Here is a 144,179-nt window from a genome sequence, read left to right as displayed (position 1 = left end):
GTTTCAGCTCCTGAAATGCCTCCACGGCCGCAGGAGACCAATTCGTCACATCAGAACCCTTCTTGGTCAAATACGTCAAAGGCTTAACCACGCCAGAAAAATTATTGATGAAGCGATGGTAAAAATTAGCAAAACCCAAGAACTTCTGAAGACTCTTCACAGATGTAGGTTGAGTCCAGTCATGAATAGCCTGGACCTTAACTGGATCCATCACAATAGTAGAAGGAGAAAATATAAAGCCCAAAAAGGAAATTTTCTGGACTCCGAAGAGACATTTAGAGCCCTTCACAAACAAGGCATTGGCACGCAGGACCTGAAATACCATCCTGACCTGCTTCACATGAGACTCCCAATCATCAGAAAAGACCAAAATATCATCCAGGTACACAATCATAAATCTATCCAGATACTCTCGGAAGATGTCGTGCATGAAGGACTGAAACACAGAGGGGGCATTAGAAAGCCCAAAAGGCATCACCAAGTACTCAAAATGGCGTTCGGGCGTATTAAATGCTGTTTTCCATTCATCGCCCTGCTTTATGCGCACAAGATTATACGCTCCTCGAAGATCTATCTTGGTGAACCAACTGGCCCCCCTAATCCGGGCAAACAGATCGGACAACAGTGGCAAGGGGTACTGAAATTTGACCGTGATGTTATTTAGAAGGCGATAATCTATACAGGGTCTCAGAGAACCATCCTTCTTGGCCACAAAAAAGAACCCCGCACCTAAAGGGGACGAGGACGGGCGAATATGCCCCTTCTCCAAGGACTCCTTTATATAACTTCGCATAGGGGCATGTTCTGGTACAGATAAATTAAAAAGTCGTCCCTTAGGGAACTTACTACCAGGAATCAGATTTATAGCACAATCACAATCCCTATGAGGAGGTAGAGCACTAGATTTGGGCTCATCAAATACATCCTGGTAGTCCGACAAAAATTCAGGGACTTCAGAAGGAGTAGAAGAAGCAATTGACACCAAAGGAGCATCGCCATGAATTGCCTGGCAACCCCAACTTGACACAGACATAGCTTTCCAATCCAGGACTGGATTATGAGCCTGCAGCCATGGCAGACCCAACTGTTGTGAATTTGGATTCTGGGCTCCCCCGGTGGCTACTGGTGGAATTGAACTTGTGACATCATCTTCCCTGTTCACCTGTTCTGATTAGATCTGGGTGTCGCTATATAACCTGGCTTCTCTGTTAGATGCTTGCCGGTCAACAATGTTATCAGAAGCCTCTCTGTGCTTGTTCCTGCTCCCAGACATCTACTAGATAAGTTGGACATTCGTCCATGTTTTGTTTTTGTATTTTGGTTCCAGTTCACAGCTGCAGTTTCGTTACTGTGTCTGGAAAGCTCTTGTTGATCAGGAATTGCCACTCTGGTATTATGAGTTAATGCCAGAGTCCTAAAGTAATTTCTGGATGTGTTTTGTTAGGGTTTTCTACTGACCATGAAAGTATGCTTTCTGTCTTCTGCTATCTAGAAAGCGGACCTCAAATTTGCTAAAACTATTTTCCTGCTGCGTTTGTTGTTTCATCTCATATCACCGCCAATATATGTGGGGGGCTTCTGTCTCCTTTTTGGGCATTTCTCTAGAGGTGAGTCAGGTCTTATATTTCCCTCTGCTAGCATTATTTAGTTCTCCGGCCGGCGCTGGGCATATAGGGATAAAAAGTAGGACATGCTACCTGGCTACTTCTAGATGATGCGGTAGGTTTAGTTCATGGTCAGTACAGTTACATCTTCCAAGAGCTTGTTCCTATTGAGGCTTATGCTAGTTCTCTGGCCATGGAGATCATGACAGTTTGACCGGCCCACTAAAGGGTTAAAATCCTTGGCTGAGAAAGGAGAGAAATAAGAAGTCTGCTGAAAATTTTTTTTTTTTTTTTTTTTTTTTTTTCTCTAGTAGTTAGTGTGCTCTTAATTGGATCACTTGCCAGTCTGTCTATGCTGCAGTCTTTCTTTTTTTTCTCTCTCCTTCTAATCTTTGAATGGCTCTATGTTCACCTGTCTATAATGGATCTACAGAGTGTAACTGCAGGTTTGAATAATCTCGCCACGAAAGTACAAAGTTTGCAAGATTTTGTTGTTCATGCTCCGGTATCAGAGCCGAGAATTCCTTTGCCGGAATTCTTCTCAGGGAATAGATCTAGCTTTCAGAATTTTAGAAATAATTGTAAGTTATTTTTGTCCCTGAAATCTCGTTCTGCTGGAGACCCTGCACAGCAGGTTGGGATTGTGATTTCCTTGCTCCGCGGCGACCCTCAAGATTGGGCTTTTGCATTGGCACCAGGGGATCCTGCGTTGCGCAATGTGGATGCGTTTTTTCTGGCCTTGGGCTTGCTTTATGAGGAACCTCATTTGGAACTTCAGGCAGAAAAAACTTTGATGTCCCTATCGCAGGGGCAAGATGAAGCTGAAATTTACTGCCAAAGATTCCGTAAATGGTCTGTGCTTACTCAGTGGAATGAGTGTGCCTTGGCGGCTACTTTCAGAGAGGGTCTTTCTGATGCCATTAAGGATGTTATGGTGGGGTTCCCTGTGCCTGCAAGTCTGAATGAGTCCATGACAATGGCCATTCAGATCGATAGGCGTCTGCGGGAGCGCAAACCAGTGCACCATCTGGCGGTGTCCACTGAGAAGACGCCAGAAAACATGCAGTGTGATAGAATTCTGTCCAGAAGCGAGCGGCAGAATTTTAGACGGAAAAATGGGTTGTGTTTCTATTGTGGGGATTCTACTCATGTTATATCAGCATGCTCTAAGCGTACTAAAAAGCTTGATAAATCCGTTCCCATTGGCACTTTACAGTCTAAATTTATTTTGTCTGTGACCCTGATTTGCTCTTTGTCATCTATTACTACGGACGCCTATATCGACTCTGGCGCCGCTTTGAGTCTTATGGATTGGTCCTTTGCCAATCGTTGTGGGTATGATTTAGAGCCTTTGGAGACTCTTATTCCTCTGAAGGGGATTGACTCCACCCCATTGGCTAATAATAAACCACAATACTGGACACAAGTGACTATGTGTATTAATCCGGATCACCAGGAGACTATTCGTTTTCTGGTGCTGTATAATCTACATGATGATTTGGTGCTAGGATTGCCTTGGCTGCAGTCTCACAACCCAGTCCTTGACTGGAGAGCTATGTCTGTGTTGAGCTGGGGATGTAAGGGGACTCATGGGGACGTACCTTTGGTGTCCATTTCATCATCTATTCCCTCTGAAATCCCTGAGTTCCTGTCTGATTATCGTGACGTCTTTGAAGAACCCAAGCTGGGTTCGCTACCTCCGCACCGTGAGTGCGATTGTGCTATAGATTTAATTCCGGGTAGTAAATACCCAAAGGGTCGTTTATTTAATCTGTCTGTGCCTGAACATACTGCTATGCGAGAATATATAAAGGAGTCCTTGGAAAAGGGACATATTCGTCCATCGTCATCTCCCTTAGGAGCCGGTTTTTTCTTTGTGTCAAAAAAAGACGGCTCTTTGAGACCATGTATTGATTATCGGCTTTTGAATAAAATCACGGTTAAATATCAATACCCATTGCCGTTGCTGACTGATTTGTTTGCTCGCATAAAGGGGGCCAAGTGGTTCTCTAAGATTGATCTCCGTGGGGCGTATAATTTGGTGCGGATCAGGCAGGGGGATGAGTGGAAAACCGCATTTAATACGCCCGAGGGCCACTTTGAGTATTTGGTGATGCCTTTTGGTCTTTCTAATGCCCCTTCAGTCTTCCAGTCCTTTATGCATGATATTTTCCGCGATTTTTTGGATAAATTTATGATAGTGTATCTGGATGATATTCTGATTTTTTCGGATGATTGGGACTCTCATGTCCGGCAAGTTAAGAGGGTTTTTCAGGTTTTGCGGTCTAATTCTCTGTGTGTCAAGGGTTCTAAGTGCGTTTTTGGGGTTCAGAGAATTTCCTTTTTGGGATATATTTTTTCTCCCTCTTCCATTGAGATGGATCCTGTCAAGGTTCAAGCTATTTGTGATTGGACGCAGCCCTCTTCTCTTAAAAGTCTTCAGAAATTTTTGGGCTTTGCCAACTTTTATCGTCGATTTATTTCTGGTTTTTCGGATGTCGTTAAGCCATTGACCGATTTGACTAGACAGGGTGCTGATGTTGCTAATTGGTCCCCTGATGCTGTGGAGGCCTTTCAGGAGCTTAAGTGCCGTTTTTCTTCTGCCCCTGTGTTGCGTCAGCCTGATGTGACTCTTCCTTTTCAGGTTGAGGTCGACGCTTCTGAGATCGGGGCTGGGGCAGTGTTGTCGCAGAAAAGTTCTGACTGCGCCGTGATGAGGCCTTGTGCCTTCTTTTCCCGTAAATTTTCGCCCGCTGAGCGGAATTATGATGTTGGGAATCGGGAGCTTTTGGCCATGAAGTGGGCGTTTGAGGAGTGGCGCCATTGGCTCGAGGGGGCCAGACATCAGGTGGTGGTATTGACTGACCACAAAAATTTGATTTATCTTGAGACCGCCAGGCGCCTGAATCCTAGACAGGCGCGCTGGTCATTATTTTTCTCTCGGTTTAATTTTGTGGTATCGTACCTACCGGGTTCTAAGAATGTTAAGGCGGATGCCCTTTCTAGGAGTTTTGAGCCTGATTCACCCGGCAACTCTGACCCCACAGGTATTCTTAAGGAGGGAGTTATCTTGTCAGCCGTTTCTCCAGACCTGCGGCGGGCCTTGCAGGAGTTTCAGGCGGATAGACCGGATCGTTGTCCGCCTGATAGGTTGTTTGTTCCTGATGATTGGACCAGTAGAGTCATCTCTGAGGTACATTCTTCTGCATTGGCAGGTCATCCTGGAATTTTTGGTACCAGGGATTTGGTGGCAAGATCCTTCTGGTGGCCTTCCCTGTCACGAGATGTGCGAGGCTTTGTGCAGTCTTGTGACGTTTGTGCTCGGGCCAAGCCTTGTTGTTCTCGGGCTAGTGGATTATTGTTGCCCTTGCCTATTCCTAAGAGGCCTTGGACACACATCTCGATGGATTTTATTTCAGATCTGCCTGTTTCTCAGAAGATGTCTGTCATCTGGGTGGTGTGTGACCGTTTTTCTAAGATGGTCCATTTGGTTCCCCTGCCCAAATTGCCTTCTTCTTCCGAGTTGGTGCCCCTGTTTTTTCAAAATGTTGTTCGTTTGCATGGTATTCCTGAGAATATCGTTTCTGACAGAGGAACCCAATTTGTGTCTAGATTTTGGCGGGCATTCTGTGCTAGGATGGGCATAGATTTGTCTTTTTCGTCTGCTTTTCACCCTCAGACTAATGGCCAGACCGAGCGGACTAATCAGACCCTGGAGACATATCTGAGGTGTTTTGTGTCTGCTGACCAGGATGATTGGGTTGCTTTTTTGCCATTGGCGGAGTTCGCCCTCAATAATCGGGCCAGCTCTGCCACTTTGGTGTCCCCGTTTTTCTGTAATTCGGGGTTCCACCCTCGATTTTCCTCCGGTCAGATGGAATCCTCGGATTGTCCTGGAGTGGATGCGGTGGTGGAGAGATTGCATCATATCTGGGGGCAGGTGATGGACAATTTAAAGTTGTCCCAGGAGAAGACTCAGCTTTTTGCCAACCGTCACCGTCGTGTTGGTCCTCGGCTTTGTGTTGGAGATTTGGTGTGGTTGTCTTCTCGTTTTGTCCCTATGAGGGTCTCATCTCCTAAGTTTAAGCCTCGGTTCATCGGTCCGTATAAAATATTGGAGATTCTTAACCCTGTTTCCTTCCGTTTGGACCTCCCTGCATCCTTTTCTATTCATAACGTTTTTCATCGGTCGTTATTGCGCAGGTATGAGGCACCGGTTGTGCCTTCCGTTGAGCCTCCTGCTCCGGTGTTGGTTGAGGGTGAGTTGGAGTACGTTGTGGAAAAAATCCTAGACTCCCGTGTTTCCAGACGGAGACTCCAGTATCTGGTCAAGTGGAAGGGATACGGCCAGGAGGATAATTCTTGGGTCACTGCATCTGATGTTCATGCCTCTGATCTGGTTCGTGCCTTTCATAGGGCCCATCCTGATCGCCCTGGTGGTTCTGGTGAGGGTTCGGTGCCCCCTCCTTGAGGGGGGGGTACTGTTGTGAATTTGGATTCTGGGCTCCCCCGGTGGCTACTGGTGGAATTGAACTTGTGACATCATCTTCCCTGTTCACCTGTTCTGATTAGATCTGGGTGTCGCTATATAACCTGGCTTCTCTGTTAGATGCTTGCCGGTCAACAATGTTATCAGAAGCCTCTCTGTGCTTGTTCCTGCTCCCAGACATCTACTAGATAAGTTGGACATTCGTCCATGTTTTGTTTTTGTATTTTGGTTCCAGTTCACAGCTGCAGTTTCGTTACTGTGTCTGGAAAGCTCTTGTTGATCAGGAATTGCCACTCTGGTATTATGAGTTAATGCCAGAGTCCTAAAGTAATTTCTGGATGTGTTTTGTTAGGGTTTTCTACTGACCATGAAAGTATGCTTTCTGTCTTCTGCTATCTAGAAAGCGGACCTCAAATTTGCTAAAACTATTTTCCTGCTGCGTTTGTTGTTTCATCTCATATCACCGCCAATATATGTGGGGGGCTTCTGTCTCCTTTTTGGGCATTTCTCTAGAGGTGAGTCAGGTCTTATATTTCCCTCTGCTAGCATTATTTAGTTCTCCGGCCGGCGCTGGGCATATAGGGATAAAAAGTAGGACATGCTACCTGGCTACTTCTAGATGATGCGGTAGGTTTAGTTCATGGTCAGTACAGTTACATCTTCCAAGAGCTTGTTCCTATTGAGGCTTATGCTAGTTCTCTGGCCATGGAGATCATGACACCCAACACGACAACATCATGCAAATTATGTAGCACAAGAAAGCGAATCACCTCCTGATGTGCAGGAGCCATGCACATGGTCACTTGGGTCCAGTACTGAGGCTTATTCTTGGCCAATGGCGTAGCATCAATTCCCTTTAGTGGGATAGGGAACTGTAAAGGCTCCAAGATAAAACCACAGCGCCTGGCAAATGACAAATCCATCAAATTCAGGGCGGCACCTGAATCCACAAAAGCCATAACTGAGTAGGATGACAGAGAGCAAATCAAAGTAACAGACAAAATTAATTTAGGTTGTACAGTACCAATGGTGACAGACTTGGCGAACCTTTTTGTGCGCTTAGAACACTCTGAGATAACATGAGTAGAATCACCACAGTAAAAGCACAACCCATTCTGACGTCTGTGGTTTTGCCATTCAACTCTGGTCAGAATCCTGTCGCATTGCATAGGCTCAGGTTTCTGCTCAGAAAATACCGCCAGATGGTGCACAGGTTTGCGCTCCCGCAGACGCCGATCTATCTGAATGGCCAAAGACATAGACTCATTCAGACCCGCAGGCGTGGGGAACCCCACCATAACATCTTTAAGGGCTTCCGAAAGACCCTTTCTGAAAATCGCCGCCAGGGCGCACTCATTCCTTTGAGTGAGCACAGACCACTTCCTAAACTTCTGACAGTAAACCTCTGCTTCATCTTGACCCTGAGAGAGAGCCAGCAAAACCTTCTCTGCTTGGTCTACCAGATTAGGTTCCTCATAAAGCACTCCAAGCGCCAGAAAAAACGCATCCACATTTAGCAATGCAGGATCTCTTGGCGCCAGAGAGAATGCCCAATCTTGAGGGTCACCGCGTAACAAAGAAATAACAATTTTAACTTGCTGAACAGAAGCACCAGAGGAGCGAGGTCTCAGAGAAAGGAATAACTTACAATTATTCTTAAAGTTCAAACACCTAGATCTATCTCCGGAGAACAGCTCAGGAATTGGTATTTTAGGCTCTGACATAGGACTGCGGACTACATAATCCTGAATGCCCTGTACCCTTGCAGTGAGATGATCCACACTAGAAGACAGACTCTGAATGTCCATATCTGTAGCTGAGTTCAGAACCACCCAGAGATTAAGGGGGAGGAGAGAAACTAAACACAGTGCAGAGGAGAAAATAAAATGACTTCAGGATTTCTCTTCTCCCTCTTCTGCTGCATTAACACTTTTTGGCCTGCTGTACTGTTATGATCCAGTGGTAGGATCTCAAAACTGACCTGACACATATGACCAGAATATAGGACAAGTTCTGGGGATGTGGAAGCTATACTGACCGCAATCCTGATCCTATCCACAAACACTAAAGGCAGCTGTGGAGCGTTCCTAAAATCCTAGACGCCTCGTTCACAGCCTGAGAAACTGACTACCCCTAGAGAGAAAGCAAAGACCTCACTTGCCTCAGAGAAATAACCCCAAAGTTATAGTCAGCCCCCCACAAATAATAACGGTGAGTTAAGGGGAAAAGACAAACGTAGAAATGAAACAGGTTCAGCAAATGAGGCCCGCTAACACTAGATAGACTGAAAATAGATAGGAGTCTGTGCGGTCAGTACAAAACTATCAAAAATAAACCACGCAGAGAATACAAGAACCCCCACACCGACTCACGATGTGAGGGGCGCACTCTGCACCCCAGAACTAACCAGCAAGCGAAAAACCACATATAAGCAAGCTGGACTGAACTCATCATATACAGAGAAACGTTTTCAAGGAAATAATGAGCAAAATGAACAAACAAACTTAACTTCTCCAGCAGGAGACTGGTCACAAGGAATATTCAGGAGCTCTCAGAAACAGGACTGAATACACCGACAGCAGGCAACAAATGAAGGTCCAGGTGAGTTAAATAGGCCCAGCATAGAAGGAAATGAAGCAGCTGAGCCCAGCCATATCGCTAAAGGCCACCAGAGGGAGCCCAAGAACAAACTCACACAGTACCACTCATGACCTCAGGAGGGAGCCCGAGAACGGAATTCACAACAGGAGGGGTAATGGTCCTGCTGCGATTAAAATACCTGTGGCTAAAAGGTGGAGTGCTCAGTCAGAAGGCTAATGAATACAAATTTCAAAAAACTGACCGTCACATCCAAACATAGACTAAGTGTGAACAGGTGCTGAACCTAGAGTCACCAACTCGTATACAGTCAAATAAATAAGACTATAATCTCTCTCTTCTTCTGACTGAGCACACCACCTTTTAGCCACAGGTGTTTTAATTGCAGCAGGACCATTACCCCTCCACAGAGAGAGAGAGATTATAGTCTAAGAAGAAGATTCACAGTAGGTTCCCATTCAGATGAAGACGTTTATTCTCAGTGAGGAAAGGAATGTCTAGGTCCTGGTATACGAGAGATGCCTTAATGTGGCTACCAGGTACACATGAATTGGCCAATTTATGCTCTAAATGCTCTAATTTTTTCATATTTCTAATGCAGTAATGCAGTTCAATTTTCATGTTTCATCTTTGCATGTTTCGGCGACACAGGGTGCTGCCTTATTTTTTTGACTACATAGATCATAGAACATGGGCACGTAGCATAATAAATTACCGCCTTTGATGTACAGGTTATCACATTTTATATACATAATCACAGGTTATTAATTTTATATGTGATGGTCCCCTTAGAGTTAGGGTACCGTCACACAGTGGCACTTTGGTCGCTACGACGGTACGATCCGTGACGTTCCAGCGATATCCATACGATATCGCTGTGTCTGACACGCAGCAGCGATCAGGGACCCTGCTGAGAATCGTACGTCGTAGCAGATCGTTTGGAACTTTCTTTCGCCGTTGGATCTCCCGCTGTCATCGCTGGATCGTTGTGTGTGACAGCGATCCAGCGATGCGTTCGCTTGTAACCAGGGTAAACATCGGGTTACTAAGCGCAGGGCCGCGCTTAGTAACCCGATGTTTACCCTGGTTACCAGCGTAAAAGTAAAAAAAAACAAACCGTACATACTCACATTCCGGTGTCTGTCCCCCGGCGCTGTGCTTCTCTGCACTGTGAGCGCCGGCAGGCCGGAAAGCGAGCACAGCGGTGACGTCACCGCTGTGCTTTCCGGCTGGCACAGACACAGTGGAGAGAAGCAGAATGCCGGGGGACAGACACCGGAATGTGAGTATGTACGTTTTGTTTTTTTTTTACTTTTACGCTGGTAACCAGGGTAAACATCGGGTTACTAAGCGCGGCCCTGCGCTTAGTAACCCGATGTTTACCCTGGTTACCCGGGGCCTTTGGCATCGTTGGTCGCTGGAGAGCGGTCTGTGTGACAGCTCCCCAGCGACCACACAACCACTTACCAACGATCACGGCCAGGTCGTATCGCTGGTGGTGATCGTTGGTAAATCGTTATGTGAGACGGTACCCTTAGTGAAAGTTTGAGCCCTCACAACATTGGGACAAGCAACTAATTTACCACATGATCTACAACCCAATGGTAATCTCGTATTTGATAAAAAAGTAGTAGGGCCAGAATTGTATGCATAATGACTCTTCACAAGATAGTCTTTCAAATTTTTGGATCTTCTGTAGGTGATGTTAGGTGTTTCACCAATATATCGGGATAGAATAGGGTCTGCTCTAGGAATGGCCCATGATTTGTTTAAATAAAACTGCATTAGTTCAGTTTGCCCATGATGCTGTGTTATATATCTAACCAGTTGATTACTTTTAGGTGGTTCAGTGCCGTATAAAGTTTGATGTTGAGTCGTATATTTTGCGCGATTATTGGCTTTTCTAATAGACTGGCGACAATATCCTCGCTCCAAAAATCTCTTTTTCAAATCTAAGGTTTGTTTCTCAAAGTCGGCCTTCCTTAGGAGGCATAAAAATTGCCCCACCGGAATAGATCGTATCATAGCCGGGGGTGCGAAGAAGTTGCGTGGAGAAATGAATTAACCCTTAATAAAGGCATATTATTAATTACACCCTGTCTGGTCACCCTTGTAATTCATGGTTTTCGGCTGTGTGGTTGGTAACATATAAATGGTTAACAGAGTGTGGGGGCTTCCTCTTTATCCCCATCGGCGCCCTGAGATCATGACAATTCATGGGCTGGCCAAATAACAACATTCATTCCTGAAAATCACCTGAAGGGTTAATAAACTACCTGACAGCATTTTTAAATATGTCAAGGGGTGCTGATTTTAAAATGGTATCACTTTTGGAGATTTTCCAATATATAGGACTCCCAAAATCACTTCAAACCTGAATAGGTCCTTCAAAAACATAAGTTTTGTAAATTTCCTTGATAAAATTGCTGCTACATTTTTAAACCTCCTAAAATGCTAACAAAATAAAATATTTAAAAAATGGTGCTGATGTAAAGCAGGCATGAGGGAAATGTTATTTATTAATTTTTTTGTGTGGTAAGACTATCTGGATTATAGGGATAATCAAAGTTTAACCCCTTAGTGACAGAGCCAATTTGGTACTTAATGACCGAGCCAATTTTTACAATTCTGACCAGTGTCACTTTATGAGGTTATAACTCTGGAACGCTTTATCAGATCCCGCTGATTCTGAGATTGTTTTTTCGTGACATGTTGTACTTCAAGATAGTGGTAACATTTCTTCGATATTACTTGCGATTATTTATGAAAAAAATGGAAATATGGCAAAAAATTTTAAAATTTTGCAATTTTCAAACTTTGTATTTTTATGCCCTTAAATCAGAGAGATATGTCACAAAAAATAGTTAATAAATAACATTTCTCACATGTCTACTTTACATCAGCACAATTTTGGAAACAATTTTTTTTTTTTGTTAGGGAGTTATAAGGGTTAAAAGTTGACCAGCAATTTCTCATTTTTACAACACCATGTTTTTTTTAGGGACCACATCACCTTTGAAGTGATTTTGAGGGGTCTATATGATAGAAAATAACCAAGTGTGACACCATTCTAAAAACTGCACCCCTAAAGCTGCTCAAAACCACATACAAGAAGTTTATTAACCCTTTACGTACTTCACAGGAACTAAAACAATGTGGAAGAAAAAAATGAACATTTTACTTTTTTTTGCAAACATTTTACTTCAGAACCATTTTTTTTAATTTTCACAAGTGTAAAAACAGAAATTTAACCACAAATTTTGTTGTGCAATTTTTCCTGAGTACGCCGATACCCCATATGTGGAGGTAAACCACTGTTTGGGCGCACCGCAGAGCTTGGAAGTGAAGGAGCACCGTTTGACTGTTTCAATGCAGAATTGGCTGGAATTGAGATCGGACGCCATGTCGCGTTTGGAGAGCCCCTAATGTGCCTAAACAGTGGAAACCCCCCACAAGTGACACCATTTTGGAAACTAGACCCCCCAAGGAACTTATCTAGATGTGTGGTGAGCACTTTGAACCCCCAAGTGCTTCACAGAAGTTTATAACGTAGAGCCGTGAAAATAAAAAATCGCATTTGTTTTCACAAAAATGATTTTTTCGCCCACAGATTCTTATTTTCACAAGGGTAACAGAAGAAATTATACCACAAAAGTTGTTGTGCAATTTCTCCTGAGTACGTCGATACCCCATATGTGGAGGTAAACCACTGTTTGGGCGCACCGCAGAGCTTGGAAGTGAAGGAGCACCGTTTGACTTTTTCAATGCAGAATTGGCTGGAATTGAGATCGGATGCCATGTCGCGTTTGGAGAGTCCCTGATGTGCCTAAACAGTGGAAACCCCCCACAAGTGATACCATTTTGGAAACTAGACCCCTTAAGGAACTTATCTAGATGTGTGGTGAGCACTTTGAACCCCCAAGTGCTTCACAGAAGTTTATAACGTAGAGCCGTGAAAATAAAAAATCTCATTTTTTCTACAAAAATGATCTTTTTGCCCCCAAATTTTTATTTTCACAAGGGTAACAGGAGAAAATGGACCCCAGAAGCTGTTGTACAATTTGTCTTGAGTATGCCGACACCCCATATGTGGGGGTAAACCACTGTTTGGGCGCATGGCTGAGCTCGGAAGCAAAGGAGCGCCATTTGACTTTTCAATGCAAAATTGACTGGAATTGAGATCGGACGCCATGTCGCGTTTGGAGAGCCCCTGATGTGCCTAAACAGCAGAAACCCCCAAAAAGTGACCCCATTTTGGAAACTAGACCCCCCATGGAACTTATCTAGATGTGTAGTGAGAACTTTGAATGCCCAAGTGCATCACAGAAGTTTATAATGCAGAGTCGTGAAAATAAAAAAATATATATTTTTTAACAATAAAGATTTTTTAGCCCCCAAGTTTTTATTTTCACAAGGGTAACAAGAGAAATTGGACCCCAAAAGTTGTTGTCCAATTTGTCCTGAGTATGCTGGTACCCCATATGTGGGGGTAAACCACTGTTTGGGCGCACGGCAGAGCTCGGAAGGGAAGGAGTGCCATTTTGGAATGCAGACTTTGATAGAATTGTCTGCGGGCGTTATGTTGCCTTTGCAGACCCCTAATGTACCTAAACAGTAGAAACCCCCAACAAGTGACCCCATTTTGGAAAATAGACCCCCCAAGGAACTTATCTAGATATGTGGTGAGAACTTTGAATGCCCAAGTGCTTCACAGAAGTTTATAATGCAGAGTAGTGAAAATAAAAAATATTTTTTTTCCCACAAAAAAGATTTTTTTAGCCCCCAAATTTTTATTTTCACAAGGGTAACAAGAGAAATTGGACCCCAAAAGTTGTTGTCCAATTTGTCCTGAGTATGCTGGTACCCCATATGTGGGGGTAAACCACTGTTTAGGCGCACGGCAGAGCTCGGAAGGGAAGGAGCGCCATTTTGGAATGCAGACTTTGATAGAATTGTCTGCGGGCGTTATGTTGCGTTTGCAGACTCCTAATGTACCTAAACAGTAGAAACCCCCCACAAGTGACCAAATTTTGGAAACTAGACCCCCTAAGGAACTTATCTAGATATGTGGTGAGAACTTTGAAAGCTCAAGTGCTTCACAGAAATTTATAATGCAGAGTAGTGAAAATAAAAAAATATATTTTTTTCCAACAAAAAAGATTTTTAGCCCCCAAGTTTTTATTTTCACAAGGGTAACAGGAGAAATTGGACCCTAAAAGTTGTTGTCCAATTTATCCCGAGTACGCTGATGCCCCATATGTGGGGGTAAACCACTGTTTGGGGCGCACGGCAGAGCTCAGAAGGGAGGGAGTACCATTTGACTTTTTTAGCGCAAAATTGGCTGTCGTGTTTGGAGACCCCCTGATGTACCTAAACAGTGGAAACCCCCCAATTCTAACTCCAACCCTAACCCCAACACAGCCCTAACCCTAATCTCAACCCAATCCATAATCCTAATCACAACCCTAACGATAATCACAACCCTAACCCCAAAACAGCCCTAATCTCAACCCTAACCATAACCCTAATCAAAACCCTAAATCCAACACACCCCTAACCCTAATCCCAACCCTAACCCTAATCCCAACCCTAATCCCAAACGTAACACTAATCCCAACCCTAATCCAAACCCTAACCCTAATCCCAACTCTAACCCTAACTTTAGCCCCAACCCTAACTTTAGCCCCAACCCTAACCATAACTTTAGCCCCCGTCGTCACAAAAAAAGTTCAATGTAACCTTTTTTTTGTACGTCGCGTCCGCCATTTCCGCGGATGCGTGGCCGTAACTCTGCCCCCTCCTCCCCAGGACATAGACTGGGCAGCGGATGCGTTGAAAAACTGCATCCGCTGCCCACGTTGTGCACAATTTTCACAACGTGCGTCGGTACATCGGGCCGACGCATTGCGACCGCCCCATACCGACGCAAGTGTGAAAGAAGCCTAAGGCTACTTTCACACTAGCGTCGTACTCGGCCCATCGCAGTGTGTCGGGCCGACGTACCGACGCTAGCGTTGTAAGCGCCGCACAACGGGTGCAGCGGATGCTGTTTTTTCAACGCATCCGCTGCCCCATTGTGAGGTGCGGGGAGGCGGGGGCAGAGTTCCGGCCACGCATGCGCGGTCGGAAATGGCGGACACGTCGCACAAAAAAGTTACATGTAGTTTTTTTTGTGTCGACGGTCCGCCGAAGCACGACGCATCCGTCGCACGACGGATGCGACATGTGGCAATCCGTCGCAATGCGTCGCTAATGCAAGCCAATGGAGAAAAAACGCATCCTGCAAGCACTTTTGCAGGATGCGTTTTTTCTCCAATGACGCATTGCGACGGAAGCCAAAAAACGCTAGTGTGAAAGTAGCCTAACCCTAACCCTAGCCCTAACCCTAACCCTAAATTTAGCCCCAACCCTAACCCTAACCCTAACCCTAACTCTAACCCTAACCCTAACCCTAACTCTAACCCTAACCCTAACCCTAACCCTAAATCTAACCCTAACCCTAACTCTAACCCTAACCCTAACCCTAACCCTAACCCTAATTTTAGCCCCAACTTGTCTTCTCCTGCCGGCCGGCAGATGGCAGCAGATGGCGGGCGCACTGCGCATGCGCCCGCCATGATGAAAAAGCCGGCTGGCAGGAGAAGACAGAAGAGGACCCAGGGACCCCGGGTGAGTATGATAGGGTCCCCGAATCCCCCTATTTCTCTGTCCTCTGATGTGCGATCACATCAGAGGACAGAGAAATAACTGATCGCTTTTTTTTTTTTTTTGCGGTCGCCGGTAAACTGTTAATTACCGGCGATCGCAAAGCAGGGGTCAGTGCAAACCGACCCCGATCATGTTCTTTGGGGTCTCGGCTACCCCCGGCAGCCAAGACCCCAAAGAACATCCGGGTGCCGGGCGGTGGGCGCACTGCGCGTGCGCCCGCCATTTTTTCCCAGAAAAAAGATGGCGGCGCCCATGGGGAGACACGAGGAGCACCGGGGGAGGTAGGTAAGTATTGGGGGGCTATTGGGGGCCATCGGCCATCGGGGACCACATTTCTCTGTCCTCCGATGTGCGATCATATCGGAGGACAGAGAAATTAAACGGCAAATCGCGTTTTTTTGTTTTTTTTTTGCGACCGCCGGTAAACGGTTAATTACCGGCGATCGCAACTCGGGGGTCGGTAAAAACCCCCCGAATCATGTTCTCTGGGGTCTCGGCTACCCTCGGCAACCGAGACCCCAGAGAAAATCCGACTCTGGGGGGCGCTATTCACTTTTTCCACAGCGCCGTTAATTAACGGCGCTGTGGATTAAGTACCCTTAGCGGCCGCCGTTAAAAGGCGTATCGGCGGTCGTTAAGGGGTTAAAAATTGCTAATTTTCAAATTTCTGATATTTTTTATAAATAAACACAAAACATATTGACCTAAATTTACCATTTATCATAAATTGCAATGTGCCACAAATAAACAATCACAAAATCACTGGTATTTGTTAAAGCTTTCCAGAGTTATTACCACATAAAGGGACACTGTTCAGATTTAAAAAATTTGGCCTGGTCACTAAGCGATTAAATGTATGTCATTTGGAGGAAAACTCATTTTTGCAACTAGATTTTATTTAGATTTGGGCTTTTCTGGGCTTAATGTTGCACCATCTATTGAGTTATCTAGCAAACCGTCAGTGGGCTGATTCTGACAAAAAAGTTGATCACTTTTAAGCTCCACTCAGCAGATTATAGAAGTTAAAGAAGAAGGGGAGCTCATAAACAGACATATAAGGGTACGGCCAGATAGTAACGCTGCAGTGTCAACCCATTGCAGAACTATTGTAGCATGATTGTAATCAAAGATTGTGAGAAATGGGCCACAGCAGCGGACAGGGTTTCTGCACCCCTGTACCTTCTTGACCTACTCTGTTGTCAGGTTCAGAAGGCCTTAATAAAAAATAGACCAATTGCATCCACAACTGCAGACGTGACTAGCTCTTGTGCTTGTCCGCTTTCTACATTGCATTTATTCTGGTCCATACTGTGTTTTTGTTCCCCCACACAGTCCATGTGGAAAAAAAAAGGATTCTCAGTCAACTCATTCTGCAGCTAGGAACGTGCGTGGAAACTAAGAGGCCATAAGTAGAGATGAGGGAAATTCAGTCACAGTTCGGTAAATGATCGCATTTCCCCTTATGCTCCTGTTAGGACTTTGGCTAGGTTAGTGGTGCTGTATGATGAGCAGTGGAGTAGGGGGACATGTTTGATGAGGGGAGGGGGTGTGAGAGGTGGAAGGGGGAGGTACCAGAGGACCGTATATTATTTATTTTTTTAATAAATGGGTGAAAATTCCACGGGGCAATCAGGGTGCAGAAACCATCCACAACGTCCAGATGTAAGAGGAAGAACAAGATCGGGTGTACCTTTCTCACACCGGTTCCGGAACTACCAGGACTGTCACCAATGTTGCAAGGGGAAAGATTTTCAGACAAGGACCGACCCTTGCATGTGACTGTGGTAGGCGGGGCCGTGTTACAAAGCGGTGCACGATGGAAAAGAGACAGAGTCCAGGTGGGAAAGCTAAGCATACAGTCGGGTGCAGTGTCAGCTGTGAAAGCAGAGCATCCCGTGAGCGCAGGCCTACTTGACAGATACCCTGCGTACCGGTCCACTGTAGGTGAACGACAGACTGCCAGTTCCCCGCTAACCTCCATGCCAGGAGGTGACTCACTGTTGAAACCACAGACTGTAACGTGCGCGCAGCGCAGTGGGAAGCAGGTGACTGGGCCGAAGCCTCTTAGCGAAGTACCTGTATACACCGCGGAGCAAAGCCTTGTTCCGGCGATACTTCGTACTGGACTGAGCACAGTATTTGGCGTTTGTGAGTGCAGGAACTCCCCGCACCCTTCAAAGACTCTTTGTTCTGCCCATCTTAATGTGCAGAAAGTTAATTATCATGTTATTCAAGTTGTGGCTACTGGAGGTCATCAGTTGCCTACTTTTCATGTTGTTTACCAACTTTTCCCTCAGAAGAGCAATGTCTTCTGGGTGAGTTCCGCCCTCATTCTTCTTGTGGAAGACAAGCTTCAGTAGCCATTTTTCCTCAGGTCTGAAGAGAGACACACGTGCTCCTGTCTCACTTACTTTCCTACCCCTGTCCTAACGGATCTCGGTACGTTTATAAAGGGTTAAATGCATCTTATGTTTGTGTTAGTATTTGAGCCTTATGCAGCTCCTATAGTCTGATATAGTTAGGCAGATTGTGCTCGGCAGCTGGCAATTAGGTTAATGTTTGCTCTGCATGTAGATAGAGGCATCTTTGTATAGAATAGGGCAGTGCTGTTAGAATTACTGTGCAATGCACTCTGTATAATTCTTGCTGTAATGTCCCAGTTATTTATGTGATTGCACCCTGTATGTGCATATAATGATATGCTGTTATTCTTTACAGTTTTTCACCAGTCATCCACTATGATTATTCACTGAACATCCACTTTGTACATCAACATCATTCACTATTCGATCATCTACTATGAATACTATCCACCATTGTTGTTCAACATTATAGTTTATGTTATCATCACCCTAATAAATAAGACTTAAGCATCAACACAGTCTGTTTACTGGGATGTGGATGAAGGTTTAGCCGTATGTTGGAATCCACACAGCATCCTACGTGGAGGAAGGCAGAACAGTGAAAAACGAGACCGCCAGTCGCAGGCGGTGATTGTAAAGTAAGAACAGATTAGCTGCCTTCAGTGAAACTGATAGCCGGTCGCAGGCTGTAGTTGATCAGACTGTACGGAACTGCTAACACCCACACTGCTTCGCATTCGGGTATCACAGCAGCCGCCATACAGCTGCAGAACTATACTGCAGCCCGCCAAGAAGAGCTACATCATTCCAGCCACGCGGAAGCTCACCGCACATAGACTCAGTTTCCCGCCAAAACACTCAGCAGTACGCAGCTAAGCGCACAATGTCTCGAAACAGCACATCCTCACTCAAGACGAGGTCACGAGCAAGCTCTAGCAGGTCATCATTAGCAGAGCTGGCTGCTGTCGCTCGTGCTGAAGCTGAAGCAGCCAAAGCGAGGTCCTCCTTCGCCGAGAAAGAAATGCATCTAAAGCTGAGACAAGCAGAGCATGAAGCAGAAAATGCACGTTTGCAGGCAGAACAAACTGCACGCCTGCAAGCCGAAACTGCACGTTTGCAGGCAGAACAAACTGCACGCCTGCAAGCCGAAACCGCACGTTTGCGTGCAGAGCAAGAGGCAGAAAGTGCACGCCTGCAAGTGTCTCTAGAAAGACTTATGGCAGACAAAGAGGCAGCAGCTGCAATAGCTAAGGCAGAGTACTTGGAAGCCATGAAGGATCCTGATTATGAGGGACGCAGCAACGTTCTTGGAACAGATCTAGAGCAGCAAGATCCAGCTCAGCGCGTTGCAGAGTACGTCCATCGACACTCCAGCATGGACAACACCCTCGACAGACTACATCGATCAGCCTATGCCGATTATCATCAATTCAACCCTGAACTTCGCTACTACAAACCAGAAGACGTCCAGCACAGAGGAGTCGACTACAGCTACCGTTCCACTGAGAAGAAGGTACAGCTCCCACCTCACCTTAAAGAGACATCTTCACCAGAAAGGTACTATGCAGACTGTCCGAAGCCAAGAGCATCTCACAGGTATGGTGATACACCACACACTAGACATGACTATAACATACCGGCTCGTACCAACACTGATCAAGCCACCGTAGACTTGGCAAAGTTCTTTGCCCGCCGAGAACTGGTAACAAAAGGACTTGTAAAGTTCACTGACAAAGCCGAAAACTATAGGTCATGGCGAGCTTCGTTCCAGAACGCCATTCAGGGACTAGACCTTTCTAGTAGTGAGGAGTTAGATCTCCTGGTAAAGTGGCTTGGAACTGAATCGGTCGAGCATGCTAAAAGACTAAGAGACATTAACATAGAATACCCACACATAGGTCTACGTAAAGTGTGGGAAAGACTTGACGAATTCTATGGGTCCATAGAAGTAATAGAGAATGCTTTATTCAAAAGAATTGATGATTTCCCTAAGATAGGGCCCAAAGGTTATCAAAAGCTTAGAGAATTGAGTGATTTATTGATAGAGTTACAGGTCGCCCAGAAAGAAGGTCACTTGCCTGGATTGGCATTCTTAGACACTGCTAGGGGTGTCAATCCAATAGTACAAAAACTTCCTTATAATCTTCAAGAAAGGTGGATTATACATGGTTCACGGTATAAACAAATCCATAATGTACCATTCCCTCCTTTAACTGTATTTGTTGAGATTGTCACCCAGCAAGCCAAGATCAGAAATTACCCTAGTTTTGATTTCACTCTGTCATGTTCCACTACCCCTGGTGTCAAACCCAGTAAGACACCCGTGGCAGTCCATAAAACTAATATTGATTCCACAGGTCCTCCTCACAAGACAACTAAGCCCCCTACGGAAGAGAGCAAACCTCAGGATGTCAGTAAGCAGTGTCCTCTACACAGGAAACCACATCCTCTACTAAAGTGCAGAGCCTTCAGGGAGAAGACTTTAGAGGATCGTAAAGATTTCCTCAAGGAAAACAACATCTGCTTCAATTGCTGTGCTACAAACTCTCACTTCGCCAGGAACTGTGGAGCTAGCGTGAAATGTGCAGAATGCAGCAGCACGGATCACAATACAGCCTTGCACCCTGGACCACCTCCAGGAGTGTTGTCACAGGCAGAGGAGCACAATGAAAAGCAGAAGAACACCGACGAAGACACCCCTGCGGTCATCTCTCAATGTACGGAGATCTGTAAAGGATCCACAGGAGGAAGATCCTGTTCAAAAATCTGCCTTGTCCGAGTCTATCCAGCAGGCCACAGAGACAAAGCGCTCAAGATATATGCAATCCTGGATGACCAAAGTAATAGGTCTTTAGCCAGGTCCATCTTCTTTGACAACTTCAACATTGTAGGCCCCGGTTCTCCCTACTCCCTTAGGACATGTTCAGGTACCGTCGAGACGGCGGGGAGGAAAGCAACCGGATACAGAGTGGAGTCCATAGATGGCCAGACCTGCCTGTCACTACCGACCATCCTGGAGTGCAACCAGATTCCGGACAACAGGTCTGAGATACCTTCACCCGAGGTGGAGAGGGGAGACCTCCCCACCGTGGACGCACATCAGGTAACTCCTCCGGGAAATTTGAAATTTTAATTTACTATAGGCTCTATCCTGGTTGCCACTAGCGGCTCAAATTGATGTACGTATATGCATTAGGCATGATACTATTATTGTCTTTCAGGATGGCTATTCCATAATGATGTGCTCCTTGAGTATCCACTTATTTATTCTTGTATTCTTTGTATATATCCACCTTTTGTGGTATGATATTGATATTGAAGCATTAACTACTGCGGTGGTTTGACCTCATGGCCCAATGCGTTTGTGCATTTTTGACATTGGTGTTTCCTACTAGCCCCATTGGTTCCTTGTACTGTTCTTATATACTGGTGTTTTAATATATTTAATAAAGATATAATTTTATGGGATAAATCAACTGTGTTCTTTGTGGAGTATTTGAAGATCAAGGATGCAGAGTTCTACACCGATAGCAAGGTGGTACTGGGGTACATCTGTAACGAGACACGACGCTTCTACGTCTACGTCAGCAACCGGGTACTTCGGATAAGAAGATCCACCAGCCCTAATCAGTGGCACTACGTACCTACTCACCACAATCCTGCGGACCACGCGACTAGATCCGTTGCACCCAGTTATCTGAAGGATACTACATGGTTCACAGGTCCTACCTCTTTGTAAAAAAAAAAAAACACCAAAAACAGGCAGAGATGCTTACCTGTCTGAATAGGCCTCAATACTAATGCACAAGCAGGATGCAGCGGACCCAAATGAAATAGCAAATGCACAGGTGCAATACCTGATGAGACAGCCAGCCTTCAATAAGGGTTTGGCCGTGTGGTGCACCCGTGCACTAAGATAAAAACTGTATGTGGCGTGTTCACACAGGGAATGCAGGCATCTGGCTCCAGCCTATTAATAACGCCCTATGGCGGGCTGCCCAGTGCCAAAATGCATCCCGTGTGAACAGAGGCCACAGTGTACAGAACCAATTGGGCCCAGCTGCACCCTGCAAAAAGATATACGTGCAAAAACAAAACATATAAATATATGTAAGGTATTGGTTGATATTCTGGCCATAATATGGAAGCTGGCAACCCACGTCAAGGGTCCTTACTTATTGCCAGTCCTACACTAACATGAAAAACACCAAAAAAGGAACAATCCAAGAAAAAACACCAAAAACAGGCAGAGATGCTTACCTGTCTGAATAGGCCTCAATACTAATGCACAAGCAGGATGCAGCGGACCCAAATGAAATAGCAAATGCACAGGTGCAATACCTGATGAGACAGCCAGCCTTCAATAAGGGTTTGGCCGTGTGGTGCACCCGTGCACTAAGATAAAAACTGTATGTGGCGTGTTCACACAGGGAATGCAGGCATCTGGCTCCAGCCTATTAATAACGCCCTATGGCGGGCTGCCCAGTGCCAAAATGCATCCCGTGTGAACAGAGGCCACAGTGTACAGAACCAATTGGGCCCAGCTGCACCCTGCAAAAAGATATACGTGCAAAAACAAAACATATAAATATATGTAAGGTATTGGTTGATATTCTGGCCATAATATGGAAGCTGGCAACCCACGTCAAGGGTCCTTACTTATTGCCAGTCCTACACTAACATGAAAAACACCAAAAAAGGAACAATCCAAGAAAAAACACCAAAAACAGGCAGAGATGCTTACCTGTCTGAATAGGCCTCAATACTAATGCACAAGCAGGATGCAGCGGACCCAAATGAAATAGCAAATGCACAGGTGCAATACCTGATGAGACAGCCAGCCTTCAATAAGGGTTTGGCCGTGTGGTGCACCCGTGCACTAAGATAAAAACTGTATGTGGCGTGTTCACACAGGGAATGCAGGCATCTGGCTCCAGCCTATTAATAACGCCCTATGGCGGGCTGCCCAGTGCCAAAATGCATCCCGTGTGAACAGAGGCCACAGTGTACAGAACCAATTGGGCCCAGCTGCACCCTGCAAAAAGATATACGTGCAAAAACAAAACATATAAATATATGTAAGGTATTGGTTGATATTCTGGCCATAATATGGAAGCTGGCAACCCACGTCAAGGGTCCTTACTTATTGCCAGTCCTACACTAACATGAAAAACACCAAAAAAGGAACAATCCAAGAAAAAACACCAAAAACAGGCAGAGATGCTTACCTGTCTGAATAGGCCTCAATACTAATGCACAAGCAGGATGCAGCGGACCCAAATGAAATAGCAAATGCACAGGTGCAATACCTGATGAGACAGCCAGCCTTCAATAAGGGTTTGGCCGTGTGGTGCACCCGTGCACTAAGATAAAAACTGTATGTGGCGTGTTCACACAGGGAATGCAGGCATCTGGCTCCAGCCTATTAATAACGCCCTATGGCGGGCTGCCCAGTGCCAAAATGCATCCCGTGTGAACAGAGGCCACAGTGTACAGAACCAATTGGGCCCAGCTGCACCCTGCAAAAAGATATACGTGCAAAAACAAAACATATAAATATATGTAAGGTATTGGTTGATATTCTGGCCATAATATGGAAGCTGGCAACCCACGTCAAGGGTCCTTACTTATTGCCAGTCCTACACTAACATGAAAAACACCAAAAAAGGAACAATCCAAGAAAAAACACCAAAAACAGGCAGAGATGCTTACCTGTCTGAATAGGCCTCAATACTAATGCACAAGCAGGATGCAGCGGACCCAAATGAAATAGCAAATGCACAGGTGCAATACCTGATGAGACAGCCAGCCTTCAATAAGGGTTTGGCCGTGTGGTGCACCCGTGCACTAAGATAAAAACTGTATGTGGCGTGTTCACACAGGGAATGCAGGCATCTGGCTCCAGCCTATTAATAACGCCCTATGGCGGGCTGCCCAGTGCCAAAATGCATCCCGTGTGAACAGAGGCCACAGTGTACAGAACCAATTGGGCCCAGCTGCACCCTGCAAAAAGATATACGTGCAAAAACAAAACATATAAATATATGTAAGGTATTGGTTGATATTCTGGCCATAATATGGAAGCTGGCAACCCACGTCAAGGGTCCTTACTTATTGCCAGTCCTACACTAACATGAAAAACACCAAAAAAGGAACAATCCAAGAAAAAACACCAAAAACAGGCAGAGATGCTTACCTGTCTGAATAGGCCTCAATACTAATGCACAAGCAGGATGCAGCGGACCCAAATGAAATAGCAAATGCACAGGTGCAATACCTGATGAGACAGCCAGCCTTCAATAAGGGTTTGGCCGTGTGGTACACCCGTGCACTAAGATAAAAACTGTATGTGGCGTGTTCACACAGGGAATGCAGGCATCTGGCTCCAGCCTATTAATAACGCCCTATGGCGGGCTGCCCAGTGCCAAAATGCATCCCGTGTGAACAGAGGCCACAGTGTACAGAACCAATTGGGCCCAGCTGCACCCTGCAAAAAGATATACGTGCAAAAACAAAACATATAAATATATGTAAGGTATTGGTTGATATTCTGGCCATAATATGGAAGCTGGCAACCCACGTCAAGGGTCCTTACTTATTGCCAGTCCTACACTAACATGAAAAACACCAAAAAAGGAACAATCCAAGAAAAAACACCAAAAACAGGCAGAGATGCTTACCTGTCTGAATAGGCCTCAATACTAATGCACAAGCAGGATGCAGCGGACCCAAATGAAATAGCAAATGCACAGGTGCAATACCTGATGAGACAGCCAGCCTTCAATAAGGGTTTGGCCGTGTGGTGCACCCGTGCACTAAGATAAAAACTGTATGTGGCGTGTTCACACAGGGAATGCAGGCATCTGGCTCCAGCCTATTAATAACGCCCTATGGCGGGCTGCCCAGTGCCAAAATGCATCCCGTGTGAACAGAGGCCACAGTGTACAGAACCAATTGGGCCCAGCTGCACCCTGCAAAAAGATATACGTGCAAAAACAAAACATATAAATATATGTAAGGTATTGGTTGATATTCTGGCCATAATATGGAAGCTGGCAACCCACGTCAAGGGTCCTTACTTATTGCCAGTCCTACACTAACATGAAAAACACCAAAAAAGGAACAATCCAAGAAAAAACACCAAAAACAGGCAGAGATGCTTACCTGTCTGAATAGGCCTCAATACTAATGCACAAGCAGGATGCAGCGGACCCAAATGAAATAGCAAATGCACAGGTGCAATACCTGATGAGACAGCCAGCCTTCAATAAGGGTTTGGCCGTGTGGTGCACCCGTGCACTAAGATAAAAACTGTATGTGGCGTGTTCACACAGGGAATGCAGGCATCTGGCTCCAGCCTATTAATAACGCCCTATGGCGGGCTGCCCAGTGCCAAAATGCATCCCGTGTGAACAGAGGCCACAGTGTACAGAACCAATTGGGCCCAGCTGCACCCTGCAAAAAGATATACGTGCAAAAACAAAACATATAAATATATGTAAGGTATTGGTTGATATTCTGGCCATAATATGGAAGCTGGCAACCCACGTCAAGGGTCCTTACTTATTGCCAGTCCTACACTAACATGAAAAACACCAAAAAAGGAACAATCCAAGAAAAAACACCAAAAACAGGCAGAGATGCTTACCTGTCTGAATAGGCCTCAATACTAATGCACAAGCAGGATGCAGCGGACCCAAATGAAATAGCAAATGCACAGGTGCAATACCTGATGAGACAGCCAGCCTTCAATAAGGGTTTGGCCGTGTGGTGCACCCGTGCACTAAGATAAAAACTGTATGTGGCGTGTTCACACAGGGAATGCAGGCATCTGGCTCCAGCCTATTAATAACGCCCTATGGCGGGCTGCCCAGTGCCAAAATGCATCCCGTGTGAACAGAGGCCACAGTGTACAGAACCAATTGGGCCCAGCTGCACCCTGCAAAAAGATATACGTGCAAAAACAAAACATATAAATATATGTAAGGTATTGGTTGATATTCTGGCCATAATATGGAAGCTGGCAACCCACGTCAAGGGTCCTTACTTATTGCCAGTCCTACACTAACATGAAAAACACCAAAAAAGGAACAATCCAAGAAAAAACACCAAAAACAGGCAGAGATGCTTACCTGTCTGAATAGGCCTCAATACTAATGCACAAGCAGGATGCAGCGGACCCAAATGAAATAGCAAATGCACAGGTGCAATACCTGATGAGACAGCCAGCCTTCAATAAGGGTTTGGCCGTGTGGTGCACCCGTGCACTAAGATAAAAACTGTATGTGGCGTGTTCACACAGGGAATGCAGGCATCTGGCTCCAGCCTATTAATAACGCCCTATGGCGGGCTGCCCAGTGCCAAAATGCATCCCGTGTGAACAGAGGCCACAGTGTACAGAACCAATTGGGCCCAGCTGCACCCTGCAAAAAGATATACGTGCAAAAACAAAACATATAAATATATGTAAGGTATTGGTTGATATTCTGGCCATAATATGGAAGCTGGCAACCCACGTCAAGGGTCCTTACTTATTGCCAGTCCTACACTAACATGAAAAACACCAAAAAAGGAACAATCCAAGAAAAAACACCAAAAACAGGCAGAGATGCTTACCTGTCTGAATAGGCCTCAATACTAATGCACAAGCAGGATGCAGCGGACCCAAATGAAATAGCAAATGCACAGGTGCAATACCTGATGAGACAGCCAGCCTTCAATAAGGGTTTGGCCGTGTGGTGCACCCGTGCACTAAGATAAAAACTGTATGTGGCGTGTTCACACAGGGAATGCAGGCATCTGGCTCCAGCCTATTAATAACGCCCTATGGCGGGCTGCCCAGTGCCAAAATGCATCCCGTGTGAACAGAGGCCACAGTGTACAGAACCAATTGGGCCCAGCTGCACCCTGCAAAAAGATATACGTGCAAAAACAAAACATATAAATATATGTAAGGTATTGGTTGATATTCTGGCCATAATATGGAAGCTGGCAACCCACGTCAAGGGTCCTTACTTATTGCCAGTCCTACACTAACATGAAAAACACCAAAAAAGGAACAATCCAAGAAAAAACACCAAAAACAGGCAGAGATGCTTACCTGTCTGAATAGGCCTCAATACTAATGCACAAGCAGGATGCAGCGGACCCAAATGAAATAGCAAATGCACAGGTGCAATACCTGATGAGACAGCCAGCCTTCAATAAGGGTTTGGCCGTGTGGTGCACCCGTGCACTAAGATAAAAACTGTATGTGGCGTGTTCACACAGGGAATGCAGGCATCTGGCTCCAGCCTATTAATAACGCCCTATGGCGGGCTGCCCAGTGCCAAAATGCATCCCGTGTGAACAGAGGCCACAGTGTACAGAACCAATTGGGCCCAGCTGCACCCTGCAAAAAGATATACGTGCAAAAACAAAACATATAAATATATGTAAGGTATTGGTTGATATTCTGGCCATAATATGGAAGCTGGCAACCCACGTCAAGGGTCCTTACTTATTGCCAGTCCTACACTAACATGAAAAACACCAAAAAAGGAACAATCCAAGAAAAAACACCAAAAACAGGCAGAGATGCTTACCTGTCTGAATAGGCCTCAATACTAATGCACAAGCAGGATGCAGCGGACCCAAATGAAATAGCAAATGCACAGGTGCAATACCTGATGAGACAGCCAGCCTTCAATAAGGGTTTGGCCGTGTGGTGCACCCGTGCACTAAGATAAAAACTGTATGTGGCGTGTTCACACAGGGAATGCAGGCATCTGGCTCCAGCCTATTAATAACGCCCTATGGCGGGCTGCCCAGTGCCAAAATGCATCCCGTGTGAACAGAGGCCACAGTGTACAGAACCAATTGGGCCCAGCTGCACCCTGCAAAAAGATATACGTGCAAAAACAAAACATATAAATATATGTAAGGTATTGGTTGATATTCTGGCCATAATATGGAAGCTGGCAACCCACGTCAAGGGTCCTTACTTATTGCCAGTCCTACACTAACATGAAAAACACCAAAAAAGGAACAATCCAAGAAAAAACACCAAAAACAGGCAGAGATGCTTACCTGTCTGAATAGGCCTCAATACTAATGCACAAGCAGGATGCAGCGGACCCAAATGAAATAGCAAATGCACAGGTGCAATACCTGATGAGACAGCCAGCCTTCAATAAGGGTTTGGCCGTGTGGTGCACCCGTGCACTAAGATAAAAACTGTATGTGGCGTGTTCACACAGGGAATGCAGGCATCTGGCTCCAGCCTATTAATAACGCCCTATGGCGGGCTGCCCAGTGCCAAAATGCATCCCGTGTGAACAGAGGCCACAGTGTACAGAACCAATTGGGCCCAGCTGCACCCTGCAAAAAGATATACGTGCAAAAACAAAACATATAAATATATGTAAGGTATTGGTTGATATTCTGGCCATAATATGGAAGCTGGCAACCCACGTCAAGGGTCCTTACTTATTGCCAGTCCTACACTAACATGAAAAACACCAAAAAAGGAACAATCCAAGAAAAAACACCAAAAACAGGCAGAGATGCTTACCTGTCTGAATAGGCCTCAATACTAATGCACAAGCAGGATGCAGCGGACCCAAATGAAATAGCAAATGCACAGGTGCAATACCTGATGAGACAGCCAGCCTTCAATAACGTATATCTTTTTGCAGGGTGCAGCTGGGCCCAATTGGTTCTGTACACTGTGGCCTCTGTTCACACGGGATGCATTTTGGCACTGGGCAGCCCGCCATAGGGCGTTATTAATAGGCTGGAGCCAGATGCCTGCATTCCCTGTGTGAACACGCCACATACAGTTTTTATCTTAGTGCACGGGTGCACCACACGGCCAAACCCTTATTGAAGGCTGGCTGTCTCATCAGGTATTGCACCTGTGCATTTGCTATTTCATTTGGGTCCGCTGCATCCTGCTTGTGCATTAGTATTGAGGCCTATTCAGACAGGTAAGCATCTCTGCCTGTTTTTGGTGTTTTTTCTTGGATTGTTCCTTTTTTGGTGTTTTTCATGTTAGTGTAGGACTGGCAATAAGTAAGGACCCTTGACGTGGGTTGCCAGCTTCCATATTATGGCCAGAATATCAACCAATACCTTACATATATTTATATGTTTTGTTTTTGCACGTATATCTTTTTGCAGGGTGCAGCTGGGCCCAATTGGTTCTGTACACTGTGGCCTCTGTTCACACGGGATGCATTTTGGCACTGGGCAGCCCGCCATAGGGCGTTATTAATAGGCTGGAGCCAGATGCCTGCATTCCCTGTGTGAACACGCCACATACAGTTTTTATCTTAGTGCACGGGTGCACCACACGGCCAAACCCTTATTGAAGGCTGGCTGTCTCATCAGGTATTGCACCTGTGCATTTGCTATTTCATTTGGGTCCGCTGCATCCTGCTTGTGCATTAGTATTGAGGCCTATTCAGACAGGTAAGCATCTCTGCCTGTTTTTGGTGTTTTTTCTTGGATTGTTCCTTTTTTGGTGTTTTTCATGTTAGTGTAGGACTGGCAATAAGTAAGGACCCTTGACGTGGGTTGCCAGCTTCCATATTATGGCCAGAATATCAACCAATACCTTACATATATTTATATGTTTTGTTTTTGCACGTATATCTTTTTGCAGGGTGCAGCTGGGCCCAATTGGTTCTGTACACTGTGGCCTCTGTTCACACGGGATGCATTTTGGCACTGGGCAGCCCGCCATAGGGCGTTATTAATAGGCTGGAGCCAGATGCCTGCATTCCCTGTGTGAACACGCCACATACAGTTTTTATCTTAGTGCACGGGTGCACCACACGGCCAAACCCTTATTGAAGGCTGGCTGTCTCATCAGGTATTGCACCTGTGCATTTGCTATTTCATTTGGGTCCGCTGCATCCTGCTTGTGCATTAGTATTGAGGCCTATTCAGACAGGTAAGCATCTCTGCCTGTTTTTGGTGTTTTTTCTTGGATTGTTCCTTTTTTGGTGTTTTTCATGTTAGTGTAGGACTGGCAATAAGTAAGGACCCTTGACGTGGGTTGCCAGCTTCCATATTATGGCCAGAATATCAACCAATACCTTACATATATTTATATGTTTTGTTTTTGCACGTATATCTTTTTGCAGGGTGCAGCTGGGCCCAATTGGTTCTGTACACTGTGGCCTCTGTTCACACGGGATGCATTTTGGCACTGGGCAGCCCGCCATAGGGCGTTATTAATAGGCTGGAGCCAGATGCCTGCATTCCCTGTGTGAACACGCCACATACAGTTTTTATCTTAGTGCACGGGTGCACCACACGGCCAAACCCTTATTGAAGGCTGGCTGTCTCATCAGGTATTGCACCTGTGCATTTGCTATTTCATTTGGGTCCGCTGCATCCTGCTTGTGCATTAGTATTGAGGCCTATTCAGACAGGTAAGCATCTCTGCCTGTTTTTGGTGTTTTTTCTTGGATTGTTCCTTTTTTGGTGTTTTTCATGTTAGTGTAGGACTGGCAATAAGTAAGGACCCTTGACGTGGGTTGCCAGCTTCCATATTATGGCCAGAATATCAACCAATACCTTACATATATTTATATGTTTTGTTTTTGCACGTATATCTTTTTGCAGGGTGCAGCTGGGCCCAATTGGTTCTGTACACTGTGGCCTCTGTTCACACGGGATGCATTTTGGCACTGGGCAGCCCGCCATAGGGCGTTATTAATAGGCTGGAGCCAGATGCCTGCATTCCCTGTGTGAACACGCCACATACAGTTTTTATCTTAGTGCACGGGTGCACCACACGGCCAAACCCTTATTGAAGGCTGGCTGTCTCATCAGGTATTGCACCTGTGCATTTGCTATTTCATTTGGGTCCGCTGCATCCTGCTTGTGCATTACTACCTCTTTGTACCGTTCGATGCCCCACATCAGCAGGCCTGAAACTTTCGAACTAGTGGGTCCGGACACAGATGAAGAGATCTGACCTCAAGTGTCTGCTCTACATACAGAGATTTCAAGCTGCCACCTCGAATCTCACCGGTTCAGCAGGTTCTCCACCTGGAAGTCACTTGTTCGAGCTATAGCTTGTCTATTTCATGTAACCCAGTCCTACAAGTCAGCACTACCTGATAGCCAGAGACCTTGTAAAGGTTGGCATCACTGCAGGCTTGCGTTTACTGCTCCCGACCTGGAAAGAGCCAAGGTTATAATACTTTGTGTCGTACAAAGAGAAACCTATGGCAGAGAAGTAGACAACCTCAACAAGGGACAACCCATTCCTGAAGTCAGTGGGCTGAGGAAGCTCGATCCGATTGTCGACCAAGATGGGCTGCTGAGAGTCGGTGGCCGTCTTCAAGAAGCTGAGGTAGAATTTTCAGAGAAGCACCCCGTGATAATTCCTGAACGTCATCACGTAACAACCCTGCTGATTCAACACTATCATGTCTTAGTGAGACACCAAGGCCATTTGTTCACTGAAGGAAACTTACGGGCGGCTGGACTATGGATAGCTGGAGCAAAGGGAAGAGTGAGCAAACTCATCTTCGACTGTGTTACGTGTCGCAAACTCCGGGGCACATTCCAAAATCCGAAGATGGCCAATCTTCCACCCGACAGACTTAGTACTGAACCCCCCTTCACCAACGTTGGACTAGATGTATTCGGTCCTTGATCTGTGGCTACACGACGAACTAGAAAAATACTTACAGAAGCAAAGTGTTGGGCAGTTCTATTCTCGTGTCTGTCCATCAGAGCCGTTCATATCGAAGTAATCAAACCGATGGACACATCAAGTTTTATAAACGCACTTCGACGCTTCATCGCAATCAGAGGCCCTGTGAAGCATATTCGTTCTGACCGAGGTACGAATTTCGAGGGAGCGGCAAGAGAACTCCAAATCCCTTCCAATCTGGACATCGCTAATGTGGAAAGGTATCTAGGCGAGCAAGCATGTACCTGGACTTTCAACCTACCACACTCTTCGCACATGGGAGGTGCGTGGGAAAGGATGATAGGGATAGCACGCAAAATACTAGACTCTATCTTCTTGCAAGCTAACACCAGACTTACACAAGAGAGTTTATCCACGTTCCTGGCAGAGGTCTCGGCCATCATGTATGCCAGGCCACTGACAGCACTTTCTAGTGATTCTGGAGATCCATCCATCCTTACTCCTGCAATGTTACTCACACAGAAAACCTGTGTCCCGAAAGCTCCACTCGGAGAATTCAATGACAAAGACCTCTACAGACGACAATGGAGGCAAGTACAAAGCGTGTCCAACATCTTCTGGGATAGATGGAGGAAATAGATCCTACAAAAAATCTGGAGTAAATATACACCCAAAAGCATAATTCACTAAAACTCAATTTTTATTATAAATATCACATACACAGAGACAATGTACATAAACAAGGTGCTCATAGCATACACGTACAAGGGACCAAGACAACTGCAAGTAACACCATAGGGACACTAACAGGTAAAGCACCGTTCAGTATAAAACTGAGTCCAGTTCAGATGACCACATCTGACGGTATGTGCATCTCCCATATAACCCTTTACGCCTACATAGGCCAAATTAAAGGACAGATACACCCATGTTTGTCTTACCCATCTATGTTGGTGCCAGTGTCAGTCCCGCTGCCCCGACGCGCGTTTCGCGTTGGGCTTCCTCAGTTGCCTACTTTTCATGTTGTTTACCAACTTTTCCCTCAGAAGAACAATGTCTTCTGGGTGAGTTCCGCCCTCATTCTTCTTGTGGAAGACAAGCTTCAGTAGCCATTTTTCCTCAGGTCTGAAGAGAGACACACGTGCTCCTGTCTCACTTACTTTCCTACCCCTGTCCTAACGGATCTCGGTACGTTTATAAAGGGTTAAATGCATCTTATGTTTGTGTTAGTATTTGAGCCTAAGGGTACTGTCACACAGTGCAATTTTGATCGCTACGACGGTACGATTCGTGACGTTCTAGCGATATCGTTACGATATCGCAGTGTCTGACACGCAGCAGCGATCAGACATCACGCTGAGAATCGTACGTCGTAGCAGATCGTTTGGAACTTTCTTTCGTCGCTTGATCACCCGCTGACATCGCTGGATCGTTGTGTGTGACACCGAACCAGCGATGTGTTCGCTTGTAACCAGGGTAAACATCGGGTAACTAAGCGCAGGGCCACGCTTAGTAACCCAATGTTTACCCTGGTTACCAGCGTAAACGTAAAAAAACCAAACAGTACATACTCACATCCCGGTGTCTGTCCTCCGGCGTCTCAGCTTCTCTGCACTGTGAGCGCCTGCCGGCCGGAAAGCGAGCACAGCGGTGACGCGTCTGACGTCACCGCTCTGCTTTCCGGCTATGGTGCTTACACAGTGGAGAGAAGCAGAACGCCGGGGGACAGACACCGGAATGTAAGTATGTACTGTTTGTTTTTTTTACGTTTACGCTGGTAACCAGGGTAAACATCGGGTTACTAAGCGCGGCCCTGCGCTTAGTAACCCGATGTTTACCCTGGTTACCCGGGGACTTCGGCATCGCTCCAGCGCCGTGATTGCAACGTGTGACCGCAGTCTACGACGCTGGAGCGATAATCATACGACGCTGCGACGTCACGGATCGTGCCGTCATAGCGATCAAAATTGCAGTGTGTGACAGTACCCTTATGCAGCTCCTATAGTCTGATATAGTTAGGCAGATTGTGGTTGGCAGCTTGCAGTTAGGTTAATGTTTACTCTGCATGTAGATAGAGGCATCTTTGTATAGAATAGGGCAGTGCTGTTAGAATTACTGTGTAATGCACTCTGTATAATTTTTGCTGTAATGTCCCAGTTATTTATGTGATTGCACCCTGTATGTGCATATACTGATATGCTGTTATTCTTTACAGTTTTTCACCAGTCATCCACTATGATTATTCACTGAACATCCACTTTGTACATCAACATCATTCACTATTCGATCATCTACTATGAATACTATCCACCATTGTTGTTCAACGTTATAGTTTATGTTATCATCACCCTAATAAATAAGACTTAGGCATCAACACAGTCTGTTTACTGGGATGTGGATGAAGGTTTAGCCGTGTGTTGGAATCCACACAGCATCCTACGTGGAGGAAGGTAGAACACTCTTCCTACTTTGTGGATTGGAGCCTCATCCTCTACAGACACCTTTGAGACGTCCTCCTCCTTCCTGTAATTTCAACATTTGGCAAAGTCGGCAGGATGTCATTCAATGGCATGGAAGTGGCAGATTAAGCAATTGGAGGTGGCTCTAAATCCAGTATCTCCCTGGGGACCTTGCTAAATAACCTTCCGAAGTTCACTTGGAATAACACAGTGTTTTGGAGTTGGACTGAACATATAAGGGGGATGATGAGGATGCATCCCATGACTCCGGCCCTAGAAGCAGAGGTGGCTATGATGGCACTAGATGGGGAGGCCAGGGACTCTGTCATGCTTTGGCCCCCACAGGCGAGAGATACCCTGGATAAAGTTATGCTCATACTTGAGGAGACACATGGGGACCCCACGGACATAGGGGACTTACATATGCGCCTGGTCGGCCGAGTTCAAAGAGAGAGGGGGAGACAGTCAACCAGTTTATGAACAGGAACTTCATACTGCCATTGCTCGCAAAGACGGAGTAGGCATAGGGTCTGTTGACGTAGTGCTGTGAGACCAATTAGTGATGAGCCTACAGGATGTGCTGCTGAAGCAGGCTCTGTGGGAGCGCTTGAGAGTAAAACCTTGCATGACTTTCTCTGAAATAGGGAGTGAAGCGAGCACGCGCGAGCTAGAGCAGGGGGTGACAGTTCCGGTGGGGAAGGTCCAGAGTGGGGAGGTGACCACAACCACGGTTACTGCACCCCAATGGGTAGAAGAATTGCAAAAGGAGATACAGCAGATACGTGAAGATTTGGCTGATTCAAAGAAAGTACCCGTAGTAGCTGCAAGCCCACCTGAAAATCGACGTGAGCCTGCCCCCCGCCGTGAGATGAGAATGTCCCACAGAGAAGGACCCCCCATATGTTATGACTGTGGAGACATAGGACACGTAGCCCGGTGGTGCATCCGACACGATAGGCCTCCCCAGCGCCGTCCGTTAAACTAGGAGGCTCCTAGCCTGGGGGACACAGCCCGGAGCCTGTACCATTAAGAAGGTGTACTAGTAGTCCCACAAATCTTGTTTCCATGTGCCCCCTCATCTGCGCAGAAATGAACGGTGGTTGAGCTGTATGTTGTCTGGTCGATACGGGCTCACAGGTGACCACAATGCCCAAAGTATACTTCTGCCGGCACTTCACTGATGTGATGTGGCCTGAATGGGGATCAGTGATCAAGCTCACGACTAGTGTTGAGCAATACCGTCCGATACTTGAAAGTATCGGTATCGGAAAGTATCGGCCGATACCGGCAAAGTATCGGATCTAATCCGATACCGATACCCGATACCAATACAAGTCAATGGGACTCAAGTATCGGACGGTATCCCTGATGGTTCCTGTCACGATTCACACCGTGACTGTCAAGATCCCTCAGCCGCTGCCTACAATATGTCACGGATCGGGGTGACTTCAGACCAGCAGACGGCTATCACATGGGCAGGGGGGCTTATCCTAGTTATCCCTCCACTGCCACAATGTGATGAAAAAACACACACGAGGCTATTGACCTCTTGTTTACAGCAGGGGCTTATTTTAGGTATCCCACTGCTCTTCAATATACCATGAACTGCAGGGATTTGTGTCTATCCCGCTTACAGTTCCACTGAACACTTGCAGCTCTCTGGCGCCCCCCTTACTCTCAGGTCAGATTAGGTACTGCACCTGGGGTAATTAGTCGCCAGAAAGGCTGCCTGCTATGTACTGGCTATTGGGCGCACTACAGCAACGCGATAACTACTCCCACTCAGGCAGGAACAATAATTATCAAGCCGCAGTCGCTACAGTGACCCCCCCAACAGCCGGCACACGGTAAGCTGCCACCAGCGCCGATTAAATGGGTTCGGCTGCTAACCCAAAACAGTAGCGTAATTCCCTTCAGAGACAGGGTACGGTTTAGGGCAGGAAGAACGAACTAGTATTAAAGAGTATACCCCATAAATGATTTTTAGGCAGTGTTTATAAAATATTTTACAAAGATGTTACAAATGAGACAATTGCAAATATGTACAAGGTAATTATGAAAATAAAAGGATTAAATGAAGAAAAGATAACACTCACATATTCTCAGATCATTGCATTGCAGGCAACCAGACATCCCAGCTCATTTGTCGTGCTGCTCAGGCCTCACAGGAAAAGACAAGAAGAAGGGAGCTGGGGATCTGGCCACAAACTTAAGACCTACAGCTAGTGACATCACAGAAAGGGCTGGCTTTTCCAGATCCTCCTACCTTTCAGTCTGAGTACTTTGAATACAAATTGGTCTAATGCTTATAACTCCGTTCCAGTACATATCAGAATCATAGCACACCCAGCATTCAGCTTGTATTAACATGAGCTTTCTTATGAGATCAAATATGTCCTATTATTTACAGAGCAATCCCTACTTCTTCACCAGAGGGAGCTACAAGCCTGTGATTAGAGTCATTGATAGATCCACCGAGAGAGAATAAGAACATCTATTTTCGTGTTTTTAACGTAAACGGTTTGCGTAATATCTTACAAAAATGGAACAAAAGACTTTCATGATTCTAGAAGTTTCTCTAACAGTTCCTGCTAACACAAATTTCCCTTGCAGCTATGACAGTCGTAAATGCCTTTCGTCAATAAAACTCTCTTCCCCCATCTACATTGGCAAGCAAGCTCAACTCTGAAGTAAAAGAGAAGGGGGGTTTCTTAGCCCACATCCTGGGCTGACAAGAGAAACTAACTTATGATATTTCATACCATATCGTGACAGTTCCCAGGGTCTGAAGGAGAGGAAACTCTCCTTCAGGCCCTGGGATCCATATTAATGTGTAAAAGAAAGAATTAAAATAAAAAATATTGCTATACTCACCTCTCCGACGCAGCCTGGACCTTACCGAGGGAACCGGCAGCGTTCTTTGCTTAAAATGCACGCGTTTACTGCCTTCCGTGACGTCACGGCTTGTGATTGGTCGCGTGCTGCCCATGTGGCCGCGACGCGACCAATCACAGCAAGCCGTGACGTAATTTTCAGGTCCTGAATGCCTAATTCTAGGCATTCAGGATTTGAAAATTAAGTTATGGCTTGTGATTGGTCGCGTCGCGGTCACATGGGCGACGCGACCAATCACAAGCCGTGACGTCACGGGAGGCAGGAAACGCGCGCATTTTAAAATTACGTCACGGCTTGTGATTGGTTGCGTGCCGCCCATGTGACCGCGACGCGACCAATCACAGCAAGCCGTGACGTAATTTCAGGTCCTGAATGCCTAATTCTGCACGTCATGGGCGGCACGCGACCAATCACAAGCCGTGACGTCACGGAAGGCAGTAAACGCACGCATTTTAAGCAAAGAACGCTGCCGGTTCCCTCGGTAAGGTCCAGGCTGCGTCGGAGAGGTGAGTATAGCAATATTTTTTATTTTAATTCTTTCTTTTACGCATTAATGTTGTTTCGATACCGATACCCGATACCACAAAAGTATCGGATCTCGGTAACGGAATTCCGATACCCGCAAGTATCGGCCGATACCCGATACTTGCGGTATCGGAATGCTCAACACTACTCACGACCACCAATTAATTGCCCATCCCGGTAACAGGGGTGGTCTGGATGAATATAGTGGTCTGTGGGAAAAATTTAGGATGAAAAGGAGTGGTGCTAACAGCTGTAGAGTCGAGTAATGAACCTACTGTCATGCTAGGCATGAATGTGTTAAGAGAGCTTGGAAGTCTTCTTATTACTGAGTCCCCAGACAGGTTCCTTAAACAATGGAGTATCCATACACCACAGAGGAGAGTCTTCCAACAGCTAATTAGGGCAGCCCAAGCCCAAGAGACCTCCAGCAGTGGAAAGACACTGGGGAAAGTAATTGCCCCAACTTCAATCTATAGGGTCATACTGCCGGGTTAAACAGTGCTTACCCTTCCGGTCCGAGCATGTACCCCCTGGAAGGCATCGAGGTTCAGATCGAGCCAAGTAATGTTGACCAGTTACCGCCGGGAATTCTTGTGGCACGGATGTTAGCTACGGTGCGTGATGGAGCAGTTCTTGTGCTTTGTGTGAATTTGGGGGCAAATGATGTCATACTACCACCCAGAAGTGAAGTGGCTCACGTCCTGGGTATGCCAAAAGGGCTGATATCACCTCAGGCTGTACAGCTGACTGTCAAACAAGGGGATCCTTGTATGGTGACTGTGGACACTGCTTTGTCACCCGACCCTCGACATTTGAAGGAGGGAAGCCGAATCCTGGAACAAAGGAGAGCTGACCTTACTGAACTCACACCACAACAGGTACAGCAGGTGGAGGCATTTTTGGGAAGATACCAGGATGTGTTTGCGAGACACAAGGAAGACTTTGGGTGTACGATGGCAATCACGCATGAGATTCCAACTGGAAGTGCTGCGCCCTTAAGAGAGCGTTACCTTCAAATTCCTCCCCAAATGTAACAGGAAGTGAGAGACATGCTGACCCAAATGCTACAGAAGGGGTAATTCGAGAGAGTTAGAGCTCATGGGCTACCCCTATCGTGCTGGTGCGGACGAAGGATGGGATGTTACGTTTCTGTGTAGATTACCGCAAACTCAACGCCTGTACGGTACGGGATTCTTATCCGCTGCCGAGGATTGATGAGTCCCTGTGGAGCACCTGCTAGGACCATGGAGTACTCGGAACTGGGCCGGTTCTTAAAGGGATGTGTCACGGCAGCAGTGACCCGGTCCGTGGCCCTGGGCGTCCAAAAAGAAGGGATGAATGGAGTGGGAAAATAAAGTATAAAGAGTAATGTTCTTGACGCCACCTGTGCTACTCGACTAGGGATGGCAGACGCTGCTTAAAGGGGTCGATGGTATAGCAGCAGAGATGGTATAACTCCCCACAGGTAGAGCTTAGTCCCCAGGGCTCCCACTGCAGTTGGTAAGGATGATAGATGGTGAAGTGCAGGAAAGAAATGGAGGACACAAGGTTGCAGTCTCTTTACCTTTTACTGATGATGTTCAGATATATAGATTACAGATGGTCTTTGGAATCCGGGCAGCCTGGAAGCGATTCGGAATCCCCCCATCCAGGTGGGGTTGGAAGCCTTCATTACTGCGCTATATTCTCAGTCCCTCGCACCTTGAGGCTTCACACAAGGTCCTCTCTCAATCTGTCCTAGGTGGACACTACCCGCATGGCAAGCAACTGGAGCCTTTTTACAGGTGTCCCTCCTTGTGATGACTCCGGGCTCTAATCTTCTGCTGTGCCTTTGGGTGTAATTGTGGCCAGGAGACTTGGAATCTCCTGCCCGCCGGTTTCTGCTGTGGGGCATACAGTTCCCCCACAACCTTGGACTTCCGGCCTCCAGTTTCTTGCTCTTTAACCTGGAGGGAGCCCACTCACAGCTCCACTCCAGCATCTCTCTCCTCCTGTGCGCCTTCTCCCCTCATTGTCTGCTACAGACTGCCTGCTAACTCCTCCTCAGCCAGATTATATTTGGAAGCTACCCTCAAACCGGGTCTAGACCTCCCCCTTCTGGCCTGGAGTCAGAACAGTGTTTTAGATATGTGTTACCTGTTAAGGGGATCCTTCTCGCTTCCAGGCATAGCATCACCCTCCCTGTGAGGAAGGCAATGCCACTGTGACAACTGGACTCCTGGGGTGTCACACCTGTCCACCCTGGGAAATGCTAAATACTTTTCCACGTTGGACCTCATCAGTGGTTACTGGCAAGTGCTGATGTCCGAGCAAGATCAAGTCAAAACAGCCTTCATACTCCCCATAGGACTATTCGAGTTTGATCGGATGTAGTGATGAACGAGTATACTTGCTGCTCGGGTTTTCCCGAGCACACTCAAGTGGTCTCCGAGTATTTGTGAGTGTTCGGAGATTTAGTTTATGTTGACGCAGCTGCTTGATTTGATGCTGCTAGACAGTTTGAATACATGTGGGGATTCCCTGGCAACCAGGCAATCCCCACATGTACTCAGGCTGGCTAGCAGCGATAAATCATGCAGCTGTATCGACAAAAACAAAATCTCCAAACACTCACAAATACTCGGAGACCACCTGAGCATGCTCGGGAAAACCTGAGCAACGAGTATACTCGCTCATCACTAATCGGATGGCATTCTGCCCCAGGTATGTTTCAGCGACTCATGGAGAGGTGTTTATGAGATTTAAACTTTGAGGCCGCTCTGATATATCTGGACGACATCATTGTCTTTGCTCCCTCGTTTGAAGAACATCTCCGCAGACTGGAACAGGTGTTGAGTAGGGTTGAGCGACTTTCATTTTTTTAAGATCGAGTAGGGTTTTGGGAAACCCGATTTTGTCCAGAGTCGAGTCGAGTGCAGTCGGCCGATTATCGCTAAAAGTCGGGGATCGACCGAAACACGAAACCCAATGCAAGTCAATGGGGAAGCATAGTCGGCAGTGAGTGGAGGCCAGGAAAACACCTACAGTGCCCATTTTAATGCCAAAAACATCCATTCTTGTTTCTGAAGCTTGCCAATCTTAATTAACTGTATAATAATAGTTGGGCATAGGGAATTGGGGGAAAGTTGTGGGGGGAGTAGGGCTGGCTCAAGTTTTTCGTGGGCCCAGGAAATGCGGACTACGTCACGGCGGTGTTGCAGGGAAAGGTAAGTATTTAAAAGTTGCAAGTGCTGTGATCCTGAGCAAGCAGGGGGGGGGCCCACTCGTTCGCATTGCCACTGGCACAGGGCCCCTCAAAGTACGGCGGTGTGTTTGCATGGCGGGGGCGCCTCCCACCAGCAGCGACACTTTTGCGTACTCTGAGGGGCCCTGTGCCAGTGACGTCGCCAACGAGTATGCCCCCCCACCTGATGAAGGAACCTGCACTTTCATCTGCACCTTCCTCTTTGTCCCTGTGTAAGGTGGTATAACATGCGGGAAGGGGAACCTTACTTTCAGCAGGGACAGATTCTGGCTGTGTAGAGTACAAGGGGAATGTAGTGGTCTAGGTCAATGTACCAGCAGACTCATTTAGCAGTGGCTGGGCAATGGGCAGGATGAGGAGGAAACAGATATAGGGCCAAAGAATAAAGTAGGCTACATGCAGTTCAAAATTGGTAACAGGACTAAACAGGCGGCATTGCTTTGTTCAGTGGAGTAGCAAACCCAAGAGCAGCAGACACTGTTTCAAGGGCCTAACCACACTAGTAGGCCAAATGCAGTTTAATATCTGATAGTATAGGGCGAAAGCCAGAATGTGGAAGCTCAGCTTTGTTCAGTTGAGGACAACACCAGGGAGGGGCAGACACCTTTAGTAGGCCGGAAAAGCCTATTGCATTTTTTAAAATGGTAATTTGGAGCAGAAGGTTGAAGCTCAGCTTTATTTACTTGAGGGCAACACCAGGGAGGGGCAGAAGCCGTTAGTAGGCCCTAACCACCATTTTTTTTTTTTAAACCACATAATGAGAGCCGGAAGGTTGAAGCTCAGCTTTATTTAGTTGAGGACAACACCAGGGAGGGGCACACAGACAGACACCTTTAGTAGGCCTGAAAAGCCTATTGCATTTTTCAAAATGGTAATTTGGAGCAGAAGGTTGAAGCTCAGCTTTATTTAGTTGAGGGCAACACCAGGGAGGGGCAGAAGCCGTTAGTAGGCCCTAACCACCATTTTTTTTTTAAAACCACATAATGAGAGCCGGAAGGTTGAAGCTCAGCTTTATTTAGTTGAGGACAACACCAGGGAGGGGCAGAAGCCGTTAGTAGGCCCTAACCACCATTTTTTTTTTTTAAACCACATAATGAGAGCCGGAAGGTTGAAGCTCAGCTTTATTTAGTTGAGGACAACACCAGGGAGGGGCACACAGACAGACACCTTTAGTAGGCCTGAAAAGCCTATTGCATTTTTCAAAATGGTAATTTGGAGCAGAAGGTTGAAGCTCAGCTTTATTTAGTTGAGGGCAACACCAGGGAGGGGCAGAAGCCGTTAGTAGGCCCTAACCACCATTTTTTTTTTAAAACCACATAATGAGAGCCGGAAGGTTGAAGCTCAGCTTTATTTAGTTGAGGACAACACCAGGGAGGGGCAGAAGCCGTTAGTAGGCCCTAACCACCATTTTTTTTTTTTAAACCACATAATGAGAGCCGGAAGGTTGAAGCTCAGCTTTATTTAGTTGAGGACAACACCAGGGAGGGGCACACAGACAGACACCTTTAGTAGGCCTGAAAAGCCTATTGCATTTTTCAAAATGGTAATTTGGAGCAGAAGGTTGAAGCTCAGCTTTATTTAGTTGAGGGCAACACCAGGGAGGGGCAGAAGCCGTTAGTAGGCCCTAACCACCATTTTTTTTTTAAAACCACATAATGAGAGCCGGAAGGTTGAAGCTCAGCTTTATTTAGTTGAGGACAACACCAGGGAGGGGCAGAAGCCGTTAGTAGGCCCTAACCACCATTTTTTTTTTTAAAACCACATAATGAGAGCCGGAAGGTTGAAGCTCAGCTTTATTTAGTTGAGGACAACACCAGGGAGGGGCAGAAGCCGTTAGTAGGCCCTAACCACCATTTTTTTTTTTAAAACCACATAATGAGAGCCGGAAGGTTGAAGCTCAGCTTTATTTAGTTGAGGACAACACCAGGGAGGGGCACACAGACAGACACCTTTTGTAGGCCTGAAAAGCCTATTGCATTTTTCAAAATGGTAATTTGGAGCAGAAGGTTGAAGCTCAGCTTTATTTAGTTGAGGGCAACACCAGGGAGGGGCAGAAGCCGTTAGTAGGCCCTAACCACCATTTTTTTTTTAAAACCACATAATGAGAGCCGGAAGGTTGAAGCTCAGCTTTATTTAGTTGAGGACAACACCAGGGAGGGGCACACAGACAGACACCTTTTGTAGGCCTGAAAAGCCTATTGCATTTTTCAAAATGGTAATTTGGAGCAGAAGGTTGAAGCTCAGCTTTATTTAGTTGAGGGCAACACCAGGGAGGGGCAGAAGCCGTTAGTAGGCCCTAACCACCATTTTTTTTTTAAAACCACATAATGAGAGCCGGAAGGTTGAAGCTCAGCTTTATTTAGTTGAGGACAACACCAGGGAGGGGCAGAAGCCGTTAGTAGGCCCTAACCACCATTTTTTTTTTTAAAACCACATAATGAGAGCCGGAAGGTTGAAGCTCAGCTTTATTTAGTTGAGGACAACACCAGGGAGGGGCAGAAGCCGTTAGTAGGCCCTAACCACCATTTTTTTTTTAAAACCACATAATGAGAGCCGGAAGGTTGAAGCTCAGCTTTATTTAGTTGAGGACAACACCAGGGAGGGGCAGAAGCCGTTAGTAGGCCCTAACCACCATTTTTTTTTTTAAAACCACATAATGAGAGCCGGAAGGTTGAAGCTCAGCTTTATTTAGTTGAGGACAACACCAGGGAGGGGCAGAAGCCGTTAGTAGGCCCTAACCACCATTTTTTTTTTTAAAACCACATAATGAGAGCCGGAAGGTTGAAGCTCAGCTTTATTTAGTTGAGGACAACACCAGGGAGGGGCAGAAGCCGTTAGTAGGCCCTAACCACCATTTTTTTTTTAAAACCACATAATGAGAGCCGGAAGGTTGAAGCTCAGCTTTATTTAGTTGAGGACAACACCAGGGAGGGGCAGAAGCCGTTAGTAGGCCCTAACCACCATTTTTTTTTTTAAAACCACATAATGAGAGCCGGAAGGTTGAAGCTCAGCTTTATTTAGTTGAGGACAACACCAGGGAGGGGCAGAAGCCGTTAGTAGGCCCTAACCACCATTTTTTTTTTTAAAACCACATAATGAGAGCCGGAAGGTTGAAGCTCAGCTTTATTTAGTTGAGGACAACACCAGGGAGGGGCACACAGACAGACACCTTTAGTAGGCCTGAAAAGCCTATTGCATTTTTCAAAATGGTAATTTGGAGCAGAAGGTTGAAGCTCAGCTTTATTTAGTTGAGGGCAACACCAGGGAGGGGCAGAAGCCGTTAGTAGGCCCTAACCACCATTTTTTTTTTAAAACCACATAATGAGAGCCGGAAGGTTGAAGCTCAGCTTTATTTAGTTGAGGACAACACCAGGGAGGGGCACACAGACAGACACCTTTAGTAGGCCTGAAAAGCCTATTGCATTTTTTAAAATGGTAATTTGGAGCAGAAGGTTGAAGCTCAGCTTTATTTAGTTGAGGGCAACACCAGGGAGGGGCAGAAGCCGTTAGTAGGCCCTAACCACCATTTTTTTTTTTTAAACCACATAATGAGAGCCGGAAGGTTGAAGCTCAGCTTTATTTAGTTGAGGGCAACACCAGGGAGGGGCAGAAGCCGTTAGTAGGCCCTAACCACCATTTTTTTTTTTTAAACCACATAATGAGAGCCGGAAGGTTGAAGCTCAGCTTTATTTAGTTGAGGGCAACACCAGGGAGGGGCAGAAGCCGTTAGTAGGCCCTAACCAAAGTTGAAGGCCAAATGCAGTTTAATTTCTGATACTATAGGCCGAAAGCCAGAAGGTGGAAGTTCCGATTTAGACAGTGGAGGACAATTTGAATTAGGGACTGCAGACAGACTTAGTAGGCTGTCCCCTGTGGACCATGCATCCACCACATTAACCCATTGCGCCGTAATGGACACGTAATCTTCCGTGGCCATGCCTACAGGTCCATGCGTCTGTTGTCAGGTGCACCTTTGTACTCACAGATTGCCAGAGTGCATGGACAATGCGGTCTTCTACATGCTGGTGGAGGGTTGGGATGGCTTTTCTCGCAAAAGAAGTGTCGACTGGTTAGCTTGTAGCGTGGTACAGCGTAGTCCATCATGGCCTTATTAATAGTAAATAAAATATATAACTAGGCTCTATGAACTTTTAAATAGGTTCCAGGGGTACACGGGCAGCATTGGTGTGGTCAGTGGAGGAGTATTGCAAGTAGGGGCTGCAGACAGGCTATCAAAGGCCTAAAATAACAAACAGTAGGCAGTCATGGCAGTTTTACATCGGTTACATGGATACACAGGCAGGCACTCCAGGCAGCATTGTGGTCAGTGGAGGAGTATTGCAAGTAGGGGCCGCAGACAGGCTATCAAAGGCCTAAAATAACAAACAATAGGCTCATGGCAGTTTTACAGCGGTTACATGGATACACGGGCAGGCAGCTTGGTGGTCAGTGGAGGAGTATTTAAAGTAGGGACCGCAGACAGGCTTCAAAGGCCTAACATAAGAAAATGGGCTGGCTGTAGGCACTTTATAATTGGTTCCAGGGGTACACGGGCAGCAGTGGTCTGGTCAGTGGAGGAGTATTTAAAGTAGGGACCGCAGACAGGCTATCAAAGGCCTAACATAACAAACAATAGGCTCATGGCAGTTTCACAGCGGTTACATGGATACACGGGCAGGCAGCTTGGTGGTCAGTGGAGGAGTATTGCAAGTAGGGGCTGCAGACAGGCTATCAAAGGCCTAAAATAACAAACAGTAGGCAGTCATGGCAGTTTTACATCGGTTACATGGATACACAGGCAGGCACTCCAGGCAGCATTGTGGTCAGTGGAGGAGTATTGCAAGTAGGGGCCGCAGACAGGCTATCAAAGGCCTAAAATAACAAACAATAGGCTCATGGCAGTTTTACAGCGGTTACATGGATACACGGGCAGGCAGCTTGGTGGTCAGTGGAGGAGTATTTAAAGTAGGGACCGCAGACAGGCTTCAAAGGCCTAACATAAGAAAATGGGCTGGCTGTAGGCACTTTATAATTGGTTCCAGGGGTACACGGGCAGCAGTGGTCTGGTCAGTGGAGGAGTATTTAAAGTAGGGACCGCAGACAGGCTATCAAAGGCCTAACATAACAAACAATAGGCTCATGGCAGTTTCACAGCGGTTACATGGATACACGGGCAGGCAGCTTGGTGGTCAGTGGAGGAGTATTGCAAGTAGGGGCTGCAGACAGGCTATCAAAGGCCTAAAATAACAAACAGTAGGCAGTCATGGCAGTTTTACATCGGTTACATGGATACACAGGCAGGCACTCCAGGCAGCATTGTGGTCAGTGGAGGAGTATTGCAAGTAGGGGCCGCAGACAGGCTATCAAAGGCCTAAAATAACAAACAATAGGCTCATGGCAGTTTTACAGCGGTTACATGGATACACGGGCAGGCAGCTTGGTGGTCAGTGGAGGAGTATTTAAAGTAGGGACCGCAGACAGGCTTCAAAGGCCTAACATAAGAAAATGGGCTGGCTGTAGGCACTTTATAATTGGTTCCAGGGGTACACGGGCAGCAGTGGTCTGGTCAGTGGAGGAGTATTTAAAGTAGGGACCGCAGACAGGCTATCAAAGGCCTAACATAACAAACAATAGGCTCATGGCAGTTTCACAGCGGTTACATGGATACACGGGCAGGCAGCTTGGTGGTCAGTGGAGGAGTATTGCAAGTAGGGGCTGCAGACAGGCTATCAAAGGCCTAAAATAACAAACAGTAGGCAGTCATGGCAGTTTTACATCGGTTACATGGATACACAGGCAGGCACTCCAGGCAGCATTGTGGTCAGTGGAGGAGTATTGCAAGTAGGGGCCGCAGACAGGCTATCAAAGGCCTAAAATAACAAACAATAGGCTCATGGCAGTTTTACAGCGGTTACATGGATACACGGGCAGGCAGCTTGGTGGTCAGTGGAGGAGTATTTAAAGTAGGGACCGCAGACAGGCTTCAAAGGCCTAACATAAGAAAATGGGCTGGCTGTAGGCACTTTATAATTGGTTCCAGGGGTACACGGGCAGCAGTGGTCTGGTCAGTGGAGGAGTATTTAAAGTAGGGACCGCAGACAGGCTATCAAAGGCCTAACATAACAAACAATAGGCTCATGGCAGTTTCACAGCGGTTACATGGATACACGGGCAGGCAGCTTGGTGGTCAGTGGAGGAGTATTGCAAGTAGGGGCTGCAGACAGGCTATCAAAGGCCTAAAATAACAAACAGTAGGCAGTCATGGCAGTTTTACATCGGTTACATGGATACACAGGCAGGCACTCCAGGCAGCATTGTGGTCAGTGGAGGAGTATTGCAAGTAGGGACCGCAGACAGGCTTCAAAGGCCTAACATAAAAAAATGGGCTGGCTGTAGGCACTTTATAATTGGTTCCAGGGGTACACGGGCAGCAGTGGTCTGGTCAGTGGAGGAGTATTTAAAGTAGGGACCGCAGACAGGCTATCAAAGGCCTAAAATAACAAACAATAGGCTCATGGCAGTTTCACAGCGGTTACATGGATACACGGGCAGGCAGCTTGGTGGTCAGTGGAGGAGTATTGCAAGTAGGGGCCGCAGACAGGCTATCAAAGGCCTAAAATAACAAACAATAGGCTCATGGCAGTTTTACAGCGGTTACATGGATACACAGGCAGCTTGGTGGTGAGTGGAGGAGTAGTGCAAGGAGTGTCTGTCCCAGTACTCCCAAAATATAAATAGATGTTAATGTCTCGCAAAACAACCAAAACAAAAAAAAAAGGTGGCATACTTAGGTACAGGGGTGGGCTCATCTACTGAGTTTCTGACATAGTAATTTGGCAGTAACTATTTAATGGTGCCAATATAGGACACAGACACAGACTACTTTAAGTTGCATCATAGATGTCTACAAATTTGTATTGTCAGTGCCAGACATTGAATGATGTCAGCGAATAGACTAAAGATTGGTGGAGCTGTGCGACATAATTTTGCACGTGGTAGAGCACATTTTGAGCTGGGGTAGGGGGGAACTCTCTTGAGGCCGGCGGGACCGCCCCAGGGCCCCTCATGTTACAACGGTGTGTCTGACGTTGGGTGCGCACCACCACCGCCAGAGACACTACATTGTACTATGAGGGACCCAGTAGCAATGCCGTCAACCAAAAGCGAGCACACCCACCTCTTCAGACAAACAGCAGTCTCACGGGTGCTTGCGCCAAGTCGCGATACCACGGCCCCGTGTGGGGAGTTTTGCCATTTAGGGAGGTGTAAACATGTCGTATGCTGTACAATCAGCTGCAGCAAATTAGACATTAGAAAAGTAATTCACAGGCAAGAGCTTTTCATAGGAAAGCTAGGTGTCGGCCGGGCAAGGTGGGGCAAAAGATTTCGAAATCCAGTTGTGGTTCATTTTAATGAATGTTAGATCGTCAACATTTTGGGTAGCCAGACGAGTCCTTTTTTCGGTTAATATTGAACCTGCAGCACTGAATACTCTTTCTGATAGGACACTTGCTGCCGGGCAAGCAAGCTCCTGCAATGCATATTCTGCCAATTCTGGCCAGGTGTCTAATTTGGAGGCCCAGTAATCAAATGGGAATGACGGTTGAGGGAGAACATCGATAAGGGATGAAAAATAGTTAGTAACCATACTGGACAAATGTTGTCTCCTGTCACTTTCAATTGATGCAGCAGTACCTGTCCTGTCTGCGGTCATAGCAAAATCACTCCACAACCTGGTCAGAAAACCCCTCTGTCCAATGCCACTTCTGATGTGTGCACCCCTAACACTCCTAGTCTGCTGCCCCCTGGAGCTCGTGTGAGAACGATCACGTGCGCTGTGTGCTGGGAATGCCTGAAGCAAACGGTCAACAAGAGTTGATTGTTTGGTTGCTAATATTAGTTCCAAGTTCTCATGTGGCATAATATTTTGCAATTTGCCTTTATAGCGTGGATCAAGGAGGCAGGCCAACCAGTAATCGTCATCGTTCATCATTTTCGTAATGCGTGTGTCCCTTTTTAGGATACGTAAGGCATAATCCGCCATGTGGGCCAAAGTTCCAGTTGTCAAATCTCCGGTTGTGATTGGTTGAGGGGCAGTTGCAGGCAAATCTACGTCACTTGTGTCCCTCAAAAAACCAGAACCCGGCCGTGACACGCAACCAAATTCCTGTGCCCCCGGGAAAGGTTCGGCATTAAAAATATACTCATCCCCATCATCCTCCTCGTCCTCCACCTCCTCTTCGCCCGCTACCTCGTCCTGTACACTGCCCTGACCAGACAATGGCTGACTGTCATCAAGGCTTTCCTCTTCCTCTGGTGCAGACGCCTGCTCCTTTATGTGCGTCAAACTTTGCATCAGCAGACGCATTAGGGGGATGCTCATGCTTATTACGGCGTTGTCTGCACTAACCAGCCGTGTGCATTCCTCAAAGCACTGAAGGACTTGACACATGTCTTGTATCTTAGACCACTGCACACCTGACAACTCCATGTCTGCCATCCTACTGCCTGCCCGTGTATCCTCCCACAAATAAATAACAGCACGCCTCTGTTCGCACAGTCTCTGAAGCATGTGCAGTGTTGAGTTCCACCTTGTTGCAACGTCTATGATTAGGCGATGCTGGGGAAGGTTCAAAGACCGCTGATAGGTCTGCATACGGCTGGCGTGTACAGGCGAACGTCGGATATGTGAGCAAAGTGCACGCACTTTGAGGAGCAGGTCGGAGAACCCAGGATAAGTTTTCAATAAGCACTGCACCACCAGGTTTAAGGTGTGAGCCAGGCAAGGAATGTGTTTCAGTTGGGAAAGGGAGATGGCAGCCATGAAATTCCTTCCGTTATCACTCACTACCTTGCCTGCCTCAAGATCTACTGTGCCCAGCCACGACTGCGTTTCTTGTTGCAAGAACTCGGACAGAACTTCCGCGGTGTGTCTATTGTCGCCCAAGCACTTCATAGCCAATACAGCCTGCTGACGCTTGGCAGTAGCTGGCCCATAATGGGACAACTGGTGTGCAACAGTGTCATCTGCCGATGGAGTGGTTGGCAGACTGCGTTCTGTGGAAGAGCTGTAGCTTCTGCAGGAGGACGAGGAGGAGGAGGAGGAGGGGGTGCGAACGCCTACAGCCAACTGTTTCCTAGACCGTGGGCTAGGCACAACTGTCCCTAAATTGATGTCGCCTGTGGACCCTGCATCCACCACATTCACCCAGTGTGCCGTGATGGACACATAACGTCCCTGGCCATGCCTACTGGTCCATGCATCTGTAGTCAGGTGCACCTTTGTACTCACAGATTGCCTGAGTGCATGGACGATGCGCTGTTTAACATGCTGGTGCAGGGCTGGGATGGCTTTTCTGGAAAAAAAGTGTCGACTGGGTAGCTCGTATCGTGGTTCAGCGTACTCCATCAGGGCTTTGAAAGCTTCGCTTTCAACTAACCGGTAGGGCATCATCTCTAACGAGATTAGTCTAGCTATGTGGGCGTTAAAACCCTGTGTACGCGGATGCGAGGATAAGTACTTCCTTTTTCTAACCAGAGTCTCATGTAGGGTGAGCTGGACTGGAGAGCTGGAGATCGTGGAACTTTCGGGTGTGCCGGTGTACATGGCAGACTGAGAGACGGTTGGAGACGGTATTGTTTCCGCCGGTGCCCTAGATGCAATATTTCCTCCTACAAAACTGGTGATTCCCTGACCCTGACTGCTTTTGGCTGGCAAAGAAACCTGCACAGATACTGCCTGTGGTGCGGAAAATGGTGGCCTTACAGTGACGGAAGGGATGTTGCGTTGCTGACTAGCTTCATTGGCCGAGGGTGCTACAACCTTGAGGGACGTTTGGTAGTTAGTCCAGGCTTGAAAATGCATGGTGGTTAAGTGTCTATGCATGCAACTAGTATTTAGACTTTTCAGATTCTGACCTCTGCTTAAGCTAGTTGAACATTTTTGACAGATGACTTTGCGCTGATCAGTTGGATGTTGTTTAAAAAAATGCCAGACTGCACTCTTCCTAGACTCGGATCCCTTTTCAGGGATTGCAGACTGAGCTTTAACCGGATGGCAACGCTGTGCTCCAACAGGTTTTGGCTTTGACACGCGTTTTGGGCCAGATACGGGCCCGGCAGATGTAACCTGTTGCGATGTTGATGCCTGCTGCGGCCCCTCCTCCACCTCCGCTTCTGAACTACTGCCGCCTGCACCCTGTTCCCCCAATGGCTGCCAATCGGGGTCAATAACTGGGTCATCTATTACCTCCTCTTCGAGCTCGTGTGCAACTTCGTCTGTGTCACTGTGTCGGTCGGTGGTATAGCGTTCGTGGCGGGGCAACATAGTCTCATCAGGGTCTGATTGTGGATCTGTACCCTGAGAGGGCAATGTGGTGGTCTGAGTCAAAGGAGCAGCATAGTACTCTGGCTGTGGCTGTGCATCAGTGCACTCCATGTCAGAATATACTTGTAATGGGCATGGCCTGTTAAATGTTTCACTTTCTAAGCCAGGGACGGTATGTGTAAAGAGCTCCATGGAGTGACCCGTTGTGTCGCCTGCTGCATCCTTCTCTCTTGTTGTAGTTTTTGCTGAGGAGGACAAGGAAGCGACTTGTCCCTGACCGTGAACATCCACAAGCGACGCGCTGCTTTTACATTTACCAGTTTCGGAAGAGGAGGCAAAAGAGCTAGAGGCTGAGTCTGCAATGTAAGCCAAAACTTGCTGTTGCTGCTCCGCCTTTAAAAGCGGTTTTCCTACTCCCAGAAAAGAGAGCGTTCGAGGCCTTGTGTAGCCTGACGACGAAACTGGCTCCACAGCTCCAGACTTAGGTGGAATATTTTTATCCCCACGACCACCTGATGCTCCTCTACCACTACCATCATTACCAGCTGACAATGAACGCCCACGACGACCTCTTGCACCAGACTTCCTCATTGTTTTAAAATCTTAACCAAAGTAACTTTATTTGTTGCTGTCAAACAACTTACACGGTGAGCTATAACTTCAGTATGATTTCAATATCCCTTAACAGGTTGGTGAGACCACAAGGAAAATCAGGCACAATGTTACACACTCTGTTTTCTGTGGCACAAAATCACAGAGATGACACACACGCAGGACTGTCACTCAAGCACTAATGTCAATATTAATCTCCCACCTAATTTATTTTTTTTTTTTTCTCAGGGAGACTTTAGAAACCAAATAATATTAAAAAAAAAAAAAAAAAAGGCTTTCTATGGCCCACAATTAGAGAGAGAGAGGTGGCACACCCAGGAGTCAAGACTGGCACACAAGCTGAGAGGGCAATATTACTCTCCCACTGTTTTTTTATGTATTTTTTGTTTTTTCAGGGAGACTTTAGAAACCCAATAATATTTTAAAAAAAAAATAAATAGGCTTTCTATGGCCCACTGAATGAGAGGGAGAGAGGTGGCACACCCAGGAGTCAAGACTGGCACACAAGCTGAAAGGGCAATATTACTCTCCCACTGTTTTTTTAGGTTTTTTTTTTTTTTTCAGGGAGACTTTAGAAACCCAATAATATTTTAAAAAAAAAATAAATAGGCTTTCTATGGCCCACTGAATGAAAGGGAGAGAGGTGGCACACCCAGGAGTCAAGACTGGCACACAAGCTGAAAGGGCAATATTACTCTCCCACTGTTTTTTTATGTATTTTTTGTTTTTTCAGGGAGACTTTAGAAACCCAATAATATTTAAAAAAAAAAATAAATAGGCTTTCTATGGCCCACTGAATGAGAGGGAGAGAGGTGGCACACCCAGGAGTCAAGACTGGCACACAAGCTGAAAGGGCAATATTAATCTCCCACTGTTTTTTTAGGTTTTTTTTTTTTTTTCAGGGAGACTTTAGAAACCAAATAATATAAAAAAAAAAAAAAAAAAAAAATAGGCTTGCTATAGCCCACTGAATGAGAGATAGCACACACAGCAGTGGCACACAAGCCCTGACTGAGGCCAATATTTTTCTCCCACTGATTGATGTAGTGTTTTTGTGTTGAGGTAGAATTTAGAACACAAATCACGGAAAAAATAAATAGGCTTTCTATGGCCCACTGAATGAAAGGGAGAGAGGTGGCACACCCAGGAGTCAAGACTGGCACACAAGCTGAAAGGGCAATATTACTCTCCCACTGTTTTTTTATGTATTTTTTGTTTTTTCAGGGAGACTTTAGAAACCCAATAATATTTAAAAAAAAAAATAAATAGGCTTTCTATGGCCCACTGAATGAGAGGGAGAGAGGTGGCACACCCAGGAGTCAAGACTGGCACACAAGCTGAAAGGGCAATATTAATCTCCCACTGTTTTTTTAGGTTTTTTTTTTTTTTTCAGGGAGACTTTAGAAACCAAATAATATAAAAAAAAAAAAAAAAAAAAAATAGGCTTGCTATAGCCCACTGAATGAGAGATAGCACACACAGCAGTGGCACACAAGCCCTGACTGAGGCCAATATTTTTCTCCCACTGATTGATGTAGTGTTTTTGTGTTGAGGTAGAATTTAGAACACAAATCACGGAAAAAATAAATAGGCTTTCTATGGCCCACTGAATGAAAGGGAGAGAGGTGGCACACCCAGGAGTCAAGACTGGCACACAAGCTGAAAGGGCAATATTACTCTCCCACTGTTTTTTTATGTATTTTTTGTTTTTTCAGGGAGACTTTAGAAACCCAATAATATTTAAAAAAAAAAATAAATAGGCTTTCTATGGCCCACTGAATGAGAGGGAGAGAGGTGGCACACCCAGGAGTCAAGACTGGCACACAAGCTGAAAGGGCAATATTACTCTCCCACTGTTTTTTTAGGTTTTTTTTTTTTTTTTCAGGGAGACTTTAGAAACCCAATAATATTTTAAAAAAAAAATAAATAGGCTTTCTATGGCCCACTGAATGAGAGGGAGAGAGGTGGCACACCCAGGAGTCAAGACTGGCACACAAGCTGAAAGGGCAATATTACTCTCCCACTGTTTTTTTAGGTTTTTTTTTTTTTTTCAGGGAGACTTTAGAAACCCAATAATATTTAAAAAAAAAAATAAATAGGCTTTCTATGGCCCACTGAATGAAAGGGAGAGAGGTGGCACACCCAGGAGTCAAGACTGGCACACAAGCTGAAAGGGCAATATTACTCTCCCACTGTTTTTTTATGTATTTTTTGTTTTTTCAGGGAGACTTTAGAAACCCAATAATATTTTTAAAAAAAAATAAATAGGCTTTCTATGGCCCGCTGAATGAGAGGGAGAGAGGTGGCACACCCAGGAGTCAAGACTGGCACACAAGCTGAAAGGGCAATATTATTCTCCCACTGTTTTTTTAGGTTTTTTTTTTTTTTTCAGGGAGAATTAGAAACCAAATAATATTAAAAAAAAAAAATAAATAGGCTTTCTATGGCCCACTGAATGAGAGGGAGAGAGGTGGCACACCCAGGAGTCAAGACTGGCACACAAGCTGAAAGGGCAATATTACTCTCCCACTGTTTTTTTAGGTTTTTTTTTTTTTTTCAGGGAGACTTTAGAAACCAAATAATATTAAAAAAAAAAAAAAAAAAAAAAAAAATAGGCTTGCTATAGCCCACTGAATGAGAGATAGCACACACAGCAGTGGCACACAAGCCCTGACTGAGGCCAATATTTTTCTCCCACTGATTGATGTAGTGTTTTTGTGTTGAGGTAGAATTTAGAACACAAATCACGGAAAAAATAAATAGGCTTTCTATGGCCCACTGAATGAAAGGGAGAGAGGTGGCACACCCAGGAGTCAAGACTGGCACACAAGCTGAAAGGGCAATATTACTCTCCCACTGTTTTTTTATGTATTTTTTGTTTTTTCAGGGAGACTTTAGAAACCCAATAATATTTTTAAAAAAAAATAAATAGGCTTTCTATGGCCCACTGAATGAGAGGGAGAGAGGTGGCACACCCAGGAGTCAAGACTGGCACACAAGCTGAAAGGGCAATATTACTCTCCCACTGTTTTTTTAGGTTTTTTTTTTTTTTCAGGGAGACTTTAGAAACCAAATAATATTAAAAAAAAAAAAAAAAAATAGGCTTGCTATAGCCCACTGAATGAGAGATAGCACACACAGCAGTGGCACACAAGCCCTGACTGAGGCCAATATTTTTCTCCCACTGATTGATGTAGTGTTTTTGTGTTGAGGTAGATTTTAGAACACAAATCACGGAAAAAATAAATAGGCTTTCTATGGCCCACTCAGTGAGAGATGGCACACACAGGGATGGCACTGTAGCAGAAATGCCAATCTTAATCTCCCACAAAAAAAAAAAAAAAAAAAAAAAAAAAACTGTCCTACAATTACTATCTCCCTGCAGTAATGTAAGCCAGGTATGGCAGGCAGCAATAGGAGTGGACTGATGCACAAATTAAATAAAAAGTGTGGACAAACAAAAAAGATAGCTGTGCAGAAAGGAAGGAACAAGAGGATATGTGCTTTGAAAAAAGCAGTTGGTTTCCACAGTGGCGTACACACAGCAATACAGCTATCACGGAGCCTTCTAGGGCAGCCCAATGAGCTACAGCGCTGAGGGGAAAAAAAAAAAAAAATAGCTTCCACAGTCCCTGCACACCGAAGGTGGTGTTGGACAGTGGAAATCGCTGCAGCACAAGCGGTTTGGTGGTTAGTGGACCCTGCCTAACGCTCTCCCTGCTTCTGACGAAGCGGCAGCAACCTCTCCCTAAGCTCAGATCAGCAGCAGTAAGATGGCGGTCGGCGGGAACGCCCCTTTATAGCCCCTGTGACGCCGCAGACAGCAAGCCAATCACTGCAATGCCCTTCTCTAAGATGGTGGGGACCAGGATCTATGTCATCACGCTGCCCACACTCTGCGTTCACCTTCATTGGCTGAGAAATGGCGCTTTTCGCGTCATTGAAACGCGACTTTGGCGCGAAAGTCGCGTACCGCATGGCCGACAAGCACAGGGGTCGGATCGGGTTTCATGAGACGCCGACTTAGCCAAAAGTCGGCGACTTTTGAAAATGATCGACCCGTTTCGCTCAACCCTAGTGTTGAGTTGTCTACAACAGCATAGTCTAAAGGTGAAGCCTCAGAAGTGTTATCTGTTTCACACTCAAATTCTGAGACACATTGTCTCTGCAGAAGGAATGAAACCATCTCAAGAAAAGATTGCTGCCGTACAAGATTGGCCTACCCCGAAAACCATGAAAGATGTGCGGGCTTTCCTAGGACTTCCGGGGTATTTTAGACATTTTCTAAAGAACTTTACCTGCATCATGAACCCGCTGCTGGAGTTATTGAAGGGGGTACTGTCTAGTGCTAGAAACAGAACTGTACAATGGGGTGAACAACAAGAGGAAGAGCTTCAAACCCTGAAATTGGCCGTGACGGAGGCACCAGTGCTGGCCTATACCGACTTTACACAGCCATTCATTCTACATACGGATGAAAGTTTGCATAGACTCTGAGCAGTGCTGTCCCAGATTCAGAAAGGAGAGGAGCGAGTAATCGTTTATGCAAGTCGATCTCTTCATGACTTTGAGAAGAACCCGGATAACTACAGTTCTTTCAAACTGGAGTTGTTGGTGTTGGTGTGCGAGATGATGGAGAAGTTTGCTGAATATCTGTCTGGTTCTGAAGTTCACATGTGCACAGATAAAAATCTGTTGGCTCATCTGGAAAGAGCAACACTTGGGGTGCTGGAACAACACTGGGTAGCTCGGATGGCAAAATTTCGTTATAAAATCACTTACAAGAGAGAAGCAGAGAATACCCATGCCGATGCTTTGTCCCCAAGTGAACTATGGGGAGCCAGGGCCTAACCATGATGAGGAACTTGAGGCTGAAGAGGTTCCTAGATTCAGGTACTCTGCCAGGATGGTGGCAGCCACGCTGGAGCAAGTACAGATGACGACTTGTGTGTGTCTACTGAGACAATCCCGTGATGAGTGGGTCTGGAAACAACAGGAAGATGAAGAATTGGCACTATTGAGGCAGTTGGTGTCATCCAAACAACTGCCCAGTCAGCAAGAAAGTGATGTTCTGTCGCTTGGTGCTCTGCAAATGCTACGACAGTGGGAGAAACTACAGCTGCGTGATGGAGTTCTGTACCGGAAAGTTCTACTGCCATGGGAGTTGGGCATCAGATGGCAAGCGGTGGTCCCTGAAACGTTGCTGCCCCAGGTGGCTACAGAGGCACATGAATGAGGAGCTCACTTCGGACTGGAAAAGACCTTCCAGTGGCTACAATGACTAATTTATCTGTTGTGAATTCTGCTCTTGGGCTCCATCCGGTGGTTGTTGGTGGTAGTGCAGTTGTCTTGGGGTTGTAATCCAGGGCAGGTGTTTCTGCTGATTGCAGCTCTACTAGGTATTTAGGTGTGCAGGATCCATGAGTCCTTGCCAGTTGTCCATTGTTCTTGGAGGGATTGCATCTCTCTCTGGCTCCTCATGCCCTGCTGCCAATTCAGCTAAGATAAGTGTCTGGTTTTTTGTCTCTGTGCACACATGCAGTGTGCTTTGCAATTCAGTGCAATTCATTGTGTTTTTCTCCAGCTTAGACTTTGTTTGGATTTTTCAGTCATGCTGGATTCTCAGGAGATGCAGATATACTTTCTATGTCTTTAGTTAGATGTAGAATATTTGTATTATCTGCTGTGGATATTTTTAGGATTTTAATACTGACCGCTTAGAATTCTGTCCTATCCTTTTCTATTTAGCTAGAAGTGCCTCTTTTGCTAAATCCTGTTTTTCTGCCTGCGTGTGTCTTTCCTCTTATACTCACAGTCAATATTTGTGGGGGGCTGCCTATCCTTTGGGGTTCTGCTCTGAGGCAAGATAGAATTCCCATTTCCATCTATAGGGGTATTTAGTCCTCCGGCTGTGTCGAGGTGTCTAGGATGTGTTAGGTACATCCCACGGCTACTTCTAGTTGCGGTGTTAGTTTAGGGTTTGCGGTCAGTACAGGTACCACCTACTCCTGAGAAAGTCTCATGCGGCTCCAAGGTCACCGGATCATAACATTTATCATCCTCATTAAAAACTGCAGTGGAGGAAATCTGTCAACTATATCGGAGCTGCGAGTTGGCCAAGCCACCTGAACAAAGGGCCCCCACACAGACCATAGTGACGTCTGCTCCTCTAGAGTTGCTAATGATAGGTTATCTGACCATTGGCCCAGCGCATCAGGGATATGAACATTGCTTGGTGATGACATGTTACGCCGCTACCTAATACTTACCTGTCCGGCCAGCGCGCTCCCAATGCTCCATCCAGCTCTCCGTCTTCGTGCTTCTCCGGCGCTCGTCCATTCTGCAGTCCCCGCATGTGCAGACGCACTCCTTTCATTGCTGGGGCTTCTGGGAGGTCGTGACCCGGCGGCTCCGCCTCCAATATAGCGGCGCCCGTGCCTTTGCATCTATTGCGTTCGCTGGCTTATCGCCAGCATCTCCTTAGGTTCCTAGGCTCTGATCTGTGAATCCTTGCTGTGACTCTGACTGTCTCTGTTTGCCGTCCCTGCCAGTCCGGTGTTCCTGCCATATCCTGCCAGTCCTGTGTTCCTGCCATACCTTCCAGTCCTGTGTTCCTGCCGTACCCTGCCAGTCCTGCGTTCCTGCCATACCTTCCAGTCCTGCGTTCCTGCCATATCCTACGAGTCCTGTGTTCCTGCCGTAACTTCCAGTCCTGTGTTTCTGCCGTACCCTGCCAGTCCTGTGTTCCTGCCGTACCTTCCAGTCCTGTGTTCCTGCTGTATCCTGCCAGTCCTGTGTTCCTGCCGTAACTTCCAGTCCTGTGTTTCTGCCGTACCCTGCCAGTCCTGTGTTCCTGCCGTACCTTCCAGTCCTGTGTTCCTGCTGTATCCTGCCAGTCCTGTGTTCCTGCCGTACCTTCCAGTCCAGTGTGCCTGCCGTATCCTGCCAGTCCTGTGTTCCTGCCACTCCTTCCAGTCCTGTGTTCCTGTCGTTCCTGCCTGTCCTGAGTTCCTGCCGTACCCTCCAGTCCTTTGTTCCTGCCGTACCCTGTCAGTCCGGTGTGCCTGCTGTTCCTGCCAGTCTTGAGTCTCCGTTGTTTCCGTCTTTCGTGTGCTTGCATCTTACCAGTCAGTACTTTTTCTTTGCTGCCTTCATCTGTCCAGTGCCTCCGCCATTCTTGTCACTTCATTAGCTCCGTCTTCCGTTCTCTCTTTATCTTCAGTTGTCCCTTTGGCTCCAGCAGTTGCGGCTTCACCCTCCTTGGGCCTATCCCTAACTCTCCCTGTACAGGGGGTGGCATCATCTGATTCACTCGCCCTTGGGGGCTCTGAAGTTGTGACCCAGAGGGTCCACTTCCTTAGTCCTGATAGTACGCAAAGGCCATGGAACCCACTGGAGCTGCGGCCGCTTAGAAAGAGCTTGTTTTCCTGCAGGAGAACCAGTCTCAGATGATGTCCTTTATGAAATCTATGGATTCCCATCTCTCTGCTCTCCAATCCTCTGATCTGGGGAATGCCTCTCAGCTGGCCAGTTTGCAACAAGAACTGGCACAGCAGCGTGACGCTCATTCCCATATTCTGGGGTACATGGCTTCTGTTGATAGTCATCTTCTTTCTCTCCAGTCTGCAGCGTCCATTCCTTCACCAGCTCAAGCTCCTCATCCCACTCCCCATTTGGCCAAACCCCCTCACTTTAATGGAGATCCCAAACTATGTCGGGGATTTCTCAATCAGTGCCGTCTTCATTTTGAGCTCCTTCCTATGCAGTATCCAACGGATCCGGCCAAGGTGGCTTTTATTGTTTCTCAATTGGAGGGAGATGCTTTAGCATGGGTTAATCCCCTTTGGGAGCGGGATGATCCAGTGGTTCTTCAGCTCACTCCATTTTTAGAGACCTTTCATCGGGTATTTGATGAACCGGGTCGCTTGGCCTCAACCACTGAGGCTTTGTATAATTTACTGCAGGGGTCTTTAACTGTAGGGCAATACGCTATCCAGTTTCAGACCTTATCTTCTGACTTAGGTTGGAATAATGAGGCGTTAGTAGGGGCTTTCTGGCGGGGGCTTTCTTTGAAATGGCAGGTCGAGATACTCCAACTAATTTGGAGTATTTAATTGCTTTGGCTACTCACATAGACCTTCGCTTTCAGGAGCGAGCTCGGGAGAAGAAATTTCCTCGTCCTTCTATGCCCTCTCGTAGACCTCTCAGTCCACGGCCCAGAGTCTCTGCTTCGGTTCCTGTCCCAGAGCCGATGCAAGTGGATCGTCTTAAACTCTCCGAACAACGTCGGAGGGAGAGACGCGCCCAAGGTCTCTGTTTTTACCGTGGAAGCTCCTCTCATCTTCTCCGAGCCTGCCCAGATCGTCCGGAAAACTCCTCCACCTAGGTCAGGTAAGAGAGGCCTCCCTAGGTGCATGTGAAACCTCTCTACCCCTCACTCTACCAGTTTTGTTGCACACTCATGAAAAGCGTATTTCTCTTGAGGCTTATGTGGACTCCGGTGCAGCGGGAAATTTTATTAGGTTGGAGGAGGTTATTAAGTTTTCTGTCCCTGTTAGGTCTTTAGAGAATCCTCTTTTTCTCGCTTCCGTAGACGGGAGACCTCTACAAGAGACTGTCACTCAAGTTACTCAGTTAGTTGAGCTTCAGGTAGGGGCTCTTCATAGGGAGAGAATCTTGTTTTTTGTTTTAGTCTACATCTCTCATCCCATTATTCTCGGTCTTCCGTGGTTACGGGTCCACAAACTCTTCTTAGATTGGCATGGGGCAATATTCTTTGCTGGGGGGATTCCTGTCGGATTCGTCATCTGCTGCCGGTGCGTCCTGTTGGTGTACCCTCTCCCTATCCCTTCCGGGTTGCCCTCTGTTTGCCCTATGTTGCCCTATGCTTCTTTTGCAGATGTTTTTGACAAAAAGGAGGCGGATACTCTTCCGCCACATTGACCCTATGACTGTCCTGTTGACCTTGTACTTCGTACCACTCCCCCTAGGGGAAGAATTTACCCTCTCTCGCCTGCAGAAACTCAAGCTATGTCGGACTATATTCAAGAGAACCTTACCAAAGGTTTCATTCGAAAATCTTCATTTCCAGCTGGGGCAGGTTTCTTTTTTGTGAAAAAAAGGATGGTACCCTTCGTCCTTGTACTGACTACAGAGGGTTAAATAACATCAGTGTAAAGAATAAATACCCATTGCCTCTTATTTCAGAACTCTTTGACTGCCTGAGGGGAGCATGAATTTTTACCAAGCTAGACCTCCGGGGAGCCTACAATTTGATTCGTATCTGTGCAGGGGATGAGTGGAAAACTGCATTCAACACTCGGGACGGTCACTACGAGTATTTGGTAATGCCTTTTGAACTTTGTAATGCTCCTGCAGTGTTCCAAGAGTTCGTAAACTATATGTTTCGAGATTGCCTCTATACCAGTGTCATGGTCTACTTGGATGACATCCTCGTCTTTTCTCCAGATTTATCGACTCATCGACGTGATGTTCGTCAGGTCTTGCTTCGTTTAAGACAGAATCATCTCTTTGCGAAGATTGAGAAATGTGTCTTTGAACAGTCCTCGGTACCCTTTCTGGGTTATATCGTCTCTGAGGATGGTCTGAAGATGGACCCTGAGAAAGTGTCGGCCGTTCTTAATTGGCCACGTCCTTCGGGAGAGAAGGCTATTCAGCGATTCCTTGGCTTCGCCAACTATTATAGACAGTTTATCCCTCATTTATCATCTTTGACCAAACCAATCTCTGCTCTGGTCCACAAGGGGGCAAACTCTAATCTCTGGCCTCCTGAGGCCGAAGTTGCTTTCCAAACTCTGAAGCAAGAGTTTGCTTCAGCACAGGGCTCTATCAACCAGATTCCAACAAACCGTTTATCCTTGAAATTGATGCATCCTCACTTGGAGCTGGAGCCGTCCTACTCCAGAGGTCTAACTCGGGTCGATTAGTCACCTGTGGGTTTTTCTCTAAGGCTTTCTTTCCTCCGGAGCGAAACTATTCCATTGGTGACAAGGAATTACTGGCCATAAAATTGGCTCTGGAGGAGTGGCGGTACCTCCTAGATGGGGCTGTACATCCTTTCATTATTTTTACAGATCACAAGAATCTGTCCTATGTCCAGTCCGCCCAATGGCTAAACCCTCGACAAGCCAGATGGTCTTTGTTTTTTGGAAGTTTCGACTTTGAGTTACATTTCTGACCCGTGAATAAGAACATTAAAGCTGACGCTCTGTCAAGATCTTTTCAACCTCTGGATGAAGAGGAGAGACCAGCGCATATTCTTGAACCTGCTAAGATTGTTTCGTTGGCTCCTCTGAAGGTGATCTCTACACCCCCGGGAAAAACCTTTGTGTCAAATCGTAACAAAATGAAAGTTTTACGTTGGGGTCATTCATCCCGGTTCGCTGGACATGTTGGGGTCAAGAAAACTCTCACCCTGATTTCTCGCAATTACTGGTGGCTTTCGCTTCGCCAAGATGTCCTGGATTTCGTTGCCTCTTGTTCCTCATGTGCTTGGAACAAAGTTCCTCGACAGCTTCCTTCTGGACCGCTGCATCCACTCCCTGTGCCCTCGATTCCCTGGAGTCATATTGCAATGGATTTCATCACCGATTTACCGAAATCTTCTAGTTGCACTGTAATTTTGGTGGTGGTAGATAGATTTTCCAAAATGGCTCACTTCATCTCTCTACCTGGTTTACCTTCAGCTCCTGAGCTAGCAAAGGTCTTTTTACATCAAGTATTTTGACTTCATGGATTCCCTCAGCATATTGTGTCCGACCGTGGAGTTCAGTTTACCGTTTTCAGTTTCGTTTCTGGAGAGCTCTTTGTGGTCTTTTGAAGGTATCTTTAAATTTTTCTTCTGCATACCATCCCCAGTCCAACGGACAAGTGGAGCATGTGAATCAAATTCTCACATCTTATCTTCGCCATTTTACTAATGCTCATCATGATGACTGGGTGTCTCTTCTTCCTTGGGCTGAGTTCGTTTATAATAACCATACAAGTGAATCTTCATGTAAATCTCCATTTTTTATTGTTTTTGGGCAACATCCCGGCATTCCTCTCCCTGTTTACCCCACCTCAGGTGTACCGGCGGCGGATTCCTTGTCTTTGGAATTCTCCAAAATTTGGCAGGAGGCTAAGGAGGTGCTTTTGAGGGCTAGTTGCAGAATGAAAGAGCATGCTGACAAAAGGCATTTAGATGTTCCTCCGTATCGTCCGGGTGACAAGGACTGGTTATCCTCTCGCTACATTAGACTCAAGATTCCCTCTCAAAAATTAGGTCCACGTTACATCGGTCCCTTTGAGATTTCTAATCAAATTAATGATGTAGCTTGGAGGGGGCGGTTCATCAGAGCACGGTGATTATGGACCCCAAGAACTTGTTGTATATTGGATCTGCCAAATGGTTAGACAGGCTAGGTGGTCATTTTTTTTCTCGTTTTCATTTTTCTATCACTTTTCGGACTGGTTCCAAGAACGTCAAGGCTGATGCCTTATCTCGCAGTTTTGATCCTATATCATCCCCAGAACCTCCTACCTCCATTCTTCAGCATGGGGTGGTTGTTGCGGGGGTATCCTCTGAATTGGAGCAGAAGATTCAGAAGGCTCAGACTCTTGCTCCTCCCTCTTTGCCTGATAATAATCTCTTTGTCTTTGTTCAGTACTGGTTGAAGGTTCTCTGGGAATTCCACGATTCTGCTCTCTGTGGACACCCGGGGATCTCAGACACCGGAAAGCCAATGCTAGGGTGTTTTGGTGGCCCTCCATGACCTCTGATATCACTGTGTTTGTGTCTGCTTGTGATACCTGTGTCCGCGCTAAGAGCTCCCTGAAACACTATGTAAGCTGTTTGTTGAGCACGTTGTACGGCTGCATGGCTTGCTTTGAATGTTGTTTCTGATAGAGGGATACAATTTGTGTCCAAATTTTGGAGGTCATTTTGTAAAAGATTGGGTGTTTGCTTGACCTTCTCATCTGCTTACCATCCTGAGACTAACGGTCAGATGGAGAGGACCAAAAAGTCAGTCTTGCTACGTCTCAGCAGGATGATTGGTGTTATTCGTTGCCCGTGGCTGAGTTTGCATTTAACAATCGGATTAACCAGTCCACGGGCACATCTCCATTCTTCTGTAACTATGGTTTTCACCCCATTTTGGCAAATTTTCTATGCTGGATTCATGATGTCCAGGGGCTGATACGGCATTGCAACGATTGGAAGAGGTGTGGAGGGAGGTCCAGAAGAACATTGGGGAGGCTCAGGGCAAGCATCAACTTTTTGCGGATAAGCGACGGTCAGTAGGACCTATATTCCTGGTTGGAGATAAAGTTTGGTTGTCTACCAGGAACATTTGTCTTAAGGTTCCTTCTGCTAAGCTAGGTCCCAGGTTTATTGGTCCTTACAAGATCATTGCAGTGGTCAATCCCGTTGCCTTTCACTTACGGCTTCCTCCTTCACTTCGGATCCCAAATGTGTTCCATAGGTCCCTTCTTAAGTCATTTGTACCATCCTCTGCTGGGCCTCCATCCCTCCACCTCCTGTCTCTGTGGATGGTCAGACCGAGTTTGAAGTGGAACGGATTGTTGATTCTCACATGGTCTGTAGTTCACTTCAGTATTTAGTCTATTGAAGGGGTTACGGTCCTGAGGATCAATCTTGGGTCCCAGCATGATCTGTCCATGCTGATCGACTGGTCCAGGCATTTCATGCACTTTATCCTGGAAAACCTGGGGGTCCGGTGGCCCCCTTTTGAGAGGAGGGTACTGTCCTGATCCGTTCAAGAGTTTAGTCCTGTCTGTTCTTTTTCCGGGTGGATCATGTTAAGGGTTAACTTTACTCTGCCTCATTCTGGGCTCAGGTTTGCTATTTAGCTCCCAGGTATCCTGCTGGTGGTGTCAGCGATAATTCTGTCTTTGGCTTGTTAACCTGACTCTGGTCTTGATTTGTCCTGCTGTGATCCCTGACATGTTCCGTGTCTGTTTACTCCCTCTGTCTGCCCTTTTTCCTTCGTTTCTCTGTTTATCTGCTTGATTCTCCAGTTCTGACCTCCTGGCTTGGCTATTGACTCCGTACTGTTTTTCCCTATTGTACCGTATGTTGCCCGTTCTGGTTTACTGATCTCTTGCTACGTCCTGACTATCCATTCTGTCTAATGCTTTTATACTGTCGTGCTATCTCGTGCTTTGACTCGGCTTGTTTGACCACTCTCTCGCCACTTGGTGGCGTCTGTTCTGCTGCTCTGTGTGTGCAGTCTCACTTCCCTCTCAAGCTCCCCCTGGTGGAGGTTGCACTGTACTGCACTGCAGCAGCATGACAGCAAGAAGTTCAGCTTTATGTTTTGACAATGAAAGGTATCTGATGAGATCATTTAATTCATGCTGAGTAAAGCGTTCTGGCTGCTTGATCAGGTATATACTTATCTTGACTTGAGGTCTCCTTGTCTTCGCCAGCAGCTTCATCTCCATAGTCTTCATATTCTACTTCATTTTCATCAAATCCAGACAACGGTGGTACAGGAACTGGCAAGGTACCATCATGTGGAACTTGCCTAATCGCAGGTTCAAGTTCAGAGTAATTAATCTTATGTTTGTTCTTTGTAGAAAAGCCCTTCAGTATACATTTCACCATCTAAATCCTTTGCACTAATTGTGTGGTCCAGAAATCAGTACACATTTCAGCATCTAAATCTTTTGTGCTAATGCTAATTCTGTGGTCAAGCCAAAGACTCACATCAAATAAATACAGATTGTTTATTTTCTTACAGGTGACTGACAAGTCTGTGCCTAGGGTTGTGAAACACCTGGTTGAAAGAGGAGAAGGGTACATCCAACATGAGTGGGAAAAAGCAAGGTTGTGGTGGAAGGGGTGATAGGCTTGGTGTTTGAGGTGTATGTGGGGTAGGTGGTAATGTTACTGAAAGCTCATCTGATCAAACACCGTATTGTCCTATCCAAAGGCAACTGACATCTGTTACAGGACGAGCTACTCAACTCCCTTTCTTTGGCAGCCGCACAGTGGTACGTCTTGTAGATGAGGGAGAGAAAGCGCTACATAAAGTGACCTCTCCTCCTCTCCACCTTAAACATCACACACAGTACAGTCAAAGGTTGCACCACAATTACCCTTGTTTCCCCCACGTCACAATGCTCCAACCACCCAAATGACGGAGAGTACAAAAAGTATAATTGCGCAGCATGGATGTATGGGACAGGGCTTGGACCAGCATGTCTAGCTTAAACATTGATCAGCAACAAGTGGATGAGTGACAGGTGCAGGCCTGGTGCATTGAGAATCCTGCCAAATTCAGGCAACACACATAGAGGAGACTCAACTTGGAGTCCAAACATTTCCAAAAGGTCTGGGCAGGCACCGGGAAAAATGGTACAAATTGACCCACAGTAGAAATTGTATAATGGCACAGCAGCAGTCATGCATGGGCTATTTACAGCTTTGAATTTAGGTTCAAATTAAGAGGTGGGTGAGAGACTGGTGTAGGTCTACTGTTCTGGAAGCACTGGTACCTCATGCAACAGCCTAAACTGCTTTTCTGCTCAGCCACACTCAGGTGGCACAAATCTTATCTTCATAGACTACTATTGTTTAAAATATGTAAGGATGGTAACATAGGTATTTGACTAAAAATAGGTGCAGGCCTAATGATCTGGGAACCCTACTGCTGCAGGCAACACATATGAAACTTGGAGTCCAAACATTTGAAATAATTAGGGGCAGACAACACTAAAGTGGCATCAATTTCCCCCCAGAGTAGAAATAGTATAATAGGGCCCCTTCCACTACAGGCAACCCACCAGATGGAGACACAACTTGAATTCTCCACATTTCAATTGTTTGTAACATCAGCAGCACTAGCAACAGCAGGTACAGAAGCCATGACAAAGGTGTCACAGACTACAATAACACAAGATCAATGCAGCACACTAAAAACTACACCATCGCCTAGTCTGCCCAGTCTGCGACTGGGGTGCAAAAGTCATAGGAGATCCATGACTTGTTCATCTTGATGACAGTTACATGGTCTACGCTTTCAAGCAACATCCGATGCGCTTATCTCTCAGGACACCACCAGCATTGCTGAAGACATGTTCTGAGAAAACGCTGGCTGCTGGGCATGACAACTCTTCCAAGGCATTTCAGGCAAGCTCAGGCCACTCTTCCATTTTTGAAGACCAAAATGCAAAAGGGTCCAAACCCCCACTGATGGCATTGATATGGAGCTTGCGATACTCCTGCACCATCCTCTCCAGTCGTTCAGAAGGTGTCAGACTTGTACTCTGTTCAGCTGGTACACAAGTTGGTCTGAAAAATGTGAGCAAAATGACTCACAGAAATTGCTTCTGCCACTTAGACTGCTGCTAATGTTTTTGTAATGACTGAGACTCCTCAACATTCCGAGGGTTGGAAGACTATAACTGTGATGCACACTAAGTGCCTCTCTGCAGTCTTGGGTAAAACCACTGTTAAGATTGTCTGCAAGCATGTTTCGATACACCTGCATGCGTGCATCCCTTTCCAAAGGGGAGAAGCATCTGTCAAAATGTAATCTTGTACCGTGGATCTAATAGCGTGGCAACCCCGTAGTCAGCACAATTTCTAATCCTAATAATACAGGCATCGTGTTGCAGATAGTGCAGCAAGAAGGTGCTCATGTGTCGAGAGCTTCCATGAGGTCCAAGTCCATGGTATATTGGTGGCGGGGTGACACTCAAGCTTGCTTCCTCAGTCCCCTCCAGCCAGCCATGAACAATAAAGAGGGAATCATTATACTCCTCATTTCCATCACTGCTTCCTCCTTGTCCTCCTCCATTTGATCCTCGGCTCCTGCACCTTCACTAACAGTTTGTCTGGTACCATGAGCCCCCCTCTCATGGCACCCACCTGTGAGATGACTATCCGGAACTTAGAGACCATCCTCTGCTTCTTTCTCTTCCTCTGGGATTACCATCTCCTCCCACAGACTATTCAAAGTGTGCTAGTCAATGCTAACCATCTTAGTAGACATTTTGAAACTGAAGAGGTCCTTCATATCTGTCCACTCCGCAAGTGGGATTTCCACCACATCTGTATTGCGTTGGCTCAGGCTATGTAAAATGACATACTACACCAGGGCTTATCGCTGTTGCAACATGTGCGTAGTGGAATTCCAAATCGAGTATCAACCGGTTAATTGATAGCTCAAAAGAATTCTGTAGTGATGCAAGTAAATGACCCCTGCTGTGTGAACGGATGAAATGAGCACAAAGCAACCGTGCTTTCTGCAGCAGCGCATCTAGGCCAGGATAGTGGTGGACAAATTGCTGTACTATCAGGTTGAGAATGTGAGCCATGCAAGGCAAATGTGTGAGGTTGCCCCGGTGTAGGGCCACCACCAGGTTCGCACCATTATTGTACATGGCCTTCCCTGCCTCCAGGTTCAGTGGAGACAGCCATTGCTCAAACTCGGCCTGGATAGCTGTCCACAACTCTTGAGCTATGTTACTGTGATCTCCAAGGCAAATTAACTTAAACACTGCCTGATTACGGTGAGACCTGGCTGCGCAGTACAGAGGTGGGGGGGATTCTTTCTGCACTGTTGGAACGTCTGTCTCATTAAGGAAGAGGTTGAGGGCACGGGTGGAGGCCTCAGACGAGGTAGATGAGGCACAAGCAGTGAAGGAGTTTTTAGATAAAGAGGTTTGTACCACAAGCCATGGGGATTCCAAGACTTGGTGTTTAGCAACACCTTGGTGTCTAGTTGTTTAGTTCACCATCCCTTGGTGTGTAGTGGTTTAGTTCTCCAACCCCTGTTATCTGGTAATTTAGTTTTCCATCATCTGGTGTTTAGTGGTTTAGATCTCCATCCCCAAGCACCCTGCAAGCCTTAGGGATTCTAAAACTTTTAGAGCAGCCTCTTCTCCACCTGCCCCCACAGCCACCAGAGTCACCCAGTGCGCAGTCACAGAGATGTAAAGTGGGGGGGCTGCAATATGCACAGCTAAATGAAAGCCCCCCCATGACTGTGGTGCCAAGGGGAGTGGGAACATTTAAAGGCAGTGCAGTAGGATTGGTTGAAAGGGGACAAAGGAGGGGGTGGGTGTTTAGTCTGAGGAGGGGGTGGATATAAAGAAAAGTGTGTGGTTAGGGACAGTACATGTGGCATTAGCAGGGAAAGAAGAAAGAAAGAACACGTGCTTACCATGGCCACTGTAGATTCCATGCTGTCACAGCTGCAGGACATTGCCCGCTCAAGAAGGGGAGGCTGGCTGGAGGAGCAGCTGGCGACACTTCTTGGAGCACAAGGAACCCAGGACACCAGGACACAGAGGACCCGGCCACCGGAATGTCTATCGCCAGAGGCAGGTACGCGCGGTAGACGCTGACTATGGAGCCCCTTCGGGGACCCTGCAGAGGGTACAGGCCGCATTGATGGTATCCGGCCTGACCCGCCCTCTGGCAGGAATCCATCGGCCGACCCTGCTGGCGTGAGTGGACGGACTAGGGCTGCGGCGGTGCAGGCGCACCCTGAAGCGATGGCTGCACCTGGTGTGGCCGTGGATGTGGGATGCGTGGCAGCGGTGAGGAGAGGCAGCAATCAGAGGCGGGGTGCGGCACTGACGGTGGCTCCGGCGCCGACGAGGAGGAGGAGCAGGAATGGAGCGTCGGCTCAGCAGCGGCGCGGAGATGTGTGCACGGCGGCGGGTGACCCGGGACCAGATGCTGCGGGGGTACCTGGCAGGTCCGGTGCACTAAGCAGCAGATCGGCGGGCAGGCGGATTCCTGGCCCTCAGCCTGGCCCTGTGTCGGCGGCGGCGCGCAGACGAAGTCAGCAGGAGGCTCAGCAGGAGGGCAGGCATGGGGACAGACAGGCATCTGCCAGGTCGAGGTCGGCAAGGAGATCAAGGAATAGATCATCTTCTCCTGCTTCGGTCCCCCCCGGTGACGAGGAAGCCGGGGGCGCGGGCCGGGAGCAACAAAGTGGCGCGGAGGATTCCGGATCCTGCAGTTACCTGCGCGACTATCGGGAACCGCTGGATTCTGGAAACATGGCTGGTGGGAACACAGCACCTACGCAGCCACGTGTGTGTGAGTATAGTCCTTGTATGCCAATTAGTGGGGTTCGGTCGGGGGACTTAGGGGATAACTGTGGTGCGGCTGGTATTTTTGGGATTCCCGGGGTGAGAGAGCTTTTGTCAAGTATGTCACAGATTTTGAGGAGGTTGGATGGGGGGGGCGCAGATAGTTTACGGGCATCCCCTGTGGGAGCGTGGTTACCTGCTTTGGGTCAGGGTTCAGTAGGGCCTTTGGGTTTGGACATGTTGAGTGGGGGGGAGCAGTCAGCGTCGGGTGGGGTGTCAGTGGCTATACAAACTGGAAAGGATAAGGCTGATACGGTTAAATTGGATGATAGGGCAAGAGGGGAGGTTTATGTTTGTTTTGAAGGGCCTTTAGGCCCTCATTTAAAACAAGAAGTAAAGGAAAAAAATTGGAAGGATGAATATGTGGAGATTTTCTCCCTCCTTCCTTTGGAGAAATGTAATCTAGAAAAGGGAAAAAAGGATGATAGCAGAAAAGAGGAGGAGGAAAAGCATAGGTGGCGTTTGATTCCGCAGACATTCGTAAACTGGCAGCAGGCGTTTGCTTTTTTGGCAAGTGTTATTGGTGAAAAGTTTCCGGGAAATTGTTCTGATCTTTTCTGTTACTTTGATGCTATTGGTGAAGCATATAGGGCGTACGGTGGACTGGCGTGGCTGCGGTACGATGAGCAATTTAGGCAAAGGAATGCGGTTAGGCCTGAGATAAAATGGGAACAGGACATAGGGTTGTGGTTGAAAGCTATGGCACCAACGCGGTTTGGTCAGTCCTTTCACGGGGGCGGAGGGTGTTTCGGGCAACATCCGGGACAGGGAAGTGGGGGTCAAGGGACTCAGGGGACGAAAGACAAAACGGGGACGTGTTGGCAGTTTAATGACGGCCAATGCAAGTATGGTAGCACTTGTAAATTCAAGCATGTCTGTTCCCACTGTAATGGGGCATCACATGGAGCGGCCAAATGTTTTAAAAAAGCAAGGGGGAGACCTGCAGTGGGTTGGGGTCAAGGGGGTGACACCAGTGAAGGTTCAAAAGATGGCCCCCTATCTAAATAGGTATCTGGATCGTTTAAATGCGAAGTTACTTTTGGAAGGTTTTTCTGAGGGTTTTCGGATTCCTCATCCTACGCATGAAGTCCCTTTTTCAAAAAAGAATCTGAGGTCGGCTGAATTACATGCAGACGTAGTTACGGCAAAATTGGAGAAAGAGGTGGAGTTAGGGCGAATGGCAGGGCCGTTTAGTTGTTTGCCGGGGGAGGGGGTGATTGTTTCTCCTTTGGGGGTTGTTCCAAATAAAGAACCTAACAAGTTTTGTTTGATTCAACATTTGTCATACCCTAAAGGGCTATCAGTTAATGATGGCATTTCGGAGGAGCTGTGCTCCGTGGTATACACATCTTTTGATGCGGCCGTGCAATGGGTACCTAGTTATGACGCTGATGCGTTAATGGCTAAGACAGATGTTGAATCTGCTTTCCGTTTGCTTCCGGTTAACCCCGATAGCATTCCTCTTTTGGGTTGCTTTTGGAATGGTGGGTTTTATTTGGATAGGTGTTTACCCATGGGCTGCTCGATTTCTTGCTCACTGTTCGAGTCTTTTAGTACTTTTATGGAGTGGGTTGTGCGGGATGTTTTGCAGGTTCCTTCAGTCATCCACTACCTGGATGATTTTTTGTTTGTTGGGCCACCAGATTCATTAGTGTGTAGGAATTTGTTGGCTACCATGGAATGGGTGTCGAGACACTTTGGTGTTCCATTAGCGCAGGAAAAGACGGAGGGCTCTTGCACGGTGTTGAGCTTTTTGGGAAATCTTATTGATTCGGAGAGGATGGAGTGCAGGTTGCCCGAAGATAAGTTGTTGTCTCTCCAGCATGAGGTGCTGAGAGTTGGAAAATTGTGCAAGGTTTCATTGAAGGAGTTACAGTCGTTGTTAGGTCATTTGAATTTTGCATGTCGAATTATGCCTATGGGTAGAATGTTTTCCAGGAGGTTATTCAGAGCAACTGCTGGAGTGCGGTCGGCGCATCATTTCATTCGATTGAATAAAGAGCATAGAGAGGATTTATTGGTGTGGAGGCGTTTTTAAGAAAATTATAATGGAAGGTTTTTGATTCTACAGGAAAAACTTAATGATTTTGATTGTGAGAATTTTACGGATGCGGTGGGAAGTGTTGGTTACGGCGCCTATTGTGGAGGAAAATGGAGCGTTTGCGTTTGGCCCGATTGGTGGTGTAAAAATGGATTTACAAAAAATTTTGTGTTGCTGGAATTGTTTCCAATTGTCGTTGCTGTTTTTATCTGGGGCCACATGTTTAAGGATAGGCGGGTGCGTTTCCATTGCGATAATGCCAGCGTGGTGGCGGTGATTAATAGCCTTTCCTCTTCCTCTTCCCCAGTGATTAGATTGGTTCGGGAGCTGGTGTTGCGGTGCCTGGAGTTGAATACATGGATTTCAGCTGTTCATGTACCCGGCGTTCAAAATTCTATTGCGGATGCTTTGTCTCGTTTGCAGTGGGACCGTTTCCGGGAGTTGGCACCAGACGCAGAGGAGGCAGGAACAGGATGCCCTTCACATTTGTGGCAGATTGTTGCGGACGAGGCAGTCGGTTGATACAGGCCTCGGTGTCGGGAAGGACATGGTCAGGTTACGAATCGTCGTGGCATATGTGGGAGCAGTGGTTGGATCAGTTGGGTATGGTAGTGTCTGATAGTGATAAGATAATGGCGCTTTTGTTATTGATAGGGTCAGCGGAGGAATGGGGTTGGTCAGTGTCAAAGTTGACAAAATTTATAGCTGGTGTGACTTTTGGTTTTAAGCTTCAAGGTTCTCTGGATGTTACGAAGGATTTTTTGAAACGACAGGCATTAAGGGGTTTTCGTAAAGGATCCTCGACTTGTGATAAGCGCAGGCCCATAACTTTTGTGATGTTGGAACAATTGGGGGGGGCTTTGGGGGAGATTTGTAGTTCTCATTTTGAGGCCATTCTGTTTCGCCTGGCCTTTTTTTTGGCCTTTTTTGGGGCATTGAGATTAGGGGAGCTAGTGTCCCCTAAAAAGGATTTTGCCGGGGGCTTGTTAGCTGAAGATGTAGAATTTTGGTCAGGGGGTATTTCCTTTTGGATTAGACGTTCAAAGACTGATCAGCTGAGCAGGGGAAAACGGGTGGTGTTAGGGAAGGTGGTGGGTTGATGCTTCCACATCGTTGTTTGGAGGATTATTGGGGATTGTGGTATGGTAGGTCCGGTCCACTGTTGAGGCACCGTCAAGGGGAGTTTTTGTCGCGGTTTCAGTTTACGGCGGTGTTGAAAAAAGTCTTAGTGTTGTTAGTTTTTGACCCCTTTTTCTTCGGGTCACACTCATTTAGAATGGGTGCAGCGTCGGAGGCGGATGGTTTGGGTTTGGGTGCGGATGTGATAAGGCGTTTAGGAAGATGGAAGTCTAACCGATATTTGTCATACATTCGGCATTGATGGGAGTATCACGATGCGGGGTGGAATATTTGTGATTTTGGTATTAATTGTGGTTGTATTTTGCAGGTCGGACTCCTTTGTTTGCTTGGATATTTGGGCACTCCTTCGTTCATTGGGGTGCGATTCGGGCTGACGTTAGGCAAAATGGGAGGCAACTGGGTTTTTGCAGAGATACTGTGGTGGTTCGTTGGTTGGGATTTCGGGGCATGTTGTGGCGCAGGTTGTTGGGTGAATTTGCCCGCGCTGCTCGGTTGGACCGCGCGCCGGATATAGTTGTGGTGCATTTGGGAGGGAACGACTTGGGGTCTAAGCCGGTGAGGGAGTTGATTCGGGATATCCGGTTTGACTTTCTGAGATTGTGGGTATCTTTTCCTGGGATGGTGACGGTTTGGTCAGATATTGTACCGAGAAAGACGTGGAGTGCGGCATGTTCTTATAAGGGTATTAATAGGGCTCGGGTCAAGCTGAACAGGGCGGTGGGAAGTTTTGTTTCTCAGAATGGGGGCGTGGCGGTTCGGCATTTGGGATTGGAAGATGGGGTGGGGAACTTTTGGAGGAATGACGGTGTTCACTTAAACGATATAGGTTTGGACTTGTGGGCGCTAGCCATACAGGAAGGAGTTGAGCGAGCAGTGGCGGTGGTGGGGCACTCGCGAGCCTGAGGTTGTCAGGGCTGCTCATGGTTGGCGGGGGGGTTGGGTTCTTGGAGTTGATGTTTTATGGGGTTGAACTGGCTTCGGTTTACAGGCTCTGGACGGGGTGTTTACCTCGGGAGCTTTTGGAGTTTGTTTGCCCGGAAAAGGGTTACATGGTGCCCTCGAGCTGGTGGTTACGGCTGAGGGTAAAGAAGGTTAGGTTAAAAAAGTATGTGGGGGGGCTTTTGCCCATGGTGTGCCAGTTTTGTTAGCTCCAAGAACCCTCCCCTTCAAGTTTTTTACACAATTGTATAAATAGTGTTATTATGTTTGTTTTGTTAATAAACGGCCGCTGTGGCCAATTTATCCAAAGAAAAAATGGTCATGTGATAATTTGTTCAGTAATAAGTTTTGGTTTTATGGGGAATTTGGTATGGTGGGATTATGATGTCATGAGAGAGAAGGACCAATCTTGGCGATACGCAGTCATGCCTGGCCATGCTTGCTCACCCACGTGTCAGTGGTGAAATGCACCCTGGCAGGCATAGATTTTTTTCAAGGAAAGGTTTGTTGTTTGTGACATGCTGATATAGAGCAGACACATCTTTGTTAGAGAAGTAATGGTGACTGGGCAACTGGTACTGGAGGACTGCGACGGCAATTAGCTTTCGGAAACCGTCTGTATTCTACAAGCGGAAATGCAGCATTTGCGTGGCCAACAGATTAGAGATGGTGACGTTCAAGCTCTTAGCTTTGGCATGTGTAGAAGGAAAGAATCTTTTATGTGACCACAACTGCGGGACCGAGAGCTGGATGCTGTGGAGTAGGGTGAACACGGCAAACTGCTGGACTGTGAATGAGGTGCAGGCAGAAATGTTATGGTGGATTGAGAAAGTGCTCGGTGTCTGAGATTGGTCAAAAACAGCAGGCATGTACACTTCCATAACAGCTGATGGGCTCTCACTCACCTCAACTGTAGCGGGAAAAAAGGTTGAGGTTCTGTGGCCAGAGACCTGTGTGAGAACACTTGTCACGGTGACGGAGGAGGAAGAAGCAGCAGATGTGGTTAATGGGTTGGCCAGTGATGGGAGAGGCCCGCTAGGCCTCATTTTAGCGCAGAGAGATTCCCAGACTAACGCATGTTGATCGTGCATGTGCCGATTCTTGCATGTCGTAGTCAAATTAATGGAATTTTTGCCTCTACTGAGTCTTTTTTTTTTTTTACAAAGTTGATACATAACTAGTGTTGAGCATTCCGATGCCGCAAGTATCGGGTATCGGCCGATATTTGCGGTATCGGAATTCCGATACCGAGTTCCGATATTTTTGCGAGTGAAGGACCTGCGATGACGTCGCGGTCTTGTGATTGGTCGCCTAACCGCTCACGTGACCGCTCACGTGACCGCTCACGTGACTGCGACATCATCGAAGGTCCTTCACTCGCTCATTCTTAGGAACGGAGGCTGCCGGTTGCAGCGGTTACAACCAGGGCGCGTCCGAGGGTGAGTATATCCCTATTTTTTATTTTTATTCTTTATTTTACACATGAATATGGATCCCAGGGCCTGAAGGAGAGTTTCCTCTCCTTCAGGCCCTGGGAACCATCCAGGATCACTTCCGATATTTGTGTCCCATTGACTTGTATTGGTATCGGGTATCGGTATCGGCGATATCTGATATTTTTCGGATATCGGCCGATACAATCCGATACCAATACTTTCAAATATCGGAAGGTATCGCTCAACACTATACATAACGTTAGTTGGATAATTCTTTTCGGTCTCAAAAAAGACCCCGGCTATGCAACCCTTGCAGCCCATGTGAACTGCAAACTTGCGACCACTGATGGCCACAGCCAGAGTTGTGGCTGAGGATGCAGTACTTTTCATGGTTGTATCACTCCATATCTGTATGGGAATCCACAATGTAACCTCCTTGTCTTCCTCCTCCACCTCCTACGCTGGGCTGTTCAGCTGCGTGCCTCTGGGTTCACACCAAGTAAGATCTACAACCTCATCATCATCCTCTCTGTTCTCCCACTTCTCGCCCTGAGTGACCCTTCTCCTCTTCCTGCCCTGACAGCACAGTACAGTCCACGTGTGCCTCAGATATCTGAGTCTTAACAGGATCACCTCCACCCCTGGGATTAACGTCTGGTTGACGAGAGTCTGGTGTTGTGAATTTGGATTCTGGGCTCCCCCGGTGGCTACTGGTGGAATTGAACTGGTGTTTTCATCTTCTCTGTTCACCTGTTCCCATCAAGATGTGGGAGTCGATATATAACCTTGCTGCTCTGTTAGTTGCTTGCCGGTCAACAATGTTATCAGAAGCCTCTCTGTGCTTGTTCCTGCTCCTAGACAACTACTAGATAAGTTGGACTCTTGTCCATGTTTGTTTTTGCATTTTTGTTCCAGTTCACAGCTGTAGTTTCGTTACTGTGTCTGGAAAGCTCTTGTGTACAGGAATTGCCACTCTGGTGTTATGAGTTAATGCCAGAGTTTTAAGGTAATTTCTGGATGGTGTTTTGATAGGGTTTTCAGCTGACCATGAAAGTGTCCTTTCTGTCTTCTGCTATGTAGTAAGTGGACCTCAAATTTGCTAAACCTATTTTCATACTACGTTTGTTATTTCATCTTAACTCACCGCCAATACATGTGGGGGGCCTCTGTCTCCTTTCGGGGTATTTCTCTAGAGGTGAGCTAGGACTGATATTTTCCTCTGCTAGCATTATTTAGTCCTCCGGCTGGTGCTGGGCATCTAGAATCAACGTAGGCATGCTACCCGGCCACTGCTAGTTGTGCGTTAGGTTTAGTTCATGGTCAGCTCAGTTCCCATCTTCCAAGAGCTAGTTCCTATATATGCTTATGCTATGTTCTCTTGCCATTGAGATCATGACAGTTTGACCGGCCCACTAAAGGGTTAAAATCCTTGGCTGAGAAAGGAGAGAAATAAGTAGTCTGCTGAAATTTTTTTTTTTTTTTCTCTCCTTCTAATCTTTGAATGGCTCTGTGTCCACCTGTTTGTAATGGATCTTCAGAGTGTAACTGCAGGTTTGAATAATCTCGCCACGAAGGTACAAAATTTGCAAGATTTTGTTTGTCATGCACCTGTATCTGAGCCAAGAATTCCTTTGCCGGAATTTTTCTCGGGGAATAGATCTGGGTTTCAGAATTTTCGAAATAATTGCAAATTATTTTTGTCCCTGAAATCTCGCTCTGCCGGAGACCCTGCACAGCAGGTCAGGATTGTGATTTCCTTGCTCCGGGGCGACCCTCAAGACTGGGCTTTTTCATTGACACCAGGGGATCCTGCGTTGCTCAATGTGGATGCGTTTTTTCTGGCCTTGGGGTTGCTTTATGACGAACCTCATTTGGAGCTTCAGGCAGAAAAAACTTTGATGTCCCTATCTCAGGGGCAAGATGAAGCGGAAATTTACTGCCAAAGATTCCGTAAATGGTCTGTGCTTACTCAGTGGAATGAGTGCGCCCTGGCGGCGACTTTCAGAGAGGGTCTCTCTGATGCCATTAAGGATGTTATGGTGGGGTTCCCTGTGCCTGCGGGTCTGAATGAGTCCATGACAATGGCTATTCAGATCGATAGGCGTTTGCGGGAGTGCAAACCAGTGCACCATCTGGCGGTGTCCACTGAGAAGTCGCCAGAGAGTATGCAGTGTGATAGAATTCTGTCCCGAAGCGAGCGGCAGAGTTTTAGATGGAAAAATGGGTTGTGTTTCTATTGTGGTGATTCTACTCATGTTATATCAGCATGCTCTAAGCGCACTAAAAAGCTTGATAAATCTGTTTCCATTTGCACCTTACCATCTAAGTTTATTTTATCTGTGACCCTGATTTGCTCTTTGTCATCTATTACCACGGACGCCTATGTCTACTCTGGCGCCGCTTTGAGTCTTATGGATTGGTCCTTTGCCAAACGCTGTGGGTATGATTTAGAGCCTTTGGAGACTCTTATTCCTCTGAAGGGGATTGACTCCACCCCATTGGCTAATAATAAACCACAATACTGGACACAAGTAACTATGCGTATTAATCCGGATCACCAGGAGCTTATTCGCTTTCTGGTGCTGTATAATCTACATGATGATTTGGTGCTAGGATTGCCTTGGCTGCAATCTCACAACCCAGTCCTCGACTGGAGAGCTATGTCTGTGTTGAGCTGGGGATGTAAGGGGGCTCATGGGGATGTACCTGTGGTTTCCATTTCATCATCTATTCCCTCTGAAATTCCTGAGTTCCTGTCTGACTATCGTGACGTCTTTGAAGAATCCAAGCTTGGTTCATTACCTCCGCACCGAGAGTGCGATTGTGCCATAGATTTAATCCCGGGTAGTAAATACCCAAAGGGTCGTTTATTTAATCTGTCTGTGCCTGAACATGCTGCTATGCGAGAATATATAAAGGAGTCCTTGGAAAAGGGACATATTCGTCCATCGTCATCTCCCTTAGGAGCCGGTTTTTTCTTTGTGTCAAAAAAAGACGGCTCTTTGAGACCATGTATCGATTATCGGCTTTTGAATAAAATCACTGTAAAATATCAATACCCATTGCCGTTGCTGACTGATTTGTTTGCTCGCATAAAGGGGGCCAAGTGGTTCTCTAAGATTGACCTTCGTGGGGCGTATAATTTGGTGCGAATCAGGCAGGGGGATGAGTGGAAAACCGCATTTAATACGCCCGAGGGCCACTTTGAGTATTTAGTGATGCCTTTTGGTCTTTCAAATGCTCCGTCAGTTTTCCAGTCCTTTATGCATGATATTTTTCGCGATTGTTTGGATAAATTTATGATTGTGTATCTGGATGATATTCTGATTTTTTCGGATGACTGGGACTCTCATGTCCAGCAAGTCAGGAGGGTTTTCCAGGTTTTGCGGTCTAATTCTTTGTGTGTGAAGGGTTCTAAGTGTGTTTTTGGGGTACAGAGGATTTCCTTTTTGGGATATATTTTTTCTCCCTCTTCCATTGAAATGGATCCTGTCAAGGTTCAAGCTATTTGTGATTGGACGCAGCCCTCTTCTCTTAAGAGTCTTCAGAAATTTTTGGGCTTTGCTAACTTTTATCGTCGATTTATTGCTGGTTTTTCGGATATTGCTAAGCCATTGACCGATTTGACTAAGAAGGGTGCTGATGTTGCTGATTGGTCCCCTGACGCTGTGGAGGCCTTTCGGGAGCTTAAGCGCCGTTTTTCCTCTGCCCCTGTGTTGCATCAGCCTGATGTTGCTCTACCTTTTCAGGTTGAGGTCGACGCTTCTGAGATCGGAGCTGGGGCAGTGTTGTCGCAGAAAAGTTCTGACTGCTCCGTGATGAGGCCTTGTGCCTTCTTTTCCCGTAAATTTTCGCCCGCTGAGCGGAATTATGATGTTGGGAATCGGGAGCTTTTGGCCATGAAGTGGGCTTTTGAGGAGTGGCGCCATTGGCTTGAGGGGGCCAGACATCAGGTGGTGGTATTGACTGACCACAAAAACTTGATTTATCTTGAGACCGCCAGGCGCCTGAATCCTAGACAGGCGCGCTGGTCATTATTTTTCTCTCGGTTTAATTTTGTGGTGTCATACCTACCGGGTTCTAAGAATGTTAAGGCGGATGCCCTTTCTAGGAGTTTTGAGCCTGACTCGCCTGGTAACTCTGAGCCCACAGGTATCCTTAAGGATGGAGTGGTATTGTCAGCCGTTTCTCCAGACCTGCGGCGGGCCTTGCAGGAGTTTCAGGCAGATAGACCGGATCGTTGCCCACCTGATAAACTGTTTGTTCCTGATGATTGGACCAGTAGAGTCATCTCTGAGGTTCATTCTTCTGCGTTGGCAGGTCATCCTGGCATTTTTGGTACCAGGGATTTGGTGGCAAGGTCCTTCTGGTGGCCTTCCCTGTCACGAGATGTGCGAGGCTTTGTGCAGTCTTGTGACGTTTGTGCTCGGGCCAAGCCTTGTTGCTCTCGGGCTAGTGGATTGTTGTTGCCCTTGCCTATTCCTAAGAGGCCTTGGACGCACATCTCGATGGATTTTATTTCAGATCTGCCTGTTTCTCAGAAGATGTCTGTCATCTGGGTGGTGTGTGACCGTTTCTCTAAGATGGTCCATTTGGTTCCTCTGCCCAAGTTGCCTTCTTCTTCCGAGTTGGTTCCTCTGTTTTTTCAAAATGTTGTTCGTTTGCATGGTATTCCTGAGAATATCATTTCTGACAGAGGGACCCAATTCGTGTCTAGATTTTGGCGGGCATTCTGTGCTAGGATGGGCATAGATTTATCTTTTTCGTCCGCTTTCCATCCTCAGACGAATGGCCAGACCGAGCGGACTAATCAGACCCTGGAGACATATCTGAGGTGTTTTGTGTCTGCTGACCAGGATGATTGGGTTGCTTTTTTGCCATTGGCAGAGTTCGCTCTCAATAATCGGGCCAGCTCTGCCACTTTGGTGTCCCCGTTTTTCTGTAATTCGGGGTTTCATCCTCGATTTTCCTCTGGTCAGGTGGAATCTTCAGATTGTCCTGGAGTGGATGCTGTGGTGGAGAGATTGCATCAGATTTGGGGGCAGGTGGTGGACAATTTGAGGTTGTCCCAGGAGAAGACTCAGCTTTTTGCCAACCGCCACCGTCGTGTTGGTCCTCGGCTTTGTGTTGGGGATTTGGTGTGGTTGTCTTCTCGTTTTGTCCCTATGAGGGTCTCTTCTCCTAAGTTTAAGCCTCGGTTCATCGGCCCGTATAAGATATTGGAGATTCTTAACCCTGTTTCCTTCCGTTTGGACCTCCCTGCATCCTTTTCTATTCATAACGTTTTTCATCGGTCATTATTGCGCAGGTATGAGGTACCGGTTGTGCCTTCCGTTGAGCCTCCTGCTCCGGTGTTGGTTGAGGGTGAGTTGGAGTACGTTGTGGAGAAAATCTTAGACTCTCGTGTTTCCAGACGGAGACTCCAGTATCTGGTCAAGTGGAAGGGATACGGCCAGGAGGATAATTCTTGGGTGAATGCTTCTGATGTTCATGCCTCTGATCTGGTTCGTGCCTTTCATAGGGCCCATCCTGATCGCCCTGGTGGTTCTGGTGAGGGTTCGGTGCCCCCTCCTTGAGGGGGGGTACTGTTGTGAATTTGGATTCTGGGCTCCCCCGGTGGCTACTGGTGGAATTGAACTGGTGTTTTCATCTTCTCTGTTCACCTGTTCCCATCAAGATGTGGGAGTCGATATATAACCTTGCTGCTCTGTTAGTTGCTTGCCGGTCAACAATGTTATCAGAAGCCTCTCTGTGCTTGTTCCTGCTCCTAGACAACTACTAGATAAGTTGGACTCTTGTCCATGTTTGTTTTTGCATTTTTGTTCCAGTTCACAGCTGTAGTTTCGTTACTGTGTCTGGAAAGCTCTTGTGTACAGGAATTGCCACTCTGGTGTTATGAGTTAATGCCAGAGTTTTAAGGTAATTTCTGGATGGTGTTTTGATAGGGTTTTCAGCTGACCATGAAAGTGTCCTTTCTGTCTTCTGCTATGTAGTAAGTGGACCTCAAATTTGCTAAACCTATTTTCATACTACGTTTGTTATTTCATCTTAACTCACCGCCAATACATGTGGGGGGCCTCTGTCTCCTTTCGGGGTATTTCTCTAGAGGTGAGCTAGGACTGATATTTTCCTCTGCTAGCATTATTTAGTCCTCCGGCTGGTGCTGGGCATCTAGAATCAACGTAGGCATGCTACCCGGCCACTGCTAGTTGTGCGTTAGGTTTAGTTCATGGTCAGCTCAGTTCCCATCTTCCAAGAGCTAGTTCCTATATATGCTTATGCTATGTTCTCTTGCCATTGAGATCATGACAGTCTGGACTCTGCTTGGACCCTACTTCGTCCGGCCCCGGATCCAACTGAATAAACATTTTGGGCATCAGTGCACAGGCTTTCCTCCTTTTGAGTCTGTGAATCTTTGGAGCAGACTTCTGATGCCCAAGGAATAGAATGTGTGAACAGCTCTGCAGAGTCACACATCTGTGGTTCCCCACAGTCAGTTGAGTGGTTGGATAGTTGTGACGCGGGAGGAATCAAGGGTAATTGGTGTGCCACCTTTGAGAACTATACTGTGTGTGATGTCAAGGTGGATGAAGAGGAGGAGAGGCCAGTTGATGCAGCACTTGCTATCCACTGGAGCCAATATCTTTCTGGCCCTCGTAGATGAGGATCTCTTGCAAGCTTGAATTCTGATCTTTCCTTCAGAACACATATTCAAGCCCTTTCCACTTCCCACCAACTACAGCTCAGAAATATTTCTTGGATCTGTACATTTCTTAAATAAGAATTTGCGCAAACCCTAGTCCATGCACTCATCTGCCACCTCAACTACTGCAACCTCATGCTTTGTGACCTCCCTTATTACTCGCACCTCTTCAATCTATCCTAAACTCTTCTGGCCGACTATTCCATCTATCCCCCTGCTTTTCCCAGGCCTCTCCTCTCTGTCAATCTATTCACTGGCTTCCCAATACCCAGAGACTCCAGTTCAAAACCCTAGCCATAGCATACAAAGAATCCACAGGCATCCACAAACTGTCTCCTCAATGCATCTGTGACCTAGTCTCCTGGTTCCTACCTACATGCAACCTCTGATCCTCATGAGATCTCCTTCTCGACTCCCCTCTTATCTCCTCTTCCCACAATCGCAAACCAGATTTATCCCTTGCATCCCCTCTACTCTGGAATGCTCTACCTCAACATATCAGACTCTAGCCTACCATTAAAATCTTCAAAAGGAACCTGAAGACAGACCTCTTCCAACAAGCCTACAACCTACAGAAACCATTGTTCCACCATACCACTGCATGACCAGCTCTACCCTCACCTATTGTATCCTCACTAGTGATGAGCGAGCATGCTCACCACTACTCGATACTCCCCCATGCATCTCACTGCTAGAGATGCTCGGAGCTCTCCGAGTATTTCCAGGGTTACTCTGCAGGAGCTCAGGTCCCATCCTTGCATGTTTGGCACTCTTTAGAGAGCCAAAGAACATGCAGGGATTGCCTGCCACACACTGTAATGCCACAGCTGTCATGGTTTGTGTGAAAGTGTTGGCTTGTGCGTCAGGGGTTAATGCTGTTGTCGTCTATCCGGCTAAGGGAGGGCTTTAAGTAGCCTCTATTGGGCTTTGTTCCTTGTCAGTTATACCTGTACCCTCAGCTGAGTTAGTTGATCCCTGTGTGCTTGTGCCTTGTGCATGTTTTTTGTATGATCTCCTGTTTCTGACCTGGTCTGTCTCCCCGTTTGGCATTTGTCTGTTGATTCAGTACTGTCTGTTTGTTTACCTGGTTTCTGGCTTCTGCTCAGCCTTGACTGCCTTTTTTGCCTGTTCCCCTGGTACCTGTGTCGCCATCCACGGTTTCTGACACTTGGCTTGTACCTGACTTCTCTTCTGTATCTCACGCTTGTACCTCGTTGTCCTTCTGGTATTGACCTCGGCTTTCCTGACCTCTCTTCAAGTCCTGACAGTCTGCGCCACACTCCGCTACCTCCTTCAGGAGTGTGTTGGCTGGCTCCGCCCTGGTTCCTCCCTCTATGGTTACATACCGCAGGTCCTGCACGCCGGTGGTCGTGACCCGACCCTGCCAACTCTCCGTGAGCTGCGAACGCTGCTTGTCTTCCACCGAAGTCAGGCAGTGTAGGGAGAGGTGCTGCTGAGTTAGGGAGAGATTTGCTTGTTTCTTAGTTAGTGTAGGTATACCATAATATATTATACACAACACATATCCTGTTATGGACCTGGTGGTTAGGAGCACCCGGAATGACCTGATGAGTAAACTAGTAATCGGAACAAGCTCTGGGAAAGTGGGAACTCTGCTGACCGCAACTCTACTCCTATCACACACACTAGAAATAGCCGTGGAGCGTACCTAACTCTCCCTAGACGCCTCTTCACAGCCTAAGAGCTAACTACCCCTAAAGATAGAAATAGAAGCCTAACCTTGCCTCAGAGAAATTCCCCAAAGGTAAAGGCAGCCCCCCACATATATTGACTGTGAGTTAAGAGGAAAGTCACAAACACAGGAATGAAACAGGTTTTAGCAAAGGAGGCCAGACTTCACTAAATAGTCAGAGGATAGAAAAGGGAACTATGCGGTCAGCACAAAAGACTACAAAAAAACCACAAAGAGTAAGCAAAAAGACTCCCCACATCGACTCACGGTGTGGAGGTGCCACTCTGCACCCCAGAGCTTCCAGCTAGCAAGGGAATATCATGATAGCAAGCTGGACTAGAAATTAGCAGTACTAAGAAATATATTCAGGAAGCAGTAACAACAAATGAACTAGCAAAGACTTAGCTTCTGCTGGAGTAGACAGGTCCTCAGAGAAGTCCAAGAGAGATCTGAACCAATACTGAAACATTGACAGCTGGCATCAAGTAACGATCTGAGTGGAGTTAAATAGGGAAGCCAGCATAGCAATAAACGAGAGCAGCTGACAAAACCAACCTCAGTGACCAGCAGTTCCGCTCAAAGCCACCAGAAGGAGTCCAAGAGCAGAACTAACCAAAGTACCATTCATGACCACAGGAGGGAGTCCGAGAACGGAATTCACAACAATATCCATCTCAACTATGTTATCCGGATAACATATAAGTGCACTCAAAATTCTGCCATTTCTGGCCTCCATTTAAATTTTGTTTCAGTGTGCTAGCGAAGTTATTGACACCAGTTTGCTGTTAAAAATAGTTATCTACAGGCCAGCTATTTAAAACTGTGGTTTGTCCGTCACACAGATCACATATATGTTTGCTCCAAATTCAGCCATTTGTAGTGAACGTGGAAAATATTGTCCTCCACTTAAAATTGGCTAGGCACATGGCAAGGGACGGGGAACTGGATGTGATGGTGCATGCAGAGGCCGAGGCTGTGGGCAATCTGAAATTGTGCCACAACAAACACCCACATCTTCTCACCTGACCTTCCAGTCCCAATTACTAGGGGACCGCAGCACACTACTATTGAAACCAGAGCAGTGTCAAAAGGTTGTTGGTTGGATAGCGGATACTGCTTCCAGTCACTTTGCCACCACCACCCTGTCTTCCACACGGTCAAGTCTCAGTAGCCGTGAATCTGGTCCACATATTGCTCACCCTGATCCTCCTTCCTCCCACCATGCCGAGTGATCGTAGACAACTGATGCCACACTTGGACAATCGGAAGAGCTGTTCACTTTTCCATTTAAGGATTCGGGCCTCTTGCCCGGTCCACTAGAAGCTGGGCAAGAGGAGATCACATGTAGCCATGCCCAAATATTTGAGCAGCCATGGTCACACGAAAGTGACAGTGGGAAAGTGTCACAAGAGGTGGACAATGATGAGACACCATTGCCAGAAAGTCAGGAGGAGAATCAGGGTGAAAAAGTGGAAGACGAGGTGGTGGATGATGTAGTAACTGACCCAACCTGACAGGAGTACATGCAGAGCTAGGACAGCAGCACACAGGTGGAGGAAGGAGTAGCACCCCAACAGGCAGGAAGAAGCAGTGTGGCGGCTGCAGACAGAAGGCGGGCAACCGTTACCCATAGCACAAACATGATGGACGTTGCCAGTCCAACTGTTAGGGCTTCCCGAGTCTGGTTATTTTTTTAAAGATTCTGCCAAAAACCCCAAAAGGCCATTTGCACCACCTGCCAGGCCAGCATCAGCAGGGGTAGCAAAACTACCAGCCTGACCACCACCAGCAGGCACATGGCAGCAAAGAGCCCGAGTTTGTGGTCTGAACCCGAAGGTCCAGGAAGTGTCTGCAGGTGACACCACTGCTTCTTCTGCTGTTGTGCGTACAAGCCAATCCCCTGTCCATGGAGCATGCGAAGATGCCTTCTGCCCTGCACCTGTCAGTGCACAGACTCAACTAGCACCATCAGCAAGCACGCCCATATACTTGTCCCAGCGCAGCATTCAGTTGTCTATACCACAGTCCTTGGAATGCAAGTGCAAAAACACAGCCAATGCCCCACAGGCCATACTACTAAATTCACACATTTCGCGATGGCTTGCGCAGTAAATGTTGCCTTTTAGGCTCGTGGAGATGGAACCTTTCCACAACCTGATGGCTGTGGCCATCCCTTGGTACTCGGTCCACAGCCATCACTGTTATGACCCCAATGGCGAGGGTCTCAGAGATATCAGCAAGTCTGCGGAGTACAAAAATCCAGCTCATAGGGCAGTGGTAACTGGGTTGACCATATATCTACTCCTAACGCCAACACTAGAAGTAGCCGGGGAACATGCCTACGTTGGTCGCTAGATGTCTCGCGCCAGCCGGTGGACTAACTACCCCTAGAACAGGAAAACAAAGACCTCTCTTGCCTCCAGAGAATAGACCCCAAAAGTTGGATACAAGCCCCCCACAAATAATAACGGTGAGGTAAGAGGAAATTACAAACACAGAGATGAACTAGGTTTAGCAAAGAGAGGCCCATTTACTAATAGCAGAATGTAGTAAGATAACTTATATGGTCAACAAAAACCCTAACAAAACTCCACACTGGAGATTCAAGAACCCCCGAACCGTCTAACGGCCCGGGGGGAGAACTCCAGCCTCCCTAGAGCTTCCAGCAAGAATAGGATACAGATTATGTACAAGCTGGACAAAAATGCAAACAAAAACAATAGCAAAAAGCAAGAAAGCAGACTTAGCTTAATCAAGCAGGAACCAGGATCAGTAGACAAGAGCACTACAGATTAGCTCTGATATCAACGTTGCCAGGCATTGAACTGAAGGTCCAGGGAGCTTATATAGCAACACCCCTGACCTAACGACCCAGGTGAGCATACAAGGAATGAATGACATACCCAGAGTAAAAACACTAGTAGCCACTAGAGGGAGCCAAAAGGTAAATTCACAACACATCACTATTTCTCCCGGTGTGCCTTCCCCGCATTACACAAGCATGTGTCCCACAACATTAGCCATACCCTCAACAATGCAGTCACTGGGAAAGTCCACCTAACCACGGACACATGGATGAGTGCTTGTGGGCAGGGATGGTACAACATAGCGGAAGCCGGGACTCAGTCGGACCTTGAGCTGGAACACATCGTCTTGATGCCGAGGATCGTGGGCTCTATGTCAATCAGGGCTGCCCCCACAGTCTGCAGCTTCTGCACCTCATCCTCCTTCTCCTCCTCCTCCTCTTCAGCCTCCATCTCCGAAATGACCACATCAGTCACAAGCTGGAAGCACTGCAGCACTGCCTCAGCCAAGCAGCAACAGGCTGTGCTGAAGTTAATATGCTTAGGTGACAAACCGCACAATGCTGAAGAGTTGTGGACAGCTCTGAAAGAGCAGACAGATCTGTGGCTAACACAAATGAACATACAGCCAGGCATGGTTGTGTGTGACAATGGCCGGAACTTGGTGGCGGCTGCGAGGCGAGGTCACACATGTACCATGCCTGGCCCATGTGCTTAACTTCGTGGTTCAGCGGTTTCTCAAAACCTACCCAGAGCTGCTGGGTCTGCTTGCGAAAGTACACCGCCTGTGTGCCCATTTTAGAAAGTCAGCTACCGCTTCTGCCACCCTTGCCGTGCTTCAGCAGTGTTTCTGTAATAATTATAGGGGATAAATCAGGAGACTTTGCGTGGAACATGACAACTACAGGACACAGTTTTATAAGTGGTAAAGTCTATATTATCACACGGTGATTCAAACAGGTGCAGAGAGAAACTCAAGTCCACAACACTTGGTGCAAATATCAAATGCAGCTCAGCAGTCTATAGGAAACTTCAGAGGAAAATGCAATTATGCAGAAAGTCTATGAAGCACAATTATTCTTGAGGATACTTGACACGAATAAGTCCTTGCTTAGTCCAAAACACAGATAGATATGCTTATAAGGCAGTTCAAATAATATCTAAGCTCAACCAGGGAGGTCTGGGTAATAGTCTCAGGTTCTTGCAGAGCAGAAACAGCTTACATGTCCAGCAAATGCAGATAAAAGCAAACACGAGCAGCAGATGAAGGACGATTACTGGAACTGGTGTATGCAGCAGGAACTCAGAGGAGAGTAGCAGGATAACCACACAGGTTCACAGGAGCAGCCAGGGAGTCACCAGAGGTCAGGGGCTGGATGCAAGGCAGAATACTCTAGCACAGACTGAAGGCTGGGGTGGAGTTTTATAGCAGGAAGACACAGTGTACATAAGACCAAAGACGCCATCTTGGAAAAGGGCAGTAATGCACAAAAAGGTAATAAAAAATGTTCAGAGTCCTGACATTACTCCCTCCTTAGAAGCGGCCTCAGGATGATCCTGGACCTGGTTTCTCAGAGAATATCTGATGAAAACAAGAAATCTTCTGTTGGGCATTGATGTTTTCCACAGGTTCCCAAGAGTCTTCTCCAGGGGGATATCCCTGCCATCTTATCAGATATTGGAGCCGATTCCTGCAAATCCTGGAATCAATAATTTCCTCCACCACAAATTGTTCTTGCCCATCAATCACCACAGGCTGCAGAGGTGGCACAACACATCCCTGGAAGGTATTAGGAGATACAGGCTTTTGTAAAGATACATGAAAAACTGGGTGTACCTTCATAGTCCTAGGCAGCTTCAGCCAGCAGGCCACAGAGCTCACAATACCGTTGATCTTGAAAGGGCCAATGAATTTCTGTCCAAGTTTTTGTGAGGGAAGATTTAACTTCAGATTCTTAGTTGCTATCCACACGGAATCTCCTACCTTGAACATGGGTGCAGGTTTACGGAATCTATCAGCCGATCTCTCATAACGTTCTTGAGCTGTGGTCAGGGATTCCTTCAGAACCTCCAGATTTTGCCTTATCGCAGTCAGCCTTTCCTCCACTGTCAGAACTGGAGAATTAATTGGAGACCTAGGTAAGATACACGGATGATAACCCAGATTGGCAAAGAAAGGTGTAAATTTAGTGGAGGCGCTCTGACAATTGTTATATGAAAATTCGGCTAACGGCAGCAACTCCAACCAATAATCCTGGAGATGGCTGACATAGCATCTTAGATATTGTTCCAGCATCTGGTTGGTACGCTCAGTTTGACCATTTGTCTGGGGATGGTAAGCGGAAGAGAGACAGACATTAATATTGAGTGCAGAGCAAGACCCCTTCCAGAATCTTGAAGTGAACTGCACTCCACGGTCAGAGATGATCTCATCCGGAACCCCATGCAACCGAAAGACATTCTGTATACCCAAGTTAACTGTATCTTTAGCTGAGGGGAGGCCAGTGCACGGAACAAAATGAGCAGCTTTAGTCAGGCGATCAACTACCACCATGATTGTATTCATGACCCCCGATGTAGGCAGCTCCACAAAAAAATCCATTGATATAGACCCCCAAGGGCGGGACGGAACAGGTAATGTTTGTAGAAGACCCGTAGGTGCCACATGAGGAGTCTTGTAATGAGCACATACCTCGCAAGAGAGAACATAGTCCTTGGTATCCTTCAGGCAAGTTGGCCACCAGAAGAATTGGCTCAGGAATAGGGTTGAGCGACTTTTATTTTTATAGGATCGGGTCGGGTTTCACGAAACCCGACTTTCTCAAAAGTCGGGTCGAGTGAAATCGGCCGATCCTATAAAAAAGTCGGGGTCGGGGTCGGCCGAAACGCGAAACCCAATGCAGTGCAATGGGATACTATGGTTCCCAGGGTCTGAAGGAGAGGAAACTCTCCTTCAGGCCCTGGGATCCATATTTAAGTGTAAAAAAAGAATTAAAATAAAAAATATTGATATACTCACCCTCTGACGCGCCCTGGTAGTAATTGGCATATTCCGTTCCTAAGAATGGCGCTTGAAAGACCTTTTGATGACGTCACGGCTTGTGATTGGTCGCTGAGCGGTCACGTGACCGCTGAGTGACCAATCACAACAAGCCGTGACGTCATCGAAAGGTCCTTCACACGCTGATTCTTAAGAAGGAAGGCTGCCGGAAAGAAGCCGAGGGTGAGTATATTCCTATTAGGTATATACTCACCCTCGGATGCACCCTGCTTCTTTCCGGCAGCCTTCCTTCTTAAGAATCAGCGCGTGAAGGACCTTTCGATGACGTCACGGCTTGTGATTGGTCGCGGCGGCCCACGTGACCGCTCAGCGACTAATCACAAGCCGTGACGTAATTCTCATGGCCTAAATTCCTAGAATGAGGAATTTAGGACCTGAGAATTACGTCACGGCTTGTTGTGATTGGTCGCTCAGCGGTCACGTGGGCCGCCGCGACCAATCACAAGCCGTGACGTCATCGAAAGGTCTTTCAAGCGCCATTCTTAGGAACGGAAGATGCCGGTTACCAGCGGCGATGTCCAGGCTGCGTCGGAGAGGTGAGCATATCAATATTTTTAATTTTAATTCTTTATTTGACACTTAAATGTGGATTCCGATACCGAGTTCCGATATCGCAAACATATCGGAACTCGGTATCGGAATTCCGATACCAGATTCAGAAGATCGCCGACCTCATGGCCAACCCCACACAGGGGTCGGGTCGGGTTTCATGAAACCCGACTTTGCCAAAAGTCGGCGACTTCTGAAAATGGCCGACCCGTTTCGCTCAACCCTACTCAGGAACTCTTGTGTCTTCTGTACCCCCCTGTTACCAGCCAACTTGGAGTCATGTACCAACTTGAGGATCTGCAGACGGACGACCTCAGGGACGTAGATACGTCGATCTCTGAACCACATGCCACCCTTAAAGACAAGATTAATATCCACAGGTGGGTTGGCCAGAAATACATCACCGTCATAGGCCTCCCTGCACTCCTTCCACAAGTCCTGATCGTGGATAACTCAGATGAAATTGGCATCAGATAGAATGGTCTTGGACGGGGCTCCAGGTACGGAATCCGCAGCATGGATTCGGGATAAAGCATCAGCCTTCCCATTACGAGAACCTGGATGGTACGAGATAACAAAGTTAAACTGATTTAAAAATAAGTTCCAACGAGCCTGACGAGGAGAAAGACATCTAGCGGATCTAAGGAACTCTAGATTGCGATGGTCAGTTAGCACTATGATCTGTTGTGCAGCTCCTTGCAGATGATGCCTCCATTCTTTGAAAGCCGCAATAATAGCCAGCCATTCCTTGTCTCTCACGTCGTAATTCTTCTCTGCTGAGGTTAGTCTAAGGGAAAAGAAAGCACAAGGATGTAGCAGACCCTTCTCTCCAGTTCTTTGGGAGAGAATAGCCCCCAAAGCATTATCAGAAGCGTCCACCTCCACAATGAAAGAAAGTGTTGGATCTGGGTGTATCAACAGCGGTGCTGATGTGAAACAGATCTTAAGCCGATCAAAAGCTTCTTGAGCCTGTGATGACCACTTAAAGGGCTTTTCCTTCTTTGTCAAGGAAGTAATGGGATGGACAAAATCAGAAAAATTTCGAATGAAGCGTCTGTAGAAATTAGCAAAACCAATAAAACGTTGGACCTCCTTAACATTCTTGGGTACCGGCCAGTTAAGGATAGCCTGAATCTTACCAGATTACATGTTCAGCCCCTGGGGAGAGATGATATAACCTAAGAACTGTATCTCAGAATGATGGAACTCGCATTTCTCTGGCTTAATATACAGATCAGTTCTCTTTCAGATGTCTTAAAACAGTTTTGATATGTTCTTCATGTTCCTGTAGAGAGTCAGAAAAGATTAGTATATCTGTTGTGAATTCTGCTTTTGGGTTCCCTCTGGTGGTAGTAGGTGGTAATGCAGTTGTCCCTGGGTTGCAGTCCTGGTCAGGTGTGTCTGCTGATTGCAGTTCTGACTGGGGTATTTAGGTGTGCAGGATTCATTAGTCCTTGCCAGTTGTCAATTGTTGTTGGGAGGTGTAGGACCTCTGCCTGGTTCCTCCTGCCTTTCTGCCAAATCAGCAAAGATAATAGTCTGTTTTTTTTTCCTGTGGCACACATGCTGGGTGCTTCACAATTCAGTGCTATTCTTTGTGTTTTCTTGTCCAGCTTAGATTGTGTCAGTATTTTCTCAGTCTTGTTGGATTCTCTGGAGTGGCAGATATACATTCCATGTCTTTAGTTAGATTGTGGAACTTTTTGTATTATCTGTTGTGGATATTTTTGGAAGGGTTTTAATACTGACCGCCTAGTAATCTGTCCTATCCTTTCCTATTTAGCTAGAGTGGCCTCTTTTGCTAAATCCTGTTTTCTACCTGCGTGTGTCTATTCTTCTCCTACTCACAGTCATTATTCGTGGGGGGCTGCCTATCCTTTGGGGGTCTGCTCTGAGGCAAGATAGCATTCCTATTTCCATCTATAGGGGTATTTAGTCCTCCGGCTGTGTCGAGGTGTCTAAGGTTTGTTAGGCACACCCCACGGCTACTTCTAGTTGCGGTGTTAGTTCAGGGTCTGCGGTCAGTATAGTTTCCACCTACTCCAGAGAAAGTTTCATGCGGCTCCAAGGTCACCGGATCATAACAGTACAACTGGCCCATAATGAGTTAAATGCATCTCAGAAGAAGGGAAGAAAGGTATTGAGCCATTTTTTTTTCTGCAGTCTGTTCTGTCTTTTCTTCCCTTTTTATTTATGGATGGCTGAGGAGTCTTGTGCCAGCATGGATGTTCAGGAATTAGCTTCTTGTGTAGACCAGCTTGCTGCTAGGGTACAGGGTATTTCTGATTATATTGTTCAGACTCCTGCTTTAGAGCCGAAGATTCCTACTCCTGATTTGTTTTTTGGTGATAGGTCCAAATTTTGGGGTTTTAAAAACAATTGTAAACTGTTTTTTGCTCTGAGACCGCGATCCTACGGTGATTCCATTCAGCAGGTTAAAATTGTCATCTCCCTGCTGCGTGGCGATCCACAGGATTGGGCATTTTCCCTGGAATCTGGGAATCCGGCCTTGCTTAATGTAGATTCCTTTAGGATTATTATATGATGAACCTAATTCTGTGGATCAAGCGGAGAAAACCTTGTTGGCCCTGTCTCAGGGTCAAGAGGCGGCAGAATTGTATTGTCAGAAATTTAGAAAATGGTCTGTGTTGACTAAATGGAATGATGATGCTTTGGCGGCAATTTTCAGAAAGGGTCTTTCTGAATCCGTTAAAGATGTTATGGTGGGGTTTCCCACGCCTTCCGGTCTGAGTGATTCTATGTCTCTGGCCATTCAGATTGATCGGCGCTTGCGGGAGCGTCAAACTGTGCGCGCTGTGGCGTCGCCCTTAGAGCAAATTCCTGAGCCAATGCAGTGTGATAGGATTTTGTCTAGAACGGAACCACAAGGATTCAGACGTCAGAATAGGTTGTGTTATTATTGTGGCGACGCTTCTCATGTAATTTCAGTCTGCCCTAAGCGGACAAAAAGGATCGCTAGTTCATTTACTATCAGTACTGTACAACCTAAATTTCTGTTATCGGTGTCCTTGATCTGCTCATTGTCATCATTTTCTGTCATGGCGTTTGTGGATTCAGGCGCCGCCTTGAACTTAATGGATTTTGAGTTTGCCAGGTGTTGTGGTTTTTTTCTATTGCAGCCTTTGCAGAACACTATTCCTTTAAGGGGGATTGATGCTACACCTTTGGCTAAAAAGCCCCAGTTTTGGACACAGGTGACCATGCACATGGCGCCAGCCCATCAGGAAGATTGTCGATTTCTGGTGTTGCATAATTTGCATGATGTTATCGTGCTGGGTTTCCCTTGGTTGCAGGTACATAATCCTGTGTTGGATTGGAAATCTATGTCTGTGACTAGTTGGGGTTGTCAGGAGGTTCATAATGATGTTCCTTTGATGTCAATCTCCTCTTCTTCCTCTTCTGAAATTCCAGAGTTTTTGTCTGATTTTCAGGATGTATTCGATGAGTCCAAGTCCAGTTCCCTTCCACCGCACAGGGACTGTGATTGTGCGATTGACTTGATTCCAGGCAGTAAGTTTCCTAAAGGCCGACTTTTCAACCTGTCTGTGCCTGAACATACGGCCATGCGGAGTTATGTTAACGAGTCTTTGGCGAAAGGGCATATTCGGCCATCTTCTTCACCGTTGGGAGCAGGTTTTTTTTTTGTTGCTAAGAAGGATGGCTCCTTGAGACTAGGGTTGAGCGACTTTCATTTTTTTAAGATCGAGTCGGGTTTTGCGAAACCCGACTTTGTCCAAAGTCGAGTCGAGTGCAGTCGGCCGATTATCGCGAAAAGTCGGGGATCGACCGAAACACGAAACCCAATGCAAGTCAATGGGGAAGCATAGTCGGCAGTGAGTGGAGGCCAGGAAAACACCTACAGTGCCCATTTTAATGCCAAAAACATCCATTCTTGTTTCTGAAGCTTGTCAATCTTAATTAACTTTATAATAATAGTTGGGCATTGGAAATTGGGGGTCATTTGGCAAAAGTTGTGGGGGGTAGGGCTGGTTCAAGGTTTTAGTGGGCCCAGGAAATGTGGACTACGTCACGGCGGTGGAGCAGGGAGAGGTAAGTATTTCAACGTTGCAAGTGCTGTGATCCTGAGCAAGCAGGGGGGGCCCACTCGTTCGCATTGACACTGGCACAGGGCCCCTCAAAGTACAGCGGTGTGTTTGCACGGCGGGGGTGCCTCCCACCGGCAGCGACACTTTTGCGTACTCTGAGGGGCCCTGTGCCTGTGACGTCGCCAATGAGTATGCCCCCTACCTGTTAAAGAAACCTGCACTTTCATCTGCACCTTCCTCTTTGTTCCTGTGTAAGGTGGTATAGTATGCGGGAAGGGGAACCTGACTTTCAGCAGGGTCAGATTGTGGCTGTGTAGCGTGCAAGGGGAATGTAGTGGTCTGGGTCAAAGTACCACAAGACTCATGTAGCACCGGCTGGGCAATGGGCAGGATGAGGAGGAAACAGTGATATAGGGCCAAATAATAAAGTGGGCTAAATGCAATTTAAAATTGGTAACAGGACTAACCAGGCAGCATTGCTTAGTTCAGTGGAGGACAATTGTAATGAGAGGCAGACACAGTTAGTAGGCCCAAATAATAAAGTGGGCAAAATAAAGTTCAAAATTGGTAACAGGAGTAAACAGGCGGCACTGCTTTGTTCAGTGGAGGAGAACACCTTTGAGCGGCAGACACCGTTAGTAGGCCCAACCCAACTAGTAGGCCCTATGCAGTTTAATATTACAAATGAAGGCCGAAAGCCTGAAGATTAAAGGTCAGGAAAATAACACAGGACAACACCAAGGTGCGGCAGACACCGTTAGTAGGCCCCAACCACCAAACTTTTTAAAAAACAGCACTTAATGAGAGCCAGAAGGTTGAAGCTCAGATTTATACAGTGGAGGACAACACCAGGGAGCGGCAGACACCGTTAGTAGGCCCCAACCACCAAATTTTTGTTAAAAAGCACTTAATGAGAGCCAGAAGGTTGAAGCTCAGATTTATACAGTGGAGGACAACACCAGGGAGCGGCAGACATCGTTAGTAGGCCCCAACCACCAAACTTTTTAAAAAACAGCACTTAATGAGAGCCAGAAGGTTGAAGCTCAGATTCATACAGTGGAGGACAACACCAGGGAGCGGCAGACACCGTTAGTAGGCCCCAACCACCAAACTTTTTAAAAAACAGCACTTAATGAGAGCCAGAAGGTTGAAACTCAGATTTATACAGTGGAGGACAACACCAGGGAGCGGCAGACACTGTTAGTAGGCCCCAATCACCAAATTTTTGTTAAAAAGCACTTAATGAGAGCCAGAAGGTTGAAGCTCAGATTTATACAGTGGAGGACAACACCAGGGAGCGGCAGACACCGTTAGTAGGCCCCAACCACCAAACTTTTTAAAAAACAGCACTTAATGAGAGCCAGAAGGTTGAAGCTCAGATTTATACAGTGGAGGACAACACCAGGGAGCGGCAGACACCGTTAGTAGGCCCCAACCACCAAACTTTTTAAAAAACAGCACTTAATGAGAGCCAGAAGGTTGAAGCTCAGATTCATACAGTGGAGGACAACACCAGGGAGCGGCAGACACCGTTAGTAGGCCCCAACCACCAAACTTTTTAAAAAACAGCACTTAATGAGAGCCAGAAGGTTGAAGCTCAGATTTATACAGTGGAGGACAACACCAGGGAGCGGCAGACACTGTTAGTAGGCCCCAATCACCAAATTTTTGTTAAAAAGCACTTAATGAGAGCCAGAAGTTGAAGCTCAGATTTATACAGTGGAGGACAGCACCAGGGAGTGGCAGACACCGTTAGTAGGCCCCAACCACCAAACTTTTTAAAAAACAGCACTTAATGAGAGCCAGAAGGTTGAAGCTCAGATTTATACAGTGGAGGACAACACTAGGGAGCGGCAGACACCGTTAGTAGGCCCCAACCACCAAACTTCTTTTTTTTAAAAAGCACTTAATGAGAGCCAGAAGGTTGAAGCTCAGATTTATACAGTGGAGGACAACACCAGGGAGCGGCAGACACCGTTAGTAGGCCCCAACCACCAAACTTTTTAAAAAACAGCACTTAATGAGAGCCAGAAGGTTGAAGCTCAGATTTATACAGTGGAGGACAACACCAGGGAGCGGCGGACACCGTTAGTAGGCCCCAACCACCAAACTTTTTAAAAAACAGCACTTAATGAGAGCCAGAAGGTTGAAGCTCAGATTTATACAGTGGAGGACAACACCAGGGAGCGTCGGACACCGTTAGTAGGCCCCAACCACCAAATTTTTGTTAAAAAGCACTTAATGAGAGCCAGAAGGTTGAAGCTCAGATTTATACAGTGGAGGACAACAAAAGGGAGCGGCAGACACCGTTAGTAGGCCCCAACCACCAAACTTTTTTTTTTGTTAAAAAGCACTTAATGAGAGCCAGAAGGTTGAAGCTCAGATTTATACAGTGGAGGACAACACCAGGGAGCGACAGACACCGTTAGTAGGCCCCAACCACCAAACTTTTTTCTTTTTAAAAAGCACTTAATGAGAGCCAGAAGGTTGGAGCTCAGATTTATACTGTGGAGGACAACACCAGGGAGCGGCAGACACCGTTAGTAGGCCCCAACCACCAAACTTTTTAAAAAACAGCACTTAATGAGAGCCAGAAGGTTGAAGCTCAGATTTATACAGTGGAGGACATTTTGAATTAGGGACTGCAGACAGACTTAGTAGGCTGTCCCCTGTGGACCATGCATCCACCACATTAACCCATTGCACCGTAATGGACACGTAACCTTCCGTGGCCATGCCTACAGGTCCATGCATCTGTTGTCAGGTGCACCTTTGTACTCACAGATTGCCAGAGTGCATGGACAATGCGGTCTTTTACATGCTGGTGGAGGGTTGGGATGGCTTTTCTCGCAAAAGAAGTGTCGACTGGTTAGCTTGTAGCGTGGTACAGCGTAGTCCATCATGGCTTTATTAATATTAAATAAAATATATAAATAGGCTCTATGAACTTTTAAATAGGTTCCAGGGGTACACGGGCAGCATTGGTGTGGTCAGTGGAGGAGGATTGCAAGGAGGGACCGCAGACAGGCTTACTAGGCCTAAAATAACTAAAAATAGGCTCTATGCAGTTTTAAATAGGTTCCAGGGGTACACGGGCAGCATTGGTGTGGTCAGTGGAGGAGGATTGCAAGGATGGACCGCAGACAGGCTTACTAGGCCTAAAATAACTAAAAATAGGCTCAAGGCACTTAGAGTTATCTCGCAGGGGTACACAGGCAGCATTGTTGTGGTCAGTGGAGGAGGATTGCAAGGAGGGACCGCAGACAGGCTTACTAGGCCTAAAATAACTAAAAATAGGCTCTATGCAGTTTTAAATAGGTTCCAGGGGTACACGGGCAGCATTGGTGTGGTCAGTGGAGGAGGATTGCAAAGAGGGACCGCAGACAGGCTTACTAGGCCTAAAATAACTAAAAAATAGGCTCTATGCAGTTTTAAATAGGTTCCAGGGGTACACGGGCAGCATTGGTGTGGTCAGTGGAGGAGGATTGCAAGGAGGAACCGCAGACAGGCTTACTAGGCCTAAAATAACTAAAAATAGGCTCTATGCAGTTTTAAATAGGTTCCAGGGGTACACGGGCAGCATTGGTGTGGTCAGTGGAGGAGGATTGCAAGGAGGGACCGCAGACAGGCTTACTAGGCCTAAAATAACTAAAAAAAGGCTCTATGCAGTTGTAAATAGGTTCCAGGGGTACACAGGCAGCATTGGTGTGGTCAGCGGAGGAGGATTGCAAGGATGGACCGCAGACAGGCTTACTAGGCCTAAAATAAATAAAAATAGGCTCAAGGCACTTAGAGTTATCTCGCAGGGGTACACAGGCAGCATTGTTGTGGTCAGTGGAGGAGGATTGCAAGGAGGGACCGCAGACAGGCTTACTAGGCCTAAAATAACTAAAAATAGGCTCAAGGCACTTAGAGTTATCTCGCAGGGGTACACAGGCAGCATTGTTGTGGTCAGTGGAAGAGGATTGCAAGGAGGGACCGCAGACAGGCTTACTAGGCCTAAAATAACTAAAAATAGGCTCAAGGCACTTAGAGTTATCTCGCAGGGGTACACAGGCAGCATTGGTGTGGTCAGCGGAGGACGATTGCAAGGAGTGTCTGACACAGTTAGTACTCACAAAAAATAAATAGATGTTAATGTCTCGCAAAACAACAACAACAACAAAAAAAGTGTGGCATACTTAGGTACAGGGGTGGGCTCATCTGCTGAGTTTCTGACATAGTAATTTGGCAGTAAGTATTTACTGGTGTCAATATAGGACACTGACCCAGACTACTTTAACTAGCATCATAGATGTCAACAAATTGGTATTGTCAGTGCCAGGCATTGAATGATGTCAGCGCATAGACTAAACATTGGTGGAGCTGTGAGAGATAATTTTGCACGTGGTAGAGCACAGTTTGAGCTGGGGGGGGGTGAACTCTCTTGTGGCCGGCGGTACCGTCCCTGGGCCCCTCATGTTACAATAGTGTGTCTGACGTTGGGTGCGCGCCACCACCGCCAGAGACACTTTATTGTACTATGAGGGACCCAGTGGCAGAGCCGTTGACCAAAAGCGGGCACACCCACCTCTTCAGACAAACGGCACTCTAACGGGTGCTTGCGCCAAGTGGCGAGACCACGGCCCCGTGGGGGGAGTTTTCCCATTGAGGGAGGTGTAAACATGTCGTATGCTGGACAAACAGCTGCTGCTAATTAAGAGATTGGAACACTCAGTAAGACCAGTCCACAAGCAAGACCTTTTTATAGGAAAGCTAGGTGTCAGCCGGGAAAGGTGGGGCAAAATAATTTGAAATCCAGGAGTGGTTCATTTTAATGAAGGTTAGATCATCCACATTTTGGGTAGCCAGACGAGTCCTTTTTTCGGTTAATATTGAACCAGCAGCACTGAATACTCTTTCTGATAGCACACTAGCTGCTGGGCAAGCAAGCTCCTGCAATGCATATTCTGCCAATTCAGGCCAGGTGTCTAATTTGGATGCCCAGTAATCAAATGGGAATGACGGTTGAGGGAGAACATCGATAAGGGATGAAAAATAGTTAGTAACCATACTGGACAAATGTTGTCTCCTGTCACTTTGAATAGATGCTGCAGTACCTGTCCTGTCTGCGGTCATTGCGAAATCACTCCACAACCTGGTCAGAAAACCCCTCTGTCCAACGCCACTTCTGATTTGTGCACCTCTAACACCTCTGCCCTGTAGCCCCCTGCAGCTCGTGTGAGAACCATCACCGGCGCTGTGTGCTGGGAATGCCTGAATCAAACGGTCTACAAGAGTTGCTTGTTTGGTTGCTAATATTTGTTCAAGGTTCTCATGTGGCATAATATTTTGCAATTTGCCTTTATAGCGAGGGTCAAGGATGCAGGCCAACCAGTAATCGTCATCGCTCATCATTTTAATAATGCGTGGGTCCCTTTTGAGGAAACGTAAGGCATAATCCGCCATGTGGGCCAAAGTTCCAGTTGTCAAATCTGCGGTTGTGCTGGTTTGAGGGGCAGTTACAGGCAAATCTACGTCTCCCTTAAAAAACCAGAACCCGGCCTTGCAACGCCACTAATTTCTGTTGGCCCAGGAGAAGCTTCCTCATTAAAAAAGTACTCATCCCCATCATCCTCCTCGTCCTCCTCGTCCTCTTCGCCCGCTACCGCGTCCTCTACACGGCCCTGACCAGACAATGGCTGACTGTCATCAAGGCTTTCCTCTTCCTCGGCTGCAGACGCCTGCTCCTTTATGTGCGTCAAACTTTGCATCAGCAGACGCGTTAGGGGGATGCTCATGCTTATTATGGCGCTGTCTGCACTAACCAGCCGTGTGCATTCCTCAAAACACTGAACGACTTGACACAGGTCTTGTAGCTTCGACCACTGCACACCTGACAACTCCATGTCTGCCATCCAACTGCCTGCCCGTGTATCCTCCCACAAATACATAACAGCACGCCTCTGTTCGCACAGTCTCTGAAGCATGTGCAGTGTGGAGTTCCACCTTGTTGCAACGTCGATGATTAGGCGATGCTGGGGAAGGTTCAAAGACCGCTGATAGTTCTGCATACGGCTGGAGTGTACGGGCGAACGGCGGATATGCGAGCAAAGTCTGCGCACTTTGAGGAGCAGGTCAGGTAACCCCGGATAACTTTTCAGGAAGCACTGCACCACCAGGTTTATGGTGTGAGCCAGGCAAGGAATGTGTTTCAGTTGGGAAAGGGCTATGGCAGCCATGAAATTCCTTCCGTTATCACTCACTACCTTGCCTGCCTCAAGATGTACAGTGCCCAGCCATGACTGAGTTTCTTTCTGCAAGCACTCGGACAGAACTTCCGTGGTGTGTCTGTTGTCGCCCAAACACTTCATTGCCAATACAGCCTGCTGACGCTTGCCACTAGCTGTCCCATAATGGCACACCTGGTGTGCAACAGTGGCAGCTGCGGATGGAGTGGATGTGCGACTGCGGTCTGTGGACGAGCTCTCGCTTCTGCAGGAGGACGAGGAAGAGGAGGAGGGGGGGCGAACGCCTACAGCCAACTCTTTCCTTGACCGTGGGCTAGGCAGAACTGTCCCAATATTTCTGGCCCCTGTGGACCCTGCATCCACCAAATTCAACCAGTGTGCTGTGATGGACACGTAACGTCCCTGGCCATGCCTACTGGTCCATGCATCTGTTGTCAGGTGCACCTTTGTAGTCACAGACTGCCTGAGTGCATGGACGATGCGGTCTTTAACATGCTGTTGGAGGGCTGGGAGGCTTTTCTAGAAAAGAAGTGTCGACTGGGTAGCTCGTAGCGTGGTACAGCGTAGTCCATCAGCGCTTTGAAAGCTTCACTTTCAACTAACTGGTAGGGCATCATCTCTAATGAGATTAGTCTAGCAATGTGGGCGTTCAAACCCTGTGTACGCGGATGCGAGGATGAGTACTTCCTTTTCCTAACAAGAATCTCATGTAGGGTGAGCTGGACTGGAGAGCTGGAGATCGTGGAACTAGCGGTGGTGCCGGTGGACATGGCAGACTGAGAGAGGGTTGGAGATGGTATTCTTGCCGGTGCCCTACATGCAGTGTTTCCTACTACGAACCTGGTGATTCCCTGACTGCTTTGGCCTGGAGACAAAAGCTGCACAGATACTGCAGGTGTTGCGGGAAATGATGGGCTTACAGTGAGGGAAGTGATGTAGCGTTGCTGACTAGCTTCATTGGCCGAGGGTGCTGCAACCTTTCGGCACGTTTGGTAGTTAGTCCAGGCTTGCAAATGCATGGTGGATAAATGTCTATGCATGCAACTTGTATTTAGACTTTTAAGATTCTGACCTCTGCTTAAGGTAGTTGAACATTTTTGACAGATGACTTTGCGCTGATCATTTGGATGTTGTTTAAAAAAATGCCAGACTGCACTCTTTCTACTATCGGATACCTTTTCAGGCATTGCAGACTGAGCTTCTTTAACCGGATGGCCACGCTGTCCTCCAACTGGTTTTGGTTTTGCCACGCGTTTTTGGCCAGATACGGGCCCGGCAGATGGAACCTGTTGTGATGTTGATGCCTGCTGCGGCTCCTCCTCCTCCTCCACTTCAGAACTACTGCCGCCTGCACCCTGTTCCCCCAATGGCTGCCAATCGGGGTCAACAACTGGGTCATCTATGACCTCCTCTTCTATCTCGTGTGCAACTTCGTCTGTGTCACCGTGTAAGCCGGTGGTATAGCGTTCGTGACGGGGCACCATAGTCTCAGCTGGGTTTGATTCTGGCTCTGTACACTGCGAGGGCAATGTTCTGGTCTGAGTCAAAGGAACAGCATAGTAATCTGGCTGTGGCTGTGCATCAGTGCACATCATGTCAGATTAAACTTCTAATGGGCATGGCCTGTTAACTGTTTCACTGTCTAACCCAGGAACGGTATGTGTAAAGAGCTCCATGGAGTAACCCGTTGTGTCTCCTGACGCATCCTTCTCTCTTGTTCTGGGTGAAGAAGACAAGGAAGCGACTTGTCCCTGACCGTGAACATCCACTAACGACGCGCTGCTTTTACATTTTGCACTTTCAGAAGAGGAGGCAAAAGAGCTAGAGGCTGAGTCAGCAAGGAAAGCCAAAAATTGCTCTTGCTGCTCCGGCTTTAAAAGCGGTTTTCCTACTCCCAGAAAAGGGAGCGTTCGAGGCCTTGTGTAGCCAGACGACGAACCTGGCTCAACAACTCGAGACTTAGGTGCTGTACTGCTTTTACCACGACCACCTGATGCTCCACCACCACTACCATCCTTACCAGCTGACAATGACCGCCCACGGCCACGACCTCTTCCACCTGACTTCCTCATTGTTTGCAAAACGTAACCAAAGTAACGGTATTTGTTACTGTAAAACAACTTATAAGGTGAACTCTAACTTCTGTAGAATTTATATACACCTTTATAGGTGGCTGACACTGAAAGGAAAACCAGGCCCAATGTTACACACTAGGTTTTCTGTGCCCCAATAATTTGAGACAGATGGCACACACACAACCGGCACTCAAGCCGAAATGCCAAACTTAATCTCCCACTATTTATTTTTTTTTTTAAGGGAGAATGGCCCAGTATTACACACTAGGTTTTCTGTGGCACACAATGAGAGACAGATGCCACACACAGCACTGGCACAGAGGCAGACTTGCCAATCTTTATCTCCCACTGTTTATTTTTTTTTTTTCAGGTAGAATTTACAAAAAAAAAAAAATGGCCCAGTATTACACACTGGTTTTCTGTGGCACACTATGAGAGACAGATGCCACACACAGCAATGGCACAGAGGCAGACTTGCCAATCTTTATCTCCCACTATTTATTTTTTTTCAGGTAGAATTTACAAAAAAAAATGGCCCAGTATTACACACTGGTTTTCTGTGGCACACTATGAGAGACAGATGCCACACACAGCAATGGCACAGAGGCAGACTTGCCAATCTTTGTCTCCCACTATTTATTTTTTTTTTTCAGGTAGAATTTACAAAAAAAAAAATGGCCCAGTATTACACACTGGTTTTCTGTGGCACACTATAAGAGACAGATGCCACACACAGCAATGGCACAGAGGCAGACTTGCCAATCTTTATCTCCCACTATTTATTTATTTTTTTTCAGGTAGAATTTACAAAAAAAAAAATGGCCCAGTATTACACACTGGTTTTCTGTGGCACACTATGAGAGACAGATGCCACACACAGCAATGGCACAGAGGCAGACTTGCCAATCTTTATCTCCCTCTATTTTTTTTTTTCAGGGATAATTTACAAAAAAAAAAAATGACCCAGTATTACACACTGGTTTTCTGTGGCACACTATGAGACAGATGCCACACACAGCAATGGCACAGAGGCAGACTTGCCAATCTTTATCTTCTACTATTTATTTTTTTTTTCAGGTAGAATTTACAAAAAAAAAATAATGGCCCAGTATTACACCCTGGTTTTCTGTGGCACACTATGAGAGACAGATGCCACACACAGCAATGGCACAGAGGCAGACTTGCCAATCTTTATCTCCCATTATTTTTTTTTTCAGGGATAATTTACAAAAAAAACAAAAAATGGCCCAGTATTACACACTGGTTTTCTGTGGCACACTATGAGAGACAGATGCCACACACAGCAATGGCACAGAGGCAGACTTGCCAATCTTTATCTCCCACTATTTATTTTTTTTTTCAGGTAGAATTTACAAAAAAAAATAATGGCCCAGTATTACACACTGGTTTTCTGTGGCACACTATGAGAGACAGATGCCACACACAGCAATGACACAGAGGCAGACTTGCCAATCTTTATCTCCCTTTTTTTTTTTTCAGGGATAATTTACAAAAAAAAAAAAATGTCCCAGTATTACACACTGGTTTTCTGTGGCACACTATGAGAGACAGATGCCACACACAGCAATGGCACAGAGGCAGACTTGCCAATCTTTATCTCCTACTATTTTTTTTTTTTCAGGTAGAATTTACAAAAAAAAAATAATGGCCCAATATTACACACTGGTTTTCTGTGGCACACTATGAGAGACAGATGCCACATACAGCAATGGCACAGAGGCAGACTGGCCAATCTTTATCTCCCACTATTTTTTTTTTCAGGGATAATTTACAAAAAAAAAAAAATGGCCCAGTATTACATACTGGATTTCTGTGGCACACTATGAGAGACAGATGCCACACACAGCAATGACACAGAGGCAGACTTGCCAATTCTAATCTCCCTCTATTTTTTTTTTTCCAGGGATAATTTACAAAAAAAAAAAATGGCCCAGTATTACACACTGGTTTTCTGTGACACACTATGAAAGACAGATGCCACACACAGCAATGGCACAGAGGCAGACTGGCCAATCTTTATCTCCCACAATTAATTTTTTATTTTCAGGTAGAATTTGCAAAAAAAAAAAATGGCCCCGTGTTACACACTGGTTTTCTGGGGCACACTATGAGAGACAGATGCCACACACAGCAATGGCACAGAGGCAGACTTGCCAATCTTTATCTCCCACTATTTTTTTTTTTTTCAGGGATAATTTACAAAAAAAAATGGCCCAGTATTACACACTGGTTTTCTGTGGCACACAATGAGAGACAGATGCCACACACTGCAATGGCACAGAGGCAGACTTGCCAATCTTTATGTCCCACTATTTATTTATTTTTTTCAGGGAGAATTTGCAAAAAAAAAAAATGGCCCAGTAATACACACTGGTTTCCTGTGGCACACTATGAGAGACAGATGCCACGCACAGCAATGGCACAGAGGCAGACTTGCCAATCTTTATCTCCCACTATTTATTTATTTTTTTTCAGGGAGAATTTGCAAAAAAAAAAATGGCCCAGTATTACACACCAGTTTTCTGTGGCACACTATGAGAGACAGATGCCACACACTACAAGGGCACAGAGGCAGACTTGCCCATCTTTATCTCCCACTCATTATTTAATTTTTTTTCAGGGAGAATTTACAAAAAAAAAAAAATGGCCCAGTATTACACACTGGTTTTCTGTGGCACACTATGAGAGACAGATGCCACACACAGCAGTGGCACAGAGGCAGACTTGCCAATCTTTATCTCCCACTATTTAATTTTTTTTTTTCAGGTAGAATTTACAACAACAAAAAATGGCCCAGTATTACACACTGGTTTTCTGTGGCACACAATGAGAGACAGATGCCACACACAGCAATGGCACAGAGGCAGACTTGCCAATCTTTATCTCCCACTATTTAATTTTTTTTTTTCAGGTAGAATTTACAACAACAAAAAATGGCCCAGTATTACACACTGGTTTTCTGTGGCACACAATGAGAGACAGATGCCACACACAGCAATGGCACAGAGGCAGACTTGCCAATCTTTATCTCCCACTATTTAATTTTTTTTTTTCAGGTAGAATTTACAAAAAAAAAAAATGGCCCAGTATTACACACTGGTTTTCTGTGGCACACTATGAGAGACAGATGCCAAACACAGCAATGGCAGATGCCACACACAGCAATGGCACAGAGGCAGACTGGCCAATCTTTATCTCCCACAATAATTTTTTTTTTTTTCAGGTAGAATTTGCACAAAAAAAAAATGGCCCCGTGTTACACACTGGTTTTCTGGGGCACACTATGAGAGACAGATGCCACACACAGCAGTGGCACAGAGGCAGACTTGCCAATCTTTATCTCCCACTATTTAATTTTTTTTTTTCAGGTAGAATTTACAACAACAAAAAATGGCCCAGTATTACACACTGGTTTTCTGTGGCACACAATGAGAGACAGATGCCACACACAGCAATGGCACAGAGGCAGACTTGCCAATCTTTATCTCCCACTATTTATTTTTTTTTTTCAGGTAGAATTTACAAAAAAAAAAAATGGCCCAGTATTACACACTGGTTTTCTGTGGCACACTATGAGAGACAGATGCCAAACACAGCAATGGCAGATGCCACACACAGCAATGGCACAGAGGCAGACTGGCCAATCTTTATCTCCCACAATAATTTTTTTTTTTTCAGGTAGAATTTGCACAAAAAAAAAATGGCCCCGTGTTACACACTGGTTTTCTGGGGCACACTATGAGAGACAGATGCCACATACAGCAATGGCACAGAGGCAGACTTGCCAATCTTTATCTCCCACTTTTTTTTTTTTTTCAGGGATAATTTACAAAAAAAAAAATGGCCCAGTATTACACACTGGTTTTCTGTGGCACACAATGAGAGACAGATGCCACACACAGCAATGGCACAGAGGCAGACTTGCCAATCTTTATGTCCCACTATTTATTTATTTTTTTCAGGGAGAATTTGCAAAAAAAAAAAATGGCCCAGTTTTACACACTGGTTTCCTGTGGCACACTATGAGAGACAGATGCCACGCACAGCAATGGCACAGAGGCAGACTTGCCAATCTTTATCTCCCACTATTTATTTATTTTTTTTCAGGGAGAATTTACAAAAAAAAATGGCCCAGTATTACACACCGGTTTTCTGTGGCACACTATGAGAGACAGATGCCACACACTACAAGGGCACAGAGGCAGACTTGCCAATCTTTATCTCCCACTCTTTATTTAATTTTTTTTCAGGGAGAATTTACAAAAAAAAAAAAATGGCCCAGTATTACACACTGGTTTTCTGTGGCACACTATGAGAGACAGATGCCACACACAGCAGTGGCACAGAGGCAGACTTGCCAATCTTTATCTCCCACTATTTAATTTTTTTTTTCAGGTAGAATTTACAACAACAAAAAATGGCCCAGTATTACACACTGGTTTTCTGTGGCACACAATGAGAGACAGATGCCACACACAGCAATGGCACAGAGGCAGACTTGCCAATCTTTATCTCCCACTATTTGTTTATTTTTTTTCAGGTAGAATTTACATAAAAAAAATGGCCCAGTAATACACACTGGTTTTCTGTGGCACACTATGAGAGACAGATGCCACACACAGCAATGGCACAGAGGCAGACTTGCCAATCTTTATTTCCCACTATTTTTTTTTTCAGGGATAATTTACAAAAAAAAAAAAAATGGCCCAGTATTACACACTGGTTTTCTGTGGCACACAATGAGAGACAGATGCCACACACAGCAATGGCACAGAAGCAGACTTGCCATTCTTTATCTCCCACTATTTTTTTTTTCAGGGATAATTTACAAAAAAAAAAAAATGGCCCAGTATTACATACTGGTTTTCTGTGGCACAGTATGAGAGACAGATGCCACACACAGCAATAGCACAGAGGCAGACTTGCCAATTTTTATCTCCCTCTATTTTTTTTTCAGGGATAATTTACAAAAAGAAAAAAATGGCCCAGTATTACACACTGGTTTTCTGTGGCACATTATGAGAGACAGATGCCACACACAGCAATGGCACAGAGGCAGACTTGCCTAACTTTATCTCCCACAATTTTTTTTTTTTTTTTCAGGTAGAATTTACAAAAAAAAATAATGGCCCAGTATTACACACTGGTTTTCTGTGGCACATTATGAGAGACAGATGCCACACACAGCAATGGCACAGAGGCAGACTTGCCTAACTTTATCTCCCACAATTTTTTTTTTTTTTTTCAGGTAGAATTTACAAAAAAAAATAATGGCCCAGTATTACACACTGGTTTTCTGTGGCACATTATGAGAGACAGATGCCACACACAGCAATGGCACAGAGGCAGACTTGCCTAACTTTATCTCCCACAATTTTTTTTTTCAGGGATAATTTACAAAAAAAAAAATGGCCCAGTATTACACACTGGTTTTCTGTGGCACACTATGAGAGACAGATGCCACACACAGCAATGGCACAGAGGCAGACTTGCCAATCTTTATCTCCCACTATTTTTTTTTTTCAGGGATAATTTACATAAAAAAATGGCCCAGTATTAAACACTGGTTTTCTGTGATACACTATGAGAGACAGATGCCACACACAGCAATGGCAAAGAGGCAGACTTGCCAATCTTTATCTCCCACTATTTTTTTTTTTCAGGGATAATTTACAAAAAAAAAAATGGCCCAGTATTACACACTGGTTTTCTATGGCACACAATGAGAGACAGATGCCACACACAGCAATGGCACAGAGGCAGACTTGCCAATCTTTATCTCCCACTATTTATTTTTTTTTTCAGTGAGAATTTACAAAAAAAAAAAAATGGCCCAGTATTACACACTGGTTTTCTGTGGCACACTATGACAGACAGATGCCACACACAGCAGTGGCACAGAGGCAGACTTGCCAATCTTTATCTCCCACTATTTTTTTTTTTTCAGGGATAATTTACGAAAAAAAAAAATGGCCCAGTATTACACACTGGTTTTCTGTGACACACTATGAGAGACAGATGCCACACACAGCAATGGCACAGAGGCAGACTGGCCAATCTTTATCTCCCACAATTAATTTTTTTTTTCAGGTAGAATTTGCAAAAAAAAAAAATGGCCCCGTGTTACACACTGGTTTTCTGGGGCACACTATGAGAGACAGATGCCATACACAGCAATGGCACAGAGGCAGACTTGCCAATCTTTATCTCCCACTATTTTTTTTTTTTCCGGGAAAATTTACAAAAAAAAAAAACGGCCCAGTATTACACACTGGTTTTCTGTGGCACACAATGAGAGACAGATGCCACACACAGCAATGGCACAGAGGCAGACTTGCCAATCTTTATTTCCCACTATTTATTTATTTTTTTCAGGGAGAATTTGCAAAAAAAAAAAATGGCCCAGTATTACACACTGGTTTCCTGTGGCACACTATGAGAGACAGATGCCACGCACAGCAATGGCACAGAGGCAGACTTGCCATTCTTTATCTCCCACTATTTATTTATTTTTTTTCAGGGAGAATTTACAAAAAAAAAAATGGCCCAGTATTACACACCGGTTTTCTGTGGCACACTATGAGAGACAGATGCCACACACTACAAGGGCACAGAGGCAGACTTGCCAATCTTTATCTCCCACTATTTAAATTTTTTTTTTCTGGTAGAATTTACAACAACAAAAAATGGCCCAGTATTACACACTGGTTTTCTGTGGCACACAATGAGAGACAGATGCCACACACAGCAATGGCACAGAGGCAGACTTGCCAATCTTTATCTCCCACTATTTATTTATTTTTTTTCAGGTAGAATTTACAAAAAAAAAAATGGCCCAGTATTACACACTGGTTTTCTGTGGCACACTATGAGAGACAGATGCCACACACAGCAATGGCAGATGCCACACACAGCAATGGCACAGAGGCAGACTGGCCAATCTTTATCTCCCACAATTAATTTTTTTTTTCAGGTAGAATTTGCACACAAAAAAAATGGCCCCGTGTTACACACTGGTTATCTGGGGCACACTATGAGAGACAGATGCCACACACAGCAATGGCACAGAGGCAGACTTGCCAATCTTTATCTACCACTATTTTTTTTTTTCAGGGATAATTTACAAAAAAAAAAAATGGCCCAGTATTACACACTGGTTTTCTGTGGCACACAATGAGAGACAGATGCCACACACAGCAATGGCACAGAGGCAGACTTGCCAATCTTTATGTCCCACTATTTATTTATTTTTTTCAGGGAGAATTTGCAAGAAAAAAAAAATGGCCCAGTATTACACACTGGTTTTCTGTGGCACACTATGAGAGACAGATGCCACGCACAGCAATGGCACAGAGGCAGACTTGCCAATCTTTATCTCCCACTATTTATTTTTTTTTTTCAGGGAGAATTTAAAAAAAAAAAATGGCCCAGTATTACACACTGGTTTTCTGTGGCACACTATGAGAGACTGATGCCACACACAGCAGTGGCACAGAGGCAGACTTGCCAATCTTTATCTCCCACTATTTAATTTTTTTTTCAGGTAGAATTTACAACAACAAAAAATGGCCCAGTATTACACACTGGTTTTCTGTGGCACACTATGAGAGACAGATTACACACACAGCAATGGCACAGAGGCAGACTTGCCAATCTTTATCTCCCACTATTTATTTATTTTTTTTCAGGTAGAATTTACACAAAAAAAATGGCCCAGTATTACACACTGGTTTTCTGTGGCACACTATGAGAGACAGATGCCACACACAGCAATGGCACAGAGGCAGACTTGCCAATCTTTATCTCCCACTATTTTTTTTTTCAGGGATAATTTACAAAAAAAAAATGGCCCAGTATTACACACTGGTTTTCTGTGGCACACAATGAGAGACAGATGCCCCACACAGCAATGGCACAGAGGCAGACTTGCCAATCTTTGTCTCCCACTATTTATTTTTTTTTTTTCAGGTAGAATTTACAAAAAAAAAAAATGGCCCAGTATTACATACTGGATTTCTGTGGCACACTATGAGAGACAGATGCCACGCACAGCAATGGCACAGAGGCAGACTTGCCAATTTTTATCTCCCTCTATTTTTTTTTTCCAGGGATAATTTACAAAAAAAAAAAATGGCCCAGTATTACACACTGGTTTTCTGTGACACACTATGAGAGACAGATGCCACACACAGCAATGGCACAGAGGCAGACTTGCCAATCTTTATCTCCCACTATTTTTTTTTTTCAGGGATAATTTACAAAAAAAAAAAATGGCCCAGTATTACACACTGGTTTTCTGTGGCACACAATGAGAGACAGATGCCACACACAGCAATGGCACAGAGGCAGACTTGCCAATCTTTATGTCCCACTATTTATTTATTTTTTTCAGGGAGAATTTGCAAAAAAAAAAAAATGGCCCAGTATTACACACTGGTTTCCTGTGGCACACTATGAGAGACAGATGCCACGCACAGCAATGGCACAGAGGCAGACTTGCCAATCTTTATCTCCCACTATTTATTTTTTTTTTTTCAGGGAGAATTTACAAAAAAAAAAATGGCCCAGTATTACACACCGGTTTTCTGTGGCACACTATGAGAGACAGATGCCACACACTACAAGGGCACAGAGGCAGACTTGCCAATCTTTATCTCCCACTCGTTATTTAATTTTTTTTCAGGGAGAATTTACAAAAAAAAAAAAAATGGCCCAGTATTACACACTGGTTTTCTGTGGCACACTATGAGAGACAGATGCCACACACAGCAGTGGCACAGAGGCAGACTTGCCAATCTTTATCTCCCACTATTTAATTTTTTTTTTCAGGTAGAATTTACAACAACAAAAAATGGCCCAGTATTACACACTGGTTTTCTGTGGCACACAATGAGAGACAGATGCCACACACAGCAATGGCACAGAGGCAGACTTGCCAATCTTTATCTCCCACTATTTATTTATTTTTTTTCAGGTAGAATTTACAAAAAAAAAAATGGCCCAGTATTACACACTGGTTTTCTGTGGCACACTATGAGAGACAGATGCCACACACAGCAATGGCAGATGCCACACACAGCAATGGCACAGAGGCAGACTGGCCAATCTTTATCTCCCACAATAAATTTTTTTTTTTCAGGTACAATTTGCAAAAAAAAAAAATGGCCCCGTATTACACACCGGTTTTCTGTGGCACACTATGAGAGACAGATGCCACACACAGCAGTGGCACAGAGGCAGACTTGCCAATCTTTATCTCCCACTATTTTTTTTTTCAGGGATAATTTACAAAAAAAAAAAAATGGCCCAGTATTACACACTGGTTTTCTGTGACACACTATGAGAGACAGATTCCACACACAGCAATGGCACAGAGGCAGACTGGCCAATCTTTATCTCCCACAATTATTTTTTTTTTTTTCAGGTAGAATTTGCAAAAAAAAAAAATGGCCCCGTGTTACACACTGGTTTTCTGGGGCACACTATGAGAGACAGATGCCACACACAGCAATGGCACGGAGGCAGACTTGCCAATCTTTATGTCCCACTATTTATTATTTTTTTCAGGGAGAATTTGCACAAAAAAAAAATGGCCCAGTATTACACACTGGTTTTCTGTGGCACACTATGAGAGACAGATGCCACACACAGCAACTGCACAGAGGCAGACTTGCCAATCTTCATCTCCCACTATTTTTTTTCAGGGATAATTTTAAAAAAAAAATGGCCCTGGATTACACACTGGTTTTCTGTGGCACACTATGAGAGACAGATGCCACACACAGCAATGGCACAGAGGCAGACTTGCCAATCTTTGTCTCCCACTATTTATTTATTTTTTTTCAGGTAGAATTTACAAAAAAAAAAATGGCCCAGTATTACACACTGGTTTTCTGTGGCACACTATGAGAGACAGATGCCACACACAGCAATGGCACAGAGGCAGACTTGCCAATCTTTATCTCCCACTATTTATTTTTTTTCAGGTAGAATTTACAAAAAAAAAAAAAATGGCCCAGTATTACACACTGGTTTTCTGTGGCACACTATGAGAGACAGATGCCACACACAGCAATGGCACAGAGGCAGACTTGCCAATCTTTATCTCCCACAATTAATTTTTTTTTTCAGGTAGAATTTGCAAAAAAAAAAAATGGCCCCGTGTTACACACTGGTTTTCTGGGGCACACTATGAGAGACAGATGCCATACACAGCAATGGCACAGAGGCAGACTTGCCAATCTTTATCTCCCACTATTTTTTTTTTTTCCGGGAAAATTTACAAAAAAAAAAAACGGCCCAGTATTACACACTGGTTTTCTGTGGCACACAATGAGAGACAGATGCCACACACAGCAATGGCACAGAGGCAGACTTGCCAATCTTTATTTCCCACTATTTATTTATTTTTTTCAGGGAGAATTTGCAAAAAAAAAAAATGGCCCAGTATTACACACTGGTTTCCTGTGGCACACTATGAGAGACAGATGCCACGCACAGCAATGGCACAGAGGCAGACTTGCCATTCTTTATCTCCCACTATTTATTTATTTTTTTTCAGGGAGAATTTACAAAAAAAAAAATGGCCCAGTATTACACACCGGTTTTCTGTGGCACACTATGAGAGACAGATGCCACACACTACAAGGGCACAGAGGCAGACTTGCCAATCTTTATCTCCCACTATTTAAATTTTTTTTTTCTGGTAGAATTTACAACAACAAAAAATGGCCCAGTATTACACACTGGTTTTCTGTGGCACACAATGAGAGACAGATGCCACACACAGCAATGGCACAGAGGCAGACTTGCCAATCTTTATCTCCCACTATTTATTTATTTTTTTTCAGGTAGAATTTACAAAAAAAAAAATGGCCCAGTATTACACACTGGTTTTCTGTGGCACACTATGAGAGACAGATGCCACACACAGCAATGGCAGATGCCACACACAGCAATGGCACAGAGGCAGACTGGCCAATCTTTATCTCCCACAATTAATTTTTTTTTTCAGGTAGAATTTGCACACAAAAAAAATGGCCCCGTGTTACACACTGGTTATCTGGGGCACACTATGAGAGACAGATGCCACACACAGCAATGGCACAGAGGCAGACTTGCCAATCTTTATCTACCACTATTTTTTTTTTCAGGGATAATTTACAAAAAAAAAAAATGGCCCAGTATTACACACTGGTTTTCTGTGGCACACAATGAGAGACAGATGCCACACACAGCAATGGCACAGAGGCAGACTTGCCAATCTTTATGTCCCACTATTTATTTATTTTTTTCAGGGAGAATTTGCAAGAAAAAAAAAATGGCCCAGTATTACACACTGGTTTTCTGTGGCACACTATGAGAGACAGATGCCACGCACAGCAATGGCACAGAGGCAGACTTGCCAATCTTTATCTCCCACTATTTATTTTTTTTTTTCAGGGAGAATTTAAAAAAAAAAAATGGCCCAGTATTACACACTGGTTTTCTGTGGCACACTATGAGAGACTGATGCCACACACAGCAGTGGCACAGAGGCAGACTTGCCAATCTTTATCTCCCACTATTTAATTTTTTTTTCAGGTAGAATTTACAACAACAAAAAATGGCCCAGTATTACACACTGGTTTTCTGTGGCACACTATGAGAGACAGATTACACACACAGCAATGGCACAGAGGCAGACTTGCCAATCTTTATCTCCCACTATTTATTTATTTTTTTTCAGGTAGAATTTACACAAAAAAAATGGCCCAGTATTACACACTGGTTTTCTGTGGCACACTATGAGAGACAGATGCCACACACAGCAATGGCACAGAGGCAGACTTGCCAATCTTTATCTCCCACTATTTTTTTTTTCAGGGATAATTTACAAAAAAAAAATGGCCCAGTATTACACACTGGTTTTCTGTGGCACACAATGAGAGACAGATGCCCCACACAGCAATGGCACAGAGGCAGACTTGCCAATCTTTGTCTCCCACTATTTATTTTTTTTTTTTCAGGTAGAATTTACAAAAAAAAAAAATGGCCCAGTATTACATACTGGATTTCTGTGGCACACTATGAGAGACAGATGCCACGCACAGCAATGGCACAGAGGCAGACTTGCCAATTTTTATCTCCCTCTATTTTTTTTTTCCAGGGATAATTTACAAAAAAAAAAAATGGCCCAGTATTACACACTGGTTTTCTGTGACACACTATGAGAGACAGATGCCACACACAGCAATGGCACAGAGGCAGACTTGCCAATCTTTATCTCCCACTATTTTTTTTTTTTCAGGGATAATTTACAAAAAAAAAAAATGGCCCAGTATTACACACTGGTTTTCTGTGGCACACAATGAGAGACAGATGCCACACACAGCAATGGCACAGAGGCAGACTTGCCAATCTTTATGTCCCACTATTTATTTTTTTTTTTCAGGGAGAATTTGCAAAAAAAAAAAAATGGCCCAGTATTACACACTGGTTTCCTGTGGCACACTATGAGAGACAGATGCCACGCACAGCAATGGCACAGAGGCAGACTTGCCAATCTTTATCTCCCACTATTTATTTTTTTTTTTTCAGGGAGAATTTACAAAAAAAAAAATGGCCCAGTATTACACACCGGTTTTCTGTGGCACACTATGAGAGACAGATGCCACACACTACAAGGGCACAGAGGCAGACTTGCCAATCTTTATCTCCCACTCGTTATTTAATTTTTTTTCAGGGAGAATTTACAAAAAAAAAAAAAATGGCCCAGTATTACACACTGGTTTTCTGTGGCACACTATGAGAGACAGATGCCACACACAGCAGTGGCACAGAGGCAGACTTGCCAATCTTTATCTCCCACTATTTAATTTTTTTTTTCAGGTAGAATTTACAACAACAAAAAATGGCCCAGTATTACACACTGGTTTTCTGTGGCACACAATGAGAGACAGATGCCACACACAGCAATGGCACAGAGGCAGACTTGCCAATCTTTATCTCCCACTATTTATTTATTTTTTTTCAGGTAGAATTTACAAAAAAAAAAATGGCCCAGTATTACACACTGGTTTTCTGTGGCACACTATGAGAGACAGATGCCACACACAGCAATGGCAGATGCCACACACAGCAATGGCACAGAGGCAGACTGGCCAATCTTTATCTCCCACAATAAATTTTTTTTTTTCAGGTACAATTTGCAAAAAAAAAAAATGGCCCCGTATTACACACCGGTTTTCTGTGGCACACTATGAGAGACAGATGCCACACACAGCAGTGGCACAGAGGCAGACTTGCCAATCTTTATCTCCCACTATTTTTTTTTTCAGGGATAATTTACAAAAAAAAAAAAATGGCCCAGTATTACACACTGGTTTTCTGTGACACACTATGAGAGACAGATTCCACACACAGCAATGGCACAGAGGCAGACTGGCCAATCTTTATCTCCCACAATTATTTTTTTTTTTTTCAGGTAGAATTTGCAAAAAAAAAAAATGGCCCCGTGTTACACACTGGTTTTCTGGGGCACACTATGAGAGACAGATGCCACACACAGCAATGGCACGGAGGCAGACTTGCCAATCTTTATGTCCCACTATTTATTATTTTTTTCAGGGAGAATTTGCACAAAAAAAAAAATGGCCCAGTATTACACACTGGTTTTCTGTGGCACACTATGAGAGACAGATGCCACACACAGCAACTGCACAGAGGCAGACTTGCCAATCTTCATCTCCCACTATTTTTTTTCAGGGATAATTTTAAAAAAAAAATGGCCCTGGATTACACACTGGTTTTCTGTGGCACACTATGAGAGACAGATGCCACACACAGCAATGGCACAGAGGCAGACTTGCCAATCTTTGTCTCCCACTATTTATTTATTTTTTTTCAGGTAGAATTTACAAAAAAAAAAAATGGCCCAGTATTACACACTGGTTTTCTGTGGCACACTATGAGAGACAGATGCCACACAGAGCAATGGCACAGAGGCAGACTTGCCAATCTTTATCTCCCACTATTTATTTTTTTTCAGGTAGAATTTACAAAAAAAAAAAAAATGGCCCAGTATTACACACTGGTTTTCTGTGGCACACTATGAGAGACAGATGCCACACACAGCAATGGCACAGAGGCAGACTTGCCAATCTTTATCTCCCACTATTTTTTTTTTTTTCAGGGATAATTTACAAAAAAAAAAAATGGCCCAGTATTACACACTGGTTTTCTGTGGCACACAATGAGAGACAGATGCCACACACAGCAATGGCACAGAGGCAGACTTGCCAATCTTTATGTCCCACTATTTATTTTTTTTTTTCAGGGAGAATTTGCAAAAAAAAAAAAATGGCCCAGTATTACACACTGGTTTCCTGTGGCACACTATGAGAGACAGATGCCACGCACAGCAATGGCACAGAGGCAGACTTGCCAATCTTTATCTCCCACTATTTATTTATTTTTTTTCAGGGAGAATTTACAAAAAAAAAATGGCCCAGTATTACACACCGGTTTTCTGTGGCACACTATGAGAGACAGATGCCACACACTACAAGGGCACAGAGGCAGACTTGCCAATCTTTATCTCCCACTCGTTATTTAATTTTTTTTCAGGGAGAATTTACAAAAAAAAAAAAATGGCCCACTATTACACACTGGTTTTCTGTGGCACACTATGAGAGACAGATGCCACACACAGCAGTGGCACAGAGGCAGACTTGCCAATCTTTATCTCCCACTATTTAATTTTTTTTTTCAGGTAGAATTTACAACAACAAAAAATGGCCCAGTATTACACACTGGTTTTCTGTGGCACACAATGAGAGACAGATGCCACACACAGCAATGGCACAGAGGCAGACTTGCCAATCTTTATCTCCCACTATTTATTTATTTTTTTTCAGGTAGAATTTACAAAAAAAAAAAATGGCCCAGTATTACACACTGGTTTTCTGTGGCACACTATGAGAGACAGATGTCACACACAGCAATGGCAGATGCCACACACAGCAATGGCACAGAGGCAGACTGGCCAATCTTTATCTCCCACAATAATTTTTTTTTTTTTCAGGTAGAATTTGCAAAAAAAAAAAATGGCCCCGTATTACACACCGGTTTTCTGTGGCACACTATGAGAGACAGATGCCACACACAGCAATGGCAGATGCCACACACAGCAATGGCACAGAGGCAGACTTGCCAATCTTTATCTCCCACTATTTATTTATTTTTTTTCAGGGATAATTTACAAAAAAAAAAAATGGCCCAGTATTACACACTGGTTTTCTGTGACACACTATGAGAGACAGATGCCACACACAGCAATGGCACAGAGGCAGACTTGCCAATCTTTATCTCCCACTATTTTTTTTTTTTTCAGGGATAATTTACAAAAAAAAAAAATGGCCCAGTATTACACACTGGTTTTCTGTGGCACACAATGAGAGACAGATGCCACACACAGCAATGGCACAGAGGCAGACTTGCCAATCTTTATGTCCCACTATTTATTTATTTTTTTCAGGGAGAATTTGCAAAAAAAAAAAAATGGCCCAGTATTACACACTGGTTTCCTGTGGCACACTATGAGAGACAGATGCCACGCACAGCAATGGCACAGAGGCAGACTTGCCAATCTTTATCTCCCACTATTTTTTTTTTTTTCAGGGAGAATTTCCAAAAAAAAAAATGGCCCAGTATTACACACCGGTTTTCTGTGGCACACTATGAGAGACAGATGCCACACACTAAAAGGGCACAGAGGCAGACTTGCCAATCTTTATCTCCCACTCGTTATTTAATTTTTTTTCAGGGAGAATTTACAAAAAAAAAAAAAATGGCCCAGTATTACACACTGGTTTTCTGTGGCACACTATGAGAGACAGATGCCACACACAGCAGTGGCACAGAGGCAGACTTGCCAATCTTTATCTCCCACTATTTAATTTTTTTTTTCAGGTAGAATTTACAACAACAAAAAATGGCCCAGTATTACACACTGGTTTTCTGTGGCACACAATGAGAGACAGATGCCACACACAGCAATGGCACAGAGGCAGACTTGCCAATCTTTATCTCCCACTATTTATTTATTTTTTTTTCAGGTAGAATTTACAAAAAAAAAAATGGCCCAGTATTACACACTGGTTTTCTGTGGCACACTATGAGAGACAGATGCCACACACAGCAATGGCAGATGCCACACACAGCAATGGCACAGAGGCAGACTGGCCAATCTTTATCTCCCACAATAAATTTTTTTTTTTCAGGTACAATTTGCAAAAAAAAAAAATGGCCCCGTATTACACACCGGTTTTCTGTGGCACACTATGAGAGACAGATGCCACACACAGCAGTGGCACAGAGGCAGACTTGCCAATCTTTATCTCCCACTATTTTTTTTTTCAGGGATAATTTACAAAAAAAAAAAAATGGCCCAGTATTACACACTGGTTTTCTGTGACACACTATGAGAGACAGATTCCACACACAGCAATGGCACAGAGGCAGACTGGCCAATCTTTATCTCCCACAATTATTTTTTTTTTTTTCAGGTAGAATTTGCAAAAAAAAAAAATGGCCCCGTGTTACACACTGGTTTTCTGGGGCACACTATGAGAGACAGATGCCACACACAGCAATGGCACGGAGGCAGACTTGCCAATCTTTATGTCCCACTATTTATTATTTTTTTTCAGGGAGAATTTGCACAAAAAAAAAAATGGCCCAGTATTACACACTGGTTTTCTGTGGCACACTATGAGAGACAGATGCCACACACAGCAACTGCACAGAGGCAGACTTGCCAATCTTTATCTCCCACTATTTTTTTTCAGGGATAATTTAAAAAAAAAAATGGCCCTGGATTACACACTGGTTTTCTGTGGCACACTATGAGAGACAGATGCCACACACAGCAATGGCACAGAGGCAGACTTGCCAATCTTTGTCTCCCACTATTTATTTATTTTTTTCAGGTAGAATTTACAAAAAAAAAAATGGCCCAGTATTACACACTGGTTTTCTGTGGCACACTATGAGAGACAGATGCCACACACAGCAATGGCACAGAGGCAGACTTGCCAATCTTTATCTCCCACTATTTATTTTTTTTCAGGTAGAATTTACAAAAAAAAAAAAATGGCCCAGTATTACACTCTGGTTTTCTGTGGCACACTATGAGAGACAGATGCCACACACAGCAATGGCACAGAGGCAGACTTGCAAATCTTTATCTCCCACTATTTTTTTTTTTTTCAGGGATAATTTACAAAAAAAAAAAATGGCCCAGTATTACACACTGGTTTTCTGTGGCACACAATGAGAGACAGATGCCACACACAGCAATGGCACAGAGGCAGACTTGCCAATCTTTATGTCCCACTATTTATTTATTTTTTTCAGGGAGAATTTGCAAAAAAAAAAAAATGGCCCAGTATTACACACTGGTTTCCTGTGGCACACTATGAGAGACAGATGCCACGCACAGCAATGGCACAGAGGCAGACTTGCCAATCTTTATCTCCCATTATTTATTTATTTTTTTTCAGGGAGAATTTACAAAAAAAAAATGGCCCAGTATTACACACCGGTTTTCTGTGGCACACTATGAGAGACAGATGCCACACACTACAAGGGCACAGAGGCAGACTTGCCAATCATTATCTCCCACTCGTTATTTAATTTTTTTTCAGGGAGAATTTACAAAAAAAAAAAAATGGCCCAGTATTACACACTGGTTTTCTGTGGCACACTATGAGAGACAGATGCCACACACAGCAGTGGCACAGAGGCAGACTTGCCAATCTTTATCTCCCACTATTTAATTTTTTTTTTCAGGTAGAATTTACAACAACAAAAAATGGCCCAGTATTACACACTGGTTTTCTGTGGCACACTATGAGAGACAGATGCCACACACAGCAATGGCAGATGCCACACACAGCAATGGCACAGAGGCAGACTGGCCAATCTTTATCTCCCACAATAATTTTTTTTTTTTTCAGGTAGAATTTGCAAAAAAACAAAATGGCCCCGTATTACACACCGGTTTTCTGTGGCACACTATGAGAGACAGATGCCACACACAGCAGTGGCACAGAGGCAGACTTGCCAATCTTTATCTCCCACTATTTTTTTTTTCAGGGATAATTTACAAAAAAAAAAAAATGGCCCAGTATTACACACTGGTTTTCTGTGACACACTATGAGAGACAGATTCCACACACAGCAATGGCACAGAGGCAGACTGGCCAATCTTTATCTCCCACAATTATTTTTTTTTTTTCAGGTAGAATTTGCAAAAAAAAAAAATGGCCCCGTGTTACACACTGGTTTTCTGGGGCACACTATGAGAGACAGATGCCACACACAGCAATGGCACAGAGGCAGACTTGCCAATCTTTATCTCCCACTATTTTTTTTTTCAGGGATAATTTACAAAAAAAAAATGGCCCAGTATTACACACTGGTTTTCTGTGGCACACAATGAGAGACAGATGCCACACACAGCAATGGCACGGAGGCAGACTTGCCAATCTTTATGTCCCACTATTTATTATTTTTTTTCAGGGAGAATTTGCAAAAAAAAAAAAATGGCCCAGTATTACACACTGGTTTTCTGTGGCACACTATGAGAGACAGATGCCACACACAGCAATGGCACAGAGGCAGACTTGCCAATCTTTATCTCCCACTATTTTTTTTTTTTTTTCAGGTAGAATTTACAAAAAAAAAAAAATGGCCCAGTATTACACACTGGTTTTCTGTGGCACACTATGAGAGACAGATGCCACACACAGCAACTGCACAGAGGCAGACTTGCCAATCTTTATCTCCCACTATTTTTTTTTCAGGGATAATTTAAAAAAAAAAATGGCCCTGGATTACACACTGGTTTTCTGTGGCACACTATGAGAGACAGATGCCACACACAGCAATGGCACAGAGGCAGACTTGCCAATCTTTGTCTCCCACTATTTATTTTTTTTCAGGTAGAATTTACAAAAAAAAAAAAATGGCCCAGTATTACACACTGGTTTTCTGTGGCACACTATGAGAGACAGATGCCACACATAGCAATGGCACAGAGGCAGACTTGCCAATCTTTATCTCCCACTATTTATTTTTTTTTTTTCAGGGATAATTTACAAAAAAAAAAAAATGGCCCAGTATTACACACTGGTTTTCTGTGACACACTATGAGAGACAGATGCCACACACAGCAATGGCACAGAGGCAGACTGGCCAATCTTTATCTCCCACAATTAATTTTTTTTTTTTCAGGTAGAATTTGCAAAAAAAAAAAAATGGCCCAGTATTACACACTGGTTTTCTGTGGCACACTATGAGAGACAGATGCCACACACAGCAATGGCAAAGAGGCAGACTTGCCAATCTTTATCTCCCACTATTTTTTTTTCAGGGATAATTTAAAAAAAAAAAATGGCCCAGTATTACACACTGGTTTTCTGTGGCACACAATGAGAGACAGATGCCACACACAGCAATGGCACAGAGGCAGACTTGCCAATCTTTATCTCCCACTATTTATTTTTTTTTCAGGGAGAATTTACAAAAAAAAAAAAATGGCCCATTATTACACATTGGCTTTCTGTGGCACACTATGAGAGACAGATGCCAAACACAGCAATGGCACAGAGGCAGACTTGCCAATCTTTATCTCCCACTATTTATTTTTTTTTTTTCAGGGAGAATTTACAAAAAAAAAATGGCCCAGTATTACACACTGGTTTTCTGTGGCACACTGTTGTGAATTAGACTTTTTTGGCTCCCTCTTGTGGTCACTAGTGATATGACTCTGGGATTGTCTTTCCTCAGTTTGGCACCCACCTGGGTCGTTAGTCCAGGGGTGTTGCTATATAAACTTCCTGGTTTCTCAGTCCAGTGCCTGGCATCGTTGTAATCAGTTCCTTTCTGTTTGCTCCTGTCTGCTGGTCTTGGATCTTGCAAAATTAAGCTAAGTCCTGCTTCCTTGTTTTTTGATTATTTGCTTTGCTCTTATTTTTTGTCCAGCTTGTACTATATGTGATTCCTGATTTTGCTGGAAGCTCTAGGGGGCTGGTGTTCTCCCCCCGGGCCGTTAGACGGTTCGGGGGTTCTTGAATATCCAGCGTGGAAATTTTGATAGGGTTTTTGCTGACCATATAAGTCATCTTACTATATTCTGCTATTAGTCAGTGGGCCTCTCTTTGCTAAATATCTAGTTCATTCTTACGTTTGTCTTTTCTCCTTACCTCACCGTTATTATTTGTTGGGGGCTTGTATCCAACTTTTGGGGTCTTTTCTCTGGAGGCAAAAAAGGTCTATCTTTTCCCTTCTAGGGTTAGTTAGTTCTCCGGCTGGCGCGAGACGTCTAGAACCAACGTAGGCACGTTCCCCGGCTGCTGCTATTTGTGGTGCTAGGATTAGATATATGGTCAGCCCAGTTACCACTGCCCTATGAGCTGGTTTTTTGTGTTTGCAGACTTGGTATGTACTTTTGAGACCCTCTGCCATTGGGGTCACAACAGTATGCCAGGCCAAGGTTGAATGTTTAATGCATTGCAGAAGTGGGAATACAAGAAAGGAAAGTCTGAGTTTTTTTTTTTTTTCTTTCCTCTCTTTTTTCCTCCCCTTTACCTCTGAGTGGCTTGTGCTTGCTGCAGACATGAATGTCCAGACTTTGATTACAAGTGTGGATCAGCTTGCTGCTCGTGTGCAGGGCATACAAGATTTTGCTACCAGTAGTCCAATGTCTGAACCTAAAATACCTATTCCTGAACTGTTCTCTGGAGACCAATTTAAGTTTAGGAATTTCAGGAATAATTGTAAATTGTTTCTATCTCTGAGACCCCGTTCATCTGGAGACTCAGCTCAGCAAGTAAAAATTGTTATCTCTTTCTTACGGGCGACCCTCAGGATTGGGCCTTCTCGCTAGCGCCAGGAGATCCGGCATTGGCAAATATTGATGCGTTTTTTCTGGCGCTCGGATTGCTTTACGAGGAACCCAATCTTGAAATTCAGGCAGAAAAAGCCTTGCTGGCTATTTCTCAGGGTCAGGATGAAGCTGAAGTGTATTGCCAAAAATTTCGGAAATGGTCCGTGCTTACTCAGTGGAATGAGTGTGCTCTGGCCGCAAATTTCAGAAATGGCCTTTCTGAATCCATTAAGAATGTGATGGTGGGTTTCTCCATTCCTACAGGTCTGAATGATTCCATGGCGCTGGCTATTCAAATTGACCGGCGTTTGCGGGAGCGCAAAGCCGCGAATCCTCTGGTGGTGTTGTCTGAACAAACACCTGATTTAATGCAATGTGGTAGAATTCAGACTAGAAATGAACAGAAAAATCATAGACGTCAGAATGGGTTGTGTTTTTACTGTGGTGATTCTACACATGTTATATCAGCATGCTCTAAACGCCTAACTAAGGTTGTTAGTCCTGTCGCCATTGGTAATTTGCAACCTAAATTTATTTTGTCTGTGACTTTAATTTGCTCATTGTCCTCCTACCCTGTTATGGCGTTTGTGGATTCAGGCGCTGCCCTGAGTCTTATGGATCTGTCGTTTGCCAAGCGCTGTGGTTTTGTTCTTGAGCCGTTGGTAAATCCTATCCCTCTTAGAGGTATTGATGCTACGCCATTGGCGGAAAATAAACCGCAGTTTTGGACACAGGTAACCATGTGCATGACTCCTGAACATCGGGAGGTGATTCGTTTTCTTGTTCTGCATAAAATGCATGATTTGGTCGTTTTGGGTCTGCCATGGTTACAGACCCATAATCCAGTCTTGGATTGGAAGGCAATGTCTGTGTCAAGTTGGGGCTGTCAGGGAATTCATGGTGATTCCCCGCTGGTGTCTATTGCTTCCTCTACTCCTTCGGAAGTTCCTGAGTATTTGTCTGATTACCAGGATGTATTCAGCGAGTCCAGGTCCAGTGCTCTTCCTCCTCATAGGGACTGTGACTGCGCTATAGATTTGATTCCAGGTAGTAAATTTCCTAAGGGAAGATTATTTAATCTGTCTGTACCTGAGCATACCGCAATGCGTTCGTATATCAAGGAATCTCTGGAGAAGGGGCATATCCGTCCATCCTCTTCCCCTCTTGGTGCGGGATTCTTTTTTGTTGCCAAGAAGGACGGATCTTTGAGACCTTGTATTGACTATCGGCTTCTGAATAAAATCACTGTTAAATTTCAGTATCCTTTGCCTCTGTTGTCGGACTTGTTTGCCCGGATTAAAGGTGCCAAGTGGTTCACCAAGATAGATCTTCGTGGTGCGTACAACCTTGTGCGCATTAAGCAAGGAGATGAATGGAAAACTGCATTTAATACGCCCGAAGGTCATTTTGAGTACTTGGTGATGCCTTTCGGGCTCTCTAATGCTCCTTCAGTGTTTCAGTCCTTTATGCATGATATTTTCCGGAAGTATCTGGATAAATTTATGATTGTTTATCTGGATGATATTCTGTTTTTTTCTGATGATTGGGACTCGCATGTAGAGCAGGTCAGGATGGTGTTTTAGGTTTTGCGTGAGAATGCTTTGTTTGTTAAGGGCTCAAAGTGTCTCTTTGGAGTACAGAAGGTTCCCTTTTTGGGTTTTATTTTTTCCCCTTCTGCGGTGGAGATGGACCCAGTCAAGGTCCGAGCTATTCATGATTGGACTCAACCCACGTCAGTTAAGAGTCTTCAGAAGTTCTTGGGTTTTGCTAACTTCTACCGTCGTTTTATCGCTAATTTTTCTAGCGTTGTTAAACCTTTGACGGATATGACCAAGAAAGGTTCTGATGTTGCTAACTGGGCTCCTGCAGCCGTGGAAGCCTTTCAAGAGTTGAAGCGCCGGTTTACTTCGGCGCCTGTTTTGTGCCAGCCTGATGTCTCACTTCCCTTTCAGGTTGAAGTGGATGCTTCTGAGATTGGGGCAGGGGCCGTTTTGTCGCAGAGAGGCCCTGGTTGCTCTGTAATGAGACCATGTGCTTTTTTCTCTAGGAAGTTTTCGCCTGCTGAGCGGAATTATGATGTTGGCAATCGGGAGTTGTTAGCCATGAAGTGGGCATTTGAGGAGTGGCGTCATTGGCTCGAGGGTGCTAAGCATCGTGTGGTGGTCTTGACTGATCACAAAAATCTGATGTATCTCGAGTCTGCTAAACGCCTGAATCCTAGACAGGCCCGCTGGTCATTGTTTTTCTCCCGTTTTGACTTTGTGGTCTCGTATTTACCAGGTTCAAAGAATGTGAAGGCTGATGCTCTTTCAAGGAGCTTTGTGCCTGACTCTCCTGGAGTCGCAGAACCAGTTGGTATTCTCAAAGAGGGAGTTATCCTGTCAGCCATTTCTCTGGATTTGCGACGTGTGTTGCAGAGATTTCAGGCTGGTAGACCTGACTCTTGTCCACCTGACAGACTGTTTGTTCCTGATAAGTGGACCAGCAGAGTCATTTCCGAGGTTCATTCCTTGGTGTTGGCAGGGCATCCGGGAATTTTTGGCACCAGAGATCTGGTGGCTAGGTCCTTTTGGTGGCCTTCCTTGTCACGGGATGTGCAGTCATTTGTGCAGTCCTGTGGGACTTGTGCTCGAGCTAAGCCTTGCTGTTCTCGTGCCAGCGGGTTGCTCTTGCCCTTGCCTGTCCCGAAGAGGCCTTGGACACACATTTCCATGGATTTCATTTCAGATCTTCCGGTGTCTCAGGGCATGTCTGTCATCTGGGTGGTATGTGATCGCTTTTCCAAGATGGTCCATTTGGTATCTTTACCTAAGCTGCCTTCCTCTTCCGATCTGGTTCCTTTGTTCTTTCAGAATGTGGTTCGTTTACACGGCATTCCTGAGAATATTGTGTCTGACAGAGGATCCCAGTTTGTTTCCAGGTTCTGGCGATCCTTTTGTGCTAAGATGGGCATTGATTTGTCATTTTCGTCTGCCTTTCATCCTCAGACTAATGGACAAACGGAGCGAACTAATCAGACTCTGGAGGCTTATTTGAGGTGTTTTGTTTCTGCAGATCAGGATGATTGGGTGACCTTCTTGCCGTTGGCTGAGTTTGCCCTTAATAATCGGGCTAGTTCCGCTACTTTGGTTTCGCCTTTTTTTTGCAACTCTGGTTTCCATCCTCGTTTTTCCTCGGGACATGTGGAGCCTTCTGACTGTCCTGGGGTAGATTCCGTGGTGGATAGGTTGCAGCGGATCTGGAATCATGTGGTGGACAACTTGAAGTTGTCACAGGAGAAGGCTCAGCGTTTTGCCAACCGCCACCGCGGTGTGGGTCCCCGACTTCGTGTTGGGGATTTGGTATGGCTGTCTTCTCGATTTGTTCCTATGAAGGTCTCCTCTCCTAAATTTAAGCCTCGCTTCATCGGTCCTTACAAGATATTGGAAATCCTTAATCCTGTGTCCTTTCGCTTGGATCTTCCGGTGTCGTTTGCCATTCACAACGTGTTCCATAGGTCTTTGTTGCGGCGGTACGTTGTACCTGTGGTTCCTTCTGTTGAGCCTCCTGCTCCGGTGTTGGTTGAGGGCGAGTTGGAGTACGTGGTGGAGAAGATCTTGGATTCTCGTCTCTCCAGGCGGAGGCTTCAGTATCTGGTCAAGTGGAAGGGCTATGGTCAGGAGGATAATTCCTGGGTGGTTGCCTCTGATGTGCATGCGGCCGATTTAGTTCGTGCCTTTCACGCTGCTCATCCTGATCGCCCTGGTGGTCTTGGTGAGGGTTCGGTGACCCCTCCTTAAAGGGGGTGTACTGTTGTGAATTAGACTTTTTTGGCTCCCTCTTGTGGTCACTAGTGATATGACTCTGGGATTGTCTTTCCTCAGTTTGGCACCCACCTGGGTCGTTAGTCCAGGGGTGTTGCTATATAAACTTCCTGGTTTCTCAGTCCAGTGCCTGGCATCATTGTAATCAGTTCCTTTCTGTTTGCTCCTGTCTGCTGGTCTTGGATCTTGCAAAATTAAGCTAAGTCCTGCTTCCTTGTTTTTTGGTTATTTGCTTTGCTCTTATTTTTTGTCCAGCTTGTACTATATGTGATTCCTGATTTTGCTGGAAGCTCTAGGGGGCTGGTGTTCTCCCCCCGGGCCGTTAGACGGTTCGGGGGTTCTTGAATATCCAGCGTGGAAATTTTGATAGGGTTTTTGCTGACCATATAAGTCATCTTACTATATTCTGCTATTAGTCAGTGGGCCTCTCTTTGCTAAATATCTAGTTCATTCTTACGTTTGTCTTTTCTCCTTACCTCACCGTTATTATTTGTTGGGGGCTTGTATCCAACTTTTGGGGTCTTTTCTCTGGAGGCAAGAAAGGTCTATCTTTTCCCTTCTAGGGTTAGTTAGTTCTCCGGCTGGCGCGAGACGTCTAGAACCAACGTAGGCACGTTCCCCGGCTGCTGCTATTTGTGGTGCTAGGATTACCACTTACCAGTTACCACTGCCCTATGAGCTGGTTTTTTGTGTTTGCAGACTTGGTATGTACTTTTGAGACCCTCTGCCATTGGGGTCATAACAGCACACTTTGAGAGACAGATGCCACACACAGCAATGGCACAGAGGCAGACTTGCCAATCTTTATCTCCCACTATTTATTTAATTTTTTTTCAGGGAGAATTTACAAAAAAAAAAAATGGCCCAGTATTACACACTGGTTTTCTGTGGCACACTATGAGAGACAGATGCCACACACAGCAGTGGCACAGAGGCAGACTTGCCAATCTTTATCTCCCACTATTTTTTTTTCAGGGATAATTTACAAAAAAAAAAATGGCCCAGTATTACACACTGGTTTTCTGTGACACACTATGAGAGACAGATGCCACACACAGCAATGGCACAGAGGCAGACTGGCCAATCTTTATCTCCCACAATTATTTTTTTTTTTCAGGTAGAATTTACAAAAAAAAAAAATGGCCCAGTATTACACACTGGTTTTCTGTGGCACACTATGAGAGACAGATGCCACACACAGCAATGGCACAGAGGCAGACTTGCCAATCTTTATCTCCCACTATTTATTTTTTTTCAGGTAGAATTTACGAAAAAAAAAAATGGCCCAGTATTACACACTGGTTTTCTGTGGCACACTATGAGAGACAGATGCCACACATAGCAATGGCACAGAGGCAGACTTGCCAATCTTTATCTCCCACTATTTATTTATTTTTTTTCAGGGATAATTTACAAAAAAAAAAAAATGGCCCAGTATTACACACTGGTTTGCTGTGACACACTATGAGAGACAGATGCCACACACAGCAATGGCACAGAGGCAGACTGGCCAATCTTTATCTCCCACTATTTATTTATTTTTTTCAGGGATAATTTACAAAAAAAAAAATGGCCCAGTATTACACACTGGTTTTCTGTGACACACTATGGGAGACAGATGCCACACACAGCAATGGCACAGAGGCAGACTGGCCAATCTTTATCTCCCACAATTAATTTTTTTTTCAGGTAGAATTTACAAAAAAAAAAAAAAATAGCCCAGTATTACACACTGGTTTTCTGTAGCACATTATGAGAGACAGATGCCACACACAGCAATGGCACAGAGGCAGACTTGCCAATCTTTATCTCCCACTATTTATTTAATTTTTTTTCAGGGAGAATTTACAAAAAAAAAAAAAATGGCCCAGTATTACACTCTGGTTTTCTGTGGCACACTATGAGAGACAGATGCCACACACAGCAGTGGCACAGAGGCAGACTTGCCAATCTTTATCTCCCACTATTTTTTTTTTCAGGGATAATTTACAAAAAAGAAAATGGCCCAGTATTACACACTCATTTTCTGTAACACACTATGAGAGACAGATGCCACACACAGCAATGGCACAGAGGCAGACTGGCCAATCTTTATCTCCCACAATTATTTTTTTTTTTTTCAGGTAGAATTTACAAAAAAAAAAAATGGCCCAGTATTACACACTGGTTTTCTGTGGCACACTATGAGAGACAGATGCCACACACAGCAATGGCACAGAGGCAGACTTGCCAATCTTTATCTCCCACTATTTTTTTTTTTTCAGGGATAATTTACAATAAAAAAAGGGCCCAGTATTACACACTTGTTTTCTGTGGCACACAATGAGAGACAGATGCCACACACAGCAATGGCACAGAGGCAGACTTGCCAATCTTTATCTCCCACTATTTTTTTTTTTTTTTCAGGGAGAATTTAAAAAAAAAAAAAAAAGGGCCCAGTATTACACACTGGTTTTCTGTGGCACACAATGAGAGACAGATTCCACACACAGCAATGGCACAGAGGCAGACTTGCCAATCTTTATCTCCCTGCAGTAATCTCAGAAAAGTATGGCAGGCAGCTATAAAAAGGACTGCTGCACACAAAATTGTGGACAAACAAACATGATAGCTGTGCAGAAAGAAAGGAACAACAGGATTTGTGCTTTGAAAAAAGCAGTTGGTTTGCACAGCGGCGTACACACACAGCAACGCAGCTATCAGGGAGCCTTCTAGGGCAGCCCAATGAGCTACAGCGCTGTGGAAAAAAATCTAGCCTCCACTGTCCCTGCAAACAAAAGGTGGTGTTGGACAGTGGAAATCGCTACAGCACAAGCGGTTTGGGGGTGAATGTACCCTGCCTAACGCTCTCCCTGCTTCTGACGAAGCGGCAGCAACTAGGGTTGAGCGAAACGGGTCGGCAATTTTCAGAAGTCACCGACTTTTGGCAAAGTCGGGTTTCATGAAACCCGACCCGACCCCTGTGTGGGGTCGGCCATGAAGTCGGCGATCTTCTGAATCTGGAATCGGAATTCCGATACCGATTCCCGATATGTTTAAGATATCGGGAATTGGTATCGGAATTCAGATTTAAGTGTAAAATAAAGAATTAAAATAAAAAATATCGCCATACTTACCATCTGATGCGCCCTTGTACTAAGCGGGAACCTTCCTTCCTTAGAATCAGCCTTCCAGGACCTCGCGGTGACGTCGCGGCTTGTGATTGGTCGCGCGGCCGCCCATGTGACCGCTCGCGCGACCAATCAAAAGCCGCGACGTCACCGTGACGTCACCGAAGGTCCTGGAAGGGCTGATTCTTAGGAAGGAAGGCTGCCGGAAAGAAGCAGGGCACGTACGAGGGTGAGTATATACCTAATAGGAATATACTCACCCTCGGCTTCTTTCCGGCAGCCTTCCTTCCTAAGAATCAGCCCTTCCAGGACTTTCGGTGACGTCACGGTGACGTCGCGGCTTGTGATTGGTCGCGCGAGCGGTCACATGGGCGGCCGCGCGACCAATCACAAGCCGCGACGTCACCGCGACGTCACCGCAAGGTCCTGGAAGGCTGATTCTAAGGAAGGAAGGTTCCCGCTTAGTACCAGGGCGCATCAGATGGTAAGTATGGCGATATTTTTTATTTTAATTCTTTATTTTACACTTAAATATGGATCCCAGGGCCTGAAGGAGAGTTTCCGCTCCTTCAGACCCTGGGAACCATTGGAAACCCAATGCACTGCATTGGGTTTCGAGTTTCGGCCGACCCCGACCCCGACTTTTTTATAGGATCGGCCGATTTCACTCGACCCGACTTTTGAAAAAGTCGCGTTTCGTGAAACCCGACCCGATCCTATAAATGTAAAGGTCGCTCAACCCTAGCAGCAACCTCTCCCTACGCTCAGATCAGCAGCAGTAAGATGGCGGTCGGCGGGAACGCCCCTTTATAGCCCCTGTGACGCCGCAGAAAGCAAGCCAATCACTGTAATGCCCTTCTCTAAGATGGTGGGGACTGAGATCTATGTCATCACGCTGCCCACACTCTGCGTCTACCGTCATTGGCTGAGAAATGGCGCTTTTAGCGTCATTGAAACGCGACTTTGGCGCGATAGTCGCGTACCGCATGGCCGACCCCACACAGGGATCGGGTCGGGTTTCATGAGATGCCGACTTTGACAAAAGTCGGCGACTTATGAAAATGAACGATCCGTTTCGCTCAACCCTACTTGAGACCTTGTATTGATTATCGCCTCTTGAATAAGATCACGGTCAAGTTTCAATACCCTTTACCTTTGCTTTCCGATTTGTTTGCTAGGATTAAGGGGGCTAGTTGGTTTACTAAGATTGACCTTCGGGGGGCATATAATCTTGTTCATATGAAGCAGGGTGATGAATGGAAAACTGCGTTTAATATGCCCGAAAGCCATTTTGAATACCTTGTGATGCCATTCGGGCTCACTAACGCTCCATCTGTTTTTCAATCCTTCATGCATGATATCTTCCGGACTTATATTGATAAATTTTTGATTGTATATTTGGACGATATTTTGATTTTTTCCGATGATTGGAAGTCTCATGTGGAACAGGTCAGGATGGTATTTCAGATCCTTTGTGACAATGCTTTGTTTGTGGAGGGATCTAAGTGTCTCTTTGGGGTGCAGAAGGTTTCCATTTTGGGCTTTATTTTTTCTCCCTCATCTATGGAGATGGATCCGGTTAAGGTTCAGGCCATTCATGATTGGATTCAACCCACATCCGTGAAGAGCCTTCAGAAATTTTTGGGTTTTGCAAATTTTTATCGCCGGTTCATTGCTAACTTCTCCAGCGTGGTTAAACCCTTGACTGATTTGACGAAAAAAGGCGCTGATGTGGCGAATTGGTCCTCTGCGGCTGTCTCTGCCTTTCAGGAGCTTAAACACCGATTTACTTCTGCTCCGGTGTTGCGCCAACCAGATGTTTCTCTTCCGTTTCAGGTTGAGATTGATGTTTCTGAGATTGGGGCAGGGGCCGTTTTGTCTCAGAGGGATTCTGTTGGTTCTTTGATGAAACTGTGTGCCTTCTTCTCCCGCAAGTTTTCACCTGCTGAACGCAATTATGATGTCGGCAATCGGGAGTTGTTGGCTATGAAGTGGGCGTTTGAGGAGTGGCGACATTGGCTTGAGGGAGCTAAGCACCGTATTGTGGTCCTGACTAGTGTTGAGCGATACCTTCCGATATCGGAAAGTATCCGTATCGGAAAGTATCGGCCGATACCGTCAAAGTATCGGATCTAATCCGATACCGATACCCGATCCCAATGCAAGTCAATGGGACGAAAATATCGGAATTAAAATAAACCCTTTCTTAACTTGTAGGTTCATTCTACATGAAGGAAAACAACTAAGAATAATGTAGGATGTATTGGGGGAGGTGGCGGAGACATTAAAGGCACAGAGGTTTAGCCCAAACAAATAGAATAGCAGGTTTTTTGGGGTTTTTTTATGACGTTCGGCGTTAGAAAGATTTTGACTATGTTATTTTTTCCTTTTTTTTTCAGATATTGATGTTTCACTACTTCCACGTCCTTCACCTTCTTTTTTACTTTTCCCACTTTCTTCTTCATTATCCTCATCATCAGCTTCTTTGAAATCAACTATCTTCACCTTATTCATCTTCTTCTTCTTCTACCTATTATTTTTTTGGTTACATTGTTCATATTCTTTTTATTTTACTATTATCTTCATCATATTCTACTTCTTCATCATATTCTTATTTGTGACAGGCATTCCCGTAGTTGTTATCTATAAAAGTTTGAAGATTACACCTTCCGTTCTGCCTGTCACAAAACAGTTACATTTGTCCGCGTTCAGTTTGGCCTGCAGCATCAGGCTTTATCCAGGGGCACCACGAGGAGGAACGGACTCACCCCCATACACTGCTTAGTCTTCTTCTGCTTATAATTTAGATAATATCTTTTGCTCTGATATTTAGTCTTATGCTTAATGTTCTTCTGCTCTTTGTTCTGCAGCCTCTTGTTCTTCTGCTTCTCGGTCTTCCAGGTCGTCGTCGTCTTCAGGGTCGTCGTCTCCGGGGTCGTCGTCATCGGGGTGGTCTTCAGGGTCATCGTCTCCAGGGTCGTCGTCATTACGGTGGTTGTCGTCTCTGGTGTCGTCGTCATCTTAGGGGTGGTCTTCTGGGTCATCGTGTTTAGTCTCTAGAACTTGGAAATGTAGCAGAAGGTACAAGAAGGCTGAGAAAATGCCGAGAAACAGCTGATGGAACTGGAACTCGGATGGCTACCCGAAGGTCCAAGAGCCAATGGAACTACCGAGGACCAGCTGACGTTACTGGAACCCGGTTACTAAGCAGGAGGTACCCGTGCCTGAAAGAACTACCAAGGACCACCTGACGTTGGTGGAACTCGGATACCCAGAGGGAGGCACCTAAGCCAAAGGCTCTGCCCGGAACCAGCTGACGGTACTGGAACCAGGATGGGGAGCAGAAGGTACAAGAGCAAAAGACACTGCCGAGAACCAGCTGACGGTGCTGGAACCCGGATGGGTAGCCGAAGGTCCAAGAGCCAATGGAACTACCGAGGACCAGCTGACGTTACTGGAACCCGGTTACTAAGCAGGAGGTACCCGTGCCTGAAAGCACTACCAAGGACCACCTGACGTTGGTGGAACTCGGATACCCAGAGGGAGGCACCTAAGCCAAAGGCTCTGCCCGGAACCAGCTGACGGTACTGGAACCAGGATGGGGAGCAGAAGGTACAAGAGCAAAAGACACTGCCGAGAACCAGCTGACGGTACTGGAACCCGGATGGGTAGCCGAAGGTCCAAGAGCCAATGGAACTACCGAGGACCAGCTGACGTTACTGGAACCCGGTTACTAAGCAGGAGGTACCCGTGCTGAAAGCACTACCAAGGACCACCTGACGTTGGTGGAACTCGGATACCCAGAAGGAGGCACCTAAGCCAAAGGCTCTGCCCGGAACCAGCTGACGGTGCTGGAACCAGGATGGGGACCTATTCAAGCTTGTCTTCCTAGAGCCCCAACTAGCAGTGTTGGAGCAAAGGGTCAGCAGGAGGAGGAGAGGGAGCAGAGTGTAGGCCGAAGCCTGCACTGGCGTCAGCTTTGGGTCTGTTGTGCCTGCGTGGCTGTTGCAGGACACGTTGCTGGCTACACAGCAGGGGAACAGCTGGCGGTGCTGAACCCCACTGACACATTGGCTGGTGTTTTTCTCTGTGCAGCTAGCAGTACCGGGCCCCAACTGGCGGTGTTGGAGCCCGGGCTCTGCAGGGGGAGCAGAGTGTAGGCCGAAGCCTAATTGAACCAATTTCAAAGGTAACCTTTAACCCCCCCTCAGGGGTTACAAAGTAGAAGAGCCACAGCTTATGCAGCAGTAGTGCTGCACAAGTCAAAGGTTGCTCTTTTAATGTTTCTCCTTGCACACGCTGAATGAAACACGTATAACATTTAGCCCTTTATACAGTCAAACTGTGTTGGAGGCGCGAGTTCCCTTCGCAATGAGACGCAGCACAGATGTCAAGAATCCCACCTTGGTGCTGGGTGCAGCCTCCTGAGCGTTGTTATTTGCTGTACAGGAGTCTGCGCTGTCGTGTTATCCCCTGGCCTAGCGCTGTTAGCGCTGCCCATCTTCTGGCATCATTTAATGTCGGCCGGTGCGGTTCGCGATGACCATGAATCCCAGCCCCGCAGTGTCTTAACATTGTTAAAACACTGCGGGGCTGGGATTCATGGCCTGGCGCAGCACATATGTTCGCCTCTCACACTCGGGTCCTTACACCCGCTTCAGACTGTGCGGCGTCAGCTGATCCCTTATCGCATGCCACGGCCATGAAGCCGCACAGTCTGAAGAAGGCGGAAGGAGATGAGGGACAGGCGAACTGATGCACTGCTCATGCCCATCAATCACACCCTCGCAGTCTCAATAAATAAGACACTGAGGGGCGTTGTGTGGGTCAGGGCGGCCGCAGAGGCGCAGGCAGCCAAACAATGATGCCAGAAGACGGGCAGCGCTACCAAGGGGGTTGCAGCGTGTCATTACAAAGGAAAGTCACACCTCCGGGACGGTTAAATGGTCACACAGAGGACACATTTTAGACGTGTTTTCAGTTCCACATGTGCGAGGAGAATATGTTTATGAGCCACCTTGCACACATGCAGCATTACCACTGTACAAGGTGGCTGTAAAACATACAAACGCCTGGGGGAGGGGGGACAGGTTCCCTTCAATTTCAGTTCTTGTGTCTGCGTGGCGGTCGCAGGACACGTTGCCGGCTACACAGCAGGGGAACAGCTGGCGGTGCTGAACCCCACTGACACATTGGCTGGTGTTTTGCTCTGTGCAGCTAGCAGTACCGGGCCCCAACTGGCGGTGTTAGAGCCCAGAGTCAGCAGGAGGAGGAGAGGGAGCAGAGTGTAGGCCGAAGCCTGCACTGGTGGCAGCTTTGGGTCTGTTGTGTCTGCGTGGCAGTTGCAGGACACGTTGCCGGCTGCACAGCAGGGGAACAGCTGGCGGTGCTGAACCCCACTGACACATTGGCTAGTGTTTTTCTCTGTGCAGCTAGCAGTACCGGGCCCCAACTGGCGGTGTTGGAGCCCGGGCTCTGCAGGGGGAGCAGAGTGTAGGCCGAAGCCTAATTGAACCAATTTCAAAGGTAACCTTTAACCCCCCCTCAGGGGTTACAAAGTAGAAGAGCCACAGCTTATGCAGCAGTAGTGCTGCACAAGTCAAAGGTTGCTCTTTTAATTTTTCTCCTTGCACACGCTGAATGAAACACGTATAACATTTAGCCCTTTACACAGTCAAACTGTGTTGGAGGCGCGAGTTCCCTTCGTAATGAGATGCAGCACAGATGTCAAGAATCCCACCTTGGTGCTGGGTGCAGCCTCCTGAGCGTTGTTATTTGCTGTACAGGAGTCTGCGCTGTCGTGTTATCCCCTGGCCTAGCGCTGTTAGCGCTGCCCATCTTCTGACATCATTTAATGTCGGCCGGTGCGGTTCGCGATGACCATGAATCCCAGCCCCGCAGTGTCTTAACATTGTTAAAACACTGCGGGGATGGGATTCATGGCCTGGCGCAGTACATATGTTCGCCTCTCGCTTGGGTTCTTACACCCGCTTCAGACTATGCGGCGTCAGCTGATCCCTTATCGCATGCCACGGCCATGAAGCCGCACACTCTGAAGAAGGCGGAAGGAGACGAGTGACAGGTGAACATATGCACTGCTCATGCCCATCAATCACACCCTCGCAGTCAAAATAAATAAGACACCGAGGGGCGTTGTGTGGGGCAAGGCGGCCGCAGAGGCGCAGGCAGCCAAACAATGATGCCAGAAGACGGGCAGCGCTACCAAGGAGCTTGTTGCGTGTCAATACAAAGGAAAATCACACCTGAGGGACGTTTTAATGGTCGCAGAGGACTCATTTTAGACGTGTTCAGTTCAACCTGGGCAAGGAGAATAAGTTTCTTAGCCACCTTGCACACATGCAGCATTACTGTCGTACAAGGTGGCTGTAAAACGTAGAAACGCCTGGGGGAGGGGGGACAGGTTTCCTTCAATTTCAGTTCTTGTGTCTGCGTGGCTTTTGCAGGACACGATGCCGGCTACACAGCAGGGGAACAGCTGGCGGTGCTGAACCCCACTGACACATTGGCTGGTGTTTGGCTCTGTGCAGCCAGCACATCTGGGCCCCAACTGGCGGTGTTAGAGCCCAGGGTCAGCAGGAGGAGGAGAGGGATTACAGTGTAGGCCAAAGCCTGCACTGGAGCAAGTTGAAAGGGAAACTTTACCCCCCCCCCAAGCGTTTGTAGCTGAAAGAGCCATCGTGTACAGCACTAATGCTGGAAAAGGTAAACTTAGCTCTTTTAATTATGGTCCTTGCACATGCTGAACCTAACACTTATGAAAAGTGTCCCCTCCTACCGTGATACCGTCCGGTTGGTGTAACTGTCCTTTGTGATGTGACGCAGCACAGCCGTCATTCTTACCCCCTTGGCGCCGTGCGCCCGCCTCCTCAGCGTTGTTTGAATCAGTCCCGGAGCCTGCGCTGTTAGGTTAGCCCTTGGCCATGCACACATTTTGCGCTGCCCGTCTTCTGACATCATTTGGTGTCAGGCTGGCTGCGCCTGTGCGGCCGCGCTGGCCGAGAGCCCGCCTCGCAGTGTCGTCTAATGTAATCCCACTGCGGGCCTGGGATCCGTGGCCATGTGCAGTGCATATCTGAACCTCCACCTCTCACTCCCCTCCCTACGGCTTCTTAAGACTGTGCGGTGTCACGGCCGTGGCATGCTATTAGGGACCAGCTGACACCGCACAGTCTGAAAAAGCCGTAGGGAGATGAGTGAGAGGTGGAGGTTCAGATATGCACTGCGCATGTCCATGGATCTCAGGCCCCCAGTGGGATTAAATCAGAAGACAGTACGAGGTGGGCTCTCGGCCAGCGCGGCCGCACAGGCGCAGCCAGCCTGACACCAAATGATGTCAGAAGACGGGAAGCGCAAAATGTGTGCATGGCCAAGGGCTAACCTAACAGCGCAGGCTCCGGGACTGATTCAAACAACGCTGAGGAGGCGGCGCACGGCGCCAAGGGGGTAAGAATGACGGCTGTGCTGCGTCACATCACAAAGGACAGTTACACCAACCGGACGGTATCACGGTAGGAGGGGACACATTTCATAAGTGTTAGGTTCAGCATGTGCAAGGAGCACCACGAAAAGAGGCACTTTTTCCCTTTGCATCATTACTGCTGCACAAGGTGGCTCCTTCAGTAACAAACGCCTGGGGGGGGGGACAGGTTCCCTTAAATTTAACTTGTTGTGCCTGCGTGGCGGTCGCAGTACACGTTGCCGGCTACACAGCAGGGGAACAGCTGGCGGTGCTGAACCCCACTAACACATTGGCGAGGTGTTTGGCTCTGTGCGGACAGCACTTCTGGACAACAACTAGCGGTGTTGGAGCCCAGGGACAGGTGGAGGAGGAGGAGGTGGAGGACGTAGGAGGGATTGCCACACACACAGCAGGGGAACAGCTGACGTTACTGAACCCCAATAACAGAGGAGCGACTGTTGGGACTGTGCGGACAGCACTTCTGGATGGCAACTAGCGGTGTTGGAGCCCAGGGACAGGTGGAGGAGGAGGAGGTGGAGGAGGTAGGAGGAGGTAGGAGGGATTGCCACACACACAGCAGGGGAACAGCTGACGTTACTGAACCCCAATAACAGAGGAGCGACTGTTGGGACTGTGCGGACAGCACTTCTGGACGGCAACTAGCGGTGTTGGAGCCCAGGGACAGGTGGAGGAGGAGGAGGTAGGAGGAGGTAGGAGGGATTGCCACACACACAGCAGGGGAACAGCTGACGTTACTGAACCCCAATAACAGAGGAGCGACTGTTGGGACTGTGCGGACAGCACTTCTGGACGGCAACTAGCGGTGTTGGAGCCCAGGGACAGGTGGAGGAGGAGAAGGTGGAGGAGGTAGGAGGAGGTAGGAGGGATTGCCACACACACAGCAGGGGAACAGCTGACGTTACTGAACCCCAATAACAGAGGAGCGACTGTTGGGACTGTGCGGACAGCACTTCTGGATGGCAACTAGCGGTGTTGGAGCCCAGGGACAGGTGGAGGAGGAGGAGGTAGGAGGAGGTAGGAGGGATTGCCACACACACAGCAGGGGAACAGCTGACGTTACTGAACCCCAATAACAGAGGAGCGACTGTTGGGACTGTGCGGACAGCACTTCTGGACGGCAACTAGCGGTGTTGGAGCCCAGGGACAGGTGGAGGAGGAGGAGGTAGGAGGAGGTAGGAGGGATTGCCACACACACAGCAGGGGAACAGCTGACGTTACTGAACCCCAATAACAGAGGAGCGACTGTTGGGACTGTGCGGACAGCACTTCTGGACGGCAACTAGCGGTGTTGGAGCCCAGGGACAGGTGGAGGAGGAGGAGGTGGAGGAGGTAGGAGGAGGTAGGAGGGATTGCCACACACACAGCAGGGGAACAGCTGACGTTACTGAACCCCAATAACAGAGGAGCGACTGTTGGGACTGTGCGGACAGCACTTCTGGATGGCAACTAGCGGTGTTGGAGCCCAGGGACAGGTGGAGGAGGAGGAGGTAGGAGGAGGTAGGAGGGATTGCCACACACACAGCAGGGGAACAGCTGATGTTACTGAACCCCAATAACAGAGGAGCGACTGTTGGGACTGTGCGGACAGCACTTCTGGACGGCAACTAGCAGTGTTGGAGCCCAGGGACAGGTGGAGGAGGAGGAGGTAGGAGGAGGTAGGAGGGATTGCCACACACACAGCAGGGGAACAGCTGACGTTACTGAACCCCAATAACAGAGGAGGGACTGTTGGGACTGTGCGGACAGCACTTCTGGACGGCAACTAGCGGTGTTGGAGCCCAGGGACAGGTGGAGGAGGAGGAGGTGGAGGAGGTAGGAGGAGGTAGGAGGGATTGCCACACACACAGCAGGGGAACAGCTGACGTTACTGAACCCCAATAACAGAGGAGGGACTGTTGGGACTGTGCGGACAGCACTTCTGGACGGCAACTAGCGGTGTTGGAGCCCAGGGACAGGTGGAGGAGGAGGAGGTGGAGGAGGTAGGAGGAGGTAAGAGGGATTGCCACACACACAGCAGGGGAACAGCTGACGTTACTGAACCCCAATAACAGAGGAGCGACTGTTGGGACTGTGCGGACAGCACTTCTGGATGGCAACTAGCGGTGTTGGAGCCCAGGGACAGGTGGAGGAGGAGGAGGTAGGAGGGATTGCCACACACACAGCAGGGGAACAGCTGACGTTACTGAACCCCAATAACAGAGGAGCGACTGTTGGGACTGTGCGGACAGCACTTCTGGACGGCAACTAGCGGTGTTGGAGCCCAGGGACAGGTGGAGGAGGAGGAGGTGGAGGAGGTAGGAGGAGGTAGGAGGGATTGCCACACACACAGCAGGGGAACAGCTGACGTTACTGAACCCCAATAACAGAGGAGCGACTGTTGGGACTGTGCGGACAGCACTTCTGGACGGCAACTAGCGGTGTTGGAGCCCAGGGACAGGTGGAAAAGCAGAGGAACACAATGTAGGCCGAAGCCTGATTGGAGAAAGTCGAAAGGGAACCTTCAACCCCCCCCAAGGCGTTTGTAGCTGAAAGAGCCAGCTTGTGCAGCACAAAAGATGCAAAAGGAAAAGGTGGCTCTTTTCATTATGCTCCTTGCAAACACAGCACTAAACACTTATAAAATGTGTCCCCTGAAACCGTGAGACCGTCCCGGAGGTGGGACTTTCCTTCGTAATATGACGCAGCACAGCCGTCATTCTTACCCCCCCGGCGCCGTGCCCCGGCTCCTCAGCGTTGTTTGATTCCGTCCCGGAGCCTGCGCTGTTATGTTATCCCTTGGCCAGGCACACTTAGCGCTGCCCATCTTCTGACATCATTTGGTGTCAGGCTGGCTGCGCCTGTGCGGATGCGCTGGCCGAGAGCCCGCCTCGCAGTGTCGTCTAATGTAATCCCACCGCGGGCCTGGGATCCGTGGCCATGCGCAGTGCATATCCTCGCCTCTCACTCCCCTCCCTACGGCTTCTTAAGACTGTGCGGTGTCACGGCCGTGGCATGCTATTAGGGACCAGCTGACACCGAACAGTCTGAAGAAGCTGTAGGGAGATGAGTGAGAGGTGGAGGTTCAGATATGCACTGCGCATGTCCATGGATCTCAGGTGTTATGACCCCAATGGCGAGGGTCTCAGAGATATCAGCAAGTCTGCGAAGTACAAAAATCCAGCTCATAGGGCAGTGGTAACTGGGTTGACCATATATCTACTCCTAACGCCAACCCTAGAAGTAGCCGGGGAACATGCCTACGTTGGTCGCTAGATGTCTCGTGCCAGCCGGAGAGCTAACTACCCCTAGAAGAGGAAAACAAATACCTCTCTTGCCTCCAGAGAAAGGACCCCAAAAGTAGGATACGAGCCCCCCACAAATAATAACGGTGAGGTAAGAGGAAATGACAAACACAGAGATGAACTAGGTTTAGCACAGAGAGGCCCACTTACTAATAGCAGAATATAGTAAGATAACTTATATGGTCAACAAAAACCCTATCAAAAAATCCACGCTGGAGATTCAAGAACCCCCGAACCGTCTAACGGCCCAGGGGGAGAACACCAGCCGCCCTAGAGCTTCCAGCAAGGTCAGGATACAGATTATATACAAGCTGGACAAAAATAGCAAACAAAAACAAATTGCAAAAAGCAAAAAACAGACTTAGCTTAATGAAGCAGGAACCAGGATCAGTGGACAAGAGCACTACAGATTAGCTCTGATATCAACGTTGCCAGGCATTGAACTGAAGGTCCAGGGAGCTTATATAGCAACACCCCTGACCTAACGACCCAGGTGAGCATAAAAGGAATGACAGACATACCCAGAGTCAAATCCCTAGTAGCCACTAGAGGGAGCCAAAAAGTAAATTCACAACAGTACCCCCCCCTTAGTGAGGGGTCACCGAACCCTCACCAAGACCACCAGGGTGATCAGGATGAGCGGCGTGAAAGGCACGAACTAAATCGGCCGCATGCACATCAGAGGCGACCACCCAGGAATTATCCTCCTGACCATAGCCCTTCCACTTGACCAGGTACTGAAGCCTCCGCCTGGAGAGACGAGAGTCCAAGATCTTCTCCACCACGTACTCCAACTCGCCCTCAACCAACACCGGAGCAGGAGGCTCAGCAGAAGGAACCACAGGCACAACGTACCGCCGCAACAAGGACCTATGAAATACCTTGTGAATGGCAAACGACACCGGAAGATCCAGGCGAAAAGATACAGGATTAAGGATCTCCAATATCTTGTAAGGACCAATAAATCGAGGCTTAAATTTGGGAGAGGAGACCTTCATAGGAACAAATCGAGAAGACAGCCATACCAAATCCCCAACGCGAAGTCGGGGACCCACACCGCGGCGGCGGTTGGCAAAACGCTGAGCCTTCTCCTGTGACAACTTCAAGTTGTCAACCACATGATTCCAGATCCGCTGCAACCTATCCACCACAGAATCCACCCCAGGACAGTCAGAAGGCTCCACATGTCCCGAGGAAAAACGAGGGTGGAAACCAGAGTTGCAGAAAAATGGCGAAACCAAGGTGGCAGAACTAGCCCGATTATTAAGGGCAAATTCAGCCAACGGCAAGAAGGTCACCCAATCATCCTGATCAGAAGAGACAAAACACCTCAAATACGCCTCCAGAGTCTGATTAGTTCGTTCCGTTTGACCGTTAGTCTGTGGATGAAAAGCGGACGAAAACGACAAATCTATGCCCATCCTACCACAAAAGGATCGCCAGAACCTGGAAACAAACTGGGATCCTCTGTCCGACACAATATTCTCAGGAATGCCGTGCAAACGAACCACGTTCTGGAAGAACACAGGAACCAGATCAGAAGAGGAAGGCAGTTTGGGCAAAGGAACCAGATGGACCATCTTGGAGAAACGATCACATATCACCCAGATGACAGACATGCCCTGAGACACCGGAAGATCCGAAATGAAATCCATAGAGATGTGTGTCCAAGGTCTCTTCGGGACAGGCAAGGGCAAGAGCAACCCGCTGGCACGAGAACAGCAAGGCTTAGCTCGAGCACAAGTACCACAGGACTGCACAAATGACCGCACATCTCTTGACAAGGAAGGCCACCAAAAGGACCTGGCCACCAGATCTCTAGTGCCAAAAATTCCCGGGTGCCCTGCCAACACAGAGGAATGAACCTCGGAAATGACTCTGCTGGTCCATTTAGCAGGCACAAACAATCTGTCAGGTGGACAAGAGTCAGGCCTACCAGCCTGAAATCTCTGCAACACACGTCGCAGATCTGGAGAAATAGCTGACAGGATAACTCCTTCCTTAAGAATACCCACAGGTTCAGCGACTCCAGGAGCATCAGGCACAAAGCTCCTAGACAGAGCATCGGCCTTCACATTCTTAGAACCTGGTAAATATGAAACCACAAAGTCAAAACGGGAGAAAAACAATGACCAGCGGGCCTGTCTAGGATTCAGGCGTTTAGCAGACTCGAGGTACATCAGATTTTTGTGATCAGTCAAGACCACCACACGATGCTTAGCACCCTCGAGCCAATGACGCCACTCCTCAAATGCCCACTTCATGGCCAACAACTCCCGATTGCCCACATCATAATTTCGCTCAGCCGGCGAAAACTTCCTAGAGAAAAAGGCACAAGGTCTCGTAGTAGCACAACCAGGGCTTCTCTGCGACAAAACGGCCCCTGCCCCAATCTCCGAAGCATCCACTTCAACCTGAAAGGGAAGTGAGACATCAGGCTGGCACAAAACAGGCGCTGAAGTAAACCGGCGCTTCAACTCCTGGAAAGCCTCCACGGCAGCAGGAGCCCAGTTAGCCACATCAGAGCCTTTCTTGGTCATATCCGTCAACGGTTTAACAACGCTAGAAAAATTAGCGATAAAACGACGGTAGAAGTTAGCAAAACCCAAGAACTTCTGAAGACTCTTAACTGACGAGGGTTGAGTCCAATCATGAATAGCTCGAACCTTGACTGGGTCCATCTCCACAGCAGAAGGGGAAAAAATGAACCCTAAAAAGGGAACCTTCTGTACACCAAAGAGACACTTTGAGCCTTTAACAAACAAAGAATTTTCACGCAAAATCTTGAAAACCATCCTGACCTGCTCAACATGCGAGTCCCAATCATCAGAAAAAACCAGAATATCATCCAGATAAACGATCAAAAATTTATCCAGATACTTCCGGAAAATGTCATGCATAAAGGACTGAAAAACTGAAGGTGCATTAGAGAGCCCAAATGGCATCACCAAGTACTCAAAATGACCTTCGGGCGTATTGAATGCGGTTTTCCATTCATCTCCTTGCTTAATGCGCACAAGGTTGTACGCACCGCGAAGGTCTATCTTGGTGAACCACTTGGCACCTTTAATCCGGGCAAACAAGTCTGACAACAACGGCAAAGGATACTGAAATTTGACAGTGATCTTATTTAAAAGCCGATAGTCAATACAAGGCCTCAAAGATCCGTCTTTTTTAGCC

Source organism: Ranitomeya variabilis, chromosome 1, assembly GCF_051348905.1.
Source record: "Ranitomeya variabilis isolate aRanVar5 chromosome 1, aRanVar5.hap1, whole genome shotgun sequence".
Classification (NCBI taxonomy): domain Eukaryota; kingdom Metazoa; phylum Chordata; class Amphibia; order Anura; family Dendrobatidae; genus Ranitomeya; species Ranitomeya variabilis.
This window is presented reverse-complemented; position numbering follows the sequence as displayed.